This window comes from Lithohypha guttulata, assembly GCF_036872675.1.
Source record: "Lithohypha guttulata strain CCFEE 5908 chromosome Unknown scaffold_9, whole genome shotgun sequence".
NCBI lineage: Eukaryota > Fungi > Ascomycota > Eurotiomycetes > Chaetothyriales > Trichomeriaceae > Lithohypha > Lithohypha guttulata.
Genome location: NW_027042758.1, coordinates 266654 through 385300, shown reverse-complemented (window position 1 = coordinate 385300; position 118647 = coordinate 266654). Strand labels below are relative to the sequence as shown.

General features: G+C 48.6%; 33 protein-coding genes across 33 annotated transcripts; 16 read left to right on the top strand and 17 right to left on the bottom strand.

The window, feature by feature from the left end:
- Positions 1 to 439: 439 nt before the first annotated feature.
- DAL5 (Allantoate permease) lies at positions 440 to 2022 on the bottom strand (the record flags this gene model as incomplete). Its single annotated transcript, XM_064902783.1, has 2 exons — positions 440 to 651; positions 702 to 2022. The coding sequence occupies 2 exons, from the start codon at positions 2020 to 2022 to the stop codon at positions 440 to 442; spliced, it is 1533 nt and encodes a 510-aa protein (XP_064750922.1).
- A 1940-nt stretch (positions 2023 to 3962) lies between these two features.
- LTR64_008469 (uncharacterized protein) lies at positions 3963 to 5737 on the top strand (the record flags this gene model as incomplete). Its single annotated transcript, XM_064902782.1, has 2 exons — positions 3963 to 4199; positions 4247 to 5737. The coding sequence occupies 2 exons, from the start codon at positions 3963 to 3965 to the stop codon at positions 5735 to 5737; spliced, it is 1728 nt and encodes a 575-aa protein (XP_064750921.1).
- A 685-nt stretch (positions 5738 to 6422) lies between these two features.
- LTR64_008468 (uncharacterized protein) lies at positions 6423 to 8293 on the top strand (the record flags this gene model as incomplete). Its single annotated transcript, XM_064902781.1, has 4 exons — positions 6423 to 6491; positions 6541 to 7721; positions 7770 to 8018; positions 8065 to 8293. The coding sequence occupies 4 exons, from the start codon at positions 6423 to 6425 to the stop codon at positions 8291 to 8293; spliced, it is 1728 nt and encodes a 575-aa protein (XP_064750920.1).
- A 1130-nt stretch (positions 8294 to 9423) lies between these two features.
- LTR64_008467 (uncharacterized protein) lies at positions 9424 to 10443 on the bottom strand (the record flags this gene model as incomplete). Its single annotated transcript, XM_064902780.1, has 2 exons — positions 9424 to 9641; positions 9690 to 10443. The coding sequence occupies 2 exons, from the start codon at positions 10441 to 10443 to the stop codon at positions 9424 to 9426; spliced, it is 972 nt and encodes a 323-aa protein (XP_064750919.1).
- A 582-nt stretch (positions 10444 to 11025) lies between these two features.
- On the top strand, positions 11026 to 11433 carry LTR64_008466 (uncharacterized protein; the record flags this gene model as incomplete). Its single annotated transcript, XM_064902779.1, has 2 exons — positions 11026 to 11268; positions 11296 to 11433. 2 exons carry the CDS (start codon positions 11026 to 11028, stop codon positions 11431 to 11433), a joined length of 381 nt encoding a protein of 126 aa, XP_064750918.1.
- A 361-nt stretch (positions 11434 to 11794) lies between these two features.
- On the bottom strand, positions 11795 to 14983 carry NAN1 (NET1-associated nuclear protein 1; the record flags this gene model as incomplete). Its single annotated transcript, XM_064902778.1, has 1 exon — positions 11795 to 14983. The coding sequence occupies one exon, from the start codon at positions 14981 to 14983 to the stop codon at positions 11795 to 11797; it is 3189 nt and encodes a 1062-aa protein (XP_064750917.1).
- Positions 14984 to 17108: 2125 nt separating this feature from the next.
- Positions 17109 to 18038, bottom strand: LTR64_008464 (uncharacterized protein; the record flags this gene model as incomplete). The annotated part of the gene is made up of 1 exon (XM_064902777.1): positions 17109 to 18038. One exon carries the CDS (start codon positions 18036 to 18038, stop codon positions 17109 to 17111), a length of 930 nt encoding a protein of 309 aa, XP_064750916.1.
- A 429-nt stretch (positions 18039 to 18467) lies between these two features.
- LTR64_008463 (uncharacterized protein) lies at positions 18468 to 20905 on the top strand (the record flags this gene model as incomplete). The annotated part of the gene is made up of 2 exons (XM_064902776.1): positions 18468 to 18639; positions 18915 to 20905. 2 exons carry the CDS (start codon positions 18468 to 18470, stop codon positions 20903 to 20905), a joined length of 2163 nt encoding a protein of 720 aa, XP_064750915.1.
- Positions 20906 to 21198: 293 nt separating this feature from the next.
- LTR64_008462 (uncharacterized protein) lies at positions 21199 to 22634 on the bottom strand (the record flags this gene model as incomplete). Its single annotated transcript, XM_064902775.1, has 2 exons — positions 21199 to 21245; positions 21389 to 22634. The coding sequence occupies 2 exons, from the start codon at positions 22632 to 22634 to the stop codon at positions 21199 to 21201; spliced, it is 1293 nt and encodes a 430-aa protein (XP_064750914.1).
- Positions 22635 to 24815: 2181 nt separating this feature from the next.
- On the bottom strand, positions 24816 to 25595 carry LTR64_008461 (uncharacterized protein; the record flags this gene model as incomplete). Its single annotated transcript, XM_064902774.1, has 4 exons — positions 24816 to 24848; positions 24905 to 25070; positions 25176 to 25400; positions 25435 to 25595. 4 exons carry the CDS (start codon positions 25593 to 25595, stop codon positions 24816 to 24818), a joined length of 585 nt encoding a protein of 194 aa, XP_064750913.1.
- A 508-nt stretch (positions 25596 to 26103) lies between these two features.
- Positions 26104 to 26657, bottom strand: LTR64_008460 (uncharacterized protein; the record flags this gene model as incomplete). The annotated part of the gene is made up of 2 exons (XM_064902773.1): positions 26104 to 26427; positions 26481 to 26657. 2 exons carry the CDS (start codon positions 26655 to 26657, stop codon positions 26104 to 26106), a joined length of 501 nt encoding a protein of 166 aa, XP_064750912.1.
- A 2578-nt stretch (positions 26658 to 29235) lies between these two features.
- Positions 29236 to 36867, top strand: LTR64_008459 (uncharacterized protein; the record flags this gene model as incomplete). Its single annotated transcript, XM_064902772.1, has 2 exons — positions 29236 to 30097; positions 30344 to 36867. 2 exons carry the CDS (start codon positions 29236 to 29238, stop codon positions 36865 to 36867), a joined length of 7386 nt encoding a protein of 2461 aa, XP_064750911.1.
- A 2180-nt stretch (positions 36868 to 39047) lies between these two features.
- On the top strand, positions 39048 to 43166 carry LTR64_008458 (uncharacterized protein; the record flags this gene model as incomplete). The annotated part of the gene is made up of 5 exons (XM_064902771.1): positions 39048 to 39254; positions 39312 to 39687; positions 39735 to 39931; positions 39990 to 42068; positions 42132 to 43166. 5 exons carry the CDS (start codon positions 39048 to 39050, stop codon positions 43164 to 43166), a joined length of 3894 nt encoding a protein of 1297 aa, XP_064750910.1.
- Positions 43167 to 43623: 457 nt separating this feature from the next.
- On the top strand, positions 43624 to 45751 carry LTR64_008457 (uncharacterized protein; the record flags this gene model as incomplete). The annotated part of the gene is made up of 2 exons (XM_064902770.1): positions 43624 to 43683; positions 43736 to 45751. The coding sequence occupies 2 exons, from the start codon at positions 43624 to 43626 to the stop codon at positions 45749 to 45751; spliced, it is 2076 nt and encodes a 691-aa protein (XP_064750909.1).
- Positions 45752 to 49052: 3301 nt separating this feature from the next.
- Positions 49053 to 50343, top strand: LTR64_008456 (uncharacterized protein; the record flags this gene model as incomplete). Its single annotated transcript, XM_064902769.1, has 2 exons — positions 49053 to 49873; positions 49929 to 50343. 2 exons carry the CDS (start codon positions 49053 to 49055, stop codon positions 50341 to 50343), a joined length of 1236 nt encoding a protein of 411 aa, XP_064750908.1.
- Positions 50344 to 50865: 522 nt separating this feature from the next.
- On the bottom strand, positions 50866 to 51996 carry LTR64_008455 (uncharacterized protein; the record flags this gene model as incomplete). Its single annotated transcript, XM_064902768.1, has 1 exon — positions 50866 to 51996. The coding sequence occupies one exon, from the start codon at positions 51994 to 51996 to the stop codon at positions 50866 to 50868; it is 1131 nt and encodes a 376-aa protein (XP_064750907.1).
- Positions 51997 to 56730: 4734 nt separating this feature from the next.
- LTR64_008454 (uncharacterized protein) lies at positions 56731 to 58047 on the bottom strand (the record flags this gene model as incomplete). Its single annotated transcript, XM_064902767.1, has 1 exon — positions 56731 to 58047. One exon carries the CDS (start codon positions 58045 to 58047, stop codon positions 56731 to 56733), a length of 1317 nt encoding a protein of 438 aa, XP_064750906.1.
- A 5227-nt stretch (positions 58048 to 63274) lies between these two features.
- ssh4 lies at positions 63275 to 64871 on the top strand (the record flags this gene model as incomplete). The annotated part of the gene is made up of 3 exons (XM_064902766.1): positions 63275 to 63686; positions 63740 to 64045; positions 64093 to 64871. 3 exons carry the CDS (start codon positions 63275 to 63277, stop codon positions 64869 to 64871), a joined length of 1497 nt encoding a protein of 498 aa, XP_064750905.1.
- A 693-nt stretch (positions 64872 to 65564) lies between these two features.
- On the top strand, positions 65565 to 67456 carry PDE1 (3',5'-cyclic-nucleotide phosphodiesterase pde1; the record flags this gene model as incomplete). Its single annotated transcript, XM_064902765.1, has 2 exons — positions 65565 to 65654; positions 65717 to 67456. 2 exons carry the CDS (start codon positions 65565 to 65567, stop codon positions 67454 to 67456), a joined length of 1830 nt encoding a protein of 609 aa, XP_064750904.1.
- Positions 67457 to 67955: 499 nt separating this feature from the next.
- LTR64_008451 (uncharacterized protein) lies at positions 67956 to 70328 on the top strand (the record flags this gene model as incomplete). The annotated part of the gene is made up of 1 exon (XM_064902764.1): positions 67956 to 70328. The coding sequence occupies one exon, from the start codon at positions 67956 to 67958 to the stop codon at positions 70326 to 70328; it is 2373 nt and encodes a 790-aa protein (XP_064750903.1).
- A 144-nt stretch (positions 70329 to 70472) lies between these two features.
- On the bottom strand, positions 70473 to 70786 carry LTR64_008450 (uncharacterized protein; the record flags this gene model as incomplete). Its single annotated transcript, XM_064902763.1, has 2 exons — positions 70473 to 70628; positions 70682 to 70786. The coding sequence occupies 2 exons, from the start codon at positions 70784 to 70786 to the stop codon at positions 70473 to 70475; spliced, it is 261 nt and encodes an 86-aa protein (XP_064750902.1).
- Positions 70787 to 71047: 261 nt separating this feature from the next.
- Positions 71048 to 71970, bottom strand: LTR64_008449 (uncharacterized protein; the record flags this gene model as incomplete). Its single annotated transcript, XM_064902762.1, has 2 exons — positions 71048 to 71875; positions 71920 to 71970. 2 exons carry the CDS (start codon positions 71968 to 71970, stop codon positions 71048 to 71050), a joined length of 879 nt encoding a protein of 292 aa, XP_064750901.1.
- Positions 71971 to 76746: 4776 nt separating this feature from the next.
- LTR64_008448 (uncharacterized protein) lies at positions 76747 to 77706 on the top strand (the record flags this gene model as incomplete). Its single annotated transcript, XM_064902761.1, has 1 exon — positions 76747 to 77706. One exon carries the CDS (start codon positions 76747 to 76749, stop codon positions 77704 to 77706), a length of 960 nt encoding a protein of 319 aa, XP_064750900.1.
- A 2052-nt stretch (positions 77707 to 79758) lies between these two features.
- LTR64_008447 (uncharacterized protein) lies at positions 79759 to 81554 on the top strand (the record flags this gene model as incomplete). Its single annotated transcript, XM_064902760.1, has 3 exons — positions 79759 to 80258; positions 80310 to 80399; positions 80450 to 81554. 3 exons carry the CDS (start codon positions 79759 to 79761, stop codon positions 81552 to 81554), a joined length of 1695 nt encoding a protein of 564 aa, XP_064750899.1.
- A 7981-nt stretch (positions 81555 to 89535) lies between these two features.
- On the bottom strand, positions 89536 to 89861 carry LTR64_008446 (uncharacterized protein; the record flags this gene model as incomplete). Its single annotated transcript, XM_064902759.1, has 2 exons — positions 89536 to 89685; positions 89739 to 89861. 2 exons carry the CDS (start codon positions 89859 to 89861, stop codon positions 89536 to 89538), a joined length of 273 nt encoding a protein of 90 aa, XP_064750898.1.
- Positions 89862 to 90665: 804 nt separating this feature from the next.
- Positions 90666 to 93176, bottom strand: LTR64_008445 (uncharacterized protein; the record flags this gene model as incomplete). Its single annotated transcript, XM_064902758.1, has 1 exon — positions 90666 to 93176. One exon carries the CDS (start codon positions 93174 to 93176, stop codon positions 90666 to 90668), a length of 2511 nt encoding a protein of 836 aa, XP_064750897.1.
- A 329-nt stretch (positions 93177 to 93505) lies between these two features.
- LTR64_008444 (uncharacterized protein) lies at positions 93506 to 96163 on the top strand (the record flags this gene model as incomplete). The annotated part of the gene is made up of 1 exon (XM_064902757.1): positions 93506 to 96163. One exon carries the CDS (start codon positions 93506 to 93508, stop codon positions 96161 to 96163), a length of 2658 nt encoding a protein of 885 aa, XP_064750896.1.
- Positions 96164 to 99597: 3434 nt separating this feature from the next.
- Positions 99598 to 102506, top strand: LTR64_008443 (uncharacterized protein; the record flags this gene model as incomplete). The annotated part of the gene is made up of 3 exons (XM_064902756.1): positions 99598 to 100342; positions 100447 to 100663; positions 100712 to 102506. The coding sequence occupies 3 exons, from the start codon at positions 99598 to 99600 to the stop codon at positions 102504 to 102506; spliced, it is 2757 nt and encodes a 918-aa protein (XP_064750895.1).
- A 2357-nt stretch (positions 102507 to 104863) lies between these two features.
- On the bottom strand, positions 104864 to 105483 carry LTR64_008442 (uncharacterized protein; the record flags this gene model as incomplete). Its single annotated transcript, XM_064902755.1, has 2 exons — positions 104864 to 105416; positions 105479 to 105483. The coding sequence occupies 2 exons, from the start codon at positions 105481 to 105483 to the stop codon at positions 104864 to 104866; spliced, it is 558 nt and encodes a 185-aa protein (XP_064750894.1).
- A 1283-nt stretch (positions 105484 to 106766) lies between these two features.
- LTR64_008441 (uncharacterized protein) lies at positions 106767 to 107939 on the bottom strand (the record flags this gene model as incomplete). Its single annotated transcript, XM_064902754.1, has 1 exon — positions 106767 to 107939. One exon carries the CDS (start codon positions 107937 to 107939, stop codon positions 106767 to 106769), a length of 1173 nt encoding a protein of 390 aa, XP_064750893.1.
- A 437-nt stretch (positions 107940 to 108376) lies between these two features.
- On the bottom strand, positions 108377 to 109159 carry LTR64_008440 (uncharacterized protein; the record flags this gene model as incomplete). Its single annotated transcript, XM_064902753.1, has 2 exons — positions 108377 to 108993; positions 109093 to 109159. The coding sequence occupies 2 exons, from the start codon at positions 109157 to 109159 to the stop codon at positions 108377 to 108379; spliced, it is 684 nt and encodes a 227-aa protein (XP_064750892.1).
- Positions 109160 to 109874: 715 nt separating this feature from the next.
- On the bottom strand, positions 109875 to 111238 carry LTR64_008439 (uncharacterized protein; the record flags this gene model as incomplete). Its single annotated transcript, XM_064902752.1, has 3 exons — positions 109875 to 110123; positions 110267 to 110766; positions 110863 to 111238. 3 exons carry the CDS (start codon positions 111236 to 111238, stop codon positions 109875 to 109877), a joined length of 1125 nt encoding a protein of 374 aa, XP_064750891.1.
- A 1972-nt stretch (positions 111239 to 113210) lies between these two features.
- Positions 113211 to 116492, top strand: LTR64_008438 (uncharacterized protein; the record flags this gene model as incomplete). Its single annotated transcript, XM_064902751.1, has 2 exons — positions 113211 to 114861; positions 114910 to 116492. 2 exons carry the CDS (start codon positions 113211 to 113213, stop codon positions 116490 to 116492), a joined length of 3234 nt encoding a protein of 1077 aa, XP_064750890.1.
- Between the last annotated feature and the right edge of the window lie 2155 nt (positions 116493 to 118647).

Sequence of the window (118647 nt, the reverse complement as noted above, 5' to 3'; positions counted from 1 at the left end):
ATTGAATAAGAGACATGCCCTAAGCCCTAAGCCCTAAGCCCTAAACTAAAACAGCTAATTTTATCGTGTAAATCGGCGAGCGGCTTAATTATAATTAGATCTTATCGACAACTAATTTGCAAAATATAAATCGAGCGAACGGAAGAGGAATAATCGAAAAAGGTAAACGAAGGAGTTTTAATATAGTACGCTTATTAAACTTCTCACTTAATCTAAAATAACCGTTTTTATCTACAGCTCGTCCGTAGAAAAGAAGGTTATTTATAATAATCGATTATTTTCTAAAAAACTTTTTACTAAGTCTTTCTCTCGTAAATGTGTATAATGCATAACATAAATCTATCATTCCTAAACCAAAAAATTACCTCGTGCGTGCGTTTGCTCAACCACTTTTTACAGCATCACAAGCTATACTCAAACTCCAGGTTTTCTCTATCCGTCAAATCCAACCATTCTTGATTCTCGAGCTTGACATACCCTGGTTCACTCCTCTTCCGAGCCTTAATCTTGTTTTGACGTACACACCACCAATGAATGAAGAGTATGTCGATGATACAAAGCCCATAGCACACAACAATTGTGATCTCAGCAGGAACGTAGCGAGGAGCATCCTTGGGTCGGAAGGCTGAGGACCGATGATGTTGCCAACACCTGAGACCGAGTCAGACAGCGCACGAGCAGGAATGAAAGCAAGAACTTACAATATGCGATGAGATATAGAGCAGCGACAGTTGTCTTCTTCGTATATCCGGCCACATTCGTACTTATCAAGCTGAGCAATGCGACAAAAGGTGTTGGCGATGCTTGGGTCAAGTAGTACCCAGCTAGACGGCCAGAATTGTTTTGCAACGGAAGAGCAACGATCAAGATCATGCCAATCAGTGCAAGAGCCATACCACCAATACTGACAAGCAGTCTTCGACCTATCTTGTCACCAAGCCAACCAGAGAAGATCAAGGCAACAACCTCGACTGCACCACCAGGTGTACCATACAGTAAGGATTCTTCGGCTGTATAACCAAAAGACACGATAAGTTGAGAGAAAAAGTTGCTGAGACCACCGTTCGGGATATCCGCAACGAGAGCGTAGAAGACGAAAGCCCAGGTAAGGGGATCAGTCAATGCCTCTCTGAGCTGATAAGTCTTGTAGTGCTTGTTACCGATGCCCTGCTGATTTTGACGAACTCGAGCAACACAGAGGACACGATCAGCCTTGCTCAACCATCGAGCATTTAGCTGGTTGTCGGGCATGACGAAGAAGAAAAGTACACCAAGACAAGCTGTCAGCAGGCCGAAGATAAGGAACACAATCTTCCACGGCTCAATTGCGACGCCATGCTTTCTAGCGCCCACAGCAATTCCATATGCGACAAGACCACCAAGGATCTGCGCAAAGCCATTGAAACTGAACCATATACCAGTGCGAGCACCCTGTTCTCTCTTAGTGTACCATTGTGATGTGAAGAGTGCAAAGCCTGGAGTGACAGCGGATTCGAATACACCAAGGAAGAATCGAACAGCGACGGCACCTGGGAAACCGCTGACAGTAGCAAAGAGTGCAAGAGTCGTGCCCCACATCAGGACATTGAAGGCGGAATACTTTGCTAAAGGCAATCGTTGCAACAAGATGCTAGTCGGCCATTCCCAGGCTAAGTAGCCAAAATAGAACATGCTTCCTAGCCATTGATAATCGTCACCTTGAAGCCTCAGGTCAGTCCTCAAGCCCATGATCGATGCATACGAAATCGTGGTCTTGTCAAGGTAGTTGATGCCGTATACAACGCACATGATCGGCATGAGATGCCAGTCAATGATGCGAAGGAGACGTTTGTTGGTGGCTTCATCGATTTCAATAATCTCGCCATGAGCGAAAGCTTTCATCGCCTCGTCGGCATCGTGACTGTGAGCAATGACTTTCTCGACGTCAGCCGAGGTACGGCGTTCTTGGTCAACAACCACTGGTGGTGGGCTCACGGAACGACCGTTTTCGAGTTTGACCTTCTCGGTATCGCGTTGAGCCATTGCTGAGTATCATGCAGACGTGCTACCGACGTGTATTGCGCTTGAGTTGCAGAAGACTCTGTACGATCAGGGTGCTGAAGAGAGTTCTGATATGAGATATTCACAAGTCAGACTTCTCGTGCTAAAAGATAAGCTCAAGCATGTTGCGTGGTGTCCACTGCAAGAGGCTCGAAAGATAGTCGGACTTCTTACAGAGAGATTGTGTCTTCCACGTGCAAAAGATATCTATGCATGCATTGCATGAGAGTTAGAAAGATTGGAAGGACATGAGCGTCCGACTTTCTGTGATGCTACTCTATCAACCTGGGGTAGTAGGACAAATGACGATCAAGATCCGAGCACAACCTGACAGACAGCTATGCCTGAAGGGGCAGGTATCATTGCAGAACGATAGTGGTGACAAGGACTGGTACATATAGATTGCCTGCTCATCAGCTCTCTTTAGCCTGCAACATCGGCAAAAGATAATCAAGGACGTGGCGTATGGAAGCTCACCAAGGAACGAAAGCCAATTTGTGCCGAGAGAGCCAAGGTTGTGGTGATCATCTTAGCACCGGGTCACACTCCGGTCGCTGGCCCCGCGATTCAGGCTTCCCCCAGAGTGGTTACCTACTCGAGTATTACTTCTCGAGATATGATAGATCAATTCACTTATGCCAGTCTGGAGGGACAGACACTGCAGCGCCTGGGGTTTTCTTTCAATAGTCATGAAGTCGGTGCAAATGCTGAAACAGCTTTCCGTAAAATAGCATCGGAGTTGATTTTGTAGAGTTCCGAAGTACTTGCCGTGAGAGTATAGCAGATCGCATTTGATCAGCGGCAAGCAAGTGCTGATTGAACATCTTGAGATAAAAATGCTCCAGTTCGCGAATATTCACAACGTCCATCTTAGAGCGACGTCGACGCCAGTAGCATAGGTTCGTCGAGCAAGATATAACGAAGAAATTAGTCCCTTAGAATTATGTATCCTTATTGCTGGTTCTTTGGTACTAAGTCTGTACTTTTTCGTGACGAGCCTATTCGGAGCCTACATGAATACTTCACAGGTTTCGACGCAACACTGTTAAAGTTCTCCTCTCGGGAGAAATCAGATACCATCTCTACATAATTGATGTTCTGCTCCCTGTCAGAAATAAGGTCTGCGCGCTGAAAGGTGAGAAAATTCTAAATGCTTTATCAAATACGATTGTATTATGTACTGCACAAGACCATTTTGGTATGTATGAGCATCAATTGTACTTATAGTTCAGTCCTGGCCATGGTGGCCTTAGACTCAATTTCGCAAGATCTAGTAAGCGGCCAGATAACGAGATCCTGCACTCAGACTTCTCGGCTTTCAGCCTCTCCCTGATTGAGCTTAGTGCGGACGACTTAGACCATCTCTTTTCTGTCTGATTTTCCTCCTCATTCCCCTTTGGTTTCCTCAGCCAGCCACGATGGCTGACGATCACTTCAACCAGCATATTCGGGGTCTCCGATAACGCTTCTGGATACGAGATCGTTATAGGTATCATTACATGCATGTTCTAGCAATGACTCTCATATCCATTCACAGGTAGTCAGAAAGCCACATTGCTTGTCCCCTTTGATGTTTAGAGGCGCGAACAAGCAATGGCCAGCTGGGGTCAATAGTCTGGAAGGCTTGTCCTATTCCGCAAGAGTCAACGCCTTCATCAAGTCATGGCTGCGTGGCTCCCGAATCGGTGGTCCAGAACCGGGTGCCCCTCAAATGCTGGCGAGGGTTGCTTCGACAACTGCAATTGGTGCCAGTTGAAGGGCAGGAGGCTTTGTTAAGGTGTAAGTACATTTGAAAAGGTGACTGTGCTCTCTTTATGTTGATCAATGCACCTGCCTCCAAAGTAGCCAACACTAACTTCCAACCCATTCGAACTAGCTGTCAATTGCCTTCGAGCTCAGCGACTGGTTCTACGACGCCCATCATGACTTCCATGCGTGCGAATGACTTTTCTGAAGAGGATGATGTACCTCAGAAGGCCTTTTTCAAGAATTTCAAGACTGGCAACGAGACTGGAAAAACACGTCCTTCCGACTCTAAGTCAACAGACACAATCGTTGGCATCGAAGAAGTTTCAGAGCATGATGACCCACCAACATGGAAACCAAAGATGCGTGAACGTATGATCATGATTACTATGGCCATTTCTTCCCTCGTCGTGGTAAGTCGTTCTGAAATGGATCCCGATCTATGACCAACACGAAGCAGGCCCTTGATGCGACGATTCTAGTTCCCGTCTTACCGACTCTTGCCGTCGAGCTCAACGGCTCATCAGCACAAGCTTTCTGGACCGGCACTTCCTACTTGCTAGCACACAGTGTGCTTCAACCCACAATAGCCAGTCTCTCAGATATCTTCGGTCGTCGTGAACTACTCATTCCATCCATTCTCTTCTTCGCAGCAGGTTCAGTCGCTTGCGGTGCTGCACACGATTTTACAGTCATGCTTCTCGGTCGTGTCATACAAGGTGTAGGTGGAGCTGGCATCATTGCATTGTCCCAACTATGCTTCGCCGACGTTGTACCACTACGATTCCGGCCAAAATATTTCACTTTGGTACTTGGAGCTTGGGCCATCGGTACTGTCACAGGTCCACTTATTGGAGGTGTTTTAGTTGAAGAGGCTACCTGGAGATGGTGCTTTTATCTCAATCTACCGATCTGTGGCATAGCACTGCCGATGTCATTCTTCCTGGGTCAACTCAGCCAGCCCAAGACCGACCTCATCACCAAAATCCGTTCTATCGACTGGTCGGGAAACGCTCTCTTCATTGCAAGCGTCACATCTCTGCTCATCGGCATTTCGTGGGCAGGCATTCAATATGCGTGGAACAGCTATCAGACTGTTGTTCCACTTGTGCTGGGAGCTATCGGCCTACTTGGAACGATGGCCTTTGAAGCACGTGTCACACAGAAACCGTTCCTCAACAAGAATATCTTCAACAACAGAAGCGCGATTGCCAGCTACCTCTGCGCTATGTTCCAAGGTCTTGCTTTGTATATGGCAATGTACTATCTGGCTTTTTATTTCACTGCAGCTCAACACTTCAGTCCTATTCGCACTGGTCTCTCGATCATTCCAGCAACAGCAACGATGTTACCTGCCAGCTCTATCACCAATGCTCTAATCACCCGTTTCGGCTCATATCGTGCTTTCATCTGGGTCGGTTTTGTGATCAGCACATTCGCAGGAGGTCTCTTCATCATGTGGACAGACCAGACAAAGACTCCGGTCTGGGCAGCTTGTCAATGCATTTATGGTCTCGGAATGGGAATGGTTCTTTCAGCTGTCAATGTCAGTATTCAAGCTGCTGTGGAGCCTGAATATGCTGGCCAAGCAGCGGCGATGTATGCTTTCATGCGCTCTATTGGCATGGCTCTCGGAGTCGCTATTGGAGGCACGGTTTTCCAAAATGTGATGAAGGCCAAACTTCTTGCGCTGAACGTACCTCATGCTGCGGAGATAGCCAAAGAGTCCGAGGGCTATATCGAGATACTCAAGAAGATGTCAACTACTGGCGAAATTGGCATTCTGCGAGACAACATCATGGTTGGCTATGTGCATGGATTCAAGGGCATATGGATTACTATGACAGCATTATGTGCTGCTGGTCTTATTGCAAGTGTCTTCATCAAGAAAGGAAGCTTGGACAAGAAGCTACAAAGCAGATTTAGGGTCGCTACTTTTGCTTTATCATAGTCTACAGGAATGACTGAGTGGTGTTGCTCTGAGCGTACGAATTTCCTTATTATGTAGAAACATTCATGAACTGTCTATAACGCCCCGATCCGAGAGCTTGCACCATTACCTGATCACCGTTACTCTCTTTCTGCTGCATTCTTGACGAGCCAAATCCAAGATGACACAAGAAGCCTTGTAGTTCCTGCGCTTAACTATCGTTTCTGTGGCCAAAGTCGGTCGATGGCATGCTCGGTCACCCCGTTAAATCGTAATCAAACCTGTGGAGTCTGCTAGTTCAGCTCGCTGGAGCCTCATCAGCCACATGGCCCGGAACCCCTTTTCGGGACCACTAGCGTCAGGTGTGGCATCTAGCACCACAACATCTTTAGGCTTTTCGATTGACTTGTGGATCTCCAAGATCACCGCCTTGCACTTCTGTTGTTCCTATTTTCCCTTGGCTTTGGCTCATGGCTTTTGACTAGATCATCAGCTTCTCCCGAAACAGACATGCCGTGCTTTCCTGACTCAATAGGGCAGTTAGAGTCGTCGCCATGTGCCTCGCTTGTAGTCATGGCCTGGGCAGCGCCCGAGTGCGACGTCCGACTTCAAGACCTGGACGTGAAACGTTCATACTCAAAAATCTGTGATCTAGGTGAAAGTCTGACGTTCTCGATGGTAGCTTTTTGAGCACAACTCTTCCAGAATGTCTGATCGATCGACCAGCCCGCCTATCCAGGCACCTCGCCGAAAGGCTTTCATCTTGTGCTTTGATGTTCGTGTTTGCTGATCTTGCAGCCAGAGTTTGAGCTAATTAACAACAGGGCACAGGCAACAAATTCAGTGGGACAGAGAGCGACAGCAATATCCTGAAATTGTATCGTATGCTTGACCGGAGCAGCTCCGATGTCTACACATTCTACCAGCCGGGCATCGGCACATACATCACGTCACATTCCATGCAAACTACATCTTTGGTAGGAAGAGTGGGTTCCTGGTATTCCAAAATAAAAGATTCAGCCGTCGGATCCTCCTTCGCTGAGCATGTCATGGGTGGTTACAGGTTCTTGATGCGATATTACTCCTGTGAAGACGACCTATACTTCTTCGGCTTCAGTCGTGGCGCATATACTGCTCGATTTTTAGCTGAGATGCTAGACCATATTGGACTACTGAGTGCAGGAAATGAAGAGCTTGTGCGATTTGCATGGAAGACATACGCAAAATGGGCTTCGCGTAGAGCGCAGGAAAAAGAGGAGGAAGCAAAGCTATACGAATTTGTTCGTGGTTTCAGAGAGACTTTCAGCAGACCGGTACGAAGAATAAGGTTCCTGGGTCTTTTCGATACTGTCAATTCAGTGCCCAAATTCGAGTCTGCTTGGATGCATAGGAGCAACTTTCCTTACACAGCTCGATCTTCTGCCAAAGTCATTCGACACGCCGTATCCATTGATGAGAGAAGAGCAAAGTTTCGACAAGACTTGATTAGTGGTGATCAAGCTCAGCATGAAGATCGAATACACCCGTCAATGCATCGCTACAACTCAGATCTAGCAAATATGAACTTGGATTACAACACGGCGGAAATTCATGGCAATTGGAGAGAGAGACTGCCTTCACATGTCGAAGTACCAGGATACGACTACAATATGAAAGATGAGACAGACAGACCAATCGATATGGACGACAAGTCGAGCATACACCTTTTACATATCCCTAGTGCAACGCATCGGAAGTCAGATAGTCTGGCAGCTCGCATAGACCGAGATATGGCGCAGCAACAAGAGAAAAGCGAACCAATCAAGCAGATAAAAGCCAGACGACGCCAGTATTCTGATGAGACGCACCAGAGTCAGGATATTGAAGAAGTATGGTTTCCAGGAGCTCACGCAGACATTGGTGGTGGCTGGACAAGGAGTAACCAGGAGACATGGATGCTGAGTCATGTACCACTTGTGTGGATGGTGCAAGAGGCCGCAAAAGCAGGACTGGAGTTTGACCCTATGTAATTGAAAGATCGCCTCGTATCGTACTCATACTGACAAAAGTATAGCAAGATGGCTCGAGCCAATTGTCATCCAGATGCAGTCGACGAGTATGGGGAAAGATCAGCATGCAAGGAAACTGCGAAACGCTTCTACTCTGCACTTTCGGAATCCTACACAGGAGGCCTTATTCACGACAGTCTTACAGCAGGTCCATGCATTGCCAAGAGCACAGCCATGTTCTGGACTATTTTGGAGTACATGCCTTTCCGAAGGATGGATCTGCAACCTGATGGAAGCTGGAAGGCAATCAGTTGGTAAGTGACATATTGAATACAACGAGCCCAGGATTAATTTCGCTAGGCCGTTGCCGATGGGTGAAACGAGGGACATCCCACCACATGCTCAAATACATCATTCAGCTATCAAACGTATGGAACGTAATCCTGACTACAGACCTGGTAATCTCATTGTTGGTGGAGGAGGTCGAGGCGTGAGAAGAGCACCAGAGAAATATGGTATGGGGGAGTGGAAGAGACACAAAAACCACGACGACCTTGTTCTCGAGACCTATGTCCGAGCTGATTCATAGTCGGAACCCATAATGCTTCGCGTTGAGCAATAGAGCACCAAACACTCCAGCACAAGCAAAATCTGCCATATTAGAGTGAAGCGAGACATGATTGAGATTTTGGTGGTTGACATGAATGTGATTTAGGTCAATGGTCCCCTTGACTTTCATTCATTCGCCGCTTGATGCGGCCCCATCACGGTTTGGTTGACGATCAGCATACAATTGCAAAACAGTAAACAAGAGAAACTAGACGTCCCCCGTCTTCAGAGCACTCCGTCAAGATCCCAGAACACGGCGTTCGCCTGCCACAACCTGATTGATGGCCTCGAGATTCTCGAAAAGGTAAGATTGCATGCCCATCCCTTCTCCTCCACGCGTACTCGAACTGTATCACAGGATCGCCAACTCCTTTGCGAAAAAGCCTAACCAGGTTATCTCGACCAAGCTCATACAAATCTGTGATTTATGATGTTGCTCAAAGACTCCTTTACTGAGCTGCACAATCTCATCACACTGTTTGAGTGAAGTTCCACAGGTGGCCTCACGTATTGTGCAGGGACTAGATTCAGAATCAGCAGATGGAATGGCATGGTGCAAAGGGCAGTTTTGGATTGCTAGTGTTTAACTTTCCTAGATAGTGCCATATCGCTCATCGAGGTAGGCCTTAGGGTTAGAACAGGTCACTGGTCACTCTGCACAGTGCCTTTGCCACTTGTTGGTAATGTTTGAGCACAGCGAAGGAGAAAAAGAAGCGCATAAGCATCTAACAAGAACCCACTCTACGTCATTGATTTTCTGATAAGGTGATGCATGCTAGTGAGGGAACGACAAGGACTCGCAAGCTATCCCAATGCCGAATTGGATGTACAATTGTCTTGCGGCTTGTGGGTATACACAAAGATTGCGTCGACCTATATCCATCTTAAGGCATTCGCCTACCTGCTGCTCCAATCGGTAGTATGTGTGGTTGAACGCAGGTGCTGGTAAGCAACGGAGCACAACACTATGATCTGGAACGTTGTCTTGAAAGCTGATCTTGAGTGGAGAATCAAATTGATTCAATTCTTCTTCCAGTTGCGCCAAAAAAAAAACATGGCTGTGTCCGAACACGCTGGTACTCAGACTAGCATTCTCTCCCAGGTTCTCGTTTATCTCCTGTTGTTCTGTCTCATGCCTAAAATCTGCACCATCCTGATGAAGATGTTCAGGAAGTCCAACTCCAAGCTCACACTCTCGTTGACCACATCTTTCCTTACCAATCCTCTCTCTGCCATTCTTGCATGATGCAAAATCTTCTGAATGTCGTACAGGGTGAAGCCACCAAATACAGCTAGTCCACCATACAACCAGATGTTCTCAGTCCAGGCTAGTGTCCGTATAGCAGTCGCAGGGAGCACGAGTGGCGCAAACCCACTTAGAGCAACGATTGCGACACCAGCAAGGAGTGGTCCACCAAGATACAAGTACTTCTCTTGCTTCGCAGTCGCACCAACGAAGGCGATACTACCCATCATACCAAGTGTGTAAAGGCCTGCTCTTGCGAGGATAGCTGGGTTCATGAAGAGGAGAGGAGACAAGACTGCGGCTTGTGCAATGTTGAAACCTGTCCAGAGTGCATATTTCTGAACGTAGTTATCAGGATGAGTACGGAATGTGCCGTACATGGTTCCGATGCTGGCTGCTAGTGAGACACCGATGACGAGCCATGGATTGAAGGACATGAGACGATAGGACCAGCCGCTTGCGTGGAGGGTTCGAGCCGCGATTGCGATGATGCCGATTCCCAGACCAGTGTGCATGAAGGTATCGTTGAGGTATGCTCGTTCGTAGTCTGGCATTGTCTCCCCTCTGGTTTCACGGTTAAAGATCAGGTTGACTGCCAAAGCCGTGCCACCAACGAGAGCAGCACCGTAGAGCATCCGCTGTGTTAGGTTACCTTGAGCAAGTGGGTTGGCCGATTGTTGCTGATAATTGCGCTTGAAGGCATTTTGAAAGGTCAGCCTCGACTTTGTGAATGCGGAAGCGGTCGATCGTAGAGGATTCGATTGTGGTTTGTATTGAGGTGGTGAATTGTGGAATGCGCGAATGACCTGTGATGGTTTCGCAAATTGCTTGAAGACTTGCTGTGAGACCGCGAAGGGTCGTATCGTGCGTGCTAGAAACGACATGGTGTAGATGGTGATCGCAACAAGGATGAAATTGATGGATGAGAGGAAAGAAGGAAAGGTAATGTAGGCAAGAGCGTTTGTCGTAAGTGAGAGCTCGCCGCCGCACCTGCCAATGACGTCTAATGGATTTAGGGAGTGGTGGCCGAAACTGATCTCCGGTGTGCCTCAGGCGTTTCTGGAAGATGCTACCAAGCACGATTTGGCCGGCGAACATTGCCGCTGAATGACCCTTTCATGAACCTGTGAGACGGCCACGGAATGATCTATTCTCCGATCACAAAGTAGGAAGGCCTTGATGCTAGTTCGTCAAAAGAACGAACGAAATCCCTTACCACATGACCTACAAACAACACTTCGGCAGACAAGTACAGTATCCAGGCCAGACACACTATGACAGAGACCATTCATTTACCTCACCTTCCACCCGAGCTCTCACTATACATCACAGCCTACACCTCTGTGCAAAATACTCCATACCTTCGCCAGCAACTTCTTTCAGCCAATCAAGACTTTAACTATGCTTTTATTGATGCCAGCACCATTCTTTCTCGTCGTCATCTACTAGCAGCATGCTTCCGCGCAATGAATGACAATATTCACGACAGACTGAGATCCAACAACGTCCAGTCAGAGGTCGTATTCTGTCTCAGTCCAAACAACAACATCGGTGACGCGTTCAGGAGATTTGGCATTCAGGATGGCAGTCGGGACATGGTTGTGGTAAAGGTTGGAGAAGGTGAGGTTGATAGGACAAAGGTAGAGGAGCATTTGAATAGTGCTATCGAGGGAGAGAGGGTTCAGTTGACGGACGACTGGTTGGGGCAGGTATGTGAGTTAGACAAAGTGCGAAAGACGTACAAGATCGCCAAGCCGACGCACCATGGCAAGAGTGGAGAAGTTGTGAATGGTAACGTTCGGGATGAGGCAGACGACAGAGAGCTGGTGGAAGTGCAAGTTCTTGGACTCATGGCCTTGAGAGGTGCGACCTGAAGTCACGTAGCAATTGTTCTTTTGGATGCTGAACTGGCTTTCACGAAGATAGGCAGCATGAGTCACTACAGGTGGCCGATATCCCTAGAATGAATGTTCAGGTCATGGGCTGATGGCATGACAGGACGTTATTAAATATTGTGTAGATCACGAGCACCTACCATTTTTGATGCCTACCTTCTCTCGCAGCTCTCACGACTACATGACCTGATTCACGAACACAAGACCCTAATGGCAGGAAATATCAATTGACAGATGGAAAACTCTTGAATCTTTACCCGTCGCTTCCATACACATGCCCACCAACCACACTGCATAATTAATACAGATGTATACTCGACAAGACCAACAATATCCTCACTCATACAAGGCCGACTTTTGCAGCAGCACTACCAATCATTCTAGCCATCCGATCGAACAGCAAAGTGGGTGCTGGTGTCTGAGCAGAAGATTCAGCTCGTAACACCTCATTCACAGAGGTACTTGCCTCACCGTCGAAGTCCTTGTCACCAGTCTCCACCTCTTGCCGGCCTAAACCGAAGATATTCTCTAGTGTACTTCGTACTGTGGCTTTTGCAAAAACATCTTTCTCAACAACTCGAGCAGTGTTCGAAGAACTAGGCGGCGCTATTCTCAATGTCCGACCTTGTCGATCAATTGCAACAAAGCCTCCTTGCTCACGATCGGCAAGCAAAACTTGAATATGTGATGTGAGCAGCTGTCTCTGCAGTTTTCCAACTCCGGCATTGTGAACGTTGACCAGGACGATCTCACTGGGTGTCCTTGTATCCCGCTCGTTGGCGATCATTGCCGCGATTCCATTTCGAGTATCAACTGCCAGTCTTGACCTACTAGGGTCATAAAATTCAGCCTGGCTGACTCCTAGAACTCGGCGCATCGTGACTGTATCAAAAATGCAGAATTTTGCAGACAGAGCCAGGAGGTATCTGCCACAGAATGCAAGAGACGAACTGCTGTTGGATACCATGTGTGGAAGGGAGGCAGCAATAGTGCCGGACTTAGGCTCAATCATGTGAACTCGAGGTTTAGTGGTACCTGTGGTCCAAGATGCAGCGAGAACTGATCCGTCTTCCGAGAAGGCAAGACTTGCTGAGAGTGGACTCAGAGACTGCGTTGCTTCCTGCACGGGAATGTCCTTGTCGCATGTCCACGTAAACAATTGTTGACCGTTGATATCCTTGACAGGTACACCACTTCTTATACGTGCTTTTGGCGAGTAGACCTTGATGTGTCTACTTGAATCTGCCACAGCCACCTGGAGCCGAGCAGGATTGGTGGTGACAGCTAGTATCCCTTTCCTTCCCATAAATTCAGTTATTGTCACAGGCTCATCAATTCGAGTGTTGAGCTCCCAGACATCGACATCAGTAGAATTCTCACTTGCATTGGTAGACCAGAAGCGTAAGAAGCATTCATTCAGTCGATCACGGTTTGCAGGCTCACCTTCCTTTAGATACATGTCGTTAGTATCAATATCAGCAGGAGACCACTGATCGACAGTCACAAGCCACTTTCCGTCGTGAGTTATCTGAAGATGTGTGACATTGGGCTCTTTTAATGGCTGACCACCTGGACCAAGATTGACTGTTGCTGCTAGGTTACGGGCAAGTGCTTGCCGACCCAGTTGCAAACGTGCCGCCACATCGTAGGTCTGAAGCATATTGGAAGACTTCTCAGAAGGCTCCAAGGTCGAGTCGGAGTTGCGAAGCGAATATGCCAGCAATACACGATTGGAGTGGTTGGGATGCATTACTGCTGGAAAAGGCAGGCCAGTCAGGAAAGGTGCCGTTGATGAGTCGTGACAAGCTAGACCGCTGATATTGGCAAAAGGCTTCAGGTCAGATGTGGAAAGAATCATGACTGAATTGTCGCCCAATAGCAAAGCATAGGAGGATCCTCGTTCAGACACGGTCGCGTTAAGAATAGGTGTGCTTAGATGAGGCAAGAATTGTTTCTGGTTTGTATCGAGCTGCCAGATAACCAAGACAGTCTCGTCGCCACCAGAGATCAGATAATTCGAGTCAGGTGAGAACTTGACTGTGCGAGGTGTCGACCTGTGCCAATGTAGTCGACGAGCATGCGCATCTTTACCGTAGGAATCGCCCTTGTTGAGCACATCGTTGAAGATCTGAATCTCGCCCGAGTTGAGGCCGACTGCAACATCAACCACAGCATGCTCCGATCTGCTACCTTCTGGCTGAGGCAGAATTTGCGCATCGAAACATGCCACCTTGCCGTCTCTGATTGTGATTCTTTGCCAATGTATCGGTGCATCTTTGTTCTGTCTCGCTTCACCCAAGCGCCCAACATGGATGGTAGTTCTCGAACAGACGACAACTATGCCCAGAGCAGCATCGAAGCATATGCGCTGTAAAATAAGGTGTTCGTGTTTCAGCATCTTTTTGTTCCCGAGCAACTCTCCCTTCTTTCCAATAGCCAAGCTAGTCATCTTGCTGTGTCCTTCAGCCATTTGGTTGATCACCAACAAGCCATCGTTGTTGGCAGTGGAGGAGGTCGAAACGATTGAGGTTACGCGACCAACAGAATTTCTAGCCCATTTTTGCTGGCCATTTGTCCAGTTGTACTTGACCACACCGCCATCGGCAAGTCCAACGATGACACATTCCCCTACTTGAGCATAGACGACAATTTCCGATCCTGATGCAGCAGGAATTGTCCGAACAAGGAGGGATGTCTTTGTGGCGTAGACCTGGATCTCCCATTTGGTTGCAAGAATGACAAATTGCTCATCTGGTGTCACGATAGGGTCGTGGGCAATGAAGGCGCCACCAGATGGTTCAGATATAATCCAACCAGGACCATCCTTCGGATTTCGAAAATTCTCGTTCTTGGATTCTCTCTTTTGATAACCTGACTCCTTGCTACTTTTCTGCGGGCGGCTCTGCTTGATAGGAGTAGGCTCTTTCCGGACTCCAGAATCTATCGTAGTCCTCGGCAATCCTACTTCGACACAAGCTCCAATCTTCGTAAGAGAGGCTTGCTCCTTCCGTCTAGATCGAGAGCGCTTCTTCTTGATGGTGACTTGTTCGCTAGGAGCAGGCTCTTCTGACAGTGTTGTAGACTTGTCATTCAATTCCTCATCTAATTTGGATGTCTGGTCCTTGGCTTTTCCTTTGTCGGTCACGAGTGCTGCTTTCTTGGTCGGTTGTTCTTGCTCAGCTACGGACGGTTTTTGCGATTTTGAGGCTCGTTCCGTCTCTTTCGGCTGGCCTGGGACATGGGAAAGATTCTTCGAGGATTGCTCAGCAGTAAGGACGCGCTCTTTCGGCTCTGCTTTAGGCTTCTCGTTCGACTTGGCGGGCCGCTTCTTGACTTGAGACTGGGTGACAGGTGTTGATGCATTTTTGGTCGATGTGAACACGGACTTTTGTGCGGCTGAGGAAGATTCGCCCTTCGAAGGTCGCAGTACCTCATCGACTCGACTCTTCTTCGCTCGCGCGTTGGCCGCCAATGTCGCGTTGCGTTTGCCGAAGGCTTGCACAGCAGTGCGCTTGCCTTTGCTCGGCATGGTAAGCGATGAAAATCGAGGTTGTACACAGAAGGCGACTACCAAGTGACTGTGCTGGTCAGGTAGAGGGCAGACGTGAAATTCTGAACAAGGAAGGTGTGCCTGGTGCCCAATGCCCTTACCCCTCAAGCTTCAGGCAACCAGGCCACAGAGCTCTTGATGCCTTATCTGGCTTTCCTTCACCATTGACCTTGGATGTCACGAGGCGTTGTGGTTCAGGGGCCAAGGACGATAGTGACAACGACGGGTATATAGGAGTTATGATTCGTCAGGGAACCAGTTTGATAGAAATTGGCGCGAGCTTATGATCAATAGGCCTCAATTTCGTTGTCGGACGACACCGTTACACTGTATCAATGGGTCAAATTTATTCATTTCAGTCCGCACCTCACCCATTACTGTCGCTATGTTTATTGTTCGGACATGCATCTTGTCTATAGAGCAGGTGCTGGCATCATTCAATTACTGACCAATGTATAGAATATCGAGTGTGTTGTCAAGCAGGATTACCATGGCTGAGGCCGCCTGTATTTGTTGCCGTTGCTACCACCCATGGCGCACTTTCGACTCTTCACGTATTCACCACGCAACCATGAGTAGCTAGCCTTGAGATCGTCCCAGCCAATTCGAACGTGCCCTACATCGTTGAACGACCACCTGTCGAGCGCAAGTGACAATTCCTCCGCGACTATGTAGGGATTGTTAACGTGACCTGAGGTGCAGGAGCATTGGTGGACGTGGTTCGTTCTCAACCCAGATTGGCGAAGATAATGATTTCGATAAAGCCGAGTCCAGTCTCTCACAGACGTGTCAATCTTCGGCTTCGGTTGAGGATTGGTCTTTCTAATGGTGGGCGTCCGAGGGTCACATCGAGTCGAAGTTTTAGACCCTCTCTCTTCGCATATCATGCATCTGCTCGTCTTGGAACGGCAAACATCTCACGCTGTCCTTGGGATCAGCCCACAAGGAGAGTGGAACGGGAGTCCAGATATCATTTATCTTGAGAGTGGTGTTTTCGAACTCCCTCTCAGGTTTACCACAAGGCATCCAAGTTCATGACCTGTGTCAACGTGATCACTTCAGTCCAGGCCATTGCCGCTCACTCAAGCCAAGCTATTGAGATAGAGTCTTACTTAAGTGCTGCGGTACTTAGCACGACGGATGAGGCGACGGTGGCATTAGCCTATACTGAAACTAGGGATTTGCATCTACATAGGGCTGTCAGATCATGTCGAGGTTACATATCACACATATCAAGAGCATGGATGCTGAGATAGTTTAGCCAGTACATCGTCTTTCTCAGTTCTTGACTTGATTTGGGTAGTCTGCATGTCTCAGGTAGCTGCGCAATTGACTGATGCCTCTGCTCCGAGGACCATGCGCAGATTGTGTATGTTTTTGCCAACCCACTGCAGCATCCGCACACCACTAGGGCTTTTTTCTTGTCCTCAAAGTCTGCACCGGTGCAGAGAAACGGTCTTGTAGGGAGCACTTGACGTAGGACGGCCAGAGAGGTCGCACCGAGCTCTTGTTACTTCGGCATTTGCTGCTAAATCCCTCTCGGTGAGAGGACGTCAACTATGGCTATATCGGTGCTGCATGTAAGCCGAGTGCCTGACTTCTTGACATATTGGTGTGACAGCAACCGCGAACCTAGCCGGCGCCAAAGACGTGAGACGATCTGTCATCGCATCCGAGACCAGCATGCGAATGCTGCCTGCGACATACAACCTGGTGGGTGCAATGAGCGAAGCTCGATGCTTCCTGTAGCACTACTTTCCAGCTCTCCATCAGGTCAGAGAAGGATGTGATAGAGCGCATAACAAAGATCGCATTATGGGCAGCTCGAGGTCTCTTTAAGGCATGGGCGTAAGGATGGTGGTCTCTCGTGGAAGGACTTGTAGAGAGCACCGGCGCTCGAATAGATGCGTCGTCGCATTTTGAGTTTTCCGGGCAGTTCGGACGCTACATATTTAGGCATTTACTATGGCTCAACGTCGGCTCCCAGGCGTAGCTAATGCCACTATTTACCATACACGTCAACTTTACCTTGACATGGCACAGTTTTATAACAGGAATTCTGTGCACGTTCAGTTGAAGTACGTCTATGTCTTGTTACAGGATATCAAGCGCAAGTCTCGATCCACTCATCTAAGTCAGTGTTCTTGATGATTGTTGAAAAGTTCGATTCCCCCAAAGCTTCACACGCCTTTGCCCGTGCGTCCATTGACACACTTCTGTCATCGTTGACATCGCCTTTGGGATACTCAACATGAAAGACTGGTTTGTTCTGCTGTATGAAAGGCGACAATGCGTTACACTCGTTGTACTCGACGCACTGCTCGTTGACAGACCATTGCATAGTGTCTACAACTTCAGGGACGATCTCAAGTGCATTCTTCAATCCGATGGATAATCCACGTTGATGTGCCTCATCGGCAAGGAACTGACTATAGTCGATGGCGTCTGCTTGCGTCAGGTCGAGGCCGTTGTCATTATTGTAGGCGTCCATGTTATCTGGGTCAACGCCGTCACAGTTCTTCTCCACAGCGAGATCAAGCCGGCTGAGCATGATATCTCGAACTGAGGTGCCGTTGGTGTTCACCCATCTCTCTCCTGGCCAACCGGCTAAATCGTTGCCCAAGTCTGCTTGAGAAAAGTTCTGTGCGTCCGATCTCCAATCCTCACTGCTTCCTGCGGAAAAGTAGCAAATCACCCTCGAGCCTTTATACTGTAGAGCAGTAATGGTGTTCGGCTCATTGTCGAAGAGGTCGATGACCCACACATCGTACATCTGATCAGGATCTGAAGACACAGGCTCTTTGATCTGGTAATTCCAGGTCAATCTGCTTTCTGGATGCCATAACTCAATTGATCGAGAACTATTGTCTTGTGTTGCAGTATTCGTCGAAGGACTATCACTTGCACCAGAGTTGTGTTTTTCGCGAGTGAGGCCTATGCCGAGGCCCAAAGCAAGGGCAACCACAATAGAAATAACAACAGCTGCTAACAAGCACCCTCTACGGGAGAGCAGGGAGCCTCGTTTTGCCACCATCTGAAAAACGCTGCTAGTACTAATGTTGTTCTTGAGGAGAGAAGTCACTTCATTCTGTGCTTGCAATGCACGAACTAATAGCGACAAAATCAAAGCGCTCGCAAGATCCCTGATACAGGTCAAATACGGGGCCCATCGTGATGAAGATGCTGATTGGGCCAGGATGTCTCAGTCCTATACACAAGGCGTCCAGGTTTGGTTACACCAATACGTTACCATACGATACGGTAATCAGCGCTGCAGGTCGCCAGTCCACAGAAACCCTCTCGACCTAAAGGAGTGTAGCTTTGGGAAAACTTCTTCGTGCTTGAGGGTTTGACATTCGACACCCTGTATCCCTGCCACCTCCCCCACAAACGTCAATGCTTGTCGTCCAATACGAACAGCAATCTCTCTTGAGCAACCCCTATTGACGGTCGAGGCGCCAATATGCGAGACGACCCTGCAACGACAACGGGAAACATTCTGAGTGCAGTCAGGCAACATCACAAATGTGATCTAAAGGTCATGCTATGTGTGAGCTTACTCCTATTCCATGAGACGATGTATATATTGTTGCTGATAAACGGTCTTACAGAGTCAACCTTTGATTATCATTATTGTAAGTAACGGTTCACTCATTTGGTCACTTGACCCTGTCTTTCGTTCAAACAACCACACTCGTTTCATTCCGTGCTTCAATCAAAATGATCACAAAACTGTTCACTCTTTTCTGCTTCATTGCCACTATTGCTGCACATGGACATCATGATCATGAACATCTCCATCGCCACTTTCGAGCGCGTCGATTTGAAGCACTGAAGCTTGATGCACCAACTTTGCTTCCTCGACAAAGTAGCAACTCGAGCTTGATTTCTGCTGCTGCGATCTCTTCAGCTACTGTTCAATCTACCATCCTCGTCATTGCACGAGACCAGGATGCAGCCAAATCGGCAACATCTGGGTTGAATGGCTATGGCATCCCATTCGAAACACTTTTGGTTCCTCAAGCGGGTATTACACTCCCGGCTCTGACGTCTTCATCCGGCGGAAATTATGGCGGTCTTGTCGTCGCATCAGGTCTCGCGTACGATTATGGTGGCACAACAGGCTGGCGCAGTGCTCTGACAGATGATCAATGGAACCAACTCTATAATTACCAAACCGCTTATGGAGTCCGGATGGTACAATACGATGTCTACCCACAGCCAGCCTTTGGTACTACTGTGCTTGGCAGTTGCTGCAACGATGGTGTAGAACAACTAATCTCGTTCACAAACACTGCAGCATTCTCGCAGGCTGGTCTCAAAGCATGGGCTGGTGTCTCTACCAAAGGCCTATTTCATTACAATGCTCAGGTCTCCGATCCATCAACAACAACGGAGATAGCCCAGTTCGCTGCCAATAGTCAAGTCAGCAGCAATTCGACTGCCGCAGTCATCAACAACTTTAATGGACGGCAACAGATGGTCTTTTTCATCAGTTGGGCCACAGATTGGTCTCCCACTAGCAACTTCCTTCAACATGCTTACATCACCTGGATGACTCGAGGCCTCTATGCTGGCTACCGTCGTGTCAACCTCAACACCCAAATCGATGACATGTTCTTGGGCACTGAGATTTACTATCCCGGCAATGGAGCTAACAGTTATCGAGTAACGCCCACTGACATGAACGTGATCAAGTCTTGGGTTCCCACAATTCAGGCAAAGATGAACCGAGGTAGCTGGTTCAAACCTGAGATCGGTCACAATGGAAATGGCAACATAATTGCTGCAGACCCGGATGGTAGTCAGGATGCTGCTTGCAGTGGTGGTCCCATCTACACGGAATATGAAAGTACTCCTTTGGAATTCAAGAAGCCACTAGGCACTGGCACTAGTGGGTGGCCGTCTTCACCATCATCATATCCTTTCACCAACATCTGTCTGAACAAAGACCCATTGAAGACCTGGTTCGCCACCGCTGCCAATCGTGACGCATTCCTGCATATCAGTCACACATTCACCCATCAAGCTCAGAACAATGCTACCTACAACGATATCTTCAAGGAAATAAATTGGAACCAGAGATGGCTGAATCAAACCACACTTGCTAATGGCAACTTTACTGCTAATGGGCTCATTCCTCCTGCCATCACGGGTCTTCACAACGGTGACGCTCTTCGAGCATGGTGGGACAACGGAATCAGAAACAGTGTCGGAGACAATTCACGGACACCTCTGCTTAATCAACAGAATCGTATGTGGCCATACACTACCAATGTCGCGAATGATGGGTTTGCTGGTATCACTGTCATTCCACGCTGGCCTTCACGCATCTACTACAATTGTGACACTCCATCCTGCACACTTCAAGAGTGGATTGACACTTCCGCAGGTACGGGAGACTTCAACAACCTCATGGCTCACGAGAAAGCGGACTTCATGAGACATTTTTTCGGCTTGTCCAGAGATGGTGTAATGTTCCATCAGCTAAACCTACGAAGCACAGGTATGAGTCCAATCACTACACCGTACGGCACGACTGTCAACAGTCTCTTTCAAGCCTGGGTAGAGCAAACAGTCTTTGAGTTTACCAGACTCGTTAACTGGCCTATGCAGACCTTGAAGCAGGCTGATCTGGTGACTGCCTTCACGAATCGTATGGCTCGTGATGCTTGTGGCTACAAGATGAGTTACACGGTATCCAACAATGCAATTACACAGGTGACAGTCAATGCCAATGGAAACACCTGCTCAGCCGCCATTCCAGTGACAGTTCCCGGGTCTGTCACCAACAATCAAGGATTTCCTCTGGAGAAGATCGGGAATGATCCTCTGACAATCTGGGCTAAGCTCAATGGATCTCCCATCACTTTCATCCTCTCTTCACCTCTTGTTCTGTGATGCGGTGAGGTTGGAGTAGCAAGACTCATAGCGACTATCGACGTTCATAGACGTGTCATGATCAGAGTGCAGATTTTTCGCAGGAGGATAATGTATTGGTAGCTTTTCAAACCTTATATGCAAGTTCTCAAGTAGCTAATTAGGACAAAATTGTTGTCGCATCAGACATGATATCCATGTTTGCAATGATTTGAGTTTCGGTTACCCCGCAGCGATCTTGACATCTAGCAAGACATCAACTTTAAGCGAGGCGAGATAACAGCAAGCAATTACACAACAGAGTCGATCTTTTATCACGCATCAATGACGACAACAACCAGAGAGAAGAAGATCTGGTGTGCTAGATAAGTTCGTTATTACAAGGTAAGATATCAACTATATACGACTTTCTTTGACTATTTCCAAATCCCCTGTTTTCTCATACCTTTTCTACACGATGTTCACAACCCGAAACAAACAACTTTTGAACTTTTAGAAACTTACAGATATCTGTACACGCATCCTTTAGTGATTTCTGAGCCTGCCAGCACAGTTGTTTGTTTGCTTTACCAGCTTCAGCGACGCAAGAGCCCACGTCTCCAGGTCGTCGCCCCACTACTTTGTACGGTATCGAGGTGTTCGAAACCGCGGCCATTGTATCGATGACCTCTTGAACTGAATGACCTGACCCAGTGCCAAGATTGAAAGTCGCAAAGCCAATCGAACCTCGCTGGTCCTGTAGGAGGACCGATTCCGGTTTGCGCTGCATGAGTGTTTCTAGAGCTGCAATGTGACCTCTTGCAAGGTCAGAGACATGAATGAAGTCCCTAATAGCAGTGCCGTCTGCAGTGTCCCAGTCTGCGCCGTATATCGAGAGTTCCTGCCATTGGCCTGTCATCACCTTGACGACGATTGGAAGAAGGTTGGATGGCACATCTCGAGGGTCCTCCCCAAGGAGACCACTCGAGTCGCAGCCTATTGGGTTAAAGTATCGCAGTGCGATAATGTTCCAGGTCGGATCCGAAACAGCCAGGTCGGAGAGGATAGCTTCACCGAAGTACTTCGTTCGGCCATATGGGTTGGTTATGCCGATACAGCCCGGAACTGCGATATGCTTGAACCCATCGTGGTCGAGGAATTCTTCAGACCGATGTACACAATCCTCTTCGCGCAGTGACACTCCACGGTCGGCAACTGAGCCATACACTGTAGCAGAAGAGGAAAAGATAAAGTTCTTGACATCAAACTCTTCTAGCAATCCCAGTAACACGACCATTCCGTTGATGTTGTTGAGATAATATCTCAATGGATTTCTGATACTCTCTTCGACAGCCTTGAAAGCTGCGAAATGGATAACGCCTGTGATGTTGGTTTGTTGACCATTCCAGTAGGTTTGGAACAGGCGTCTCATGGAGCATTCGTCTCGATAATCGGCCTTCCATAACTTCAGCTTAGGACATTGGCTCTTAGTATTACCAAAATGCAGGTGAGCCGCAGCAAGTATGCGGTCGAAAACATCCGGATAGCTGTTGCTCAAGTCATCAACGATGAGGACATTGTAACCTGCTTTCAGCAGCTCGAGAGACGTATGACTGCCGATGAAGCCCAATCCACCGGTTACTAGGATGTATTGGGGATCAACGTAATCTGATACAATATTTGCAAAGAAGAGATTGTGCTCGGTACAGGGTGTGGACGTTGTAGATCTCGGAGGGCTGGAATTCAATGAGCTTGAAGATGAGGAGAGCATTATGCTAGGCTGCTGACAGACTCAGGACAGTCGTGCACAACTATGAGATGCGGCCGCCTATGCTGGAAGTCCTGCAAGCACGAAGACACCTAATTATTCAAAAAGTAATGCTCTCGAGCTCGAGTCAGGCTACACAGTAGCATATTGATATTGACTCTCATATGCGAAAAGCAAGTTGGAAAAGGTAAACAGGTGGAGACACAATAGATCTAGCTTCGGCCTTGAGGGCGTCCACGTTTGAGCAACGACAACCTCCTCGGAACTCGCAGGTCCAGAGCCCTTGAGACAGAGCGCCCCTGATTCATAGGTTATCATACGGACCACATGGTAGCTGAAGAGGAAAGTGCAAGAGCTGAATCGGTTGAGCTCAGAGGTTTCAGAACCACACGGAGACGTGCCAAAGTGACCAGGATCCATTCGTGATATTGACGAGAAAGGCATGATTGTGTCTAGTTGCGTTCTCGATGCTCGCTCACGTCCTTTGATCCAAAGCGGCTATTTGACACATCTAGAACCGATTGGATAAGGTCAAAGAGCGCGAATACAGGTTGAGTGGACGGCATACATCGTTGGCTGGACTTATAGCGAATCGAATTTTCGTGTTCAATACTTCGATACACGATGCGATGACCCACCTCGTATTGTTACGCCGTACCTGCATTACGGCGGAACAATGGGACGTGTACTCTACCTCGTAGTATTTGGTGAGCCAGGAGCGCTAAACATCTCGAACTCAAAGCAAAGATCCTGGCGATCCGACGCTTTCTTGACCCAATTGCAAAAGACGCTTAGGCTGAATTGAGCCGATCTCGCCTCTCAATAGGTTAGTGGCTTTGTCCCGCATATTCCGATAACTAAGTGGATTACCAAGAGGGCCTAGAGAAAAGCTGGGCTCACCGACGTAGTGTCAAGTTGAATCGCGATCTCGCCATGAAAGCGAGCCATGTCCCCATCTGCAACGCGACCCGGTCACAAACGAGTGAGACATTTGCTTCACATCAATGAAGGATGGCCGTAGCAATGTGAGACTAGGTTATTGATACAAGAATAGTGATGAAGCTTTGCCTTTGTGGATGTCAAAAGCTTTAGTGTACAACCATCAAACATTTTGTTTGGCATTATCGAGGCTCGATTACTGTATGAATGAAACTTCGCTCATCCTCCTGACATCCGACAACTTTTAGCTGTAGATCGTGTCAAGCCACGTCAAATGCAAGGACTGTTCCGCCCGCTTGGAACGGCAGATTGATAGTCTTGGCCAAGATCTTTGACTGGACATCCTCAGTGTACCGACTCAAATTGACGTCAGTCATTAACAACAAGCTGAGAACGTTCTTTTGAACACTGGATAAATGTGGCAAGAATCATACTCGTGATTGGCTACTTATGAACATTTGTCTAGTGCTTTGGCAAGTGCGGTGGAACGTGCATGGTGGCTTCTTTTTTTTCGCTTAGACATTCCTTTGGAAAACTCTGTGACATCCACTGAAACTTTCATTGGACGTCCATTGCATCGACAAAGTCCCTCCAAGCAATTCCCCAAGCTTCGTAGTATTTCTCGCACAGATCTGTTATGTAAAGATATTTCCCTCTCTCAATCAATTCCTGAGTCAAGGAGCTCACTGTACTCAAAGGGACGGAGTGAACCATATATGCACAACGCTTGCGTTCGAAACAAACTAAGTCTTTCATTCTTTGTTGGACACCTGCATCTCGCCAGTGGGCGAAGCTTTGTTCAAAGACAACAACGATGTCGGGACCTCGAAAAGTAGGTGATGCTAGAATCTCTGCATCGTCAATTTGTCCCATTGAATGGAGCTGAAAATTTGGGTCTGCACTGGTGGTTGGGTCTGGCGAGTGATATGTCTGAGCTGTTCTCCAGGTCGCGTAACTTCTCAGCCCGACTGAATTCCAGTAGGCGCTATATTCAGGATCTGGTGGAGTCCCTGGATTGTGAATCACCTAGTATTCATCAGCTGAGTTGATTACTAAACGGATTGTATGTCAAATTGGGCATAAGGAAGCTATAGCAGGACTTTGTGGCTTGACGAAATGCACAATCCGCATGCGCTCGTCGATAGGAGCCATACTTGGTGGCCGCCTTTGCCGATGGTACCAAATCAGAGTGTGATGTGAATGAACGTGCTTTTGCAGCACAGATGAAGGAGTTCATACGCCGGCTCAGAGGCGAACTTGTCTCTCCACCATTCGAACCTGTCATCATACCAGTCTCAAGAACATGGGAAAGGAGGAAAGCACATGTAGCATACCAAGCGATTACTCAAGATGCCTTGGCTTGTCTTGACTAGAGCGCCCACGCGGGCTAGATAGTTGGCAGCAGCCTCGTCGAACAGGTTTGGCGTCTCGTCAAAGAAGACGCCATCAACGCCGAAGCGGCGCTGCAATGACTGCTCTGCAAATGCAGTGCTCCCAACACTAGACTCGGTTAGAATCGTGGAGCAAGTCCGGTCAATTTCTCGCCAGCATGGTTGTTGAGTTTGGATGAGTACAAACAAAATATGCACAAAGTAGACCACATACCTGGACCAATTAGCATATTTCCGGACATCGGTCTCAACGTCCGAAAAATCTCTTCTGCAGTAATCTAAACGCACATATCCAACCATCTGCACGTTCGAGCAAACATTCAACAAGGATAGAGCTTTGTCGTACGATGAATCTGGTAGCCACCCAGCTTGATCAAGTCCAGGACCGCTATTGGGGTTCACGATTATGATGAAGTGCAAATGTGTATGGCTCAATATCCTGGAAAGAGGTTAGAACATGTCCAAACAAGAACCTTGGCAGCGTGCCACCACTCGTTTCGGTGGATTCTGGCATGTCTCTGATCGTGATGTGATCAATCGGCGGGTGGACTGACTGTTCTAATAGGGGAGTCCATGTTGACTGGTCGACAGGGTATTGGTACAAGGGCACGATGACTCCAGCCCTGCTCGACATTTTGGTTCAAAGAACCAACTACAAGATGGACGAGATGGCATGTCGCTCGGTTTTACATACGCCAGAACTGCTCCACGTTGTGATCCAGGTATCGGTAAGGTTGCAGCCATATCGCTTTGCGATTGGAGATGTTTTATCGGTGGGTGCAGCATTCTTGTTCTTCTGCGTTGGCGCTGTTTTCGTATTCTTAGTGATGTGATATAGTCAGCCACCGTGGCTGTTACACGAACATTCTCGGTTCAAGGACCCGATTCGAGCTCCGCCGTAGGCTTGGCAATGCAATGCAGCCACATCACAGGGGTTCGTGCAGGACCAATGCACCATGCTCAGCGATCAAGGCTCGATGACAACCTGTTGATCCGTAAATGCAGTTCTTGTAACATGGGTACTTGGCTCCAATTCGATCGCTCAAAATAGCATCATATAACTTGTAACATTGGTAATGGTTTCTCTGTACTAGATGCCGAACACCGTTGCTGTGTAATAAACAATACTGGTAATGCGTGTATCAAGAGCCATTGAGGTCATCCACAGCTTGCACGACCTCTTTCCATTGCGATCCAAAAGCTTCATAATAATCCTCCTGAAGACTTGTCAAGAACAGAGCCTCAGCGTGTTTGCTGATACTTTGGACGAATCTCTTCAAATTGCGACCACTGATAGTGGAAATGGAATGTATGAGGTAAGCGTAACGAGATCTGTCCTCTGGTAGACTACTCAAGACTGACTCTTGCTTCTTATACTCATCGTATGAATTCTCGAAGACTACTGTAAGATCGGTGCTGTCGTCCTGCAGGCGTGGATCAGTGATGGTTCCAGGATTGTGAATGACCTAGAGACTGTTACTTCGTAATACCACCAACTTTCTTGTCAGTGTTTACCTACAAACTTCTCAGCAGCTATGCCTGGAGCCGTCTTTACAGCCTTGTTGATCTTCTGTAAGTATTCGGCGCTTGCTGGAGTATATTCGGAAGGAGTCTCGTCAAAGAAGATTCCGTGCACGCTCATGCTGCTGGTGTCATTTACCAGATCTCTCCAGCCCGAATAAGTCGCCACATCCATCAGAACAGAAGATAGATTTCTTGATGACCATCCAGTGCGCACATAGCCAACCGTTCGCACATTGCGGTAGATCGTGAGGTTTTGTATGCACGCAAGGTATTCAGGTCCTGGTGACGAGGTGAGACCGGGCCCATCATTCGGGTTCAAAATGACAGTGAAATTCACATCCCGATGATCTCTGAGACTTGATGGCCCGAGTCAGTGTCTCAGTAGCGTAGCTATCGTTCTAGCACATACACTTCATATAATGGATTCCAGTTGGATGTGTTTGGATAGATATACAGTGGAAGAAGTATGAATATTGACCTGCTCGATCGACTTGTTCTCTTTGGTAGGACGATCGACAGAGCGATCACAATTGACAATGCTGCAATAACGCCAACGATAATGATTGATGCATATCGTGTTCTGAATCGTCGTTTAGATCTGTCGATTGCTGCGGTTGGAGCTTCCATCGATGTCGATACCGATACGAGACACCCTGAAAGTCATCTACTATGCTCGACATAGCATAGATATTGCTGTCGCAGTTTTGCCAGCAGTCAATAGCTGCTTGAAAATGAGTTAGCAGATCAGTCAGCTTGGCCGACATTGTCATTTCATATCGTGTGGAAATCTGTTGTAAAGACGAGCCCCATTCTTGTCGTTATTCTACAGGCAGGCTGTGGAGATAGCGGACATACTCGTGGCGGTTGCGGATTTTTCGACAAAATTCCGCAGCGAGTGACCAACTCGACCACGTTCAATCACGCCTGCTTGCCGACACATACAACGTTTCACGACCTATGCATTATTTATGCACACAAGCTCCAGCAAGCAGGCTTTTACGAACGGTTTAGAAGACGGCGTTAAGAATAACTTTATGCTGGGATGTGCACGAATTTCAGTCGAGCATGGTGGCAACCTCGCCCCGAGCGAATCTTGTCAAGAATATTCAATATCACCACCAGAATTCTGGCTCGATTGATGTTCCGATTTGTGAGGATCAGGAGCTCCATGAAATCCAAAAGAGTCTCTCTTTGCTGGTCTGTAAACACTGGAGCCAGCGATACAACTATCCACTTCTAGACCTCCACATGTTTGACACTGTCTCTGCCTTTGTTCTACTTTGGCAGACCATTAGGATCGTTACTAAGACTCAATGGGTCAACGCCGACAACTGGATCTGCCGATTCAAGTTTGCTTCGCTCTCCACGCAGCCGCTGACCCTGGTGGACCAACCACGTCACATCATCGTCGCTCAGCACTGTACGATGCACTTGATAAGCATAGCATCGAGCTTGGCGAGCATGCCTGACCTTCCATGCCTGCTTCCCTGCTCATTCCCCAATAATGTTGCTGTTCTCGTCAATGCTCTTCATCCACCAGCTTACTGCCTAGCAAGGACGAAAACCACAGCCGCGGAAGCTCTAGATCTCGACGACCCACTCGGTGTTCTGAGCCGCCCTGCCAGCTGAACGAAGCCATAACTGTCCTGCTCGATGTAGCATGGCGGCTCAGTGGGACGCGGCATTCGTTGTCGCACATATCGTGACTGTATACTGTTACGTTTCGTTTCACGGTCGTTTAGGATCCTGCTCGATTAAGACATGTCTATCCTGATTTGGTATCACGGCTTCTCAACTCCTATTGCAACTGAAGCAATGCTTCTAGCATGAAGAGTCCAGCTATGAAAACATTGCAACGGACAGCAATACTCTCAGAAATTCACCAGAACTCCAGAGGAGGTGAAAGAGGATTATGGCGCGTTTCCTAGGACTGGTAGCAGTGCACTCGGATGTATTATTCGCAAATTGGTGGAACAAGGTACGCTACAGACCATGCTCTCTTGACGAGGTTCCAGAGTCTCTGACATGATTACAACGTTAAGCTGCTCTTTTCGATATTGGCTGCGACTCTACTAGTTGCTGTGTCATATCTGTGCTTCATCATATGGCAACAAACTCAGCGAAGACGACGACATCGACGCGATCATCCTCACGTGCCGGAGTCAGTCGTACAAGCATTGAAAGCACACGATTTCCCCAGGATCAGCCTGCATAGAGGACAACCCAAGGTCACATGCAAATCGTTCGGAGTCTACCTTGGTGCATTTGACAGTCCTCCCACACAAGCCCAGAAGCATCTCTTGTCGCGATGGGACATCGTTGTACTGGACCCTGCACAAGACAGAGTCCTGTCAGCAGTCAGGACGATGTGCGAGTCCCGCCACATACTCGGCAGGTTTGACCTCAGCAGAATCCTCGAAACTGCTCAAACTATTGAGGAGCATGACATTAGACGAAAGCTCAACGCAATCATTCCCATTATGCTAAAGGGCTTGGTTACTGTCCCTGCAGCGACTACTCCATTTACTGGAGTTGTTCTCGCCAATTGGCGACCTCATTTCGAGCCAGTAGTCCTTAGTGCTTTCATCCAATTCTGGGACGACCTTGGTTTGGATGTCAATCTTGAAGTCTCAGATCCTCAGTTTCTCTCTGCAGAAGAATGTCGAATACTGGACCTGAGAAGAGTTTGTGGCCTAATATGTTGCAACGGCACTATTCTCAGAAATGGTGACCGACGGAACTATTATCAAATGACAGATATGAGACGTTCTCTTAGAGCTTTCGCTCAACATTCTCAAACAAGTGAGGGTCGAGTCATCATGTGGGACACGGTGGACGATGGCATCTCCGTTGCACATGGGGTTGTGAAGCGGAGCTATAGTTGGTGCCGTTACTATAGCGCACTCAGCTGGATTGGATCCGGCTCTGCTGTTACAGATGCTGAAGACGCCTTCACCCAAACTATACAGGATGAGCCCCTAGGTGCTTTAGCATTTCTCAAGGACGAAAACATCGTCAAGCTGCAGCAAACATGGAAGACAAATGATACGATAGCTCACAAGTCACAAGTCGATAATGTTATGTACAAATCGCTCGAGGGTCTTATTCCAGGACTTACCACTAAGCTGTTACCTATATCTACCTCCTGTCGCCATCGTGCCGAAACCAGCGAGGTAGTCCTCCATGGTGGCGATATTGACTTGACCTTGCCTCAGAGAACAAATTCCTCCAACGCCTTCGACACCTCAATCGACGGTCATTCATACAGTGGTCTCGGATGCTTTGCCATTGGTCTCGAGTGCTCGGCTGAAGATCTCGATGAGATTGTTGTCGCACAACGTCGTCTAGCACAGCTCAATCTACTTCAAGAAGTCAAGAAAGACTCCTTACGGGCCGCGCTCAAACAGTTACAAACTTTGCACACTTCCAGTAATTTTGTGCTCTGTGACGAAGAGACAAGACAAGCTTTGGCAAACCTTATTTCCCTGATGGAAAATAGGGGAACCACTTTCGAAAGCGCAAATGTCAAGATATTCACTGGATTACGGTCCGGCTTCAGAAGTGCTGCCGATCGACAATTTTGGGGAGTCTATGACACGGACGAATTGCAAAGTACACTAAATATCTTCATACCCTCCACTGTCAGTGACATTGCTGCAGTTGTCCTACATACCTACATGTCGAGCTGTAAACTAAGCAGGACCCAGTGTTTGCTAGCAGAGGTAGCGCTGGCCGAAGAAAATGCCACTTTGTCGGAAAGGTGGAAGCTACCACAACGCTTTGTGCAGGACATACAAAGTTTGACGCCATCTGATTTGATTTCACTTGTACAAAAAATACAGCTGTCTGATCATACAGACGCCCCTGGCATGAGCGACTGCATCATAGCCTTGTGTCAGTACCTCTTACTCGATGCTCCGTCGATGGCACAGCTTCGCCGTCAAAATGCTTTCAGTTTTATGTTCGGCGAAACTACTGTCGAGGACCTAATCAGCTCGAGGATATCGTGGTATCGAAGTCAAGGACGTGAACATCCGAGTGCCACAGCAGCATTTTCACTTTTCAACGAGACTGTCGCTAGCATTGAGAATGCATTGATGAAACAGCAGTCTGAGAAGCTATCACAGTTGCAGAAGGTACTTTCCATAATGCTGCAGCCAGACAGTATCGACGCTGCAGCTGATCTCTTTGCACTCGCCGTTTTCTGCGCCATTAGAAAACTTGCCTTTCACGAAGTCTATCTCGAGGTGCTCGATCGCAATCCCCTTCCTAATGCACAGCCTGATCAAGCTGGTTGCTTCGCTGAAATGTTTGCTCTGGGTTCGCGATGTGAGGCTTACTTCGACGTAACACCTACAGAATTTGGAAGGATACTTGCTAGCAGGTACGACGTCTACTACAAGCAACATCAGCCACCAATGCGCGACGACCTTACAACTGAAATTCCTACTGCATATGCATCCAAGCAAGTGGACCTCGAAGTCAATGCAGAAGCAGACAAGCTGCCTATGTATTACCAATTTACTTTCTTGGGCATGTTTGCATTTCCAGCGCTTGTGGATATCGTGCTGCTGACAACCCTTGGACGTGGCCTATACCTAAGCACCTACATGAACGAAGACGAAAAGTTCATGGCGACCACAGCTTTGATGATCTCATTGTTCCTTACAGGAGGAATTGGGACATGGGTAGCCAGTGGTGGAAGTTACTATCTATACGCCATGGCATATCCTGCTATGAATATGTTTGTAATAACAAGATGGATCGCTGGCGTCGCGTTATGCTGTGGTGCCGGTATACTAGGATTTGTTGTCATCGCAGCAGTTAAGGGTCCATACCTGGCAGCAATCTTCTTCCTGTATCTGATTCTGCTGACCACTTACTTGTCGACACTGGCGACGATGGCCATTTATCAGTTACCTGGATTCATGTTCCAATCAGGTCGAATCATGGTTGCAATGTGCATACCAATACTCTTCGTGTCACCTCTGGTCACTCTTTGGGTCGGTCACGATACTCTAATATACCTCTGTGTACTGGCAGTCTTTGTTGTTGCTTTACTCAATGGATCCCGGAAAGTGCTGTCAAAATGGTCGAGCTGGTACTTGGACATACCTTTTGTCACGGACAAAGATATCACAAATTGGTATACAGAAACTATGGAAATCAACGTGCCGCTCGAGTCGGGTATCGATGTATTGACAACCCCAATACCACGCTTAGCACTTATGGACAAAGTCACTCGAGAGCTTCAACGACCGTTCTGGGTCAAAGCCACATCGGATCAGCTCGTTCTCAAGGTCGCAAGTGGTCACAAGTCAGCGAAATTCCTGCTATCATGGTACTGCAAGTATTCTCGAACAGAAATGCCGTTCCCATACAGTACCACCTGGAATCTTCAGTGCAAGGCAGCAGTCGACACACTCCAGAGCATGCAGAAAGGACTCCGCCTCCATAGTGCTTTCGTTCACTGGCGGCACTCTGGAGACGAGGTATATTGTGGTGTACTCTACTTTGTGATAGCCCTGATGGATAAATGGGTTGCACTGTTCACTGGCGGATCCCTGGTCGGGTTGTCAGCAGCTGATAGCGACCAGTTCCGTCTGGCTGTTGGTTTTTCACTGGCGTATTATCTTATCAGTGCTATTTTCCTCGATGCTGTCGCGCACCCACTCTGGGCTCGAGCCAACAAACTTGATCCGATTCGCGTTGATTCTCTAGACATGCTACAGGAGGTGGAGCGAGAAGGCAAAGTCCGACGACGAAGACTCTATTGGACAAAACTCACCAAATTCGGATTTCTGCATGCATGGGCGATGATAGTCTCCTCGGCGCTCATGTGGTTCTTCGAGGACAATACTGATGCAACCATCATGTACCTGGGCTATTGGGCTGCTTACATGGGACTGCTTTTCTATCAATTCAACAGAATCTTCACTGGGACTTTGGCATTACCAGATCTGCTCGTCGCTTCCGTACTTGGACTGATAACAGGACCAGTGATGAAATATTACCTTCCATGGTTTCCATATTGGGGCGTTGTTGCGCTTGGAGTATCGACATGGACTGCAGGACTCTTGTCGTTACGAACTGCTAAGGTCGGGTGGTTCAAACAATCCTCGAGATTGAAATGCTCCGACTCAATGACTCCTCAATTTTTCTGCAACGATGCTCTGGCACAGAACATCCTCACTTCGCCTGCAGATATGGGGAAGTTGTTCGACGATATGTGCAATATAGATGTTGATCATATCTTCCGCGTTAATTCCTCAACATATCCGGGAGTCGAAGTCAAACAATATCTATCACCTCAGAATCTTACAACCTTATCGCCCTTAATCAGCAGTGCATTCACCTCAATAGACCATATAATGACCAGGATTGTTGACCTATGGGAGTCAGCACACATTACCGTCGAACTTGTCTCAGGCAGTGAGCTCTCTCAGGAGGGTCGAAAACTCAGGTATATCGCTCGCAGCTTACAAGGGCAACTGCATATCTTCCTCCCTATGTCATTTATGCGAGACGACAATTGTCCAGTGGAAGTAACTAATCAAAATTGCAAAATTATTGCAGAGACTATCTTGCAGGCGTTCTCAGAGTCAATATTGGCAATGCCTCGAGACCAGTCGATCTTGACGCAATTAACTATATCACCTAGCAACAACAACAGTAACATCTATTTGTCAGCAAGCATGGAGAAACAGATGCGCGAATATCCAGGCCATTACGATACCAGCGGCAGTTTCTTTCAGAGAAAAAGACTCAATCACCTGATTCTGGGACTGGACTGTGACAAGGACTGGGACAACATGCCCTTGCACGTAAGGTCAATCCTTTTTCGAAGGTGTCTCGGCTTGCCTTGCAAGGTCAACGAAGAGTTCTTCGCTTTCATGTCGTCCAAGCTCACCAAATCCAATGTCTTAAGTCTGACAGAATACATTCATCGCTGCAATCTCGGTGTATACACTATCGAACATATCGACGAGGTTGGCAGAAGATTGCGAACTCACCAGTCGTCTAACAATCACTCACTTTCTAGAAAGCCTTCCTTTGCTGCCGCCTCAACTTTTGCATCAACAAACCGAATTCATGCACATCGCAGGCACGAACATATAACTCGAATCATCCCCAATCCAGTCCTTCGGCTTTATCAAAGCATCAGGGTTGCCATGAAGTTCTTCATCGTTTCGATTGTGGCTGATCCAGAATTCCAGCGGGAGCTCGATTATGTCATGTCTGATAAGCCGCGCATTTTACGTTGGCCCTTGAAAGTCGTTCTCAATGGTAGCTGGATCACATGCAAGGCTTTACAAGAGGCCTTACTTCCACTCCTTCTCATTCACGATCGTGAGCATTTTGCGAAGTTGTCCAAAATGATGAAAGGAGTCAAAGTCACTAAGCGAAAGGAACGAGTTCTTATTCAAGATGCAAATGGTGTATCGACATGCTTCTCCAAGACAAACTCTAATGGTGGCGTCGATCTGTATCAATATTCTGGTCAACATCTGTCTCAGCCCGAGACTGACAAGGAATTGATATCGAAAAATTCGTACACAGATCGGCTTGTTCTTAGTAGTCGTGTCGAATACTCGAAGGCTACAGTTCAAAACGAGTATACTTATGAGTATGCTCGTGGTGGAAAAGGCCTTAGTGCTCGAATACCTGTCACTCGGAGATGTATCAGAGGAGCGAACAACGATCAACTCGTCGAATATGATGACCGAGGGTATATGGCATCTGGCTCTTATATTAAAGATGGAAACTTCACTAGGTTCACATTCTGGTATCGAGAGAACGCCAGATTTGATGATGAGCTGCTACGTGCTGAGTACGTCCTTCCACATATGACCATCAAAATCTCGTGGTGTGTGCCTTCACGGAAAACTCCCAAACAGCTCGACAAGGCAATTCCCAACTCAAATGTCGTCGAGGCAACCTTTTTCGAGACTGGTCGTGTTCACCACAGCAGATGGACGTACGACCACAAGTCACATCCAGCAATCATCACGACTTTGAATGGTGCTCAAGTTGAAACGCCGGCAATGATCAAATATGATTGGTTCGATATCTTGAAGAAACCGAAAAACTGCAACATTTTCGCCGACAATCCAATTCTACTATTTCATTCGTTGAAGGGGAACTTCTTCACCCGAATGCTTGGTCTAGATACTCAGCAATATCCCATCTCCACATCACTTGCGAGAGCCAACCTGTGGAAGGCCTGGAAAAACAGCAAGAAGTTCGACGCCATCACGACTCGTTGGCTCGACGAAAGAACACTGCGATCTGATCGCATTCTGCAAACGTATTGGAACGCTCGTGACACTGGTCGCCTGTCCACAGCTGAGGCGTATTTGGATGCCTATGCTGATACCGTCATGGCTAGAGTCGATATCGACTCCGAGATCAGTGCTTGGACTCCATTCGCACTAAAGACCAGCGATCTCTACACCTTTGGAACAGGAGGAGACGCAGTGATTAATACCAGAAGGGCGTCAACTCAGGTTCGAGATCAGCGAGATACGTTACATGTGCTCGCCGTGGACACAGGAACATATCCTAATGAAGGAGGTGGAGTCTCAGCCTGTCGCCGCGACATGGTGAACGATTTGAAGACCATCAGATGGCACATCGTCGCTGAATGTGCGAACGATTATGGTTTCCCCAAATTTCAGATTGAAAGGAATGTTCAGTCGTTGACAATCCTTCCGCTGTGGGGCTTGGATTACCTGACGCCAAATCATGGTATCTTCCAAAAACACCTGGACTCTGCCGTGCAGGAGAAGTCGCACAATACCAGTGACCATGACATTCGGACAAATTTCATTCCAATCTTGACAAGTCTTGTGCAATGTGCGAGAGCTGTCAAGCTACATCCATACCACATTGAGCAAGCCACGAAAGCTCTTCTGGATCTCAATGGGTATTTTGAAACATACCGCCATTGGAGTGATATCTGGATGAGTGACGTTGTCAAGTCAGCTTGGCGAGAGCTTTGGCTTACTGAGACGATGGAGAACACCCGTCCTTTATCACAATGGCTTGAGGCCGAACGTCCCACTCTTGGTCACCTTGATAACGCTCTCGATATGTGGCAGAGATATCTGTTCATATTCTCACTACCAGTGCCAGAGAAGATTCCAGATGTCGTTCAAGCTTCACACCACTTTGCTGCCGGCTCCTATGGCATCATCTGCAAAATCAAGCGTGGCTCTTCGTTCCATGTTTGGGACCATTGTATTGCATGGAGGGAGGTCACTGTCTTCTTGTCGTCAGCCATGTCCTTCGATGCGCCATTCGTGTGCTCATCGCTGATCTCCCTATCAAGAATTTTGGGTGTTCTCCAGTTGCACTACGCAGACGTCGTCCTGCCATGCGCAGACTTCTTCAATCCTGGCTGGGAAATCGAGATCGGTTCGATTGAGGGAACTTTGTGCCATCGTAAAGAATTTGCTCGAAAAATTGACCCTGTCGTCAACGGTATCTGTAACATGGACAGCTTCCAACCAATCAAGAAGATCACTTCAGCAAAACCGACGGTAGTCATGCTATCACATATCAGATTTGTCAAGGACATCAAAAATGCTATCTTGGCTGCCGACATCATTGTCAACGAGTGGGGACTTTCAGATTACCGTCTCGATATCTATGGTGACATGGAGCGAGCGCCAGCATACGCTACTGAGTGCCAGGAGATCATTGCTGCCAAGGGTCTTCGAGACTACGTCGTCTTGCGAGGACTTGGTAGTCCCTCGAAAGTGCTCGAACAGGCTTGGCTCTTTCTGAACTCGTCAGTCTCGGAAGGTCTTCCACTCGCTATGGGTGAAGCAGCTCTCACAGGTGTGCCAGTGGTATGTACCGATGTTGGAGCCTCGTTTCGAGTCGTCACAGACAGCAAAACGGGTGAGGCATTTAGCGCTGTCTGTCCGCCAAATGATCCTTATTCACTAGCACGTGCACAAATCAGTATCATAGCCTTACTAGGAGGATGGGCCAAGTTCGCAGACGATCCGGCTGGTTTCAAGGCCCCAGACCTGCCACTTAGACCGACTGCTGAGCAATCTGCAGCTATTATGAAACGAATGTACGAAAAACAGGAGCAGAGGCGAGCCTTAGGTATGCGTGGGAGGTCGAATGTCCTCGAAAACTTCTCTAGCGATCGCTATCTGCGCGAGCATGAACAAATGCTCTGGATTGCGAAGTACCAGAGTCAAAGCTATCGCGACCGTGTTTTCAAGAAGGTCCATGGCCTCGATTTTGGTGTTGTGGGAACTGAATCAGCTTCAGGGTCAGGATCACATTCTAGAACGGACAGTGAGGTTGTACAGGAAAAGCAATTGGTCCGATATGGTGTTAGAGCAGACATGGATTCTGTATGAGGCGAGATAAAGGTCGTTTGAGATCGACGGGTTGCCTGCTGTAGATTCTTGCATATTTGTACACATCGAAGGCAAAGTCATACAAAAGTAATAGATTTCACTCGGACATACATGTAATAATGATAACAACAGCCTAAAGTTTCCACGAAAAGCACGGACTTTGACTAAGCTCAAAGGTTGCGGTTCGATCGATGAATACAAAAGATGTAAAGTCTCTGTAGCTTATGTCGTAAAAGTCATGAAGTCTCGTACAACGATAGCCCTTGAGATTTCGAACAAGGTTGTACAAGCAAAAGTTGAAGAAGCAAGAGACTGGGAGGACTGTACCATACATGAGATCTTGAAGTGATAGGAATCTATTCTGCTTCGAGCGACGAAAGAAGGTACTCGTCGAAGCGGGTTATCAGCGTTGCAGTGCGGCCATTTGTTTAAAGCAGTACCCCGGCGCTTGCTCACGGATCTTGCCTACCAGATAACAACCCTTCCAGGTAGTATATGTTTACGCATTATAGCTGAGCCGGACTCCCAACCCGCTCGAGCTATAGACATCAGGATACGCAAGCCGTGAAGACCTCCTTCAGCAAAGCGATCCCCGCCGAAATCAGTCAGCGACGCTTGTGGTCTACAGGACTGCATACAGCCGGACCTCGAACTCTATCCCACGATCCGGAACGGAAGTTCCATGAAAGAGCAAGGATCGAAAATGTGCGCAGCGGTCATAGCTAGATAAACAGAAAGAGGCTGACACTTTTGGTTCTTCTGCCTGTACCAAGGACGAGCGTGCAAGAGAGGGAGCATGAACGTGGATGGTCATGGGAGCAATCTGATTCAGAGTTCTAGTATGGTTCTACCTGCCATGCGTGTCTCCGCGGCGAGACCGAGCATATCCATATATGGATTGCACGGGCCATAGCACTCTGCTTAGTGGTGAATCCAGCTTTGGTGCACGAGCAGCTCGAGTATGTGGAAAGTTTCGGCATGGCTTTGACCATTACCCTATCTCAGCGTGGCACTGCATCTCTTTATCAACCTCATTATCAGCTTGTTCGCAATGTTAGCTCAAACATCGCCAGGCGGCGCAAGCCTTCAAAGGAGACGCAATTCTCCAGCGCAGTCGACCTAGGATATCTGAAGAATGCGCACAGATCTATGATTGCTCCTTTGTCGAGAATATCAGGCACACAAAATCGAGATGGCATGTGGGTGTCGCACGATTCAAAGCTCGAATACCACTCACGACGAGCCAACGACGATGGTCTCTCATGTTGACCGAGGCGTGCCCAATGATTCGATTAGTAGCCAGCACCCGGATGCTCACTGAAGTTGAGAGTGGCGCCAACAATAATAGGCATGCAATTACCCTGGGCTGGCAAAAATCAGTGCTCCTGATCAGGTTTTGGATTGGAGACGAGTGACGGTTGCTATTCACACCAAAATTGCTTTTATACACTACCAATCATGGCAGATGGGACGTGCTAGGTATCCAGATCTGCTCGGTCGAGAGCAGCTCTTCACCTCTAGTAATAACCCCTTCACAAGAAGTACCTTGACTTGCTCACTCTACGCATCATGACTACCAATACGTGTAACGACAGAGGGGTTACAGAAGGCTACAGCAGAGTTCTTATTGTGGGCAAAAGATGTAGTTGCCATCCTTTAAGCTAGAGAGTGTAGCAAGCCACTACTATGTCATAGACAATTTAAACAGGCAGATGGTCAGGAGGAATGTTGCTGTTAATGTACTACAATATGAAAGAAGGGGCTAATAGCATATCACTTGAACGAACCATATGTTTTCCGATCAAAGCGCTTCACAGCCGCAAGTGATCTAATTGGACAGCAGACTGGGTTCCACTCACGGATTCCGGGAGATTTCGAGAACCCGGGCCCGCGGGTGCAACAGAACGCGTTCGTCGCATCCTCTTCTATGACGACCTTTACCTCTGGTTCTCTATGCAATCGCGTTCTTTTGGGTGTTGCTCTTTCACCGAGTGCTGACAAAATACCCAAGGTTGGAGCACCTTTTGGAAGAACATCCAGAGGGGACTAGACGGACATGCCAAGCTTTCGACCTTTAAATAAGCCAGGTGCTGCCTTTCAAACGAATGCTTTTCTATCAAGTTGTTATAACGACTCCATGGTAGCTGAGTAGAAAACAGCACACGTCACCACTTTCAATCATGGCAGGAAACACTACAGAAGCCGTCGCCAAAGGGCGTGTCTCCAGCACAGGAATAGAGGCTCACAAGCAAGAACCTCCGTTACAGGATCTATCAAATCGAGGCGGCAACAAGGATGCTTCTCCGTACACAGAAAAGCCTTCGGAGACATCAACAGATTCTACAAATGATAAGGACAAAGACAAAGGCAACGTAGGCGCCTATTTTGTGAGTTGCCCACTACAAGCTTATATTGCTCGCTAATGTTTCTGTGTGTTATTGCAGCGGATATTCCAGTATGCAGATGGACTCGACCGCCTACTGTACGCGATTGCCATCCTGGGCTCTGTCGTGGCAGGTGCCACCTTACCGCTGATGACTCTGGTCTTTGGGTCATCAACTGGTACTCTGAATAATTACGCTGCCGGGCAGGGCAACACGCAGCGGTTACAAGCCGATATAGATCAACTAGTTCTCTACTTCGTTTACTTGTTTATTGGTCGCTTCATAATTGGCTATGTGGCTACACTCTGTGTAATCATCGCAGCTGCAAGGACAACAAATGCGCTCAGAAAGGCATTTTTGGAGAGCCTGTTGAGAAAGGAGATCTGGCAGTTCGATATGCAAGGCCAAGGCTCTGTTGCAACGCAGGTCACAACCAGTAGGTTATGCCAACCCTGGTCGCAATGTGCGCTGACGACATTCTAGATGGTCACCGCATCAATCAAGGAATCGCCGAAAAACTTTGCACAGTCATTACAGGAGCCTCACTATTCTTCTCCGCGTATATTGTTGCACTAACAGTTCAGTGGAAGCTTGCTCTGATCACAATGACAATAGTACCGGCTATGATCCTGCTCGTTGGCGGTTGCATAAGCCTTGATGCACCTATAGAAGCTCAAATTGTAAGTTGAGCAACACCATCGTCATGCTAATACCTTGCTGACGTGTCCTGCTGCTCAGACGCGCCTCTACTCTCAAGCTGCTACCGTTGCGCAAGATGCATTAAGCTCTATCAAGACTATCCATGCATTCGGAGCTCAGCAGAAGATAGTGAACCAATATAACGAATATTTGCAAGAGGCGCATCAAGTAGGTCGGAAGAAGTCGCCAATATATGGAGTGCTGTTCTCTAGTCAGTCCTTCTTAGTGATGTCGGGAACTGCTCTTGCTTTTTGGCAGGGCTTCAGGATGTTTCAAAGTGGAGAAATCCAGAGTGTTGGCACAGTCTTCACAGTCGTTCTCAGCGTGACACTCGGCGCTACGTCTGTTTTACCTGTCATGTTTCAGATACAAGCAGTGACAAATGCCTCATCCGCAGCTGCTGAGTTGTTCGCGATTATCGACAAACCATCCTTACTCGATCCACTCTCCTCGGAAGGCGAACGCCCGCTGGACTGCGACGGAGCGATTGAGCTCCAGAACGTACATTTCGCATATCCTTCTCGGCCAACAGCTCCTGTATTGCAAGGATTGAATTTGCTCATCCCGTCCGGAAAGACCACCGCCCTCGTTGGACCTAGTGGTTGTGGTAAGTCGACATTAGTCGGCCTATTAGAGCGATGGTACCAGCCTAGCTCCGGGCAGATCATTCTGGATGGTCAGAACCTCGGTCTTCTCAACACAAAATGGTTACGAAGCAACATCAGACTCGTACAACAAGAACCAACCCTTTTTCAGGGCACAGTCTTTGAAAATGTTGCAAAAGGTCTGGCAGACGAGCAACTGGATCTTCCTATAGAGAGTCAGATGAAACTTGTGCAAGATGCATGTATGGCAGCTGACGCGCATACATTTATTGAGAAATTACCCGACGGATACAACACACAACTTGGTGAAAATGCCAATTCATTGAGTGGAGGTCAACGTCAAAGGATCTCTATCGCCAGGAGTATAATATCTAATCCTCGAATCCTTCTATTTGATGAAGCTACGAGTGCTCTGGATCCTCGTGCGGAGAGAATCGTTCAAAATGCTTTGAATCGTGTTTCGGCCAACAAAACAACACTCATCATTGCACACAAGCTCGCAACGGTCATGGCAGCGGATAACATTGCTGTCATGGTAAATGGCAGGATAGCCGAGCAAGGCAACCATAACGAGCTGCTCAAGCGCGACGGACTATACGCAGCTATGGTTCGTGCGCAAGACTTGGGAGCCGATGCTACAGCGGAGGCTCTGGAATCCGATCTCGAAGACGGTATCGACCAGAGAGTTGACGCGCCAGCATCATTGCTGCGAACAAAGTCCGAAGCCCTGTCAATCGGCGCCAGTCGTGAGTCCGAACAAGGCAACCATGGCACAGTCGGATACTCACTCGCCAAATGCATCTTCATCATGCTCAAAGAACATTCCAAACTGTACCCATGGTACGCTGTCCTTGCGCTTACGTATTTGATCGTCGGCGGTACTTATCCAGCGCAAGCAGTGCTTTTCTCTCGTCTCATCCGTGTGTTTACGCTACGAGGGTCTGAAGCAAAGCAACAGGCCGACTTCTATGCTCTCATGTTCTTCGTGTTGGCTCTGGGCAATCTCGTAGGATACTTCTGCGTCGGCCTTGCCACAAACGCGATAGGACAGGCGCTCACTCACCACTATCGTCGAGAGATGGTTGAGCGCATCATTCGTTTCGATCAAGACTTTTTCGACGATCCGGACAACTCTTCTGGTGCTCTGACTGCGAAACTCTCCTCAGCCCCTTCCGCAGTACAGGAGCTGATGTCTGCCAACGTTGGACTTATGGTCAATGTGGTAGTCAACATATTGGCCTGTAGCTTGCTGGCAATAGCGTTCGGATGGAAATTGGGACTAACCCTGGTCTGTGCCGGTCTTTCACTCATCGTCGTGGGTGGCTACATCAGGATACGGCTCGATCAAAAGCTGGAAATATCGACTGAAAAACAGTTTTCGAGCAGTGCAAGCTTGGCCGCTGAGACGGTAGCTTCTATCAAAACTATCAGTTCGCTGACGCTCGAGAGCTCTGTTCTGCAGGCATACAATTCAAGTTTGGACAACATCGTCGCCAAAGTGATTCGGAGTGCAGTAAGTGACATGATTGCTTTTTTCGAGTGAAAGGACGATAGCTAACCATAATGCTTGCTGCAGATGATTACAATCATTCCCTATTCTTTGTCCCAATCGATTGACTTTCTGGTCATTGGATTTGGCTTCTGGTACGGTTCTCGATTGATCGCCGCAGGAGAATACACAGTGACTCAGTTCTTTGTTATTTTTATTGCAGTGGTGTTTGGTGGCCAAAATGCAGCCCAGTTCTTTTCGTACACAACCTCAATCACCAAGGCAACAGGAAGTGCGAACTATATCTTCTGGTTGAGGACAGTCAGATCGACGATTCGCGAAAGTGACGACAATCGGGACGTCGGACCTTCCACAAATGATGCGCTCATCACATTCCAGAATGTTGAATTTCAGTATCAGCGTCGAAGCACCGCAAGGGTATTGCGAAACGTCTCAATTAAGATCGAGCCAGGAACATATGCTGCATTCGTAGGACCATCTGGCTGTGGCAAAAGTACTATAATTTCACTGTTGGAACGTTTCTATGACCCAACATCTGGCCGCATCACATTGAACGAGGACGACATCTCGCTCATGTCTCCAAATCTCTACCGTCGCTACATGTCTCTCGTGCAGCAAGAACCTCCATTGTACATGGGATCGGTCCGCGATAACATAGCGATTGGCCTAGATTATGAACCTTCCAACGAGGAGATACAAGAAGCTTGTCAACAAGCTCATGTGACGGATTTTGTATCGTCGCTACCGGAAGGTCTGAACACACCTTGTGGATCGAAAGGCTTGCAATTCTCAGGTGGCCAAAGGCAGCGAATAGCGATCGCGAGAGCACTTATTCGCAAACCAAAACTGCTATTGCTTGATGAGGCAACTTCTGCTTTGGACACCCAAAGTGAGCGAGCAGTACAAAATGCTCTTGACGCAGCGGCTTCAACTAGAACAACCATTGCTGTGGCTCATCGACTCAGCACGATTCGTCATGCGGACGTGATTTTTGTGATAGAGGATGGCAAGATCGCAGAGACCGGCACCCACGAAGAGCTGCAACAGCTCAAGGGCAGGTACTATGCCATGTGTATGGCGCAAACTTTGGACCAGGCCTGATGATCAATTTAGCAATATTTGAGAACATGTTTGTGATAGCACAATTTCTTAGATCCGATGCGATTGACCAAAACATGGAATTATTGACAATCGGATATTTCGATATACTCCCTAACTTTTGAATAGGATTGCCATATCCTCTAGACTAGCTTGCCTGAATGTAGTGTTTTTGTAGAGTTGGCCATCGAGATATCGCAGGGCGATAGCAGCTAGGAACAGAGAAACATCTCCACAGGCTGGAAAAGTCAATTCTCAGCATGCCAGTGCGGGTGACCATGATTTTCGCCACTTTTGCAGTTCAGCCGCCCCTAGCGGCCGGGCACTTGGCGAAGGTCGGAACCTCAATGTTTCTGGTTGGACAGTACACGTGTTCCCTTCAACCTCGAATATACACTTGAACTATCGTCCGTTCCATCTTTCCTACTAGTTATTACAGTTCAATCCACCCAGCCACGGAATGTCGGACGAAGAGAGAGCACCACGTACGCCTGCTTGTGTAAATTGTGTTCGCAGAAAGGTGTGTTCGTGTGGCATAACTTAGACACCATTCAGTCGCTTAGACCCGATAGATCAAGTGCGACCGGTCATCACCCTGCTCAAGTTGTGTTACAGCCAAGATCCCTTGTCACTTTGCATCGAAGCGTCCAGAGAGGAAACAGCGACTTCATCCATCAGCACGTTACGATGAGAAGTTGAATTATATCTGTCAGCAACTTGGAGGACTATCAAGCACTTTAGAGGCGCTCGTCGAAGCTAATGGACAGCCTAACCCACAAATACTGGCCACTCTCGATAGTGGAAGTCAATCGATAGGCGACTCTACCCTGAGCGAGCATACAAAGAATACTACCGGGGTGAATAGATTAAGTCAGCAAGGATACACTTCGAATGGCCCGAGCCCGAGAGAAGGCGTTGCTCAGGACGTGGTGCGAACATTGCTGCATGATGCTAAGGCCGAGGATTTACTCACATCGGAGCATGCCTCGTCTCAATCTTGCGCTTTCTCCCAATACCCACAGCTAGCAGATTTGAGCTTGCCACCAATGGATCATGTACTTCGTTTATTGACATTCATGAGATTGTCGCCACAAAGATATTTTGCTGACAAGCCTGAAATGGACGAGGACGAGTTCGCTGAGGTGTGCCAGAAGGTGTACTTTCCAACAAAGCAGTTTTCAGTGTTCGCCTGGGTTAGTATGAACTGCGTGCTTTTCCACCTTTTTCGAGATCTAGACGATGCGGGTATCATGAGACTGCAGTTGACGAAGCTTCAAGCTTCTCAAAACAGCAAAGTCTGCTTCAACAATGTCGGAAAAGCAACGCAGATTCTGAACATTTGCGTGCCCTCCTCATCGGAAGCTGTTTGCGCGCTTGTATCCGCTGCAGCGGTGAACATGGAGAATGCGGATGGATTCCTGGCGTGGAAACTAGTCTGCACTGCCGCGAGAATGGCACTTGACTTGGGATATCATAGATTGAATACAGATTCCATAAATAAGCAAGCCAACAAAGCGCGAAAGCTTTTCTGGTACGTGTACGGCATGGACAAATCGCTCGCATTCAACTTTGGTAGAACCTCAACAATTCAAGATTACGATATCAGTACTGCGCCTCCGACATATGCCGATGACTTTGGAGGCAAGTGGGGCGTTACTTTACTGGATCATCTCGACTACGTTAAGTTGCAGTACGATATTTATGAGCAGCTTATGTCAGCAAGAGCTCGAAGAGAAGAGCCGGCCGTTCGAACGTCTAGAGTTCACGATTTTGTAAAGAGACTTCTTCGGATCAAAGCCAACTATGCTGCGGCATTAGAACAGGGATCATACTCTCAACCTGGACTAGCTCACTCGCTCGAGCTAGCCTTTTCTTCAGTCCTTACCTTAGTATATCGGGAATTGGCTCCGGACTCTTCAGGTGCGGTTTACGACGTCGACTCTGACCAACACAGTCCTCATCTCTTTCACACCTCTTGCATAGAAGCTGGACGAGCAGCACTGATCGGACTCGTCCAAGGATGGATGGCAGTCCAGAAAGAGTCCAATACAAATGCTATGAGAACCTTTGTCAACATGTCATTTCTCTTTATGCCCTTTATGCCATTTGTTGCGGTTTTCAGCAATCAAATCGTTAGTGCCAGTCAAGAAGATCTGATACTGCTCAGAGAGGTCGTAAAGATCATCGGAACTGCCAAGGATGTTAGTGCCGCGTTCGGAAAGACGTATAACGCATACTCGAAGCTCTTGATGCTTGCGGAAGCTCGTGCTAATGGAGGCGAAGCTGGAAGACAAAGGTTTGCACAACCTCAGCCGACGCAATCAGATGGTCTGCACGATCAAGTCAGCCAAGCTGAGGTCACAGATGACCGCCGATCGCCCAGAAGATCTACAGTCGATAACAGCATGATCAATATGGATGTACCACCATCTTCCATGATGAGCTGGGAGACGAGTGATTTCGACGTATCACATCAAGATTGGAACACCATGTTCAATGAATTCGATCTTGGCCTAGGTGCGGAAAGTACACGAAACATGATGCCTTGGCTGGAACAGCATATGGATGGCGTCAATGCTCGTGATTGAGAATGTTAGTCTTCCGGAATTATCGCAACCTCGTTGACGGGAATGAATTGGAATGTGCTATTGCTATCTATGAGTCCGCGATGGTGCAATGTTGCCTGGTATTAAATCCTTGGCAACACATCCATGCGATGCTAGGCAAACTACTGATTTGTAACCGTTGAGGGTGATATTCTACTGTCTGTAACAACAGATACATTTCAGATTTTCACAACAAATTAGACACAAAACGTCATTTATTCAGCGACAACATGATCATAAGATTGCGTGCCTGCTGACTGGGAACAAGGGCACGAAAGTGCGAAATAACCACTAATTGCTGTCTTGGAAGCAACCACAAACAGCTATCGCGACCCACATGGTAAAGCAACAGCATTGAGCAAGAAGCTCGCAGAAGCAGACATTATATCAGGAGTGCAACAGTCACTGCCTAAAGAGGTTGCTGCTTGACGTTGTACCGGACTATCGCCCAATTCTTCGCCAATCTTGCTAGGATACGTCGTTTTCGAAGTGTTTATTCGCTCGAGTTGTGAATGATTGAACGACCAACGTTTGGTCGGAATTTGGAACATTGCACCTGGGCGACACCACCTTAGATATCCACGTGATCTATACTTGTCATCCATACTATCAGAGTTTGTCTTGTGTTTGCTTATACTGCATCAACATCTACTCGAGTGCCGTCCACGCGATCAAAATACATGGCTGCTTTGGACGATTCAGCTACGTTTTTATCTGCCAGAGAGGCTGAAACAACGCTGGCGAGAGAGCTGGCTGAGACGGGATGGATCATCTTGTTTTCTCAGAGTATATAATCGCGTTTGTTGGCTTATGTGAAGCAGCGCGAAAGAAACTCAACACAGGCATCTCGACCGACGGACAATTGCACTGTGAAAAATTACCAGCGAGTGTCATATTTCATTAAGAAGCTTCATGTTATCGCTCGTTAATGTTTAATCCTTCTAAAAAGGTAGATAAGAACTGACTCGATGGGTCATGCTAGAGAAGGAAATGGCCAGGGAGTCGTTCAAGATGACCTGCAGTACCACAGCTGTCAGGTCGCCCAGGACTGATGATCTGCTGAACAGAAAAAGCTATGCTCGACGTTCTAGTCTACAATGGATGCCGGAGGCTAGCAGTGATGCGGCGACCTGCTCGCGATTACAAGTGCATGCACGGGATCACCTCGTAATTGGCCACGGACATGCTGTTCTTGTCTGTATATCCTTCGAACACAGTATCTGCATGTGTAGAAAGAGTAGCAAGTAAGAAAAGAATGGGATTGATGGCCATCGATAGCCTCCAGGTTATTGAAGTCATCGAACTCTTCGTAGACACATATCGAGCTCGTTAATGGGTGATCCAAGGCTTTGGGGCTAGAATTTTCTTGGAGGCAAATGGGCATTTAATTTCGCAGCATGTAGCCAGAGCATTGTTGACATCTGAAGTGTTACACAGTCTTATTAAGATAAAACTGACCGTTTCCTTACTACGTCATGCCTGAGAATACTTCTTGATGCAAACGAGATCATGTTCGAAATTCCAGAAAAGCTTGAGACCAGGACTGAAATTAATCATAGTAGTAAGTCGCCTTGTGCCCTTTGTCCTTTGTAGAAAAGTATGTGCGCTAGCCTCTGCTTCGAATTAGATACCAGCTTGTTGTCCATGCACGTACACAAGCGAGGACATCAAAAGTACCGCCGACGGTTGTCAGATGAGAATTGTCGTGCAAGACAGTGATATCATGCTTCATACCAACAGCGGTAGTGACAAGAACTTCTTCGCTTTTGTCCGGTATAAAGGTGAATTCTCTGAGCGTCAGTGCTCGGTTCTTACCAAGGAGCCGAGCGCGTTCACCACCTTTCTGTCTCTTCTTAGTTCTTGAAACTCTACCCTGTGCCATCCTCACAAGCGCCGAGCCAGGCAATCAGTTAGCAATCTTGGCGAAAATGCCAGAACTAACAACACAGGTTCATATTCTGATTGTCTCACACATCATTCGAGATTCCAATCGCACGGCAAGGGTCGGCGCGCTTGGCGCTCTAGCTCGTCAATCACCGTACTGGAAGGAAGTCGTAATGATGGCGATAGAACATGCGCTTGGGTCTGACACGGTAAGTGATCTGGACAAAAACATACTCAGAGGTATCAGGCGTCTGATTTGGCCCCAGTTGGACAGGCTATAAATCGATGGAGTGTGTCAAAGAGAGGGACCGGACGGCCTCGTTGCAAACATGGCTCGGAACAGAGAGATAACTAGCTGTCTAGCAAAGACACAAACGCCAAGGATTGAGAAGGTGCTGGAGCGGCGGATGTCAACATTGGGACCTCTGAGCTAGTATTATTCCATGGTTCAATGTGTTTCCCACACGCATATCAAGATCATGCCGATTCACGCAGAATGTCGCTTGTCTTTCGATGCAGCAGAGATTGGTTGAACAGTATGACATCCACTCGAGATGACATAGACAATGGCGTCCAATGTTAGGATTGGGAATGAGACTGAGATGCAAACCTTCTGACCCCGCAGACTCAATCCTCAGGTCGAAGCTTTTTGTGCAGAATCCGGGGTAAGCCCCACCGAGAGCGGATGACAGTATCGGCTCCTCGAACTTGCGGACATGACTCGAGATAATGAGAAAGATATGAGTAGGTTTCCTTGAGCTACGGTAATTGTTCCGAAATAATCAAGCTTGTCGCCGACGAATGATATGAAATTTGGCGAACCAGTTCCAGATCGACTTCAGTACTGATAAGCGTCACGATCATTGCGACCGTGTGGCTTTCGGTAACCTCGAGACAAAGCTTCTTTCGAGTCTTTCCGATTGGCCTGCGAATCATGTTCATGTTTTGAATCTCCAGTTTTGGTCAAGTGTAAGAGCCCGTGACCGCGGGGCGACTGCCAATTCCAGTCAAGAAAAAGAGAGCGAGACCCAGCCATGCTCAATGATAAAGTCGATGTTCAGCCAAGTCAGACTCGAGCTCATACGGCTGTTTTATGAATGGCTCGTTCTTGTCGAGCCTTTATGTATTGATCAACTTGGAACACTATCTATGGAAATTATGTCCAAAACAGGCAATCTAACGACTACACCGCACTACGGCTTCAGCTCTCGAAGGCGGATACCCCATGACTGCGGTTCACGTTATCAATGCTACCAGTGATATGGAGAGGCGATGGACGTTGTGAATGGTGCAGTAAGGGGTTATAGAAGACGGAGTCTGCAATTTTCTGTCAGACACAGGACAAGTCACCATCGACTACCGCGCAACAGCAAGTTTCAATTCACACAACACTTTCAATATGGCTCCTGCTTTCCTCAATTATCTCGGCTTCGGGGGTCGCGATTCTGTCGCCGAGGACAAAAGTCCAATTCGTGCACTTCCAGCAAGTTGGTACACTTCACAAGAAATGTTCGAACTGGAGCGAAGGGCAATCTTCTCGAAGAAATGGCTACTTACCACACATGCCGGACGTTTGCCACAACCTGGTGACTGGTTGAAGTTCGATGTTACTGGATACGAAATTGTGTTAGCCCGTGATCGACAAGGAAAGATCAATGGCTTTCACAACGTTTGCCGGCATCGAGCCTTTTCAGTCGTTGAAGGCAAACAAGGCAATGCTAAGATATTCGCCTGCAGATATCATGGGTGGTCTTATGGTCTGGACGGTAAACTAGCCAAGGCTCCCAAGTACGACGAGCTAGAGGGTTTTAATAAGACCAAGAACAACCTCTTTCCAGTTCATGTGCACGTCGACAGCAAAAACTTCATCTGGATAAATCTTGACTCGTCCGAGGCTCCAGAGCCGTGGTCAAATCAGTTTGCAGGAATTGACCTACAAGAACGATACAAGCAGTTCAACTTCGAAGATTATATTCTTGACCACGAATATCAACTCGACGGTTCATACAACTGGAAGATTCTTGCTGACAACTTCAATGAATGTTATCACTGCCCGACGACACATCCAGATCTGCCAACTTTAGCAGATATTACGACGCATGATGTGGTAGGGGAGCTCGGCTACATCAGACATCAGTCGGTGTTGAATGAAGACCAAGAGAGAGACGGTCTAGGAATTTCCAGCACATACTACTTCCCCAATGTCTCGGTTTCAGTATTGTGAGTGTCATATTTGTCTCTGCTGGAAAGTGTCAATGACTAACAAGGCTTCTAGACCGCACTTTATGATGTTACAGCGATTCCTGCCTTATGAACCAACAAAATCCTCGATGCACTACCAGATATTCCGAAACAAAAATTCATCAGACAAGGACTTCAAACTCATAAGTGAAATGTACGCCCGTGTGGTGTCAGAAGACAAAGCTCTTTGTGAGCAGGTTCAGAAGAACCTCAATGCTGGAATCATCGTCAATGGTGAGCTACATCCTCGCCTCGAAAAGGGTCCACTGTACTTCCAAAAGGTCGATCGTGAAGCGATCAGGGCGCACGTTGAATTGGAGAAAGCAGCCGGTGGAGAGATTTGGCCAGCTCGACAGAAACTACCTGGGTCTGCTCAAGTGAGTTTGGAGGATGAAGAGCTGTGTGCGGGTCTAGCTTGCCAAACAGATCAGAAGAAGCTACTCTGGTAGTATTGTTCCTAGCAAGAAGCGGTCCGATTCGCCTGCCTTTGGGAAGAGTCGAGGTCTTATTTAGCGGTGTGTTCTCGTTTCACATCTGCTATAGGATTCAGTGCAGATAGCTTGTCTAATATCATCAGAATGATCACATACTAGACAAACTAGATTTGATCAGTGACTCGGTGCCGACCATTGTATTCCTGCATCGCTACATAGTGACCAGGACAATCTCGTTCGCTGGGAGATCAGCATAGGTACTAAAGTTAGATTTGTGTTTCAAACCATTCTCTTTGGGAGGACATAAGTATCCCAAGCAAGTGGACCATGGCAAAAAGCAGGGGGTCTCACAACCTGACAGGTAAGGACTTGGTGCAAAGTGTATACAAACACTTGAGTTATCGTCTTCACCAGATCGATGCACTTCAGTTGAGCATAGCCACCCCTTTCCGATGATCACAGCAATGACTACTTGCACAGGACTCAGATGCCTATCAGCATTCAAAGAAGCGTGATTAAAGATATCCAGGCATAATTTCAACCGTGCAAAGCCTGCCTCTTAGTTGTCGCTAGCTCTTCCATGGCTGCCTTGTGGACCACTTTCAGCTCGGCAAGTTCTTTGGTAAGGGCTTCGATCCGGATCGACTTCTGCTCGTCTGAGGCCAGAGCATTGAGAAGCGGTGGAGAGCCGAGGTGTGTAGATTTGTGTAACGGATTGTCACAGAACTTGACCTGGAAGTTCTTGTTTCCAGCAGCAGTCCAAGACTCAGCTTTAAGTACATAACAGATCTTAGGTAGGACCGGACCTTGGGCGAACAGGAATTGTGTGACATGCTCGTCAGAGATAGATTCGCGCAGGACGTAATAATCGGAAGCAGTTTGTTGTCCGTCATCGTCCGTGTTAATGAGCCAAAATCCAGCGATGGACGCATTTCGTTCCGTGTCTATGTTCACATATGACAAGGATATTCTGTATGCTGAAGAAACTGCACTCTTGACATCGATTCCCCTCACGACATTTCCTTTTTCTGAAAGAGGAATACCGATGTGTACTGCACGGGATCCAAGATCAAATTCGATAAAATTGAATGTGTCTGTAACTTTAGCGCCAGATGTTGTGAGCATTGGCAATGTGTAGGGTACGGAACGGCGCTTGTCGCTGGCAGGTTCGGTTGCGGAAAGACCATCTTGTGTCGTAGGGTCTTTTCGAAGAACACCTGTGCTTGTGCTCTGTTCTTGCATGGCATCTTCTCGCACGACTGGTCCGGTGTCGAGGTCCACATCGTTAGGCTTAGCCACAAACAGGAGAGCCTGAACAACCAGAGTTCGACGTTGCCGCATGACGACCAGGTTCGATGGTATGAGTTGTGCTGGCGATCGATCATTTGAAATTGGACTAATGACATATGGAGGTGATTGAAGGCTTGCTTCCATGTCTTCACGTTGCTGCTTGGCCTTCCCGTTGACCTTCACGCTCTTCTCGTGATCGGAGTTGTCTACCTGGTTATTTCCCATTTGGTTGAGCTTGACAAGACGGGCGGAAGATCGAGTTGCTGCCATCGGGGTGCGTTCGCGGGTGGGTTTTGTGGAAGCCGAGGATGGTGTGTCGTCGTTGAGAGTGGAACTTAGACGTTTCTTATCGACTAATCTTGACATAAGACGAGCCATACTGAAAACACTTATCTAAGAACTTCGAAGAAGAGGTTTTGACGGACGGTAAATTGTGGTGGAGAAGATAACTTCGGTCGCAGTTGGCAGATGAAAGCAATATATTCAACGTGCGGCTCAGTCTGAACAAGTGCGGGTCGAAAGTGTTGCACATGTAAACACTCGAATCGAGCGAACATCTAGGTGTCACTTGGTGAGATGATGATATCCGAGCAAGTGATTAGTAGTGACACGGTCTTCATGATCTTTGGTACTCGTGCTCAGACCAGAAAGTGGCGAGAAACGATTTTGTCCACCTCACTTCATTGACCGTTATTCACTTACACTTGCACTCAATCGCGAGGCTGAAACCAGTCACTAGCGCCTGAACCCGTGACTAAGCACGCGCAGACTTAAGTGATATCCGCTCACCTGCAAGATATTAATTTCTTCACGGCTGTCTTTCTTGCCAATCCTCATTCTTTTCGACCACTCTGTCAAAAGCAAAAACTGCGCTCACAGTAGCAGACGATCTTGCTGTGCTTCTTACCCACACAGGCTTCAGACATACGTCGATGACTATTCTGCATTGGCTCTCGACTGGCGTTTGGTCAGTATCTCTACCTCTTCATCAAGCATAGCGTGTTGTGGTCTCGTGAGAAGTGATTGGGTCAGCCAGCTGAGCAGCTCTGGGGGCCGGAGATCGAAGTCTAACAAGGAACCAAAACCTGCCTCCTTAATCCGTCATTGGACCCTGCTTGCAGGACCTGGAGGGGTGTGGGACACCCTTGAGATCGTTGTCGAGAACCTGTCGCAACGGCGAAGGCCATGTCTTATGTCTAAAACGTGTCGGTTGGAGGGGCGTAAGCCTTCAGGTCTGGTACGAAGTTTGGCTTGACCTTTTCTGCTTGCAAAGCACAACACCCGCATCCCCACAACGTCTAAAGAAGCACTCTGTCGATACAGCATGCTGTACTACTAACAGTGTTAGATATTCTCTCTTCCTAGCAGTCTATGCTTGTAGTGGGAAAGTGATCAAGTCAGACAGTGTGCCACCAGGGATTGCCCAGGCTAAAGTCCAACACGATGTCGAGATGCCTCCTTACTCCGCACACGAGCCTTGCCTTGCGAGCTCCCAAAGGGGGGGTGGGAACATTTTGAGACCTTTCCGGGTACCTGCCGGAGAGGCGAAGATGAAGCCCCATGTTCAGCGAAGAAACGGTTGGAGGGGTGTATACCTTCAGACTCTACACAAGCTGCACCTGGCTTTCATTGCTTGCTACACAGCATCTTCTGCACCCTCACTAAACCTTCGAAGAACTGGTGCAGTCTGTCTGGTGGCAGACTGCACATTGCTAACAGAGATAGTTTGCAATTATCATGCCGCAGCAGCGAGCGCATGCCCAGTCATTTGGAACCTATTCCGATGACAGTAACCTTTTTCAGATGCAGTTCGGCTTCATGCTGGTTGCAACAGAAGAGTGACTGGACATATTAAAAGAATCTTTCACTTCACCACAGGCATGTCCTGCGCCTCAGCCTGTGATTGCCTCGATGACAGAAGACGACAGGTACAACTCGGAGCAAGCATTCTTGACATGCTTTATCGTCCACAATCCTGCGAAGCCGATACAAAGGAAAATCTTTGAATCTTTTATCTGCTGTTCATCCTGGACAAAGGGTGACAAGGATCGAGCTACAGAGAAAGAAGTCATGTTGATATTGTGCAAGCTAATGCCTATGCAAGCTAAACTGTAACCAGACAGGTGCCTTGGCGTGCTAGTACCTACCCAACGACGCGATAGACCCGAGATAATCCTCGAAGCAATTTTGTTCAGCAATATGGTGTGTTCGAAGCTATTGCTCAAGGTGTGGGCGCAGCGCCTTCACGCTGCTCGTACAGATGTGGTGGAAGGAGGGGCCTTATCGAGCAGGGACATCAAATACGAGGGAAACATCAAACCTCGACCTCAATGCTAGCAAGTCACCCTCTCGCCATTTGCCTCTGCACGACTCTGCCTCGAATTCTTATCCAGAAATTTCTAGCAGCTGTGTCTCACCTCATGCGCACGGCTCACTCCGGTCTCTCGTCGAAGTACCTCTATGCCACGCTCTGGCACGTTTTATCTGAGCCACTGCGCATTGCAGCTAGTACATTGGGCAAGACACCCAAACGACGATAAATTCCATGAGGCAGTCACTGTTTTGTAAAGCAGCCACCGAAAGAGAAGCTACACATTGAATACAAGAGAAAGAGTTGCCGCCAAGTTCTGGCTGAGCATAATATCATTCTGCCTGCCATTGTTTCACAAGGAACAGCCTGCAGCGAAGGACACAAACGACTTTTACCTCAATCGACTGTCAGAATGTTGCAGTGCTCTAGGGTCGAGGAGCTAAACTGCAATTTGTATCGAATTGCGTCTATAATTGGAGCTTAGGATAACAAAACTACACGTCGTCATGAAATTGAAAGAGTAGGACGAGAGCACTTCGAAATCTCCTTGAAGAGTTCTTTACATACAACCATCAAATCTACAAAAATTTTTAAACTTCAATCATACAATCAAACAAACAAACCATATCTACCTATCACAAAAATGACCTCTATCAAGAAAAAATGGAAAAGGCAAATTCTCCAAAATACATGGAAATGCCAAATGTTAAACTTACGATTGATAAGATGCAAACACAAGTCACCGTTCTCAGAAAAGAAAAGAAAATTAATCCATATACTGGACAACCGTTAGAGATTGAGGTTCGGAAAAAGGCTTTTCTTGAATGGCAAGCTGGTGCATTTGCTTGTACAATTGCAAAACAAGTGTTCCAAGACACTTGTTGGATTATTACACCAGAAAAATCGGATCCTTTTACAAATAAAAGACCAGACCTCACGATCGATAAAGTAAACCAAGACGGAACCTGCCTACTACATGCGATCTACGAAGTGAAAAGAGTTCAAGGGGATAACATGGCAAGCGCCGTGAAACAAAGCCTGATATCCTTCACTGAAACCTTGCACAATCAAGGTACTAAGGCCGGTATCTGTAAATGCTACATTATTGCACAACGAGGTCTGGATATTGCATTTTTTGAATATCACAACGATCTAACCAATCTGGATGAGGAGGAGATACCCCATTTCAGAGGTTGTGTATCTATGACATATCACGGCGAGAACCAGATTGAAATTTTGGATGCTCCGGCGAATGCAAAGCCACTTTCCCATGATATGGTTAATTCCAGATTCGATGGGGAAGACGTGATACAACTCTACCATGATGCAAAAAACTACAAAATACCTTGTGTTCTACGAATACAAACGTAAACTCAAAAATGTTTATGGTCACTCGATGTGGGCTGGAGATTGCCTTCTTCGAGTACCATTACCAGCCAGACGAGTTGCAATCGAAGTTTTCTTAACACTACACCATTACACAGGTTCAGCCTCTAATTTTGTGGTCGAAGCACCCACGGGGTTCCGGTCGTCCTCGAAAACACTCAAATCCTGATACAAGTACACTGAGAAGAGAAGGTCTTCGAATGAGACTGCGAACTTCAAACAACCGGTGTGTAATCAAAGAAAACCGCTGAAAAGGAATCTTACATCATTCAAAAGAAAGTAATTCACAACTATTCGGAAGACGCATGGAAGCGACCAAACCTCGCCGAAGAACTCATTAGGACAAGTATTCCCTGTACAGGCAATACACGAGATCCTACGTTCGGTTAGGCGAGGAAGGCGATACACGGTTCGCCCAGGAGGAATTTGCATAAAATCTGTGATTTGGACGAGTCTATCAAAATCAAAAAACAAAACAAGAAAGTGGTCGCGAGTATTATATCAGAGTCTGAGGCTGACTTGAGTTGCAACAGGTAAGATAGTACATAGAACCAAACGATAACCTTTTACATGCACAGGGCTTTTCCAGGTCTCTGCGTTGAGGTCTGTGCAAATTCTTCGAATACAGTCCTATTGCCCTTGATTCCATCGTTGATAAGATAGATGGTACATAGGGTGCAGATGATAAGTGATCGATTCCACGCGACATCGCACTTCAATGAACCTGTCGAGCAGTAGTACCACGAGAAATCTCGACTTACAGCTCTCTTCACGGAGATCTGAGGAATGGAGGGCAGGTATTGAGACATCCATCTCCGATGCATGGGCTGAGGCAAGATGATCATACTAACGACATTATCGACAAGTACACTAACATTGTTCGCAGCAGCGTATGTATTGGCTCTGCAACGAAAACACATCTTTCGTTTGGCTGCGTGTAAATCGTTGTCAAAAGGTGATTTGAGCGTTCTACAATATTCCCCTTTTGACCAACAATTGAACGACGCTTCTGCCTTCACTCGTGATATCCAGTACATGACGAGACAACCGAATTCGATGTCATAGCCATAACTGAGAAGGCACGGTATTCAACAAACCGACAACTGCATATTAAGCGGAACGAAGCATCGTAGAAAGTTGCACTGCAGTCACTTCTACTGCTGGATCGGGAAGCCTTTCAGCTGGTAGTGGCGCAAACCCTCAAACTGTATCACTCATCCGCTACATGTCAAGTTTTCAAGAGACTTATGCCGGCGGTCTGTCGGTCGATAGGCGGCATGTTACTTCCTGCACAACCGTTCAGCCTCAACTTTGAGTTCGCTGCAAGGCAGTGGGTGCGACAATTGCTCGGATGGAACCATTTCGCGCATGATAAGACTAGTCGGGCAGCACGTGATGGTAGTGTGGTGCCAGCCTTAGTTCTTTCCCACGAAAGTCAACGCCGCGACAACCATAGCTTCTACTCCCACCCTCAAAGTCGGCTGGATGACTGGTGCAAAATAAGGGCTATGATTCGCTGGAATCTCATTCAATATCCCCTCCTTCTCGTGTTTATCCCACACCTCTGCATCCGTCCCACCAAAGAACCAGAACATATAAGGCTTGTCGATTCGGCGCGCAAGCCAGCTGAAGTCTTCACTACCCAATTGTGCAGCCATGTTCGTGTCAACTCTGTCCTTGCCAAAATACGAGATGAACGAGTCGTTGACTTGAGCTGTCACATCAGCGTCGTTCTCGGTGAGTGGAAACTGATTCAATTTCTCGAATTTAGCAGGTTTCGGGCTACGACCAGCTGTGCATTCTGCATCGACGATGCGATGTAAGCCGTCGAGCAGGACTTTTCGCCAGGTCTCACTGAAGCTGCGGATGTTGACTTGAAGAATAGCATCGTCGGAGATGACGTTCACGGTATGACCTGCATGGAAGCTGCCTACTGTGACGACAGCGGTCTCGTCTGGTGGGACTTCGCGTGAGACAAGAGTCTGTAGCCTGACGACAATATGGGATGCTATCACAACAGGATCAATCGTGTAATGAGGCATAGAGCCATGCCCCCCACGACCATAGATGGTGATCCGGTAGCTATCAGCAGCTGACATAGTCGGGCCAGTCTGCGTATGTACAGTTCCTGTCTTGAGGGCCATGACGTGCTGTCCTAACACGATATCTGGTTCTGGACAGGCGTGCTTCGCTCGATCGTACAAGCCATCATCGAGCATCATCTGTGCACCACAGCCGCGCTCTTCAGCTGGCTGGAAGAGGTAGATCAATGTTCCGGACCAGCTATCCTTGGCCTTGAGGAAAGTCTCAATAGCAGCAAGCATGGAAGTGATGTGGAAGTCATGTCCGCAAGCATGCATAGTTGGTTTCTCAACGTTATCGAGATGCGAATCGAACTGGCGGGCCGTACTGGCATAATCTAGACCAGTCTTCTCTTGCAAGCCCAGTCCGTCGAAATCAGCACGAAGCAGTAAGGTCTTGCCCGTCCCATTGCGATGAATACCAATCAAGCCAGTGCCACCAATTGGGTGTTTGAGTTCGATTGGTGAGCCGTATTGCGAGTTCAACGACTGGAGAACCTCTAGAATCTTGGCTGAGGTCTTAGTCTCGAGAGTAGAGATCTCAGGATTGCGATGAAAATGCTTGTAGAGGTCTTCGTAGCTGCTGAAATCCGGAATCTGTTGAGATATGATCGAGGCAAAAGGGGAACCCTTGACTTCGATTCCACTCATCTTGATTTGAAAGCAGTGGTTGCTTCAAAGGCAGCGTGTAGACTCTGCCCCTACAGCCTGAATACTGTTTAGCAAGAGGATACTAAAGAACGGAGTTCCAAGAACTATAGCTTTGTCAGCAACAAGGTCGCTGGCTGGTCTAAACCTATAGGCCGTAGTGGTATGGCACAACAACTGAGATCACTGTCGTGCGACAATGTAGACGTTCGACATGATGCACTAATTTTCGGAGAAGTGCTCATAACCCCTCAGCAATCAAGAGTTTTCTCGAGGAGAGCAAAAGCGCATAAGATTTGTCGAAGCAGGGCGCAAAAGCCTGCAGGGAAATCCATGTTGCGTCAAATTTAAATTGATTCTCTACAGCAAGTATTCCCGCGATACAGGATGCAGCGAAGCATTGCCTGAATATAGGACGACATCTGAGCTTTTGTTTGTGACGTAAAGTGCAGGTGAAGCGAGAGAGTGTCTGCCGACACGATCGGCTTTCGTCATCGATATGTGCCACCTCCCCTTCAAAGAGAGTGACAAGGCCTTGAGCCGGACTGAGCCTGCGACCTCGACAGATGTTGTGACCTCTACGGGCCTGTCGAGGTCCGCATCGACGTCTGACTAGAAGAGTGACTGTGCAAGACCGTCTCTAGAAGTGAAGTAATGTCAAGTGTCTGCCTCACACGTTGCTTAGTATCACTTCACCAGTGGTTGCAAGGTGTGCTTCTTCTTCTCGCCTAAGATATAGCAACTTGGGCAAAGCTCTCAAGCTGTGGAAAACATTTTGCATCCACACGCCAATGCGTCCACCTTGTCATGGTCTTGGCACGGCTGCCGGCCTACACGATCTACAACCAAGGAACACTCTTTTCAAGTCCCGTTGATCATAACTCTTTCCGAGTTGTCGCAATGCATCTCTATCCAGCTGGCTGCATCAACAGGCACACATATTCATGAGCGGTGCTGAATAGTATGCACCATCTTCCAATCGCCTGTCGTTGCCAACTATCGTATCGAAGTCTTGCTCGAGGAACTGTCGTGGTCGGCCATTGTCCGCACAAGCTCTGACCTGACAACCAAGCTGATGATGTACCAGGCTCGGTCTTGTTTGATATCACAAAGTCATCTCTGTGCAATATTGAGAGACGAATTGCCTGTCTGTATGATTCTGCAACCGCTACTACGCGCACATAACCTCTAAACAAACAGTGCGAGAATTCGCAAATATCTTGAGATATGCTCACTAGATCTGCTGGTGGGTGACGAACGAACATGGACATGACCAGCCATGTCGACAGTACAACACGTACATGAACGAAGGTTAGGCCAAGATTAAAACGGATACCTAATCCACTAGCCAAGGCAGGGCGGAGATCTATGGCATCTGAGCTAGGCGTATAAGGGGACTAAAGCTGAACTTAATCATGTGGCTGAAGAGTTTCCAACGAAGATGATGAGGCCATCGAGTCAGGTGCAATATGTGCTGGGAATGAGCCCGAGATATAGTATGAGAATGCTCGTGCGTATAAGAACCAGCGTCCTCCCATTCCTAGAAAAGTCGCAAGTCAAAAAGTTGAATTCGAAAACAAACGAAACTGTTTCATCTCTCTTACCATTAATTCAATACTCCTGAACCATTGATAGTCAAGAAGCCAACATGAAGAACCTTATATCTTTTATCGTTCTTGGAGCAAGCCTTTGTGTTAGCACTCAAGCCTACATTGTCGAGATGTACGAGAATGGCGATTGTACAGGCAACTCTTGGTCTCGAAATGTGTACGACAATACTTGCGCATACACCTCAGGCTTCCAATCACTCAAACTCACAACAAATGGTGGGCAATTCCAGCAGTTGAGAGCATGGTCGCCTCAAGCTTGTGCAGGATATTACACCCTGGAAGCATGTGTGCAGGGCGTGAACAGTCTAAGGCTCGGTGAATGCATCTCGACTGCTGGTGGCTCGAACGCGCTGAGCTCTTATTCGAATGCTCCTTTTTGCCCAAATTAGGTCGTAAAAGGCCACTGACAACAATCATGGTTTTTACGTCAAAGCATCTGGTACAAATCACACCGTCGATCGGTACCGAGAAGTGTCCCTCCTCGCTGAGCCCAAGCGACATTATTGGATGAGGTTATATTGGTATGACGACAGCTTGTCTTGTCCCTGAGAATGATTTACGATCAGTGTTGCGAGCGACGAGGAAGGTGTATCTACAAGCCGCTAGGTTGTTGTTACATAGTTGTCTATTCCGAAAATACTACATTCCTCCCTGACAGGTCTTGCGACTATTGTTGGATAGAATGAGTACTTGTGCTTTGGGTTTTCTAGACTATCACAATGATCGGAAGGAGTGGTCTTTGCTATGACTCCAATATTCAGTCTTTCGCTGCTGACATTGCAGGAATGTACAACTTGCTCGCCCAACAAGTCAGTAAAAACAGTAATCTTAAATGCCTACTTTGTTGAAGCGCTCTTTCCTGCTGATGAAAAGCTTGACTGATACCATTCTTGTCGGTATAACCTACACGACACACCTGCTCGTCCGATGACTTACAACCTGTGCCAGAAGCAAGATTAGTATTCAGGTTGCAATGGCCTCGGATGATTTGACAGTACCTGCCGTGGTGGTCTACCTCTGATAGAGAGTGTATACTTTGCCACACATATAGCAACGAAGTCCCGGTCGATTTCCAGGAGTTTTCGGCGGCTGTCGTGGAACCAAACTCACATTTCCCTATCGTCCGTGGAACCGAGTCATCTAATATCGCCACTGCTATAACCACAATTCCAAGCAGTGAGCTTGAACAATACGGTCTAGCCACGAAGCTCAGGGATTTGCGAACTGGAAGCGTTGCAGAAATCGACTAGACTTCGTTCTGAAGGTTTGGCGGACGAGAAGAAAGAAATTGCAAGAAAGAAGCCCAGTCGGGCATGCAAATCCGAGGATCGCAGTGGGGGACGAAGAGCATGCGTAATTTGGCGGTGTCCATGGGGATCGAGGTATGCTGTAAGATTGGTAAAAGGTTGGAGAGCTAAAATGTCTAGCTAAAGCACTCATAAGTCCAAACATAGGAACATGATCGTAATGAGCAGTCCCGCACCACATATGAGCTCGCACGTGAAATTCTCGCGTTGCAAGGCTGGCTCGAACCAAGTAAATCTCATATCTTTCTGAAACAAGGCATACTCCTCTGTTGGCCTAGGTACGGGTCGACTGAACCTGCGGATAAGGTCCTTGTTTGGCTCGACCAGCAGATATCTCACGTGCGACCAGACAAGTTTAGATCTCAAATCGTGCCGAGCACTATGATATCGTGCTCCCGCCAGGTCCACGTGAGAGATGAGAATTTGATCATGAAGCCATGGAAAGACCCGGTTGACAATGAAGCAGGTCTTGTTGGAAAAGAGCTCGGTTTGCATGAACTGTCTCATAACGTCGATGATGTCGTTCGTGAGGATGCCCGTGATCTCGATTATGGTGAGGTCGTCCAAGTCGATTTTGACACGACAGGAACGCGGTGTATAAGTGATGTATCTGTCACTTTTAAGCCCGTCAGTCGGTAGCAGGGTGAAAACCCATCTTCGAGCATGTTTGCAACCATGTCGAAGCAGCCAGTTTGCTTTGTAATTGAGCCCAAACGGGCTTTGGCAAAGTGGATGACTAAGTGATATGCTCTGAAGCGTGCTGTGCATGAAGTATGGAAAGGGCATCAGATTCCTCAGGTCCAACCCTCGGCGAGGATAGAGTGAGATTGTGACGTGACGGACACCAGCTCTAGGACGAGCTACGGCATTCCAACCCTCTTCGATCGATTTATAACGTTGAGACCTGGAGATAATACGCCAACACGGACAGTCGTTGAAGCAATTGAAATCTGCTTCTTGAAGGAAGACGCGCATGGTTTCGCTGTAGACTCGCCTGTTGGTCAGAGGGAGATTGAGCCAGGTCATCCGAGTCAGTCTGCAATCGTCTGGCTGGCTGCGTAAGTTTGTGCATGATTTACGGAAATGCGTATTCACTGATATTGTGCGGAACACATGTTGGTAGATCAGGTATCTGACATCGTAGGGAATGTCTTCGAGCCATCGCACAGTATTCTTCTGCGGTTTGTAGCCACCAGCATCTGTAGCAACCGTGTCTGCCGCCGATCTCCAACAAATAGGTATGTAGTCATCTAATAAGTCCCAGCCAATATCACCTGAACGGGTTTCATCCGTAGTGCAGGGTCCAGAAAGTGTGACTGCCATGTCACAGTCATGAGGCTCGGGCTTTTTTAGGAGACTGGTCGTAGGTTGCGAAGACATGGTTGTTATATGGCAATCATCCTCAGGTGGAAAGACATGGTAATATACCTAGCGTATCGCGCAGGTCTCAACGAGCTAGGATAGAGTTCACGGTGCGAGAGCATAATCACATCCCATTGAGTAGAATAAATTGACAACGAGGTACTATCGCGTTTTTGCTATCAGTGTAAACAAATTACCTCTGAGCAAACCTACTAGTCGTCGTATCATCGATGCAAAGTACTGATGCGGTCTGCATGGTCCCAGACGAGTATGGCACCAACACTGCATACTGAAAGCAGGCCTTAGGAACCCGTCTGTAGGGCGAAGGGCTATGCCAGGCTCTACCGTACGCTGGTAAACTTTGTATGCTGCTAGAGTGACCATGGGCATGGTGTGTACTAATCATGAATGCAAAGAACGCGATGTTTTTGAGGTCGTTTTATTCAAGGCTGCTGCTGCACGCAAACAAGTTGCCGCTGAACATCCCATACCAACGGTCTTCTACAGCTGAATCAAGGCTGCACAATCTTACCCTGCCCGAGCGATGAAATCATCGCATTAGGCGTGCTCTAGAAGGTCTCGCCATTCTTCGTGAACCATCATTGGGTAAGAATGGCCGTCGCAGCTCCATTCGTGTAGCCCGAGAAGCCGCCACCAGTTTGGGACGCAGCCGGGCCAGCCCCGGTGCCCCATCACCTTACTCATGTCACGATTCAGGAACATACATTCGACAGCTCGTGTGACATCTGTATCCTGGAGATACTCTAATACTACAAGCTTCAAGATGATGTGCTAAAGCCGTTCCCCACCGAATTTCATCGTCACCAGGGAGAAAGAGTCACCGCTTCCTTCGTGTCTCGAGTCGTTTCTGCGACAACGACAGTGACATCAATTCCTTACTTCCTGCTCTTCCTATATACCTCGCCGGCACACTACAGAGCAACACAAGCGATGCGCTTCAGAGACAGACTTCAACAAACCACCTTTGCCACGTCCTATCATCCTTCACCGACCTCGCTACAACATGATATTCAGACACCTCCGACTTTCGTAAGAGGTCACCAACAATTTCCATCTCAGAACAATGGAGCAGCGACCTCGATAGTGATCAATATTAACGATGGCGGATCGACTGGAAGAGGTATCCTTATTGGCCTCTTGTCTGCATTTGGCTCGGCTGGGATCGCCGTGCTTGTGTTGGCCATCTTTTTCTTCTTCAAGTATACTTCTCGAGGTCGCATCATTCTAGACCGGATAGGCCGACCTGGAGAATTCGATGACGAGCAAGCTTTTATCAGGGAAGAGGCGGAGGCGCTGGAGAGTATGGATGATATGCAGCGAGCAGAATATGTCAGAGCTAAAGGTGAGCCATACTACAATGTGTCGCAGTCACAAACAGAGTGCTAATCAACGCAGCTTTTATTTCAGCCAATCCTCCCGAGACCACACCTACAGATATATCCTTATCACAGTTTCTGGCGATACAAGAGAAGGGAGTTTCAGCATGGGAGTTCGAACCTGAGCTCGAGATCGCAAATTGTTTTGTTGAAGCGCGGACTGAGATAGAATTTTTCGACGCAGAATGCAGTGTACAGAGCAACTTGCCGATACCTAAGCAGAACGAAGTATATTATTGGGAAGCAAAAGTCTATGACAAACCAGAGACAAGTACTATCAGTATTGGTCTGACTACAAAGCCATATCCTCTATTCAGACTACCAGGTATGTCAATACATGGACAAGTTCAGTCAATTCACTGACCACTTTAGGCTTTCACAAAACATCGATTGCATACCTGTCGAATGGGCTGAGACGTTACAACCAGCCGTTCTCCGGTACTTCATATGGTCCTGAATACGTGCAGGGAGATGTGATTGGAATTGGGTACCGACCACGAACAGGCAGTATCTTCTTCACCAGAAACGGCAAGAAACTGGAAGAAGTCGCTCACAATCTAAAATCACAGAATTTCTTCCCAACAGTCGGTGCTAATGGTCCATGTACTGTGCACGTGAATTTCGGCCAGATGGGCTTCGTCTTCATTGAAGCAAATGTGAAGAAGTGGGGGCTTGCCCCAATGACTGGCAGTCTAGCACCTCCACCACCATATGGTAGTGAGCAAGGCAGCATCCTTCTCGAAAGCGGCCGCGACGGCGTACGGCAACCTGAATACCAACCTGGTCACTCACGAACACGAAGCGGTCTAGCAAGATTGGGTTTGCCAACGGGAAATTCTGGCCCGGTACGCTCACCGACAGACATCTCCCTAGCATCCCTCGCACAATTTGGCTCGTCGCAGGATTTGAGTCAGAGCGAAGCAAGCATGATTGGCGATGTGCAACACCAACCCATCGAGAACACTCCCGCGGGTCAACAAATCATTCCGCCGCCTGAGTACACAAGTCCAGGAGCAAGTCCGCGAAGTAGTACGGAGGATAGTGAGGAGAGGGAGAGACGGAGACTACTTGTAGGAGACGGGGACGAGTCACCACCTATCCCAACTTATGATGCTGCTGTTGGGGGAGGAACAGCCAACTACCAGTCATGACCTATATGAAGATACCCAAAATTTACGAGGAAATATCATTATGTATGATTACCATTGTTCAATAAGTTCGGCATTGGACGTGCCTCACTTAAGCCTAGTGTTTTCGTCTTCGGCATGTGTTCTAGGCCCTAGGTCGTACTTGAATCTCTCCACCTCGTTCTTCCTGGCCGATAACCTAAGCGAGGTAAGCACCAATGATGGTGACTGCCGCTGGAGGAACCACCGAATGACGCACGCGACCAGGGTGAATGCTCCTGCCCAACGAAGAAACGCAGCTGTTTGCGGTGGTGAATTTAGACCTTGGAAGCTGTGTCGTGCCTGCCACTGTCCATGGCTGCGCAACTGTGCTATGCTGTCTGAGCTCGGGGCACATTGCACAGCACTGGCACTGCATTCTTCCGTTTACCTATGTCTTACGTGTCTTACGGCTTCTGAGTCGTAGCATAGCTCTCCCTGGCTTCAAACGCGCGACTCTGTCAGTACCACCATCACCACGATTCCTATATCTGAGCCCATCATTTGCTCTTTCAATGTCGACGACTTCGGAAAAGTAGAGAAGGAACAGGAAATGATTAGCTGTATGCTCATTCCACCAAGGTAGCTACCCGAGACAATTGCCGAAACAGTCCATCTCAAAGGACAAACTTGTGGACATCGCGTCGGCAGCCTGCAGCAACAAATATCGAGGTATCAATGCGTAGAAATGCAACAGATGGAGAGTCTGGTCTCTCCAGCCGGGTCCATGGCAATAAAGAGGGTGCGAGTTTTCAGGTCATAGTTTTGGTGAGCCGTTCCATCTCAAAAAGGCTTTCTTCTGCGACAGGTTTGCTAACACTGCTAAACAGGGCGCAAGCGGTGGACCTCGCGAAGACAATGTTTCTGGTTTGCTCGTACGCGCACCTCAGTCGGAATGGAGGAAGGGTTCCGTAATTGCTGTGGATGCAGGCGTACACCTTGCGAGCATTGTGCGCATCCTGCAGCAACATATGCCTCTGTTCTCAAAAGAGCGACCACCGCCTGGGTTCTCACAAGTCATCGCAGAAGGCCCGTTTGCTGGCGTCAGATGTCCTGGAATATCCGCGAGGGCGAACGCCCTGCATATCTTCAGAGAGCTGATGCATGCTTTCCTCATCACACATCCACATCTCGATCACCTGTCTGCAATGGGCGTGAATACACCGGCACTTGAGTATGGAAGAGAAGCCAAAACAATCCTCGCGCTGGACTCAACCATCGAAGCGATTAAGTCCCATATCTTCAACGACTCAATCTGGCCAAATCTGTCCGACGAAGGTAGTGGTGTCGGTTTCGTGACTTACAGACGCTTGAAAGAGGGTGGAAATAATCGCTTGGGGTCTGGTGATGCACGTGGCTACGTGCGTATCTGTGAGAATCTTGCGACCTTGTGCATGGGCGTCACTCATGGCAAGTGCAAGGCGAAGCCCGTCTCGCCCCATCATCGTAGTGAGTCGATTGGGTGGCATGATGCTTATGCTTTTCCTCAGCGACGTTTATCACGCATTTCTGACCATGAATCTTACTTCGCAGCAGTACACGGACATGCTTCACAGAGTTCCGCATTGGCACATCTGCCATCTGTACCGACAACACCGGCGTATCCGACCTTGCATACACCTAACTTGGGCGTACTAGAGGCAGACAACTTTGAGCCTGTGAAGAGTTCAGCATTCTTTATTCTCAACGAAGAAACAAACAACGAAGTGCTAATCTTTGGCGACATTGAACCTGATGCTGTGAGCTCCTCACCTCAAAATTACAAGGTGTGGAGAACGGCAGCGTCGAAAGTTGCAAACGGTACTCTGAAGGCAATCTTCATCGAATGCTCGTACGAGGACTCAGTGAGAGACAGCGACTTGTATGGACATCTTTGTCCTCGTCACCTTATACAAGAGCTGCTATTTCTAGCAAGAGAAGTGGCCGAGTGCAAGGCCGCCAAAGCCTTGACGAGAGTGCCGATGTTCACTTCTGGTGCTGAGCAAAGACGAGCGACGGATTCCCTCGGGCCGGCGGAAGTAACAAAGAAGCGCAAACGAGTCAACGGGTCTGTCGAGCCTGACATACCACAAAGTCCCTCAACTACTGGCTACGTCGGTACTCGATCGTCTTCCAGTCGTAGAAAAACATCAACTTCAACCTCAGCTATTGCAGGCGACGTCAGTCCCATGGCTCTTCGCGCTCAGTCGCCTTCACGAATACCTCAAGCCACGAAACACGTCCACTTTTCTGGACACAGTCCTAGCGGGCCTCCACGCATCCGCACGGGCTCTCTGTCCCATTCACAGCCTTTGACCGCAGCCTCACCTACAAATTCCACTCGTCCTGCCAGTCATTCTCTCAATGCTGCTCTACACCAATCTGCTATAGCGGAGGACAGTAATGCCTTCGAGAAACCCCACGACTCTCTTTCCAACCTCACAGTGCATATCATTCATGTCAAAGACACGCTTACTGATGGACCTGGACCTGGAGAGATCATCCTCGAGCAATTGGCTGAAAGGGCCGACGAAATTGGGTTGCAGTGTGGATTCCATACCACTGAATTCGGAGAGAGTATATGGGTGTGAATACAGGTCATTGAGAACTAGGAGAGAGAATCACAATATCTTTTCGTCCAATGCCGAATGGGATGGCTCACGTTTCCTGGACGGACTTCCAGTCACATTGACAAGGCAGACAGACTCTGAGAGCTGGGAAGTAGCCGTCACTACACCCACGTTGAATGCAAGACCCAGCAATTGCATCTCCTCAGGCCAAGCACGAAACTCGTGAGCTTGACGTCATCCGCCAAAAGGTCCAAATACAAGCCGCCAAGCCTGGAGTTCATGTCATTTCTGCACTCGAGTGGAGGAGTTTTCCTCAAAGGAGAAATCATTAGCACAAGTTCCCTATGTCTGCCTGGCGCTTCACATCGCGTCTTAACAATCTGATATTACTATGCTCATGCCCAGGAGAACCATAAGAAAGCCAAACTTTCTTCACGCCTAGCGAGGTCTTACTACACCCGTGCAGCATAGGAGGCCAACAAGACATGGCCACATAGTGCAGCAGGTCTGGCTTGATCCAATGGCTTTTCGAAGCGGACGCACATCTGGTCCTTCGGGCATGCTGGACACATCCGTAAGACCGTTCCAAGCTATCTCATGTGCACCTAATGGCTCCAGGTGGAGTCGGAGAATCAGTGAAGGGGAATGGAATTCATACAGGAAGAGGATAGAAGACTTCCATAAAGCGGGAATGACACGAGAAGCCATACACGAGTTTCTCAAAATAGAGGACGATTTTCATCCATCAATGCCTCAGCTTAATGGTCAGATGACAGCATGGGGTCTGAAAAGGAAAGCGGTTCCTGGTAGGAAGTCGGCTCTTTCAGCAAGACAGCCTTTGGTGCGTCCACCTCTGCTTGTCCCTGAAGTACCATTGAGTGAAGACCACGAACAAAATGACATATCATCCATGCTGTTGCAGCTTACCGAAGTTCTACAGGTCGATCAAGACGTACCAACAGCCAAAACTACAGCTCTGCCAAATTCGTCGTGGGAACCACAGTATTGTGACGAGGCCTGCTGTACGACCGCGATCTTCCATCAAAGAAAGATGCTCGGTGCTTGCTTTCTCATGTTCTTGAAGTGCTGGCCTCAAGCTTCAGGGATTCTGCAAGGACTGATTGATGAGATGACCCACGATAAGACTGTCTCAACGTCGAGTATTATCTGGGCCAAGGCAAATTACAATCGCATCTATGGCGGTGGATCCAAGCCTGACGACCTGATATCAATCTGGACCACACCTTCTGGGAACATAGTAGAGTCTTTGTGGGCAGACGTTGAAGTCGTTGTCACCGAAGCTCTACCCAGTCCGTTGATGTTCTTGTGCCTTACCGGGACTTATCGTGCATATGGTGAGTTGGAAAAAGCTCAACCTCCGCCAGCAGTCTTTCATTGCTTCGAAGTTCAACTACAGACATTGACACGCGAAATTCAGGAATATGAAGAAGAGACCACTTTGTTACTGCAACTGCTCGTTGGGTGTTCATATATACTCGAGTCTGCTGCTCTGCACAGCACTTTTGAACACTTCAAGCTGCACGTAAATCATGTTCCTGCCGATACATTCCACGACTTCATTCTGCCGAGGTTGTTGGCATGCCACATCATGTCAGCTTGGATTGACAAGCCGCGCATTGCTACGTTGAGTTCACTGGCAGCCTTCAGAAACTCTTCCTCGATATTCAAGCCTGATGTTCTGCTTCCAGAACTTTTCGTCACTTTCAGCCACATGATTGCTGCGAGGATACACGACATACCGCCTCTATCGTCCCCTACCTTTGTCAGCGATCTCAAGAAGGCGGTTCGGAAGGCTGTCATGAAACTCTGCTTCGCTCAAAAATCGTGGTACTGCGCCGAGATCGCCAAAGTGTTGCTGTCACTCTTCCACAAGCCGGCTATTCAATCAAATCGTAAACATCAATACATGGATCAGCTAGCGTTGAAGACAGCTCACAAGATCATGGGGACTGGCTACATCAGCATGTTTGGAAGTCAACCGGCTGGAAGTGCTGGACCCCTTACCTGGATGCGATCTGCTGACTGCTTTGAAGTCAAAAAAGTCTGCACTCGAGTAGACGTGATACCGGAAGCGCCTGGACCACAAACATGTAATAGCTCAGCTGTACTGGGTAAGCAGAGAACCGAATCTGTGGCCAGCAATGAATCGACTCTGTCTCCTCCGTCAATAACAGGTTCAACTGTGGTCGGCTCGGCTTCCTCGAGCCAGTCATCTTGTCCAACCCTGAATTCTGTCATTGAGGAACATGATCCATCTTCTCCAATACCCAAATCTCAGGCTAATTCAACCTCAAGCAGACCTACGATTACGCGCTCTGCCACAGGCGACCTTCCTCGGCGATTCCCGACTAGCTCTTCTGGAAGGCTAAGCTTCTGTGAAATATTGGCTACCAATGCGCGCGTCACAACTAACCAGATGAGAAGACAGACCGGCAGCCCATCCTCGGTGTCACGAACAGATTCTCGGGCGTCGTCTTCGAGAATGACAATGGATTCTCAGTATAGCTTCCGTCGTGTCTTTGGAATTGAAGGCTCAGTTTGTAACGATGGTCTCCCTCAGCGCTTCCCAACAACTTCATCAGCCAAAATGAGTATCGATGGTTTCGGTGTTGGAGGAGAAGAAACCACGAGTTCCGGTAACGAGACTGAGGCTTCGAGATTCTCCTGGATTCCTGGCGCTTCTGGAGAATTGCTTGTTGTGGCAGAATGCGGATTGCCTAGTCCAAGTGACACTTCAATGGGTATGGAAAGAGGTTCTGGTGATGGCGACTCTGATGTGTGCTACGTGTCGAGAGAGAGACATGTCTCTGCCTGGATTAAGCAGCATAGCTATGTCAATCCTGGTGTCGAGAGGCGGTACAGTGCTGATTAGGATATCATATGACGGGAGAAGGTTTATGCTTGCTACGCGATAGACGCGCGACAGAAGATGCCAGACGCAGTTTGCGAAGATTGTAAAGACAGTGTCATAAAGATTTGTAGAATTGTATTATGTCTTGAATAGATAAACATTCATTTACCGTACGTGAAGGCTACTCTGTCCTATCGTCGTCATATCCCAGAGAGCTGACATTGGATCAGTGAAGGCCAGCTGTACAGAGGGAGAGAACGAATTGTCGTTTGCATAGCCGAAAGTGGTGCTGCTTGAGCCGTTACTTTCGAGCATAGCCTGCTGCAGAGAGCTGTCAGCTGAATCTTCGGCACACGCGTATAAGGTTGACTTACCATCAAAGAATTCATAGATTCAGGATGTATCCACACGTCGGTGAAGGTATTAGCACCAGGAGACTGGTGAGGTTGCGAGAGGATATCGAAAAGCTGTAAAGGCATCGGTGCTCCACCTTGTGATAACACATCCCTGTCTGACCTATCGATCTGAGTCGTGTACGAGATAGGACCTGGACAATGTCCTATGTGATTCTCCGATGCGGTGCCCGCGTTCCACCCTGGAACAGGTCCCAGATAAGACTCATTCTGCGCATCCGTAGTTGGTAGTGGTAACTGCTGCGGATGTAAGCCCAAACTCCTAGACCTTGACGTGCTCGTTTTCTGACGAGCTGAGCTACATTTTAAATGCTGTGCACGTGCATCTTACACTCCCCCGAACTTTCTGACCAGCATCTCGAGCACGTCAGCGGCTTTGTAAGCTTCTATACTCTGGTCTTGCGTCTGTTCAAATATGCGAGCGCTGAGACTGAGGGCCTGGATCGTGTCGTCTCTAGATGTGATATCGTTTGCCATCATCCTCTCTTGAATTTGCTTGTCGTTAGGTTGAGATGACAATGCCGAGGAAACAATCGTCGCAGCGAGCAGGTAATCATGTATCGCGAGTGATGTCCGATGATTCGTCATGCTTCTCGAGTGACAGTCGATTGGGATGTCTTCATTCCGAATATATTGAAAGCGCAGGATCGACGTAGCTGAGCTTAGACAGGCCTTTCTCGAGTATGAGTACCGATCGTCCCGATTGTTCAAAAATCTGCTGTGAAGGACACAGAGGGATATTTGGTGGATACTCGCTAGAGCAAATCGAGCAGATACAAGTACGAGAGGAACTTGACCAGATAGTCGACCTAGCTGGTAACGAGAAAAGACATCGGCGTAGACAAGCTTAAGCTCACGATCTAGTTCGAAAACTCTCCCCGAACTCATTAGGCTAGTAATCTCGTCGAGCGTCCGAGCGAACGCAAATACTAATTTGCTCTTCACGATTAAGTACGAGATCTGTGTTGATTCAGAGTCTGAGAGCGCTTCTGGAATTGCAGTGATGTCCTCGTGAAAATTTTCGTCATCGTAAACGTCTCGGGGAGGAGGTGTATCAAGTGTACGAATTCCGATCATGGAAGGCAGACCGAGCTGAAACGATAACATGATATCGGCCTGCCTGATGTGGGCCCACGTTCTGCGACGCATCTCAGCCTGTTAATGTTAGGAAGATGTAATGTTTTGATATCTTATCATACCTGCAAAGGTGTCAAACTTGAGATCGGCCGTGACGGGTGATAATAGCCCATCTTCATTGCTAGTCTCACGATCACGCCGATCAGAACCCAGATATCTGACTTTGCATCTCTGCTGGATACATACTCTGCATAAAGATGAAAGCATAAGGTTTCGATTAGAGACTCCTGCGGTACTGTGTAATTTGCAAGAGTCAAGCAATCTGTGAGACGATTTCGAAACAAGGTACCAAGATCTTGACAATTTCCTTCAAATTCCAGGGGTGCATCACCCTCACGAATGTCATCTATCGTGGCGACCCTCAACACAGCAAACAGAGAGCCAATCCATGCTGTTGAGGTCTCCGCTTCGTCCTTCCAGAAAGCTTCGTACTATGAACGATTAGGAGATGACATTGAGAAGAATGCAAGCATTACCTGCTTGTAATAAGTGAGTTCACGAAGTATATCTTTATGATCCGCGAGGGCCGCGTTCTCGAGCCTTGAAACATACATATCGCCGGATACTGGTGAGCAAAGAATCTATTGACCATGATATCGCAGCTATACCTTGAGGGTAGCTGCAATAGTGAGTCTTGTCTACTCTGGTTTCTTGAGGATCCGAACAGAAGAGTGGGACCAGGACTGTCATATCGTCGAAAAAAATTGGAAATTCTCGTCTTTTGCTCCTCGTATCGATAATTCTGCTCTTGGAAATGACGGCGGACTTCATCAATCTAACTAATTAGCCAACCAAACATCGAACGCGTATGTGACAGACTTCGCTCAATAATAATGCCCGATGTGCCTCATTGTATGATGAGCACTGTTTATATTCAGTATTGATGTGAATCGTGGTATCAGATCCAACAACATGGTTCCTGTTTGGCCGGGCTGCATCGTCTTGGAAGTCTTCATGGTCATTAGTCACACAAGATGGTAGTGCGTCTAGCTGTCCTCGCGATTCTTGATGAGCTTTGAAAAGACTAAGCACAAGGTTTTCGAGTTGATTGATTCGTGATTGGAACGCAGTCGGCAGGTCTGATCGTGACAATACCGGGCGTGAGTCACGTTCACGTGGAACATATTTGCAGTCTGCAATCTCGCCACGATTGATACAAGTCTCACAAGCTGGTTGGGCACGATCGCACCTCTGCCTGAATATGTCAGACAGCAAGGGCTATCTCTCAACATTACTCGCTTCCGATTACGCCAAGATAGAGACGATATCGGCCTCCTGGCTCTGGTACGGTACGGTACGTTGAGGCCTGATCATCATCTCCTGTTTGGTCGGGCATAGTCTTACAGTATTACCAAGCACTCGCTTTGAAGTCTGCAATATGTCAATGAGTTCAGCTTCGAGGCACGAATTTCCGGAGACAACATCTTGGCAAGAAGGTAATATCAAAATCCTGGTACTACCAGTCGGAGATAGCATGAAGCCGTCGTGATGGAGGATGAACCATCAGAGATGACGGGAAAGTTTCGGCAATTGAGGAGGTGGAGTTTCAACCAGTCAAGATATCCGGATCGACAGTAACCTGAATCTTTGCCTGAACATGCATGACCATACTCGAGTAAGATTAGAAGAGAAACGCGGAAGACACGATCGTTGAAAGTCACATGCTATTATTCTGATTGGTCTTGACTGAAATATGGCTGCTCAGATGCTGCTTTCGGCTTTTCCCACACTTGTCCGATGTGTCCGACACGATCCTATTACAGCCAAGGAGACTTACTTTGCATGTCCGTCCATCTGCAGACCAACTCGACGCGATGAGAGTATTCACTGCTGAGGTCACGAGTTGAGTTCCGGGATGTATTAGATCTTTGAGGATTTGCGGGAGATATATTGGCAAGACAATGTCTCTGACCAACAATATGAATGGCTGATCGGGAAATCGATTGCCGCCTCTCTCTTGTATTGTGCCTTCAAAACCCGCCCAAAGACTCTTCGCTATCGATCGCTACCACAAACCATCGATGATCTGCACACCGAAGCTATTCCGACCTATCGATATGGCGAGTGCTGGTAGCCTCACAGACAGAGAAGCCGCCATCGATGCAGTGATCAGGTTCGTTTGCGCTCTCGACGAAGGTAGTTCTGAGCTATCTGCCTCCTCCCTTACCAGCGATGCTATCATGGATACCAACCACGCTCCTCAACGAAGTCGGCATGAACTATTCGATTATCAGAGGTCAAGACAACGTCGTCGAAACACTGATGAGCAGAGTTGGCCGACCACTGGACACAACGCACATGGTCACGAATATTCAGTGCAAAGTGAACGCAGACAAGGCGGAACTGACGGCTTGTATTCTTGCCCAGCATTTCAGAAAAGGGCATGGTCCGAGTCCTGTGTACCATGACTACTGGTTGTTTGAAGATCAATACGGGCGTGACGTTGTGCGGGATGGAGAACTTTGGCGGATTAGCAAAGTAACAATTACACCTGCTTGGACACAAGGAAACCCGGACGTGTTAAAAGTCTAGCGTGGACGATAGATAGTTGTACTAAACATGCCGTTGTGGTTGAAGTTCGTCCTGAGTCATTGTCAAGTCGTCAAGTAGCAGTTATGGCGGTTATGTCTTCGTGGCCACCGTTATGGCAGTCGGAACGATGACAGTGGGTGAGACAAAGGCCCTCCTTGTGTGCTGAAAGACGCTATTTGGTTATGCTTTTGGCGGAACGGTTGGACTGAGAGCCCAGTAAGTGGATACCAGACCTCTCTCCGTGCTGTATACTGTACAATAAGCCCAGCCGTTGGTCTGCAGCGGACGAAGCCCAAAAATCATGCTTACCAAGCATGCCGCATCACATACTTCTGAAAAAGGAAAACGAGGATTTCTCCACCTTCCAAGACTTGAAATAGGCTCCGCTGGGTCGTGTATAGTCCCGATCCCACTTCCCTCTTCGTGAGAGTTATACACTGATGTTGATGATCACTCTTCCCAATATCTGGAATAGACGTATATGAAATGGCCAAAGCTACTGAAGGAGGATTCCAGGTCATCTCCTTCAACGACAATGGTCGAGTGCAAAACTACAAGAAGCGCAGAACACACTTCAAGTCACGACGCGGATGCATGATATGCAAAAGTCGACGTATCAAGGCAAGTTTTTGCTTACGATCGCTGTGTCCGGTCACTGAGTGCAAAAGTGCGACGAACAGGTTCCGTCATGCCAGAATTGTGCCAGGCATGGATCATACTGCATGTATAATAGTGCAAGCTCGCTTCCAGTTAGTGCTCAGCCAAAGATCACTATCATGGATCTGGACCCTGCAAACATGGAATCTTTCTTGCTTAACTATTTCCTTGCTGTGGTTGTGGAAACTATGATGCTATTGCCGAACTGGACCTCAGTCTCAAAGGGAACCATCGAGATAGCTGTACATGTAAGAGCGTGTCGAAATAGGGACCTTAGTGTCACAAACTGACAATGTGTAGGAACCTTATGCTATGCACTCAATCCTTGCTGTATCAGGCTGTCACTGGCGATATCACATGAAGTCGCCTCGACACCGCTGCACAAGTGAGATATTCCATACAATGCGGGCATGTTCAGGACTAAGACATACCCTAAGCACGACACGGATAGTGAATATCGATGCCGCAATGACAGTGTCCATGTTCATGGGAAGTCTCTCTTTTGCGGTCATGACAGAGGACTTCCAGGTAGCTCTGGAAGATCGGGCTGTGCCATTTTGCTGGTTGGGAAAACAGCTTGGTCTCAAATCACTTTCCAATCTTTTCCAGGCTGGACAGGGCGCGCAGACCGTATGGCATGATATATACAAAGACGCGGTCGGTGGTTTTCTCCAGGTCGACGACGAACGGCCTGGTATCGATGGAATCCCAAAGGAGCTTCTGACTCTCTTCAATGTGACGCAATCATCTAGTTGCGATGATCACCCTTACTTGAGAGGTCTTCGAAGATTATGTCATATCCTTTGCATCGACTCCCAGGATCCGCTCGCTCACTTGCAATACATGCAGTTCGTGGAGGTGATATCCCCAGTGTTTCTCTGTCTCCTGAACGGCCTAGACACGAAGGCGCTTGTGCTTGTGTCGTACTGGCTTGCCCTTCTTTGCACCAAAGACTGTTGGTGGTCACGTCTTCGAGCTAAAAATGACTGCTGGGCTATTTGTGAGCATCTTCGAAGACACGGAGACGACACATTGTGGAGATACCTGGATTTTCCGGCTATTGCTTGTGGGTATGCATACAGTGGTACTGCTCCGGCTGGACGGCGGCTGATTGGACGTCTGAGACGTGATTGCTACCAGGGTGCTGCAGTACCCTCATTCTCAACTTGCTAAGTCGATGGATACGCGCGGTCTTTGTTCAATCAGTATTCTGTGACCACGCCAAGCGAGAAGTTGAGTCAATTCGCAACCAGAGCTCCAGCCACTGGAACCTGTCTTTCTCAGTCCTGGTAAGCGGCGAAAAGGCAAGTAGTCTGGCTCCAGCAAACTTCCCCAGTTGTTTCTTATCAATAACGACCGCAATTGGCCACTCGCATTGTGTACACGACTCCATTTCGACCCAACATAGTAAACGAGACACTTGCAGGGTGTGCCCTAACCCGATATAGTAAACGAGGTGCTTGTGGAGTCAATATCTAGGCCTCAACTGCTGTCCGATCCTTTGTTGATTGTCATATCGTTTGGTAGTGGCGGACTCAGAGCCTGATATCTATGAGCACTGTCAGGAATTCCGAGGTAATTAGTAATCCTCTGCACTCACATCAGAGGAACCCGTACTGTTCTGTAGCATATAAAGGCGTCGAGTGTCTCAAGCAGACTTTCGGTGTCACAATCGAGATCAACAGTGAGATTAAAACACTATGTCTACCTATCTTGTCACTGGAGCAACGGGCTTCCAGGGCGGTGCAGTAGTCACCGAACTGTTGGCCGCCGGAATGAATGTTCATGCTGTGGTTCGCAACAAGTCATCCACAGCAGCTATTGCTCTCCAGGACCGAGGCGTTGTTCTGTTCGAAGGTACCCATGAGAACCCAGACACAGTTTTTCGCGAGGCGGCTGCTGGTTGTACAGGTCTCTTCTTCAACCCAACCATTTTCGATCCCAAAGGAGCCAAATCACACGCGGAAGCGATCATTCAAGCGTGCAAGGCTGGAGCTGGAGAGACCCTCAGCAGTATCGTCATATCTTCAACTTACCGTACAGCTGAAATGGGTAAAAATCTTCACGTCACAGCAGAGATCCATCCTTTCCTGGAGAAGTACTATGCATCCAAAGTAGAGGTTGAGGCCGCGGTTCGGGACAGTGGAATTTGCCATATCACGATCCTTCGGGCGCCCGTACTGAATTATGACTATCTATTGCCAACTTCGGCCAAGCCTTCCGCGCCTTTTCCGCTGTTGCCACGGTCAGGGACACTAACGACCTCGTTGAATGAGGGACTGACGATGCCACACCTGGATGAGAACGACATTGGTAGATTCGCCACCGCAGCGCTGTTGAGCCCTGCGAAGTTTAGTGGACATGAAATCGAACTGGCAGGCGACAACCTATCGCCAGCCGATGTACGAGATATCCTGGTTAAGGTCAGTGGTATCGAGCTCAGACTCCATAAGCGCACGGCAGAACAGCTGGAAGAGAGCAAAGATAGAGAGTTCTTTCAAGTGTTCGAGCTGCTGACAAACCGTATCCCGTGCACCATCGATGTTGCGGCTTTAGAGGAGAAATACGGGATTAAGTTGACGAGGTTCGAGCAGTATTTGAGGAGAAATAAGGACAAGTTGATTGACTCGCTGCCGCCTCGATCAATGGCGACTTTCTGAGTGCACAAAAGTTCGGCTCATTCGGTGTCGTTATAACTGAATAACATTTCGTACTCTCTAAGACGAGGAGCGGCGTGGTTGTCGCGAGCACGAATGCACCCCCACCCATGTCAGTCAGCAATGTTGTTCCAATGTTTAGCTGACCTAGGGAATTATTCGTGTGCTTTGATCACTGTTATTGGACATCAATCTCAACTAAAAAAGAGATCGTCGCCAGAGACTGAGCCATGCTGCTTGCAGTTCCGGTGTGGAAACGACCTTGACAAGTTGACATCAAGAAGATCTTTTGATTATGCTCTAGGTGTAGTTTTATTCTGGAACTCAGGTTCGCAGGAACGAAACTGGTGAGCCAAGACTTTACACATTCAGCTGTAAGCAAGCACAATTGATTTCTTCAACATCGTATAACTGGCTACCTGTGTTGATGGAGCCAACGTCGACCGCTTGAACTCAGAAGCACAACATCTTTGTTGCAACCATCGTTCGAAAGAGCACCGTTTGTCCAGAAAAAGGTGACGAGTGGCCTTATTGCCTGCTGACTGATTGTATATGCCTGAGGCAAGCAGTAGTCTTACCGATGGGTCATGGATCGGCCCTACGTCATGGCAAGCTCCGATAGTCGCAAGATCCCATCACCAGTTTTCGTTCGTCCCTCGTTTCCCTACTCAATCCTGTTGGTTTCTTCGCAAGAGCTCAGTCTCTTTGTCGTTAGTCTCAAATGTTGTATCGATTATTAACGACGGCGCTTTCGCTGCTGCAAATCATGACGAAAATGCAGATCGCACAATGAAGGGGAAGGTAAAAGACAATGTTCGGCAGAAATGACGAACCCGATAGACCAGATTGGCGATCAGTACTCGAGTGACATCAAAGCGACAAATTGTCAACCAACGATTCAGACCAGGATCGAAAATGAGAGCATGCGATACACCATGATTAGCCCGCAGCCATTCCCTGTCCATTCATGTTCTGACCACACTTGACAACAGAGTAGCTAAGAGTATGCAAGTGTCTCGTTTCGTACATCTCTTCAGCGCGATGTCGCAAATGACCTAATGGATTGAAGAAACAAGCAAAGACGAACACAACCAGACCTCATCATGTGAACCTATCGTCGTTCGTTTGGTCACTTGCGCTGTGCCAACCATGGAATAGTTGCTGTGGCTCATTGCCTTTCTTCTCTTGTAGCAGGAAAGTCTTACTAGTATCATAAGTCTTGTGCCCCAATCCCCGTGTGCAAGGCCTGATGGCACCGTTACCACCTATCAACGGCACTACCAGAGTCTAGACAGCCAGGGCGGCGGACTCCAGTAACCCAGAATCCGGGGACAGATCTACGTCTATTAGGACGAGATGGCCGGAACAGGGCACAAAGAGACGGTTCACTCCTTCAACTTCTGACGGTCACATAGTTTGAGCTGAGTGTGGCACTTCAACCATCACTTGTGATTGGTAATTTTAAATTGCTTACATCGGCTCGGTCTTTTGATCCGTAGCGCCGACTGCTGTTCTGCTCACCCTCAACCCGGCCGCTCACAATCTCTGGTGTCTTTGTGCATCAAGTCGCTTTGGATACGTCGTTCGAGATGCCTGTGCCCTGATTGCAGCACGGCACGATACGAAGTAAGCCCGATCTTATCTTATGCAGATTCCTATCCTGCTGCAACAGCGATTGCCTTTTCACTATAAGGTCTGAGTTTGTGCTAGTGCGTTTCTGGCACAAGCAACGGGCCTGGATCACGTTCTCCGCAGTGAGCTTCAACAAGCCTCAAGCTGCCGTATCTGATAGGTAACGCCCGATCGATGGTTCGATGGTCGCGTGGCCCAGATCAATCCTGATCCACACTCGACTGTCCCAATCAAGCGGAAGAGTCTCTCGCCTTTCTTTTCCAGTACAAACTTAGAGCTTATCGTACAGAGCCTGTCTAGCGAAGAGCTCTATTCTTCCTGAATAAGAACTAGCTATCACCCTGGCCAGCCGCTTCATTTGAACTTGTCTTTTCTTCACTCACCTTTTTTATCTCTTCTCCAAGTCGCGCCATATCATTCATCATGGCCGAAGTCAAGGGAGAGAAATACGACGACCTTACTGCCCAGAAAGTTGGCGAGACCCCAACAACTGCCATCGAGGGAGAGGTCTTCGCCGCCGACAATGCCGATCACCTACAACGTCGTTTGGGCAACCGACAAATTCAGTTGATTGCTATCGGTGGCTCCATCGGTACTGCCGTCTTCGTCTCTATCGGTAGTGGTCTTGTACGTGGCGGGCCAGGCAGCTTATTCCTCGCCTATGCTATTTACTCTTGTATGCTTGGTCTCATCAACAATGGCATTGCTGAGATGACTGTCCTATACCCTGTCTCGGGTGGTTTCGTACGTCTGGCTGGCCACTTTGTCGATGAAGCCTTCGGGTTCATGGCTGGCTGGAACTTCTACCTATACGAAGGTCTTATCATTCCTTTCGAGATCACTGCGCTGAACCTGGTCCTATCATATTGGAGCGACGAAATACCCGTCGCAGCAGTATGCGCGGGCTGCATCGTAGCCTATTCGTAAGTCCAGCAAATCCAGCTCGGCGCGGTTCTGTGTACTGATCAACCTAGTCTACTCAATGTCCTGGCAGTCAAAGCTTATGGTGAGGCCGAGTTCTGGCTTTCGGGTGGTAAGGTCATCTTGATCTTCATCGTGTTCTCGTAAGTAGCGCCTCGCACTCACTATGCCCGCAGTCCCTAACTTTGAACAGTTTGACATTTGTCACAATGGTCGGCGGTAATCCAAAGCACGATGCCTATGGGTTCAGATATTGGCAAAACCCAGGCTCCTTCGCCGAACATCGAACCACCGGCAGTCTCGGCCGATTCGAAGGTTTCCTCGCATGTCTCTGGAGTGCTTCATTCACAGTCGTTGGACCTGAGTACATCTCCATGGTAGCCGCCGAGGCGAAGCGACCTCGGTTATACATCAAGGCCGCGTTCAAGACTGTGTACTGGCGATTCGCAATCTTCTTCATCGGCAGCGCGCTCTGTGTCGGTATTGTTGTGCCTTACAACGAGCCATCACTAGTCGCTATCGTCACTGGAACTGGCTCAGGTGGTGGTACTGCTGCTGCTTCGCCCTACGTTATTGCGATGCGAAATCTTGGAATTGGTGGCCTGCCTCACCTTGTCAATGCACTCTTGTGCACCAGCATCTTTTCAGCAGGAAACACATACACTTACTGTGCGACACGAACACTGTACGGACTTGCACTCGAAGGCCGCGCCCCTCGAGTTTTGACAAAGTGCACAAAGGGTGGAGTACCGATTTACTGCTTCCTCATCACACTCCTATTCCCACTACTGTCCTTCCTACAGGTTGGCAGCAGCTCATCTGTCGTTCTAGGCTGGTTCGTCAGTTTGGTCACAGCAGGTGGTGTCATCACATACATTGTCATGGGCACGACCTACATCTTCTTCTACAGGGCCGTCAAAGCGCAAGGTATCGATCGAAGCTCGTTCCCATATACCGGCTGGTTTCAACCATATTGCGGCTACATCGGAACTGTATGGATGGTGTGCATTGTCTGCGTCTATGGTTACGGCTCATTCAAGCCGTGGAATACTGGATCCTTTTTCTCATACTACCTCATGTTGCTCATCGCGCCATTCACCTTCGGTATCTGGAAATTGGTCAAGAAGACTAAATTCGTCAAGCCACATGAGGCCGATTTGGTTTGGGAGCGACCGATCGTTGATGCGTACGAAGCGTCATTTTTCACGCCACCAGTTGGTTTTTGGACCGAAATGGTACAACTTGTGGGCTTCAACCGCAAGAAGAAGGATCGAAGAAGCTCTGTTGCTTCGTACTAGAATATTGCGTGCCTTCGAGGTCTGAGGAGCGTACAGCCTTAACGAGAAAGATGGCCTGTTGATGGTCAACGTGGTATTTACGATACAGCCTCGGTGTGTACATAGTCAATCAACCATCTTGGTGAATACTTCATAGTTCAACAAATTAAGTCATTGTTTGTTCGCAACGTCCAACTCAAAAGCTACGACTACATTCCTTTACGTTCTCTCAAACCTTTCGACCCATGCTGTGCCCTTGCATCCTCATGCACGTTTGACTTTGGCTATGCCTGCCTTTTGAGGCAATCCGCTCCCGTACACCTGGGACACTAAGCGAATTAACTATACCACATTCACAATGAGGCGTTCACGATGTGTCGGCTACCCCAGATCCTTGCACCTATCGGAAATTTGGCCCGACGTGGTGTGACCCTACGGTTGTGAGATACCGTAGTGGAAGATAAAGATTGCCTTGGCTTGATAGTGTAGTGAGGCGATTGAGGCAAGCCATTTGCAAGGTCTACACAGTGCCACTTCTCGGATGCTTCAGACTTCCGTTGAGCAGAGTACACACTGAAGAATAACCATCTACTCTAGCTAAGGAGGTTCGCCAATATGCAGCTTGCCGTCCAACATGGTTCTCATGCGAACCATACGCATACATCCCATCACCACGACGTGCAAAGCTGCCTCTGCTCTGACCTACCATACATTCAGTCTTGAGCCGACAAGAAAATAGGTACAAGCGTGCCTGCGAACCCGCCTGATTGTTGGTTACGAAATAATTAACTCTAGTTGTGCTGCCCGTTTCTCGCCGACAGCAAGCATCGTGGCCTCGCAGATGGATAGTAATTGCACCTTCACCCGCCGTCAAGAGCATGTACAAGTGAGCTGAATTCCGATAGGTTGTCGACAAGAGCTGGGCACGAAGGCAGGCAAGAGGCCGTGCATATGGCGGTTGTGTTGGCTGGTGGTCGACAGAAAAGCTCGAGGTAGAATACTATTGAATGCAGGAATGAAGCGACGAATGGTGACTTTTTCGATTGCTGATGCCTCTGCTGTCGAAGGCTCAACTGGATGCACCAGTTTCAAAGAAAGCTGACGCGGCAATGTCCCATGAAAATGCATACCTTCTGTGTCATAAGTTGTGGTCATAGAGTGTTTGTACGCGAACTTCCTTTCAGCTGTTTCTGCGATTCAGGCAGGACTCCATAGCCTCGACAAGCCATAGGAATCGCATATCCTGTCACTACGTATCTGTAGTTGTCCAGATCAAGTCGACAACCATGTCTAACGCCCTTTCGGTCATCGTTGGCGCTGGCTCAAACACATTTGCACAAGCCAGGGCATTGTATGTTCCATACCCATGACTAGAAAAGTCCAGAGTTGTGCGATGGACAAGGTGGAATTTCAGACCTACAAATCCCAATTCATGAATTTCAAAAACTCAAAGCCGAAACTGCTTGGGCGACCAATCGGAACACCTTCCTTCTTAGTAATTTCGCTCTTTGTTTCACGCGACTGATCCGAGAGAGCAACCTGCATCTTGCAAAACGTCTGTCCAAGATTAACGCGTGACGCGCTGACTGGTACGACTGCTATGGGAAATCCACGTGGTCTAGAAGTCTGTGTCAAGGTCCTTCAATATGACAAGGACCAAACGTAGTGGACACAAAAAATCGACAGCTGGATGTGCGAATTGCAAGCGGAAACACATCAAGTGCGATGAGACTCGTCCTTCTTGTGTCAATTGTATCACTCAACAGCGTCGATGTCCCTATGAAGACGAATGCGGAGCAGTGGAGACAGCGACGCCCATTGACTCTTCGATTAGCGATTCACTTACGAGATCATCTTCTGGCCCCTCTCCTTCGAATTTGCCTGCCGTGCAGCTCAATCTCCCGTCTTCATGGTTCGGTCTGCCCTATGTAGAACTTCTGCAACAATGGCTGACAGAAACGCATCGGACCTACGTCTTCAACGACGAGCATGCCAAGATCTACGGCTCAACGACACTCAACCATGCACTAGCGTTCCCTTTCCTCTTGCATGGAATTCTTGCAAATGCTGCTTTGCACTTGAGTATGAAGCATCCGGGCAGAAAGGTATTATATCGACAGCACGCTGATGACCTCCTTGTTCAGGCTTTGCATGAGTTCAATGCTACCTTGCCAAGTCTCGATGCAAACTCGATTGTCGCAGCATTCCTCTTCAGCAACATTACTAGTGCTCATAGAATGACCAGATTCTTCTTATCACCTGCGACCAGTGTTGAAGAGTTCCTTGACCAGTTCGTGGAGTGCTTGCGAGTTTCACGTGGAGTCAACGTCGTGCTTGATGGCTGGTGGAGATATCTTCAAACCACCGAGCTGAAACCAATATTGCTGGTGGGCGACCAACTTGCGGCTGAGCAGGATCTCGACGGACGCATGCCGGAGTTTGACCTTGTTAGAAATCTTATCAGAGCTCTCGAATTGACAAACTCCTCTCAAACCACAAACACATATTTTGATTCGGTCCAGAAACTGCAACGATTCCACCATGTACAGCGCGCCCTCGACAGCCTCGACTTTAATCGATCGATTGCTTGGGTGTTCGCATGGCCAATGAATGTTTCTTTGGACTTGACAGATTTGCTTGAAGTGAGGAGACCCGAAGCGCTTGTAATACTGGCACATTATACTCCACTCCTGCATTGCCGCAGGTCTTGTTGGGCCATTGGAGCTGCTGGCGCGAGAATGTTTCAGATAATTGAATCATCTCTTAGTCTGAAATGGCAGCCTTGGTTGCAATACCCAAGAGGGGTTATCAACTCAGCTTGAACCGCACATACCGACTTCGAGGAATGTGGATCACTCCTGCTCAAGTTCGAAATAATGTTCCGAGAGAAGGAATGTTGGGCTTGTAATGAACAATACCATCATGCTGCGTCGAAGCATGCAAAGCAAGATCCGCTGCTGCCAAATGTTCTCGCTCCTTTCTGGATTGTCGCGTCTGTCGTGCTCCCTCCCATGACCAGCCACAGAGATGTTGACGCCGAGTAAGCTGAAAACGATCGAGCCAGGTTTTTCTGGCTGCCTGACCAAGACAACATGTGTTAGGCAATCATCTTTATTCGACAACCTGTAGATCGTTGCTGCACGGAAGAGAGCAATCGTGAAGTTAACAGGTGACAATTGCACGTTGCTTGTACCTGCGAGGTGATGGGGCAAAGCACGACCACATTGACCGAAGATGAGCCAGCACTGATCGTGGCTTCTTTGTGACTGGCAAGCTCGACTCCGCTTACGTGAAGTACGTTTGTGCCAACACGCGTGTTCAAACAAGACTCCACAATGTCCACGGCATCGTGCATACTGCATGCCCGCATTACGAATCTTTGCGAACGTCTTCCCACATTCCAGGGACATCTAACGGTAGATCTAGAACATCATCGAGATGGTAGAACTTGTCGAGTACCGCCAAGCCCTGCTCACTGTCATCTACGTTAAAGGATATGGCGACACGTAGCGAAACAGTACTGGTCGTCAGACTTGAAAAAGATCAAACACTATACCGTCCGGGAGACCTGGTTCGAGGAAACATACACCTAAGTTTGTCTAAGGACTCTCCTGTTGGTAGGGTCGATGTGTGCCTGACTGGATGCACCAGGTCAGTAATCAACCAGTCGAATGGCCAGTCAACTTCCACATTCAAAGGCGATGTAGAGCTGTTCCGTGTTGCAAAGAACCTACACGACGGCCATTACACGCACAAAAGTGGGTCGCTCGAATGGCCTTTCGAGCTCGAGATACCTGTGGGATATAGCTGTCCAGATACGAGCAACAGATGGAGGCCACGAGAAGGGTTTCTTCCGACTACTGATAGGTCAGAAACAACCAATTTGATACCTCCGTTCAAGTTCTCGCATTCGACGGCAGGCAAGTCTTGGTCCGTTTTTGTCGGATACTCGGTCGAGGCAACGGTCACAGAGCCCGCCGTACAGAAAGCCTTGAAGCCTAAGACTCAACGAGCTTCAACACCCATCAATATCCAGGCGCAATCAGCATCTATCCCAATCGATACAGATGGCCCTCGACAACGCCGTGGGACATCGACAGTTTTCACAGTCAAAACTCTAAAGCTATTACCCGAGCACAATCGCCCATTGACTATCATGCAGAAGACAAAATCTGTTCTTACACCATCCAAGCTGCCAAAGTTGACAATCGATTTTGACGTGTCTTATCCCGCAACTGTTCAGATGTATCATCATGACCCCTTACCATTCGTTATATCGGCATCTCCCAAGACTGATGCTGCGTCCACCACAGTTCAGCCGAGTATGGGGACGTTCTATCGCTATCCAACGTTGGAAGTTAAGCATGCTAAGCTCGTCTTGCGGGCATGCACGGCATGTCGCTGCCCATCAATATTGTCAGACGTATATGCAAGCATCACTCATGATATATCGCTGTTCGATCAGCACTTCACTGATATGTCTCTTTCGATGCGGTCGCTTGCTTGGGATCAAAAGAATGAAGTTGAGGAAGAAGTGCCAAATTGCATAGACCTTGGCAAAGAGTTCAACATACTCATCACAAACGATACGATATTTGGGAAGAACGAAACGAAGACGAAAGGATCTAGGAGTCGAGTGATCAACCAAAGTTCTGTCAGCCCCTCTTTCTCAACCTATAATATATCGAGGAGCTACATCCTATGCTGGGTCATCGATCTCGAATGTGCAGGTGAGAAAATTGTTCTGAAAGGTAGAAGCACAGAAGAGGTTACTGTGCTGGGGCCAGCAGGATCAAAGGCTGAAGAGGGTCTATTTGATGATTACTGGATCGTGGCACCTGAAGATAATGGGGATTTCGAACATAACGAGATGGACAATAGATCATTAAGCAGGGACGTATTACCCGCTTACAGCGAGTTGAACCAGGTAAAGGATAGCCCTATGGTCCAAGCAGCATCAGAGAAACTATGCAGATAGACAAGCTGTGAACTTAATGTCTCTCGTGAGGGATACCCAGAATTGTCCATATTGATAGTCCAGCGTCAATTGTGAATCATTTTACACATACAAATTCGACCCTTTCGTTGCTGTACCTTACTCAAGATCTTCTATTTTACCACGTCTCCTCCCTGCACAACACAACCCAACACTCCCCATCAACCCACCAATCAACCATGTTACCATTTCAACCAATGCAAAGCCCAGTCCGGCCTTGAACCTCTCATCCCCACCTGCAATTGACTCTCCACCAAAAACGCCGGCAGCGGCCGCCCAGAGAACGACGAGTAGCCACTGGCCGACTAGTACCAGGATCACCCATCGTCTATGTGATGGTGGCGAGATCGTAAGATAGCACAGTAGTAGTGAGGCTGGAAGAGTGACGAGGTTCACTATGATTACATACACCTGTACATTGAACGAGTATCAGAAGGCATGAACGATAAGAGAAATGGCTCTGCTAGCAACGGAATTCAACTTACTGCAGCAGAGTGGCCGTCCGAGGTATTGTTGAACGATGCGCCAGCGAGGCCGAGAACGACGATGGCGCCCAAAATTTGAATTGCGTTGATAACAAGTGAGGGTATGTTGGATGGTGAGAGCGATTTCCAGTGGAGTTGGTTGGTCAGTCTATCCATTGCAGTTCAAGGATCAGTTGCTAGCAGAATAGACAAAGTGTAAGCTGAAGTGTTGAAGACGGTGTGCTTTGGAAGAGGATTGCCGTCATGCGCAAGTAGGTATAGAATATTTTTCAAGCGCAAGAACAACTCTTTGAGGGAAAATGCGACAAAAGATATGTGTCAGGAAGATTGCTAAGGTCTTCACTGCACAAACTTGACACCAGTAATTTTGCTGGGCCATGACCTTTGGTTACTGACTGGTGACGATCAAGTCGGTCGTCAGCAACAAAGGTCGAAACTTTGCTGGTCCTCTATCGAAGCGTACTCGCTCGCACGCATGGGCAAGTCGAACGTGAATGTGGATGTCAACCACCCTATTCCGGCAATGTCTTGCGTCTTTAAGCTTTGCGGGAGCTCAGCAGAATCGCAACACGCGTGTTGGAGAAAACCTCTGTCCAATCAGGATCGTAAACGGCACGATGCAGGCAACCAGGAAGGCCGACGCTGCGACACACTCCAGTGCGTTGATGGGAACGTATTGTGTTGTACATGGAGACGAAGATGGAAAAGACCGCACAAGATTGGCTATGGACCGACTTCATCGTTCCACACGCTGAGATGCCAACGATTGTGGTTGAACCTCTAAGCCTCTAGAGCTGGTTCATCGCGCTAATATTTGGTCGGAAGTGACCTCGCTCAGTGCTAAGTCGTAACGTACCCGACCAAAACGTTCTAAAACCTCCGCCAAGCGATTTCCATGCGACGGACAATTCCTCCTCGCCAACGACCACGAGGGATCGGTGCAAGATATTATATGGCATGGCATCGTAGTAGCTGTGCATGACCTGTTTACAGGCAGTCACTATGGCTTCGATCCACAAAAACATGGTGGGAACGGAAGGCAATGAGCTATGTCAACACGCAGGCTTTGGCAACAGGAATTCAGAGACGCCTCCCAGGCGGACTGCTCAGCTTTGTAACTCCTTCGATATTTTTTTTTGAAATGAGAAAAAACCACCCATCATAAAGACCTTCGTAAGCCCTTGAGACACAGTAACAATGCTTGAGGTTGGACTCCAAACAGACTTCGAGTCACAACTTTTAGAGATGATCACAAAGCAGAACGAGCTTGAAAGCTCTTGTGATCAAGAATGTGCCGCATAGTTCCAGTGCCTGATAGCACTCAGTCTCAGCTTTAAGTTCGACCTAACGAAATCTGTGTCTAGATACGATCACATTGCGAAGGGAGCAACATTGGCTTTGTTGGGAGAACAAAATTCTCGTTCTGCAAGTTGTGGATGGTGAGGCTCCAACGAGGTATCAGTCACCACCAAAAAGCCTCTGCAAGGCACCTCTCAATATGGGTAAAGATCTTTCGAACAGGACATTCGATTAGTATACTCTGGTAAGAGAACGTAGACGTTGTGTTCTTTGCCTGTTGCTATCAGTGCTTCAAATTTGATAACTGAGCACTGCATGGTAGCAATTGACTGTGCATACGTTTCAGGTCACGAACCTGGTCGTAGTCCTGCCACTGTGACGTGTTTCTGTTCGCTCTCATCACCGTAGCAGTTGCTTCTCGTGGCTCACAACGGGCTGGAGGCGGATGGCGCCCATCGAATGGGTGGCATGCCGGTCCTTGCAGGGTTCTTATCAACACTACACTTGTCTCTAGCCTTTGTTGAAGATGGATCGATATTTAACATGTGGTCTGGAGATATGGATTGATGGCAACCGAAGAGTGCTACCGGCGAAAGCCCCAATTTAAGACGCATCTTAATTCCATTCAATAGCCAGGGCCGGACCTCAAACTCGCTAAGCATTTTCAACTCAACTTAGCACGGGACTATGCACACACAGTCGATAGCTGGAGTTCAAGATCTGTGAGCTTTTTTGTCTCAGATGATGCGGTTTGGCATTTAGCTTCTATCAAACGCAACAACTCTCATCTTCTTCCATGAAGGGGTGTACGGATTTGTTCTCGATATTGATACGTATATAGGGGTTGGACAGCCGGTTTGGCGTTTACGGGGTCTCAAGATAGCAAGCATGTTTGGGGAGATATTGGAGCAAAAAGTGCAAACAATGTGATGGTTGGTGACAATACACTGCAGGTGAAAAAGATTTGTTAAACAACGTATGGTTGTAGTCTCACAGCGAGTATGTCAAGCTGCATAGAATTGCAGATGAAACTCGGACCTGAGGGATGACAATAGCTATCTGTGAATCAGGTGCAACACCAGAGCAGCAGACTCATCTATTCTCCGTGGATTGTTCACATATCTCCTAGCGGACTCGGCTGGAACGTGGACGCGCTAATTTAACCACTCGGATTCATCGTGCCACTGTTGATCACCATTGTTCTAGCGTGGAAACACAGACCTCAATATGCGCACTTGAAGCTCTTGTGATCATAGGTATTCCTAAACTCCAGAGTTCTCTCGCCCGGGTGCGAAGGAATATCTGTCTGCACCACAGTCCAGCTCTGGCAGTCTTTACCTGGGAAGAAGATGCAGGAGGTAGCTGGAGGTATCTGGATCGGAAATGGTTAGTCATGGACCGAATCTGTGCTGAGCTTGTACTTACATAGACATGATCGGGACGTGCACCTTCTGCCCAGGTGGGAGGCACCTCGTCCTCGACGTTGATGCACTTTCCTCGCCTCTCGGCAGGTATATCGACGCTGACAGAAAGATTTTCGAGCCACATAGTGATAGTGCGCAAGTTGGGGCTTTGGGATTTTGGATCTACAGGATCACCAAAAATATAATCGGTCTGGCAAGCTGATCTAGCTGTATGTAGGACGAGGACGAGGATTGTAGCTTTAAGAAGGTTGAGGAACATCTTGGCAAATCACAGGATTGACGGGCTTCTTGCTTGAAGACTCTCTGTAGGTTGAGGGACGAATTCTCTTGACTGGTTCGCGATCTTTTAGCGGTTTTAGAAAGATATTGTCTTCTGGTGATTAGAGATATTCATGCTGCGAAGTCCCGGAGGTCGAGCATATTATACTTTTCTCGAAAACCTGCCCGTCACCTAGGTTGCAAACGCGACAGACTAGACAGTGGACGATGGTGTAAACAATTTGACCTCGATGCCGCAAAACGTAAGTACAACTGGACCCGCCATTTAGTCAATACGTGCAACAAATGGTGATATCAAAGACAATAAACCGCAGAAAGAAAGAGGCGAGAAATGCATAGCCTTGTATTCCTAGCTCGAAGCTATTGGACCACCTCGCTTAGAAACAAGCGTCGAACTTGAGCAGTGTTAACAGCTATGCCTGAAAAGCCGCGAACATGAAGTAAAGTGCTCAATCCTCACTTAATGGAAGTAATCAAGTAGCCGCAGGGAGGCCAGCCCAGGTTGATGTCTCCCTTCCTCTGAGAGCTTAATCGCATTGTTGACACAGCCAGCATGCCGAAACCTGGGTCCTTGCCAACAAGAGTCTGCATCCAAGGACGTGATATGATGGATGTGAGTAAGTCACGCTTCAAGCAAATCTTGGTCCGATCAGCTATTCACCTCGATCCTCCTCTTGATGATATTTCGTGCTTCGCTCTCGGAAAGGTCAATCAGACCCATAGATTGCAATGCCTTGCGTGCAGACGCATTATCAGCGAATATTGCCCTCTCAGCTTGCCACAAACCCCATGCGCCGCCTTCTAGTGGTGCTTCGTTATTAGCGTCGGCATCGGCCTCATTCTCATCGACTTCAAAGTCCCAACCATCTCCATCTGTGTCAGAGACCTGAGAGCCTGAACCTGTAATCGGAAGTGATAGTAGTACGAGGGCGTCGTTGAGCTTGACGAAATGCCGTTGAGCCTCATCACGAAGCCTAATATTGGAGTCAATCGTCGAGCTGATAGCGAGCATGTCTCGTCTCAGCTGGTTTGCGCCCGCGGCAGAGAAACTGTTTCTCAAGACGAGACGATCGAGGATTTCTTCCTGAATGCTATGACAAAGTTGCTTTGCTACTCGCCGCAAAGCAGTAGGAGCAAGAACTTTGGCAACGAAGTCAAGCAGGGGTATCATGGTCTGGTTGAAGCTATCGAGAACTGAAGAAGGGGACAGTTGCATTAGATCGAAGGTGGTCATGGAAAGGGATGTCCAGATTGAGATGGCTTGAAAAGATTTGAGAGAATTGTGAGCATTGATCTGAAGAAGTCGCACAATCTCCGACTCGCTTTGTTCCCGTACTCGACGATAGGCACTTGCTGTCTCGTCAAATAGCGCACCAGTATGATTTTCGAGGATGTCATCAGTGTTTCTTATGGTAGATGATGTCTTTGAGGCAACCTCTTCAACACTAAGATCACGACCAACAGTACCATTGATGCCCTGATGCTGACTCGCTCGATCTTGTAATTCTTCCCACAGCTCGAGAAAAAATACATCGTCACTCCAGTCTGTCATCTTGCGCTCGAGGTATTCTGCGCTGCCAAAGATTTTGGCTAGGCTCTCCAGACCAGGCAATCCGAGAGCTTCACCTGCCGTGACACTTCCAGTTGCAAGGCGACCAGCCGTGTGTGATTGCGTCTGGTAGGTTCTGAAATGCTCGTGCAAGTACTGATGATACCTATCGAAGACGGCAAGCTGGATATCCATCAAGAACTTCATCTTTTGGCTGAAGGAGGAGATCATTCGATAACGCTCGGTGATCTTTTCAAGCAGGTCATTGATGCGAATTGCACCTTTGGTAGGTTTTGTACGGCCTTGCTCTACACCATCGTAATCAATGGATCTACTATCAGGATTGTCGATAATTTTGTCGTACCGAAGCAGGGCGAAATTCTTCTCGAGGTTGAGCCACGAATCAAAATAGCCGTGCGTCGTGAGCATATCCCAAGCCAAGCCTTTCCACTCACTCAGAGGGCCAGGGTACGGATTATAAGCCCAAAATTGTTGTAGTGTGGTGTCGAAAGACATCGTCTCGCGTACAAAGTGAGACATGAGTTGTGGTTGAGAGGTAAGATGTGGTAAGACTGACAGGCATTTCGCCGACAGCATAGGGAGTAGGGCCGAGATATAAGAGGATACAGCATCAGTGTAGACAAGATCCAGAGAATCATCATGCTGCACACGACTGTCCAATACTGGTTGCAACAGGTCTGTCACCAGGCCATTGTGTTGGTCGAGAAGGCCCAAGACGTGAGCGAAGAAGTACTCGGGTTTGTCCAGTTTGTTCGTCGGCTTGTCTCCGTAGAAGTGGTACCTGAAACGTTGAGCCAAAGGGGATACCATAACGGAAAGTGGAAGAAGAACAATTGGCTCTTGCAGATTCTGCCTGGATGAATCAGCATGAGCACGAAGTAATCGTGGCTCTTGTAGTTGCAACAAAAGCTTGGCCTGTTTCGACCAATCTTCGACCAAGGGTTGTAACAAGGCCACTTCTTTGGCAGGCCATTTCATCTTGTCGAGTGTTTTTCGCAAAGCATTTTCTAAATCATGCTTGATCGACTGATACAGGGCCTCAGCTATGTTGGAGAGATGCAGCACCAGCTGAGAAGCAGCCCCCTCAGCAGCAGACTGAGCATCCTCCACATCATAGACTAGACGTTGCAGAGACTGATATGCTTGTATAGCTCTTTCGGGATTGGAAGGCAGACTGGAGCGAGCCTGATCTTCTAGCCGTCCGGCATGCTGTAAAGTTGTCACATATTGCTCTGCTATCTCGATTCTTCGAAGTTTTTGCAGAGGCTCGTCCAATTTCCGGATAGCATCGTCGCTGACCTCCGACTGAGTGATGATCTGAATTCTTCTTGTGAGGTCAGTCTGATCGGCTTGCTGTCGGCTTGCTCGATCACTTAGCGATGTTTTCTCCTCCTCGAAGACTCGTTCGGCATGCCTATGGTCTTCCTTCGCCTTGACCAATTGTTCTTTCAGTAATGTCTGCTGTTCTTGGATCTTCGCAAGTAGACTGTCGATGTTCTCGAGGTCTGATATGCTCTGGAATTGATCGTTGAGGTAGTCCTGCACCCTCGTGCTAGTGTCTGTATTGACTCGAGCGATAGTAGTCGCCATTCTGAACCTTCATGCGGTTCTAGAAGGGTGAAGCCGCACGTGCCGTGCTGCGAAAGTGGCATGTTCGCTTTTTGTGGGATGCCAATGACCTCGGTGTTGACCGGCTAAAAAGCGACTGAATCGACGACAACGGCAACTTGTTGGCTTCGGTCACGCTTTCCTTTGGGCGTGCAAGCTATGACGCGTAAAGGGGTACGCGACGCGTCGATGACATCGTTAGCAGTCGCAGGTGGACGATCTTGAAGCCAGTCTTTCTCCCAGACCAAGGGCAGCATGTAGCAGCAGCAACAAGCATCGGCCGTAGTGCTGGTCCCGAAATACATTCGAACATGGAAAGCCCGAAGAAGAGGCGCAAGAACAACGATTCCAAGCCAGTGGCAGTTTCTTCCAGAAGTCTTCATTCCTTCTTCGGCAAACAAAATTCTACACCCGATGCGAAACAGAACGGGAATAGCAAGTTTGTTGACAAGCTTCGAAGTCCAGGAGACAATGTGATCTCGGATGAGGAATTAGCCAGGCAGTTGCAGGAGCAATGGCAAGAAGAGGACAGAAGAGCAGAAGCACGAACTAATGAAGCCATCCAAGAGGTTTCAGCCCAGCAGGTCACCGCTCACCAAAGCACGACTACATCTGCCGAGAATGCGCACAACACAGGGACAGACGAAGCGACTTTCGCAGTTTCTGCACCCGAACCAGCACCACAACCGCTCCAGGAACATGGAAAGAACGCTGCAGGAAACAAGAGCGTTCTGAGCCTGCAATCGACAGGCGCAGCTGAAGATACAGTTACCCAGAACATTCCCTTCGACCAAAGTCCCTTCACCTTTCGACCCTCAGACTACCTGCCAGATTTGAAGAGACATTGGGCTGCAGATGGGGGTGATGCTTCATACGCTCTTCTGACCAGGTGTTTCATCTTGATCAATGCCACCACTAGCCGCATCAAGACCGTCGACACTCTGGTCAATTGTCTGAGATTGCTGATTGAGGGTGACCCTGAAAGTCTTCTTCCGGCAGTTTGGCTAGCCACAAATTCAATATCACCACCCTACATTTCTCTCGAGCTGGGCCTAGGTGGATCAGCTATCTCAAAAGCACTGAAGAAGGTGTGTGCGCTTGACAATGCTGGTCTTAAGAGTTTGTACGATAAATATGGTGATGCTGGTGATGTCGCTTTTGAGGCCAAGAAGCGCCAGAGCTTTACCCTGCGGAAGCCCAAACCACTTTCCATCAAAATCGTATATCAGTTGCTGGTCAAAATCGCCACTAGCAAGGGTCAAGGCAGTGTTGAGCAGAAACAGCGCTTTGTCGAAAGGCTAGTTCAAGATGCTCGCGGAGCTGAAGAGAGCAGGTATATTGTGCGTACCTTAGTCCAGCACCTCCGGATCGGCGCAGTGAAGACCACAATGCTGATTGCTCTTGCCAGAGCCTTCACCCTGGCTCGACCTTCTGGTGCCCACTTTCCAATACGTGACACTGCTGAACTCGGCAAATTGAAAAAGGAGGACCTTGCACCGATCTGGGCCAAAGTGGAAGAAACTGTCAAGACATGCTTTGCGAGAAGACCCAACTACAATGATCTGGTCGCAGCACTCCTTGAGATTGGTGTCTGTGAAGAACTTCTAATCCGCTGCAATTTGACTATGCACGTGCCCCTACGCCCTATGTTGGGTAGTATTACCAGAGATCTATCCGAAATGCTGACCAAGTTACAAGGTCGCGACTTTAGTTGCGAATACAAGTACGATGGACAACGAGCTCAAGTACATTGCGACGAGAACGGAAAAGTCTCTATATTCTCCCGACACCTAGAGGCCATGACCGACAAGTATCCAGACTTGGTCGCTCTTGTGCCTGAGGTACGTGGAGAGGGTGTCTCGAGCTTCATCCTTGAAGGCGAAGTGGTAGCCGTCGATCAGCAAACAGGAGACCTGAAGACTTTTCAAACTTTGACCAATCGGGCAAGGAAGGACGTCGAAATTGGAACTATTCAAGTCAATGTCTGCCTCTTTGCTTTCGATCTTATGTACCTGAATGGAGAGCCGCTCCTCAACCGTCCTTTTCGAGAAAGAAGAGGCTTGCTTCGCAATATGTTTATCGAGAAGCAGTATAGATTTACCTGGGTCAAGAGCATAGATGCCACATCTCAAGATTCGGAAACAGTACAAGAATTCCTCAAATCAGCCATAGACATCAAATGTGAAGGTATTATGGTCAAAGTTCTCGACAACCTACCCAATCCAGATTTGATCACGGAAGATATGGAGAATTACGACGCACTGAAACAAGAGCTCAAACCGCCACCTACGCCTTCCAGGGGTACGCCATCCAAGAAAGGCAGAAAGAAGACACAAGACGAGAAAGAGGAGGAGAAGAAGTCTGGTGCGCGTCGCAAAGCCCTTCTGTCAACCTATGAGCCTGATAAGAGGCTTGATTCCTGGCTCAAGGTCAAGAAAGACTACGACTCAACTGTCTTCGACACCATTGACCTTATTCCTGTTGCGGCTTGGCATGGTCAAGGTCGAAAAGCAAATTGGTGGTCTCCTATCCTGCTCGCCTGTCGTAATCCTGAGACGGGCTCACTGGAAGTCGTCACAAAGTGCATCAGTGGTTTCAGCGACAAGTTCTACAAGGAAAACAAGGAGAAATATTCCGAGGACGGTGAGAACACTACGAAAACCAAACCTAGCTACATCGAGTACAGTGGTGGTCACCCTGCTGTATGGTTCGAGCCGCAAGAGGTCTGGGAGATGGCATTTGCTGATATTACGTTGAGTCCGGTCTACACGGCCGCTATCGGCCTTGTCAGTGAGGATAGAGGGCTGAGTATGAGATTTCCCCGCTTCTTGAAGGTCAGAGAAGACAAGAGTATTGATGAGGCTAGCACGAATGATTTCTTGGCAGGACTATATCGCAAGCAAGAAGAGAAATTAAAGATTGAAGGAAAACCTTCTGCAAATGACGTTGATGGTGAAGAAGATGTATGAGGTAAATAACAGTCGCTCTCGTGTATGTTAGATATTACCAGCGCCATTTTCTGCTGCGGAATCGAAATTTCACAAGTCACTTCTTGCCTGAAATTTCAAAAAAGGTGTTACAATCCTCAAACACATGAGTTCCTGCTACTAGATATCCATCCATCGCCTTGTCCAGCACAGTTACCTACGAACCAGGCAGAGACGTCTGCTGCCTCACTAAGATTCTAACGACGCTATGACATGAGCTCCCTGCCTTCTACTGTTACTCTCGCACGAATCAACGCACCAACAGGAGATAGTGCCAAAATCCATCGTCCCATATTCTGCTCGCTGCAACAGAATGCACCACCTGCTGTTACCATACCGATGCACTAGAGGCCTGCAAACCACAGCCTGCCAGGCGTAAACTCGCCGTCTTGAATACAGGTGATCCTGTTGAAAGACAACTCCGTACACCATGACGATCGCAACGTTCTGGATGTCAGTATTTGGATCGATACTTTAGGCTGACCCAATGTCAATCAAGATCTTGATCGACTGATAGGGGTGCCCATCATGGCTCAAGAATCCTCACAGAAGTACTGGCATTTCTCGCGTCATCCCGCTGCTAACGACAGGCTCGCCTGGCAGTTCCGACGACTGATGGATGCATTTGCTCAATTTCGCCCAGGCTATTTGCACAGCCTCACATGTGAGCAGGAGTGGTAACCGGAAAGCGGGTTTACTGCCGTGCGCCAGCACCAAAGTTCAGCTATGTCAACCACAAAGCCCTCAACCATGGAAGGTGCTCGTCATGTCCGATGGCGAATGTGCAAGGAGGCACGAAGATGCGATTAAAGTGGTCAATGAGTAAACAAGGCTGATGCTCGAATGTATCTCATATCTACCTTGACGAAGACAGTCATCAACCAAGAATTTAACGTTGAATGGGCAGGTCTTTCCTGAAGACCCTAGTCACCATGAAAGTCGCAGAGGAAACGGCTCATCCGAGAGTTAGAAAGGGACGTCAAGAGTACTTCGAGAGCATGTCCGATTCGGCCGAGTACCAGACCTAACATACAGAGTCCGTCATGGCGATAGAACGACAAACAGCTTCGATGCGATTCTACGGAAAGGGCTAAGAACAAAGAAGTGGTCACTCGAAGTAAGGATACGTGGTACTTTGTCTGTGCAGTGTGCTAGCCTCTGATCAGATGACTTGATGCCACCCAATCTGCGTCTTGAGCGGAAGTGATGCCGGCTAGAAGATTCATAGTAAATGCAAGCCAACCTCAGTTGCAGGGACCGAGCCGATCGAAGTTGTGGCGCCATGGACGAGGTCAGCCGACCCTGCAGGATAATGCCTCCCGTCAGCAGCATCTCAGTGTGAGCGAACAAAAGGCTCTGCTGGAGTATGTGCTCCGCATGGCTGACCGAGGCTATTCTCTACCAGTCAAGTCCTTACGCACCTTGGCCGTGGTCATCGCTCGTCGCCGCATCTTAACTAGTGATAAGGTTCCTGCACCATCCGAGATCAGTCCGCCCAGCAAGAAATGGCCACGAGCCCCCTACCAGCGTCATCCAGAACTGCAGGCCAAGCGATTACGACCGCTAGACTGGGCGAGACACGATGTCAATATCTATGACAAGATGGTAGCATGTTTTGACGTGATTGGAAAATGGTTAGAGAAGCAAGATGTACTCTCGGAGAATATATACAACATGGATGAAACAGGCACGCAATTAAGCGCGTCAAGCGCGCTCAAGATGCTAGTGCGGCATGGAGACACCCACCAGCATCGTGGAGCTGGAGTTAAGCGAACCATGATCACCACTATCGAGTGCATCTCGGCTGACGGCGGAGCTCTTGATCCACTCATCATTTGGCCTGCGAATACCTATTGTAGCACGTGGACGGTGCATGCTCAGCTAGGATGGCATTTTCCCTGTTCCAAAATAGGATACACAGATACCGCGATCAGCTTGCACTGGATGTAGAAAGTGTTTGACCCATCTACTCGTGAGCGAGCTCAGGGTCGACCACGAGTCTTGCTCAACGATGGCTTTGGCACCCACGAGTCGCTGGAGTTGCTCAGGTTCTGCTTCGAGCATAACATCGTCCTGCGTCGTCTGCCATCTCACACCTCGCACAAGCTGCAAGCCTGTGATGTCGGCTTATTTGGACCACTTAAGCTGGCCTATCGCGAGCAAGTAGAACAATTGTATCGTGGCGGTGCCAATACAGTCACGAAAGCACACCTTTCCCTTCTCTACGCGCGTGCACGTTATGCCATCTTTACCACTCGGAACATTAAATAAATCTAGCTGGTCCAGAGTCAGATTAGTACCCTTCAACCCCAACCGCGTTTCACACGAGGCTAGAAAGTCTCAGCCTACCAACGATGTCATCGTGTAGACCATCGACGCGCCACTAGCACCTGCTACATAGTCTGAAGTATTGCTCTGTACTCTGATCACTACAGCCAGCTTGGCCTATCTGTACACGAAGACTGAGGAAGACCTCGGCTACGATTACCCTAGTAAAGCTCGTCTTACGAAGCTAGTCCATGCAGTGGAAAAAGCCTTCGTAGATCGTAGCTTACTGCTGGACGAGAACCAGCTGCTCTTTACGTAGAACAACGACAGGCTCATGCGCACCTCCGTAGGCGCCACCATTACCGGTACGGCGGAAGTGATGACTTGTGCTAAGCTCGTGGCCGCAGAAGAACGACGCATTGTCAAAAGTAGAGGTAAAGGTTCGGTCAGAGACACGCACAATAGGAAAGATACAGGAAAAGGCGCAGGTAAGCAGCGGAACGAGGTTCACGATCAAGGTTCGTCTTCAAGAATCACAGGGACCGCCGAATGCATAGGGAAACAGCATCAAGATGTGGTGGGTGAGCAACAAAAGGGCGAGGAAGAGATAAGGCGCTTCGGCTTGGAGGACTGGTGCCACGTGTTTCCCGTGTCAAACAGCCACAATAAATGGAGGTAGTAAGATTGGAGTCGTCGGTGGAACACTCATGATTGGCTTTTACCTTGGCGCCTAAATTTAGTTTGATTCCAACAGAGCCCGTTTACCGTTTTAAGTGGCATCCCTTCTGCCTAGACTGGTGCAATCAGGATTCGTGCATTTTGTGATCGCCAGCGTCTGCGCCTGCGCCTGCACCTGCGCCTATGCCTGCACGGTCTCGTCAGCGAGGTATCGTTGATGGCTCGCACGCTGTCAGCATCGTTCACTGCCATTCACGAGCGTGATCATGACTGGTCCAGGACGAAAGCTGTTGCGCACGGGCTCATCTCCTAACCACCCAGTACATGGCCTGATCGAGTAATCTCCATCCCCAAACCTGTTCATCATAAGCCGTCGCCAAGCCGGAGCAGCTCTTATAGCTAGCTGCCTTGATTGTGGTGTCTTGAGTGTCAACACGAGTACACAACGAGTGTCCGGCCACTTCTGAGCGATGCGACTGCTCAGATGGAACAACCAGGAGTCGATTGGCCTGACTCCAAACCTGGACGACGACAAGAGACCATCGTACGCCATTCTCTCCCACACCTGGGCCGAGGACAACAGCCAGGAAGTGACCTTCACCGAGGTTGAGACCGCCAAAGGCCAACAGAAGACAGGCTACGAGAAAATCCGGTTCTGTGCCGAACAAGCACGAACAGATGGAATCAATCACGTTTGGGTCGACACGTGTTGTATCGACAAGACCAATCTCGTCGAGCTATCAGAAGCCATCACGTCGATGTATCGCTGGTATCAGGAGGCGGTCAAGTGCTATGTGTATCTACCGGACGTGTCATGCCCACAGCAAGGCTCTGGAGGTGATGCGTATCCTCTCTGGGGGCCGCAATTCCACGCCAGCAAGTGGTTCACCCGTGGCTGGACGCTCCAAGAACTGCTAGCTCCGAAGACTGTCGAGTTCTACTCGTGCGAGGGGTCCTGGTTGGGTAACAAGACAACACTGGCCCGGCAAATCCACCAGATCACCGGCATTCCTGTTGATGCGCTACACAGTTCGTCTCTGGCTCAGTTTTCGACGAGCGAGCGGATGCGATGGGCGGACAGGCGCAAGACGAAGAAGCCCGAAGACCGGGCCTACAGTCTGCTTGGCATTTTCGACGTGTCGATCCCAGTGATCTACGGCGAAGGAGAAAAGAAGGCATTTGGTCGACTACAAAGAGAGATGCAGCAAGAATCAGGTGAGAATGTGCCCGTTGTGGAAGCGAAGTGGCCGAGTTAAGGCCAGCTCAACTCAACTGAATTGTACTGGATTAAGTCTAGCATTTTAGCTAATGATGTTTAGGAACCACAGCACACCCTAATGTGCACTGGATGGTGCCTCGCACCGCTAACCCTCTATTCACTGGTCGACAAGAGCTGCTGCAAGAGCTGGAGGACACGGCGCGCGATGCGGTCTACTGTCCCTGGGACCGCGATCAGTGCCGGATCGTGATCTCAGGTATGGGGGAACAAGGCAAGAGTGAAGTCTGTTTGCAGCTTGCTCGACGCCTGCGATCAGTGTAAGTATCCAGTCGGTATGACTAGCAATACCCTAACCAGTCTCGCAGGTTCTGGGCCGTGCTCTGGATCGATGTGAGCACCAGGGACATCGCCGAGCGGTCATTTCTGAAAGCTGCGCAGCGACTGTCTCTTCCGGCTGACAGCTGGGAAGACAGCCTGTATGCGATCACCAATCTGTCACATCCATGGCTGCTCATCCTGGACAACGCCGACGACCCCGAGACCGACTACCGCGACTACTTTCCCGACAGTCGACACGGGGTGATCGTGATGACCTCCCGGAATCAGGAGTGCCAGCAGTACGCTACCGATCAGAGTGTTGAACTTCCCGGACTGAACATACGAGAGGCGCAGGATTTGCTTCTCAAAGCAGCCCAAATCTCAGCCAGTCATCACAGCCGATACGCCGAGGACGCTCGAAAAGTGGCCCTACTGCTTCAGTCACACCCTTTAGCTTTGGTGCAAGCTGGTGCATACGTCAAGCGTGGTCACTGTAGTCTGGCTGACTATCCTCGAATCTACGAGAAACAGCGACAACGACTACTGACTTTTCGTCCGACTCAAGCTCGATCGCGCTACGGCGACGTGTATGCAACCTTTGAGGTGTCGGTGGAGATGATGGGAGCGATGGACACGCCCGCCAGTCAGGATGCCCTCCAGCTGCTGCCTCTCTTCGCCGTGGGTGGACCGAGTCACTTTCCTCTGTTCCTGTTCGAGGCCGGCTGGCAAGGCGCCCAAAAAGTGCCATCTGATTTGAACGACGAGACGGAGGACGAAGAAGTCGAACTCCTCACACCCTGGCATGTCGCTCATCTGCCTGCTATCTGCGACACGGCTGGCGAGACATGGGACGCGTATCGACTCGTGGAGGCAGTCAATCTCCTCAAAGCCTTCTCGCTAGTCTCGACCGATGTGCAAAGTGACTCAATGTACGTGTCTCTTCACGCTCTGGTCCATGCCTGGGCGCGTGATCGGCAGAGTCAGCATGACCAGCAGCAAGCCTGGCTGCAGATTGGTTGTCTAGCAGCAGTTGTCTTAGCTTACCTTGACATGACCAATGACCAAAAACGTCGAGTACAACCTCACATAGAAGCGCTGGTTGGCTGGCCTATTGGTAGCGTTGTATCAACCGGTCCCCCGACGTTAGTAGCGAGAATGCTGGCTCATTGCGGGTGGTATCTGCTCGAACAGCGTGCTGATACGAAGCTCTACGCGCTGCTGCAAGCACTGTTCGCCAGCCTGGGACTGGAGCGGCTCCAGGTCGAGCAGGCATGGATCGGTCTGTACCATTTAGCTGGCCAGGCCTCTCAACGTCACGGTAGAATACAAGAAGCAGTAACAGTGCTCGCAGAGGTGGTCGAGATCAGGAAGCGGACACTAGCAGTAGACCACCCTTCTCGACTCGCCTCCCAGCACGCACTCGCCAGCGTATATCAAGCTAACGGGCAGGTTAGAGAAGCAGTAACACTACTCGAAGAAGTAGTCGAGATTCAGAAGCCGATACTAGCGGTAGACTATCCTTTACGACTCGCCTCCCAGCACGAACTCGCTAGGGTATATAAAGCTAACGGGCAGGTCCGAGAAGCAGTAACACTGCTCGAAGAGGTAGTCGAGATTGAGAAGCGGATACTAGCAGTAGATCACCCTTCACGACTCGCCTCTCAGTACAACTTAGCTATTTACCTCTGTTACTTGGATAAGCGAGAAAAGTCACTGAGCTTAATGGCTGAAGTGGTTAGTGTTCACAAGCAGGCCCTGGACGAACTTCATCCTAGCCGACAGTCATCCGAAAAATGGCTAGCTCATCTCGAGCAAAAGGTGGCGGAGCTTCGACTCAGCTGAACTATACTTATCTCTTTCGACGCGTCTCCGCAGAAGCAAAATCATTTCTTCTGTGACAGCGCTCGTGATGTATTATAGAACCCATTTTATTTCGCCTCGTCACGCCTGACACGCAACACTACCTGTTCGACCCTCAGGTAGTCAAGGCACCAAGCTTCAAGTGCTCGCCAGACTTACTGTACTAGAAAAGCTGCCGTAACGTGATACCTGATAGAACGAACGGAGAAAGGCCAGATTATGGAAAGAATCAGATGGTGTTCGAGTCAAGGTGGTCTGCAGTTTGTTTATATTAATATATCTTATCTAAGAGAGCTTGCAGCAGCCTATTACCATGTATGCGCCTACAAGAATATGATAGCCACAAATCACTCCGAGCATACGCCTGCGAGCGGAGGTGGTAGAACCAAAGAGTGTGGACCTGTGCCTCGTTACAGTAGGAAGGCACTTCTGTAAGAACATACGCTCGTACAGTATGCTAAGTTCACTCCAAAAGACCAGGTGCTCATGAGGGTCGAACAAGAAACGATCGCCCACCTACTAATTATGGCAGGTCAGGCGAGGGCGAATCCTGAGCATGATGTTGGATTGAAGAATTGTTCACCGTAATCCAACTGTTCTGACTGTAGCGGAATTACCGCCGACGTATCCGCGCACCTCCGAGCGAGTTGTTCACCGTTTTGTACCATAGCATATAATTGTGTTGATACCGATCAAGCAAGAGTGCGAAGTTGACAAGAGAGATAGAAGTCTCAAAAGTGATTTGGAGGTGTGCTGGGAGACTTCGGCGGCATCCTGTAGGCATAGTACAAGCGTTTTAGAAACTACTTTAGGCATTGACACGCCCAGAAAAGTCTAAGGAGCCAGCATCGTTCGGCGTGATCGGGACATAACAATTTTCGACTCTTCTATTGCTAACATTTCTACCGTCACGATCCTATATTCATTTCGACGGAATTAAACCACTCTGTCCACATGAAGAGGTAGCACACCCTCCTGTCCCAGACTCCTCATATTCTCCTTCACGATGTCCATGCCTCAGGCAAGGACGATGATGAAAAAGAAGTAGACGCAGCTGCGCCTTTTCTGCTCGAAGCAGAAGATGGAACAAGAATAGAGACCGCAATCTCATTTGGGAGCTCTCAGCTTCGTCGACCTCAGCCGACTACTGACACCCTGCGGCCACGCGAAGCCGTCTCCCTGTGCAGGGCCCCCCAACACCTTCACACACAGTCCACTCCCCGACAACCTCGACAAGCCACAACACACACGCCCACCCATCCCCACGTCCACACGTCCGCTTTGCGATACCCAGATGTAGCTATCAATAGTTGGATAGGGTTTCCGCGTCAGAGAAACAGGTGGAACCACAGACAGACCAAAATCGGCAAGACCTGGATACTTCTGAAGGCTGACATTCATACTCAGATGAGCACCACTTGGACCACCAACACCAGCCCAGAAAACCATCGGCAACAAGTACAATTCCCATAGAGACCACGGAAACCAGGTTCAAGGCCGCTATGGCCATACGGTTCGAATCGTCGGTACACAAGATAAACATAACCACGACACAACAGTGCCAGCCATCCTAATCCCGCAAGCTCGTCTGAACAACCGGAGGGTCATCACCAGTACCTGGACTAGCGAAGCCGAGGGCGTGCCCTAGTCAGCCGTAAGGTCAAGGGACCAACACAGTGTGCAGCAAATCATGTCCATCCAGGCAGAGAGAGAAGGAGTGTGTCAGAGAGAAAGGTAAGAAGCCTACCCAGCGAGCCGAAGACATCAACGCAGTCAAGCGCCAAAGCTGAAGCCAGAACTGAGCTGTGGCGACGATCGCCCCCCGTACCCTGCGGTCCTTCCATAAGAGATTGTACTTGCTGCCTCAGACTTCCTACAACCAATGCCAGTGAGCAATGCTCATCCTTTCTGTTTTCTGTCAGCTTCGTAGTCGTCCAAATCCATCGTGTCGCAATCCGGTTCCTCTGCGTCCATGACCCTCAGCTCACCCATCCGAAGCCACGCCTGCCTCGCTCGCAAGATATGTACACCCTCCAACTTTTGGCTTGCCTCGATTGCCAGCTTGTGGATCCTGTATGTTATTTAGTGATGGAGGTGCATTCCCACAAGTCAATCAGTTTGTCCACCTTACCTCACTCCCGATCCCTCCAAACGACGCTAACCGCCCACTCCAACAACCATGAATTCCTCGATACCTGGTATGCGTGCACGACACGAACATGGTAGTCGAAACAACAAGAGGGTCAGTTCCTCAAAGATTCCCTTCTCCCACCGCAAGGCACACCAACAACCCGCTTCGGACACACACCCCAGCACATCACAACAACTCGACTCGTCAATCAGTGGGTGTTCTTACCCTTGCCTCGCTTCTGTCGACCGTCAGAAGCCTCACGAGCGCCAGAATTGGCTGCATTCCTAAAAGCGGCTTGGGCAGCGCTTCGAGCTGCATCTTCCCGCCTTTGCTCAGCTGCCAAGGCCGCTTTCAAGGTGACTGAATCTCCCTTGGTGCTGATGCCCAACGCCTCGCGTTCCGCCCGTCGTTCAACACGAGCTGCCTTCTCACTGGCACGTCTCGCCTCCACTTCGGGCGTGACGGTCCGCCGCTTGCTAAACTCCGCCCTCGCCCTCTTCTCCTGCTCTCGTGTGAGCTCCTGACCATCACATTTCTGTGACACGGTTCCCCCAGTCGACTTCTGCTCGTGCACCCGGCTGTGCCGTACCGACTTCTTCGCCTTGAGCTGTTGCTGCTTGGCAGCACGATCCTCCACTGATCGCTGTTGTGTGGAGCCCCTTTGGTGAGAGGGCATCTTCTCCTGACGTTCCTGCCTCGTCATCTCGATTTCCCAGCCCTGTCGCCGGCGGGAACGCGACTCCTGGATCTCTTCATGGTAGCTAGCGCGTGTGGCTTCGCGTCGAGGGGAGGGTCTGGGGTGAGGGCGAGGGGGAGAACTTACTTCATGGCGAGCAGGTTTGCTGCCGCAACAACCCATCTTGACCTGTCGACAGGGTGCAATGTAGACAGGAAGGGAGAACTGAAGCGGCGAAGAGCGGTGCAAGATATACAATATAGAAGACTTCAATCGCTGCCACCGAGATGACAACTAGCAAAGAATTCAGTATAGTACTCGTCGCTCATGGAAGAAAGAAAGAAAGAAGAATCAAGGAAGAGCAGATGCAAAGGCGCGCCTTTATGCCCTTCGCACATTCGAAATTTGCCCATCGATCAACTATAGCCTAATTATCGTGTGAGCACAATATGCTCAGACAGTGGTCAGACATCGTGATTCTTGAAGCCAGTTCCGAGGATCTGATTGGGAACCATGCACAGCATTTTGAGGACAGTAAGTCACTCCCTTCTGAAGGAAAACACATGTCTATCTGCCACGGAGTCGATCTGGCTCTGATCCTGACTTAAGGCCACAACCAACTATCTCTGATTGCAGATTTAGCTGGACCTGGCACTAGCTGTAAACTGGTATCAGTAGCAGCCCTAAGTGTTCGCATCGCCTTCGTCCATCTTCCATCAAGCTCGTCATGATTGGCAGCATAATGAGGCCTTTTGTGTGAAGTCTTGTCACATCTTCGAGCACATATCAACGCAAAAAAAATGGTACAATGAGTCACTCGTCGCGATGTCCTCAAAATTAACATGCTCGATTTGAGGATCAAAATATCTGCACCAATGATGTTCCTCAGTCATCAGGCAACACGAATTCCAAAACTCTAAACACGATAGCCAGACAAGATCCGCCCTCACAAGGCATTAGGGTCCAGCAAGGGTCCGAACCTTCTGCTTCACATGTTTTCAGGCAATAAGGTGGAAAAAGACGCCAAGAATGAAGTGCCTTCTTGGGACATGGCAGTCAGAACCTGGAACTTCAGGCAGAGAAGAGGGCTTCAGACAGTATGGCATGTTTGTACGGCACATATCGGTATTCAGATCAGTACGCTGGAATATGAGAACCGAATTGACTAACAATAGCAAGCATCCTTCTGAGGCTTTGAATTAAAGCAGCATTGCATCCTAGTCCACTACATCATGCTGTAAGTTGGTTAATACATAAGCAGGTAATAGATTTCCTAAGACCTTTCGTAGGCTCAGAAATTGGACTGAAGAACTGACACCTTGCTGGACTTTTGTATTGGTGATCTTGCTGGTAGAATTTGGTATGATATAGCGTCGTCTTTGTCGAGCGTTCACACTCTGAGCTGTATCTTCTATCCTTCAAGCAGATGTGTCTATCACAACTCACTATGTGGTACATAAGAACCCTGCTTCGGCGGCGCATCGATATGTGCCCACATCTGATACTGCACAGTATCCGCAGCAGTGACTTTTGTCGAATATGGCTTGTTACCACCCCCACCATAATCAAACAGAAAACTTGTCGGAAACAACGGATTGAATGTTTTCGCTTTGTGAATTGACGAGACCTCTTCTGGTGAAAGACTGATTCTCAGTGCGTCATTCATGGATTTGACGTGATCGACAGTCTGAACGCCCATGATCGGACAGACGTATGTAGACTGGGCAAAGAGGTACGCGAGGGCGATGGCCTGGAACGGGACTTTCTTTTCGTTCGCAATCTTCTCGATCGCATCACAAACTGCCTCATCACCTTCATCGATGCCATATGAGGCTGGTCGGGCATTCGGATCCTCTATCTGTTGTCGCCGTTGTTCCGAGGAAAGCAACTGCCCTCCACCAAGTGATGCCCATGACACAATAGCCATACCTTGATCTTCACACATAGGAATGATTTCCGACTCCATGTCACGATATGCTGCGTTCCACCGTCCTTGATACACAGAGAATGGTGTGAGACCTTTTTCTCTCGCATAAGCATTGGCTTTGACCACGACCCACGCAGGAGTATCGGAAACTCCTAGATAGAGTACCTGATTTGACATGACATACTTATGCAGATGTGTCATCACTTCCTCAACAGACGTTGCAAAGTCCCACCAATGCACATACAGTATATCGATATAATCAGTCCTAAGCTTTCTCAAACTGTCCCTCACACTGACATGCATTGACTTGGCACTATTTCCAGCATAATTCGTCTGGAACGGTTTGGACGCCAATTCATGCTTCAGATATCCTGAGGTGTATTTCGTCGCAACAACCATCTGGTCACGATTACCTCGTTCCTCCATCCATTTGCCGATAAGTTCCTCAGACTCACCAGCGTTGTAAGTATTGCTTGTGTCGATGAAGTTACCGCCTTGATCGAAAAAGGCATCCAACAGGACGTCGGCAGGCTCGCATTTTCCGAACGATGCGGACCATGATTCGCCGAAGGATATGCCGCCAATACAAATTGGTGAGACTTTTACTGCTGCTGTTGGGGAGAGGATGCGATGATAGCCGAGCGGTGTTGTTGGTTTTGGTATTGGTTCGAATTGAGACATGTTCGATATACTGTTTCTAGCGGCAGAAGCAATACGTGGATTTATTGAAGTTGTTCCTTGTTATGCCAACAGAAACAACTATGCTCGTGCTCTGTCGTGCTTCATATATGTTATGATTTCCTGCTATACCATGCCAAAATTTAGGCCGAAATTTAGGCCGAAATTTCGGGTGAACTTCGCCATGGTGCCAATCAGCCAAGAAGGCAAGCAACCTGATCGTACCTATCCAGCACTGTACCAGGCTCTCGTACTCATGACTGCAACGAAGTCGGTCCCGAACGAGACACTGCAGATATGTGCCTAGTACGTCGAAATGACGGCCAGAATAAGGAACACAACGGAATTGACAGTAGGCTTGACAAACTCGATCATAGAACAAGGTACAAGAACGCTATGCAGAAGTCATGCATGGTCTGTCTATAAGTCCTGCTATCGCATCAGAGATCTAGCACGACAGCAATTGCACCCACAATGGTTCCAAGAATCAACAAGGCCGTCCTCAAATCGTTGTGCCATTTCCACCTGTTGATCAGGGCTTTCGCAGTCTTGTACTTTGGATCATCACTCTCCCTTTTCATTGCGCCTTGCTCGTGGCTAGCATAAGTGATGCACAATGGCTGACTAATAGGGTCGTTGTATGGTCCTGCAAGACGTTTCGAGCGAATACTGAGGGCACCGTTCGTGCGACGAAGTAAGGTGAGAGCCCATGGAACACCAGAGGCTGATGCGATGGCTGCGATGATGTACAGGTATTGCAAGGGTATTCTGAGATTAGGAGTGACCACGTTGCCAGCTAGTCGAGCATGAATTAGTACAACAACCTCATGTATGACTTCAGCACGACAACCAAGATTGCCATAACAGTCATTGTGGTGCGCCCTACCTTGATATGCCAAATATCCAAAACTCAATGCATTGACCAGACAGCAAGGCCGAGAAAATGCTGCACCATCGACATATTGATATCGCCATTGCGCTAGCATGACTGCTTCGTCACCAGATCCATATTCGACAATTGCAGGCACAGTAGCTCGCGATAGTGCCCACGTGTAGCCTAGTCAGGTTGAGTAAGCATTGGGAAGTGGCGATCTTGCTTTTAGATACCTGGCTCAAGAAGATTGTGTAGAAGAGCTGTGATCAAGAAGTCACTCACCAGAAAAGATTCCGGAAGACGTAAGACCTGCCACTTTCGCCAGGAGTAACAATTTTTCGTTACCCATCTCTGCCGGTCTTGGTTATCGTGCCTGCAATGTCAGTAAAGTGACGGGCGAACGGTATGCGCTGACAAAAATCTTGATACAAGGTACCACTTGTGTAGAGCGAAGTCGACCACGAGCACCATCAACTGAAGACGCTCATCATTATACCCATTTATGGCGAGCTTTCCAGAGGTCGTTTCATCCGGTATTGAGAGTTTCGGCGTCTACAAGCTGAAACTTTAACGTCAGCATTTCAGGCGTCCAAGATTGCGGCTGAACTCAAGCTTTGTGAAGCAGTGGTAAGCACAATCGTAGGGCTGGCTGCATCTTCAGCCCGTCAAAAACTATTGGACAAAGGGTATACTGACCGCTTGATGGATTTACATGAGCTCAAGTATCGGCATTCTGAACTGGCTTTGAGTTTCGGGATTGGACGACAACACGAGCACGTGGATATTTCTGACGTGCATAGCCGGAAACTTTCTCCTATTCCACCTGAACCCCTTTTCTTGGTATCCAGTTTGTAGAGTCTACATTTGTCCCCTGAATGTCCATAGACTCCGAAGTAGCATAAAAAGGCTCGGGTATGCAAAGCCAGATTGAGTTACCCAAGACCAACAGCAGGTTAGGGCACGACCAAAAACCTTGATAAAAGAGCTATAATCATTTTTCATCGTGACATGGGCACTAAATTACTGTAGACTGTACCTGTTCATACGCGATGAATCGAGCTGAGTCATAGTCCCGTTTCCCTTCTCCATACCAAATTCACAAATTCCTCCACATCTTTCAATAGCGCTTCTGGTTCCTCCATGGCCGCAAAATGTCCTCCCGTTTCATGTACTGCGCTTTGAACCAGGTTGCCAGTCGTCGCGACCCAAGCTACAGGTATAGGAATGAGTTCTTTCGGAAAATAGCTGTATCCGAGAGGTTTTTTGAGATGCCAGTCAGGATGGTCGTGTGGTTTCGCAGCTGGGCCGTAGGACTGAGGAGAATGGAAGGCTTATGTCAGTGGGCGAGCAGACGAAAGGCAGTGAGTGGAAGCGTTCAAGAGTCTAATTAAATGCAGTCGGATAAAAGCAAGCAGTACGAAAGACACAAAAGAGGTTAGGAAGGGCAGAAACTTACATGACGATATGACCAGAGGTTAGTATGCATGCACTTTGTCAGCCAGTACAACGTGACGTGCTCGAGAATTGTCTGGATCGTTGGATCCTTGTCGGTCCAGTCCAGAAACTTCTCGCCAATCCACGCCAGAAGTGCGACAGGATTGCTTGCAAGCACAGCACCAATGGTAGCCGGCCTTGTTGCATGTTCCATAGCATAAGCCGTACCAGTTGCTTTCCATTCCTCTAGACGTCTGAGACCTTGTTTCTCAGCCTCGGAATCAGGATGTCTGATCCTGGTGTCAGGTGGTTGACTCATGGAGCACATATTCAAGTGCACAGCTATGCAGGCTGAGTGCTTGGCTCCCATCACACGAGCGACACGCGATCCAACGTCGCCGCCTTGGACGACATAGGCAGGAAAGCTGAGGACGGATGTGACCAAGGTATCAAGAACGCGCGCGCAGTCGGCGGCGTCAAAGTCTGTCAACAGTGAAGATGGAAGAGTCGAGAAGGTATAACCTGGTAAGGAAGGAATTACGACATGATAAGGAAGTGTTTCTGGTGTATAGCGTTCTCGTAGAAGGGCGAGAATACCGAAGAATTCTGTAAAATTACCTGGCCATCCATGAAGCATGAGAACAGGAATTGCGTTTGGCTTTGCGGAGAAAAGAGCGGCGAAGTGAATACTGAACGTGCCGAGCTTGTCGTCTACTTGAGCTTTGAAATTGGGAAATGAGTTCAGATGACCTTCGACTTGCCGCCAGTCAAAGTCTGTCTCCCACTTCTTCTTGGCTTGGGATAACCAGTCCAGGCGCAAGCCAAGGTGACGATCGCCGTTTGGAAGAGAATTTTCGTAGCTTTGCGAAGGTAGTGGCGTGAGCTTCAGGAAGTCCTGAAGCTGCTGAAGATCAGATTCAGGGAAGGTAATGGTAAAAGGCTTTATTGAGGAAGAGGTCGTAGGTGGTAGCTTTGAGAAAGATGAAGATGCCATGGTATGTTTGTGACAATCGACGTGTCTCAAACGTTGTCTCCGATTATTCTCGCAAGGCAACGAACGAGGTTCCAGGTATACTGACGTATAATGGTATAGACTGGATCGTCAACCAGCTTGGATGAAGGAGGGAAATTAATCAGTGTCGCTGTGATGGCATCAGCGTGCAGAAGCAGACTCTCCCACACCAGCTTGCATGACGAATCGAAGCTAAGCTGTTCTGGGACGCGTGGAAGTCGTGTCAGGATCGACGCGTCGCGCGTCTAGTCTCCCAGCATGCAGCTCTACATGGATCTGAGCAGCGAATCTCGATATTGAGCACGAACAAACTTGTCAAGATGCATGCGTAGGTACTCTTCGAGGACAGCTTGGAAGTGACAGTGTTCCGTACGTGTCAGGTCGACGACAGCAGGCTCACACCTATGCCCAATGCACAGATTCCCCCTTAGTCAATCTGGACGCCATTCCCCTGCCGTATCCGCCTCAAAGTACTGTGCCTACTCTCTCAGCAAGACTGTTTTCACCGCGGAACGAGTCTTGTGAGTGGATCATGTTGTGGGCATGCCCTTTTGTGGTCGGAAGAGTAATATCTACGCATGAGACAGCTCCCTCCGTGCGAGGATGAGCGGATATGTAGCGTTATGTCCCGACAACGCAGAGGAGCGTGAGAGGAACCCTTCAGCTAGACGTAATGATGGGTGGTGTTTGTGGAGTAGCAACAATAAGCAGGAGCAAGGAGAGGCGACCAAGCAATCGGCCAGCCAAAAGGGTGATCGCCGCAGAAGTCGCCGGGGCCATTACGATTTGACGAGTACTCCGTACAAGAGCCAGTCAGGTGCGTGGGAGGACTCAGCCGTCCTGCTTGCACCTACCGACAATGTGCTGCAGTGTTGTCGATTTTGTATACCACAGACTCAAGATATCGGCCACCCCATCAACATGCCCGGATACAAAGACGAATCGTGGAGCATAGCCATGCACTTCACCCTCAAATGCACGTGCTTCGGAGGTCTGTAAGTGGATGCCCGCGAAGTCGGAGATTCGTACTCCATGCACTACATTTTCAGCCAGATAGGTAATAACTCGAGATTGCAGTCGTGTATTTTTTGGCTAGTGGACAGATACACCACTGGTTTCAGGTATTGTGTGAGACAAGACCTGTCAATTAGAAGCCTTGCATCAGATGATACCCTGTGGACAACTGTAATGACTTCGGGGAATTGCTGAAGCATTTGTGCCAGCAAAGGTAGTGGATTCTTAGCGTCCAATAGCACACGTTTAGGCGGGAATAGCACGTGTTTGAGCCTGCTAGTCGTCTTGGGTCGATGTGTTGTCGCTGGAGCCAGCAGGGCAACCAAGTAGAATCACCAGCAGGAAGGAGCGGACGAGCACTCGCTGAGGCGGTGCTTCTTCCAGCAGAGAAGTTACACAGCACTTAATGACGACTACCATTGCTGTTACATTCGAATCTACGCAAGCAATCTACGAATTATGTTTAAACACCATATCTTGAGCTATCAACTTTATCTTGGTTCGTAGCGTCCGAGGCAACTCCGCCGATGTGATTTCCTACCAATTACAGCAATAATTCCTGATCCCAGCCACCTGTTACTGGGTAGTGATCATCCTTTTAGTTCGACGCTTGCCGCACCTGCCTCGAGTGCGCTGGATACGGCGGGAATCTTGAACGCTGCATCTCACATCTCACCGCCGCGCTTCTCGGTTGTTGTCAACACGTCTCACTCTGCACCTCTAACTCAATCACACCTTTATCGTCGTCAGCTTATTCAGGCGCATCTTACAGTTTCTGTACTCCTAGAGGACTGTACCTATACTCGACCGCGTTAAGCCAGCACTACGCGCCCAACCAGAGTCAATAAACTACCGAATGCGATAGATTCTTTGTTCAAGCTTGGACCATTTCCGAGTCCCCTTCTGCTGCGTGTGACTTTGCGTCTGGCCATCGGCGGCTATGTCTGCCAGTGCCATGCAAGCTGCCCATCAGCATGTCCATGCCCCGATATCAACCTCTTCACCTTCCTCCACTGGACACTATCTCCAGCAGACAGATGAGAATCAGATAGCCAATCACAATGTCTATGCTATTAGCAGTCAACAGGCGCGCGACTCTAGGAGAGCTCAGCAACAATACAACACGGTAGATTCGGCCGATTATGCCCAAGGCCAGCCAACCACGCTACCGATACATTCCAAACCAAGAGATCAACATAGCGGGCAACCCTACGTACCGCCGCGGACGACCTCAGCTCGCTCACCAGCTCAAACGCCAACCTCTCGATCAGCGAGACAGGAAGCTGAGTACAACGGAGATTACGCGGATCGATCTCGAGATGATGCGACAACTCCTGCATCCTCCCGTCGCCGAGATCCGCCAATTCCACCAGCCACACAACCACAGCATCCTGGCATGATGCGCGAGAACAGTGAAGTTCTGAATCGAGTTGTCGTATCGGACCCTATCGTCGATGAAGAGCGAATGCGAGCGAGGATCGCGGAGGCTCAGCCAATGCAACCAACTCCAGAAGCAAGAGCTATGGGTTTGACTCAAGAAGCATACAACGAAGAGATCCGAGGACCACAAAAAAGACAGGATTACTCGAAGTCGAAGAGACGCGAGGTTCAGTTTGGTGATTACATCCTTGGTCAAACACTAGGCGAGGGCGAATTTGGCAAGGTCAAGCTCGGCTGGAAGAAAGACGGGAGCAGTCAAGTCGCCATCAAGTTGATTAGACGTGAATCTGTCGCGACAAATCCAACAAGATTACCCAAGATCTATCGCGAGATCAGCATCTTACGCGAGCTGCAGCATCCGAATATTGTTCAGCTGCACGAGATGGTCGAGACTGAGAGGCATATCGGTATCATTCTCGAGTATGCTTCCGGCGGCGAATTATTCGATTACATCCTCAACCAACGCTACCTGAAAGACCCTTCTGCTAGACGATTGTTTGCTCAGCTGGTTTCTGGTGTAGGCTACCTGCACAAAAAGGGCATCGTCCATCGAGACTTGAAGCTGGAAAATCTATTACTGGACCAAAACAAAAACATTATAATTACGGATTTCGGCTTCGCAAACACATTCGACGCAAAAGATGATCTCTCCCCAGAGATCGAGTACAATCTCGCCAACAAGGACTTCGTCAAGAAGTACAAGCTGGATCGACTCAATGAAAAGGGCTACAGGAAAGGCGATCTCATGCAGACCAGCTGTGGCAGTCCCTGCTATGCTGCTCCAGAATTGGTCGTAAGCGACTCTCTCTACACTGGTCGCAAAGTCGATGTCTGGAGTTGTGGTGTCATTCTATACGCCATGTTAGCCGGTTATCTACCGTTCGACGACGATCCAGCAAATCCCGAGGGCGATAATATCAATCTCCTGTACAAATATATCACATCCACTCCTCTCACTTTTCCCGAGTATGTGACACCTCATGCAAGGGACCTCTTGCGACGAATCCTGGTACCCGACCCACGCAAAAGAGCCGATCTCTTCGAAGTTGCTCGACATAGCTGGTTGACTGAATATCACCATGTGGTGGCTCATATTACTAGCAGTACCACCAATATTGCTGACATCGCCAACAGCACCATTCGTTCTGAAGGTAACCATATTCTCTCCTATAGGTCTTCTCTTCCGCTGACTCTACTAGATGAAGAAGCCACACTGGCTCGAAGCACTTCAGTTCGTGTACCTGCCTCTACCACACCTCGACATGATCCTCAACGGACTGCTCAAGAAGCTATCGGCGACGAACCAAGAAGAGAGCGCATACCTATTAGACACACTCTCCAAGCCGAATATGTCGCCCCAAGACAACACACAGAACGTACTGCTCCAGAGGCCATTCAAAGAACGACTACCGTAGCACAAGCCGTTTCCGCGATACCAACCAGTACCTCCAAACCTCTCCCACAAGCGCCGATTGATCAGCCAAGACCTGCTACGGGCAATACACACATGGCCACTACTCAAAGCACAGCCCAGCAGCCAACCAGACCTGTTCATATGCCTCGATCCACTTCGGAAGGTCCTGGCGCAATCATATCTTCTGCTCAACAACCTGGTCAATGGACGACCCGACCTTCTACTCAAGGGTCGATGACTTCAGCCAGTGGTCCCACGAGATCAGATCTGCGACTGCCATCGAGAGGTTCGTACGGCCAACCAGTTGCACCTTCAGTGCAAACTACCACCGCTCAAGGCAAGGTGACTCAGCCCGCACCGCAGAAAAATATCCGCAACTACAATATCTCTTCACCACAATACCAGCATGGCACCTCCAACTCGATAGGACAATCTATGGCGGAGCAGAACATGGGTCCACCTTCACAACCACAGAAAACCCATCACAGGAGATCAAGCACGTTGAGCAGCTTAGGGGAGAAACTCTTCGGTCGATCTAATTCTGTCATCAAGAAAGAGCGTGATGAGTCGCGACAAAAGACTGGCAGGAAGTATCCTCCTACAGCCATGAAGACCTCAATACCAGCGAATGAGGACCCAAAACCACAGACACAGCCTAGAAAGAGCACGGATAGTAAACGGTCGTTCTCTTTAGGTTTCCGCAGGAAAGAGTCTCAGGAACTGCAAGAAGATGACGTCGAGAAAATATCCCCTGGAGCCCGACGCTTCTCCCTGCTCCAAGCCATGGGCTTGAAGAAGACCGACACCTATGCCGAAAGTCCAAGGGCCTATACTCCCGAGCAAGGTCAGTATTCTCGGCCTGTAACTACTATGGACGACTATACAACAGCAGGTGGTGCAAGCACGACCGATGGTCAACAGGATCGCGATCGTCGAAATTTCAATTTCTCCCGACCTGCACAATCCCAACCTCAGCCTCAAAATCCTTCATATAATCCCAATCCTGCATATGGCCACAGACCGCAACAATCGACCGGCGATGTCTACGGTAGCACAGGTGTTTACCAAAACCCATCCCAAACCTCACAACAACTCCCACCTCAACCTCAGTCACAAGCACAACCGCAACGTCCGACATTGCCCGAAAACCAGTGGGAGTCTAGCCAGCACTTCGCCTACTTCAATGAGAACAACACCAGTCATGGACATTCCCGGCCGTCCATGCAAGGTTCCAGGCTCACAAAACCACGCCGCTTCAATGATGCCTATGATGGACATGGTGGAAATAGTGGTGGGACAGGAGCGGTCAAGAAGATACAAGATCTTTTCCGACGAAGAAAGGCAAGAGCAGACTCAGAATATCGATAGTACGAAAGGAGGAAGATGAATGGTCCTACCAGGGGAACGCCACGAGGGACAGCGCCCAAGAAGAGAGGTCCGAGGCTTGTGATTGGCTGAGCGTGGCAGGATGGAGGAAAACAAGAACACAAAATCGGATATCTTTCATTTCATTTCGCAACACCACTGAGATGTGATGCATAAAGCAAGTGAGCGAACGGTGTTCTGGTCATTATATGCATGGACGTTGCGACAGGCGGACTGAAGCAGAAGCTGCCCGAGCCGCATGCAGAGCAACTGCGAGAAAGAGGTGATCATCTTCCGTTCGATTTACGTATCCTTCGACTTTACTTCTTTCCTCTTTACTCCAATTCGATTGTATAGGTAGAAGATTAGAATTTGTGGGCGGAAATTAGCATGATGATACGATTGTAGTAGCACCCTCTTAGCCTGTATTCGTTGATCTATTGAAGCAGAAAGTGACACGGAAAACCAATAAAAAGTGCATCGTTTCCTACTCGCCGGAAGTGGAGACCTCAACATCTCCGGCTCATTGATGGTAGCTACGCCTTGAGGTTGATCTTGCCGGCTCAAGAGTTTTGCGAGTCGCACTCCAGAAATGAACCGAATGAAGCGAGTTAGTGTATGGGAAATGGTCAAAACTCGACGAAGACCAGAACACGATCATTAGTGGAATGCCTCTGATCATAGTCAGTATCTCAAGGTGTACCCTCTTTGACAAGCACATGAACATCGAGAAAAGAGACTCTGCTACACGATTGCTAGATGAAGATAGCGTACCATCGAAGGTCGGGGAGCGAAAACGTTCGAGTGAGGATGGCTGTGTCGTTGATTGTCGGGCGAGTGACTTTTACCTTAGTCGTTCCGAGCTATTTATTACTGTCACCACTACTATGATCACGATATTCTCTGATGGTGGTAGCTCGTTCGGAGAAACGACGTGTTAAGTATTATTGGACTAGTTACGCGGTTTGCTTTCGTTTCCTCTGTCAAAGAAAGAACGAATGTAGGACTGTAGCGATTCAATATGTCATTGCTGTGGTTGTCTGACATTTGCAGTGAGATCTCGCATTGATGTCTTTTGTTCCTGGAGGACATTCCCACAGGCCACTGGTATAATCTTTCGCAAGTCTTGAAGGTCGTTGTCGTTGAGATGCAAGTCCAGTGTTTGCTCAAGAAGTGATATGGTGTTGCTTTTTAGACGATTGCCACGCGCAGGTACAACGCGAAATAAAAGATCTCTCGCCGATTCTGCGTAATTGACACGAAGACTTGGACCGAGGTTGCTGATGTGGACCAAGGCGTAGACTCGATCGCGAGGGTCTCCAGATTGATAGTGTTGGCAGCTTTCAAGTAAGTCCTCAAACCTGATTCGCAAGAGCTCATTCCAGTGGTGACCTGAACGTTGGGTGGATCTTGCAAGGTGCAGCAACGTCTCCATATGCTGGGACACGGGAACTTCGTAAAGGCCACGGTCTTTCATCGTTGGAATATTCGCGAAATACGTTTTTGCAAACGATGATAGAGGAACAGTCCATGAACCTAGTTGCAATCTTATCTCACGAGCCAACAGAAGTTCTTGTACGAGCCACCCACGCGTCGAATATTTGTGTTGCGCTATTTCTTCGAGTACAGCTATGTTGTCAGCAAGTCCAGGCTTATGCTAGTACTGTTGCGAGCTTTGTCTCCCAGCACCGGCTTGCAGTTGTATAGTACCGGGTACACTCGAGTCTGGTGAAGAACGCCCAACTTCGCTGTCTTTTCCAGTCTCGAAGAGAGCGACTCCATCCAGTAGCACTAAAACCTGTGAAGCCTGTCGATATATCTCCGGCATAAACTTGACTTGGTGGTGTTTTTCCTGCAGGTCGTGCTGGAGTATACATATCGCATCTATCCAGAAAAAGGTATTTGTGCCTTCGGAGCGTTTGTACTGCAGGAACACGTATACGTTCTGCGGGATCTTTACTTTATCACTGTTGAGCCAGATATCGTGATATTGTCTATCAGAACCCCACTCATAAGACAACGCTGTATACTCGGCGGTTCGGAGAGCTGCATTTGACAGTTGGAGCTTGATGATGGACTGGTCCTCTGTTGGTAAGACTCGGATCAACCGTATCTTCATCTGTGCCTTGGTAAGCTGATTGTAAGCAGGAGTCTGTTC